The sequence below is a fragment of the Mustela nigripes genome, chromosome 3 (genome assembly GCF_022355385.1).
Source record: "Mustela nigripes isolate SB6536 chromosome 3, MUSNIG.SB6536, whole genome shotgun sequence".
In the NCBI taxonomy this organism is placed as follows: Eukaryota; Metazoa; Chordata; class Mammalia; order Carnivora; family Mustelidae; genus Mustela; species Mustela nigripes.
The window spans coordinates 61,047,408-61,183,168 of record NC_081559.1 but is presented as its reverse complement, the minus strand read 5'-3'; the positions used below and the strand labels follow the sequence as shown (position 1 = coordinate 61,183,168).

General features: G+C 34.9%; 1 protein-coding gene across 1 annotated transcript; it reads left to right on the top strand.

Annotated features, from left to right (window-relative positions):
• Window positions 1–20,594: 20,594 nt before the first annotated feature.
• LOC132013797 (sodium channel protein type 3 subunit alpha) lies at window positions 20,595–127,638 on the top strand. Its single transcript, XM_059394095.1, has 28 exons — window positions 20,595–20,792; window positions 39,453–39,635; window positions 49,733–50,046; window positions 55,428–55,546; window positions 59,105–59,194; window positions 63,522–63,650; window positions 64,313–64,404; window positions 65,234–65,506; window positions 65,716–65,779; window positions 70,445–70,586; window positions 71,672–71,878; window positions 79,491–79,781; window positions 85,324–85,671; window positions 86,675–86,807; window positions 88,355–88,593; window positions 95,259–95,432; window positions 96,350–96,706; window positions 98,197–98,667; window positions 109,129–109,249; window positions 110,664–110,818; window positions 111,571–111,744; window positions 117,495–117,617; window positions 119,895–120,167; window positions 121,284–121,337; window positions 122,204–122,341; window positions 123,411–123,515; window positions 125,106–125,376; window positions 125,885–127,638. The coding sequence occupies exons 3-28, from the start codon at window positions 49,783–49,785 to the stop codon at window positions 127,078–127,080; spliced, it is 6,003 nt and encodes a 2,000-aa protein (XP_059250078.1). The 5' UTR covers window positions 20,595–20,792; window positions 39,453–39,635; window positions 49,733–49,782; the 3' UTR covers window positions 127,081–127,638.
• Window positions 127,639–135,761: the final 8,123 nt, after the last annotated feature.

The following is a 135,761-nucleotide window of genomic DNA, read 5'->3' as shown; positions in this document are numbered from 1 at the left end:
CTTCGTTTTAATCGAAATCATAGAAGACGAGATGTTAGAGGGAGAGGGACAGAATGGTTAATAGAGTTAAATAAACAATTTTGGTCTTGGATATAATAAAGTCTAAATTTAATCTTAGGATAAGGTGGATTGGTTTTAAGAAAATCATATCTGAAAAAGAAAAATGGAGCATCTGGCTTCTTAGAATAAATCTTCAAACTAAAACATTATAGTGCTCGTTCTCTTTGGCTCTCTATATTATCACTTTGGTATTAATGCAAAGCAAGTTTAATTTACCTAATAAAATGAAAAACTCCCAGGGGAATATTTCAGATGAAATGACAAATGGAGAAACACCCTAAAAATTGCAATTTCTACATACAAGTATGTTTTTATTGTTTTTAACCAGAGGTATATCAAGACACAGGAAGATATTGCCTAACTGAAATAGAGTTTGGCTAAAAATTTACCTGAATTTGGGATAGGGAGAGGGACTGTCACTTATTTGGGTGTTCAGCTGCCACAAATACATACCCTACAAGATATAATCTTTCATAGAACTATTTCCAAGGAAGGTAATTTTAGTGGCTTTTAGATGTCACCACAAGACTCCCTGTCTTTGCTTCACCATCCTCTTCTTAGACTGACCAACAGGAGAAAATTATACAAGGGATACTTGCTGTACTTGCCACTCTGCATATATCACCTCATCTTTTTATGCCTGCACCCCAGTTTTTCTCTAGAGATCTTTCCTGCCCAAATTTTTGGTACTTAGATTTTGTCAAGATCCTATATTCTTCTGGACACCAAGCCTCATTCAAGATGGGACATGAATCTCAACCAGAGCCAATGGATTGAAGGACACTTCCTTTTTAACTAGAGTAATTTAGAGTTGTGAGGATGTAAACCTGGAGCTACTGGAAGCCATTTTAGCATAAAAGAAGAAACTATAATTTATGAATAAAGCCAGTAGTGGAGAAAGAAAAGGAGAGAGCTGGAACAGAGCTTGGGCCCAGCCAATTCCATTTGATCCCCCGGACACAGGCTTGCCTCAAGTCATAGCATCTTCTGGACATTCCAATTCTCTGAGCCATAAAGTATTTTTGCTTAAGCCAATTATGAGTATTCTATCACTTGAAGCCAGATAATCCTGAGTGATTTTTACATCACTGCTTCTAAAATGCCTGCTTCTTGGCAGGAAAAAGAAAACTAAACAGTCTTTTTTATAGCCAGCTAAGGACCCTATGTAAAAATAAATTGTAAATTCAGTCTGGCTTACCAAACATCTTTTCTTTCCAAATGATATTGATTATTAATATGATTGACTTAACTTTGTATAAAACACATAAATGGGGATGCCTGGGTGGCTCAGTTGGTTAAGCAGCTGCCTTCGGCTCAGTTCATGATCCCAGCGTCCTGGGATCGAGTCCCACATCGGGCTCCTTGCTCCGCAGGGAGCCTGCTTCTCCCTCTGACTCTGCCTGCCACTCTGTCTGCCTGTGCTCGCTCTTGCTCTCTCTCTCTCTCTCTGACAAATAAATAAATAAATCTTTAAAAAACCCCACATAAATGGAATAGCACAATATTAAAGAAACCTTTTTATTTGCAAATGCTCTGGGAAAACATTATCAGATAGGTCTCAGAAAGTAGTTTCAGTTCTAACAGTTGAAATTCGTGTACTCAATTACAAATTTGGTTTATTAAATGGCAATCTCATTTTACTTGCTTTTACCATGCACTGGGCTTTGCGTTTGCTGATGCTTAGAACACATCCTATGAATTAAGCTTTAAGGAAAATGTCCTCTATGCTTCCTTCAATTGGCCTCCGTATTCAAAATGGAATGAGGACTGTCCAATAGACAGAATGTGTTACCTAAATGCAATGCCTTCAACTTGTGAAAGAGATATGCCAGACAACCTTGCTTTGTCACCTAATTTATTTACCCCAATATTATGACTTACAGAATGAAGTCTTTCAATGCTTTCTTTATTAGCAGCTAGCTTGCTATTGTGTGGTAACACAAAGAATTGTAGGACTCAGGTTTCTATAAGTTACTTAATATTTCTCTGTAGTTAAAATTCTGTGTGTGTTTGTGTGTGTATAGTTGTAGTTTCTCTACAACTTGAATCATTAGTCTTTCTCCATGTTACTGACCCATCATAATCAGAATAGACTTTTTTCTGGCAGATCTTTCTAGCTTATTAGGGGTGATCAAGAACTTAATTGATTTAACTGACTGTGTGCTTTTAGTTCTGTCAAACTCTAAGGTTTGGAAGTGGGACTGTTGAAGATGAGAACTCTGATTTATGAATATGGCTGTCTTTTGCTGGTTAGTTTGTCTACTTTCCATTTAATGCTCTATATCACTTATTTACTAAAAATTATCAAGTCCTTTAAGAAGTAAAATATATTTCCTTAATCTTTATTTGTTCTTAAAAGTATTGCTATAAGTTCAGGAATTTGTAGGACATATTTCTAATTAATGAAGAGAAATTGCTTATGCTACTCCATCTTAAAAAAAAAATGAACTGCATTATTGGAAGTTATCCTTTACATCATGCTGCTTGTCAGTGATGATAAAAACAATGCTAGTACAATTAATTCACAAGAGAACTCTGCAAACAGAGGAACACAACAAGGACAGGATTATTGGAGTGTCTAATCACTTTTGCTAGTGAAAAGTTTGGCAGATTATGAAAATACTAGAAAATAAATGAAACACTGAGGCTTTATAAAGATGCAACAGCTCGCTACAAAGGATTTGGAGATAAAATAGGTATGGATTAAACAGAGTAGGTGAACCAAAATGTTTAAATTGGAAATTTCAACTGAAGAGATAAATGTAATGTTATATTCCAAAGTACATTCCAGATATCCATATCTGAATGAAGTTTCATGACTCTTACAACCTTATACCTCAAAGAAACAAAATTTGGTCTGTGGAAATTACAGGGGATTTTTGAAGAAAATTATCTTTGAAACCCCTACTGATTAGTTTCTAAAACACCTTCCAGCAAAAGGGAAAGATGGAGGTAACCCCTTCTCCACCTCAAGGATAGTTGTAAGCATTTCAACAGAGTCAACGAAGGAGCTTGATACAAGTCCCCAGGATTTAATCAGTGCACAGAAAAATCTAAAATGCTGCTTTGCAATTATTACTCTTCCAAAGCATGAAAAGTGGTTTCTGCACTGGAATTGGAGCCTATCCACAGAAATTGTCAGGGGGAAAAAAAGAAAGTAAGAGTTTCCATGTGGTAGACACAGTTAATGTGGAATCAGTTTTAAATCTTTTCAATTGTTCACCTGAAAAGTCAATGAGATATGGACAAATAATCTGCATGAAGTGGGTCACCAAACAAATAGGAGCTGAGAAAGCAGTACTTTTCAGGGGAAAATACATGCTTTGTCCTTGTGAAGGGAAGGGCAGTCAAATATTCTCAAATATTCTCTTTAAAGAAGCAGTCTTGAAAGAAAGAATTACCTCTAGCCACTTGGCAAATTCTTCAGATGATAATACGCTGAAGCTGTCTTACAACATTATCAGCCAAGTAAGAACTTTCCTTCCACTTTCCATCTCTCCCATCTTTAATCCAAGAGTGGAGTGCTGGAAAGAAGAGGTGGAATCATAAGGAGGGAAAAGAGGACTGCATTCATGTTTCCACCAGATAAGGAGAAAGTTTTGTTTCAATCAAGTTCCAAGTTTTATTATCTAAGTGGGTCTAGATATACGTAGTGAATTGAGAATGTGTTCATAACAAAATGAGACTACAAGATTTTAAGTAACTTAAAAGTGACCAGAAAAATTATTGAGCATGTCCAAGATTTGAACCATGAACAGAGGAAGAGATTTTTCCACTCTGTATCGTTTTAAAAAACATTGAAGATGGGTCTGCTGGGTGCTCAGTTGGTTAAGCATCCGCCTTCAGCTCAGGTCATGATCTCGGTCCTGAGATGCAGCCTCACACATCGAGCTCCCTGCTCAGTGAGGAGTCTTCTTCCTCTCCCTCTGCTGTTCCCTCTGCTTGTGCTCTGTTGCTTGCACACTCTCTCTCAAAATAAAGAAATAAAATCTTTATAAAAATTGACGATAAAAATGCAGTTCTCTTTGATATCATATGTTGTGAACCCTGGCTAGTCAATGTATATTCCGGCTATGAGTATTCTGTAAACATATTGATGGTCTAGCATTTACAGGGTCCTGATGTATATACACATCCTTATTCCTAAAACTCCTGAATGTAAGTTTTTGCATATAATTTGTTTAGGCCTTTCAGTAGCCACCTATCTCCAACAGAATGTTTATCTTATTTCAAAGGTTTCCAAACAATGGAATAAGTATGACTAACTTTGGGGTAATTAACAAATAAACAATAAAAAGACACTGGAAGAGACTAGAGGAATCTAGGAGTATGAAAAATCCAAATGTTAGTTTTCTTGATAGTTAGGAAGCTAAATTTCCACAATAGATGTTGATTTTTCTAATGTTTTCTATGCGTATATAAAAGGAAGATGTAATACAGTAGAAAGAAATCTTTACGCAAAGTAAAAACATATGTTTGCAAAATAAAGTGTGTGAAGAAATAAAGTGGTTGCCAGTTTAAAACAATTCTGTCCGTCTATTTATCTTGCCAACAATCCTATGAAAGAGGTAAAACCAGAAAAATTACTACACTTAAAAATGATATCAGGGCTGGGCACCTGGGTGGCTCAGTGGGTTAAGCCTCTGCCTTTGGCTCAGGTCATGATCTCAGGGTTCTGGGGTCAAGCCCCACATCAGGCTCTCTGCTTAGCGGGGAGCCTGCTTCCCCCTCTTTCTCTGTCTACGTGTGATCTATCTCTCTCTCTCTCTCTCTCTCTCTCTGTGTCAAATAAATTAATAAATAAATATTTTTTAAAAAAAAATGATATCAGGGCTGATCCTGAGATATTCACTAGTGCTCCTGGTAATTCATTCTCACTATTCATAATTCTGGTTGGCTATAAGCTAGGACCTGCAGGAGTACACCATGTGCACACGGCCTAAGAAAGAAGGCAGCATAAAAGAAACTGAGTCAAAGATGGAGGGAAAGATTCCAGAGGCCATCATTTCAAAACATGCACCTACATGCACCCAGAGCACCTCTAACTCCTACAATTTTTAGTTCATGACCTTGTTATTGTCCTAATTGTCTTCTTTTAAATCCGTAGTACTCTAAAATGCAAGTGGTGGCAATATAGTCACATGATTTCCTTAGACATAGTTTTCTAGAAGCACCCATTAATACACTTCACAGAGATCATTCTGTGTAAGGTGACTGACTTCAGGACATTTACACATTTTAAAGCCTGCTATCCCATTTTTGAAGCCATTCCTATGTAACATAAAAAAAGAAGGAATGATTTTTTTCTCTGAAGGGCAATTCCAGTCAGATGTCCCCTAGCACCTGTGCAAACCTCCATCTACTATAACTGTTGTGGGGGTGCCTGGGTGGCTCAGTCTGTTGGCCGTCTGCCTTCAGCTCAGCTCATGAACCCGGGGTCCTGGGATCGAGTCCCATATCGGACTCCTTGCTCACTGGGAGTCTGCTTCTCCCTCTGCCGGCTCTGTCTGCTGCTCCCCTGCTTGTGCTCTCTCTCTCTCTCTCTCTAGCTGACAAATAAATAAATAAATATTTTAAGATAAAACTACTGTGTTGTCAGTCTCTCTCCCTTGTCTACAAGCTCCTTGAGGTCAAGGCCAGGTTTTATACTTATTCATGTTCCACCATCAAGTAGAATGAGTGGCATATCTTAGGCTTTCAATAAATGCTTGTTAAGTAAGCTTCAGTATTTTTTTATTTTTTTAAAAGATTTTATTTACTTATTTGGCAGAGAGAGAGAGAGATCACAAGTAGGCAAAGAGGCAGGCAGAGGGAGAGGGGGGGGAAGTAGGCTCCCTGCTGAGCAGAGAGCCCAATGCAGGGCTTGATCCTAAGACCCTGAGATCATGGCCTGAGCCGAAGGCAGAGGCTTAACCCACTGAGCCACCAAGATGCCCCAACTTCACTATTTTTGAAACATCAAAAAACATCAAAACATCAATAATTATTGCAAATAATTCCCTTTTTAAATTTTTTTATGTTACATTAGTCACCATACAATACATCAATAGTTTTTGATGCAGTGTTCCATGATTCATTGTTTGCGTATAACACCCAGTATTCCTTCCTTAACACCCACTACCAGCCTAACCCATCCCCCTCTCCCCTCCCCTCTAAAACCCTCAGTGTGTTTCCCAGAGTCCATAATCTCCCATGGTTCATCTCCCCAACTGATTTCCCCCACTTCATTTTTCCTTTCCTTCTCCTAATGCCCTCTATGCTATTCCTTATGTTCCACAAATAAGTGAAACCATATGATAATTGTCTTTCTCTGCTTAACTTATTTCACTCAGCATAATATCCTCCAGTTCCACCCATGTTGATGCAAATGTTGGGTAGTCGTCCTTTCTGATGGCTGAGTTTCCATTCCATTGTGTATATGGACCACATCTTCTTTACCCATTTGTCTGTTGAAGGACATCTTGGCTCCTTCCACAGTTTGGCTATTGTGGACATTGCTACTATGAACACTGGGGTGAACAATTGGGTGAATGTGGCCCTTATTTTCACTACATTTGTATCTTTGGGGTAAATACCCAGTACTGCAATTGCTGGATCATAGGGTAGTTCTTGTTTTTTTTTTTTTTTTAATTAATTTATTTGTTTATCAGACAGAAATCACAAGTAGGCAGAGAGGTAGGCAGAGAGAGGAAAGGAAGCAGGCTCTTCGCTGAGCAGAGAGCCCAACATGGGGCTTGATCCCAGGACCCTGGGATCATGACCTGAGCTGAAGGCAGAGGCTTTAACCCACTGAGCCACCCAGGCACCCCGGATAATTCTATTTTACCTTTTTGAGGTGCCTCCACTCTGTTTACCAAAGTGCCTGTATAAATGATTCCTTAAGCTTCGAAGGTGAGGTTCCTTCTCTCAAGGTACTCTTTTAACAGTGATATTACATATTATATTCTTCACACAAAACACCCTGAGCATGTCTCTGATCCATTATAATAATCAAATAGCACAGATGAATGATGTGATTCTTATCTTGATGTTTCTATTCCTAAGAAATAGGGATAATCTGGTTCTACACTATTATTTATGTTTACAAACGTACCCAGATCAAGTGACCCACAGCCTTGCTTTAACACGTTGCTACTTCCTCTGCTGTGTTCTTAAACCTGCACAAATAAATAAATAAACAGGCTAGATGGAGTAAATTAGTAGTATCTACCTGAAGGCTGGGAAACTGACACTCTTAAAACAGTGAGAATAAATCAACAACTAATATTTATCCAAGTGCTTACAATTGTCCAGCCTAGGCAGAGCACCTGCCTTGGTGTTAACCAGCATTTAACTACTGTGTAAGTGGCTGCCAAGCCCTACTTACTGGCAGGAATTATTTTAGAATCTAAAGTCTGTGTTTGCATTATCAGTCCTTCTATTTGGCTCCCTCCTGAGCCTCCCAGAGCCATGCCTGCCCACCCACTCAGCAAAGCTGCCTGGCACAGGAGCAAAGCACTGTGCTAAGTCCATTTATGTCCCGCAGGACAGCCCACCCTCATCCCACCTGCTCTACTTGAGACTGAACAGTTGGGTCCAGGTGTGCAGTGACCCATAGCAACAGGGACCAAAGCCAGCACCACCTGTCTTGCTGGTTAACAGAAGGAAAGATTTTTCTAGAAGACTACACATAGCCAATTTGGGTAAAATTAATGTCTTTACCTGGAGGAACACTTTGCAAGGGAAGTAAAGGCACTACTACTGTCCTTTACTTTTTTAAAAAAGAAGAAGAAGAAGAAGAATTATTAGTGTTGCTAGAGATAACCTATTGCAAGAAAAATAAGTATGCAGTTGTCCTCCAAAAAACTTTAAAAATACTTAGTGTTAGCTATCAAAGGGGAGATAAGAATCATTTGGGTCTATCCATACAGTTGAGTAGATCTATGGTAAATTATAGTTTCTCTCCACAGAACCAAACTTTGTATGCTTCAAGTTACTTCTTTGTCTTTCTGTTCTCCAGGCTTAAACACTATTAATGTAGATAACATTTCCTAATAGGATTTGTACTCTGTTAACAATTGTGTGTGCTACCCTTTTCATTTTGGTCAATCTTGAGAATCATTATCCATAAACTCTGTATCTTCCATTTTTTAAATTATTTGTCTCCACACTTAGCAATTAAAAATTTCTGATATAAGCACTCCTGCTGTCTATGGTTTTTAATTTTACCACTTTTTTCCCCCAAGTTCTAATTAGGTCTCAGATGAAAAATGTTGCAGCATTACAAAATGCATTACCTACTTTGTCATCAAAGAAGTAATCATTGTTTCAGAGATATCTGATTGTAATTTATTTTATGATTTTGTCCCACTCATTTCCATAATTGTTTAAAACATAACCTGTTGTGTACAGAAGACCACATTAGAAAATTTAGAGATTATAAGGATAAGTAAGATATTTATGGTTCCATGAAACTTACAATCTACTAGGTGATTTAGATATTTAACAATTATAATATATGTTTATACATAATAAATGCAAAAAGTGAAGTTCTTCCAAATCCTTTACTGTAAGAATCAAAGCTCAGCGGCCCCTGGCTAGCTCAGTTGGTTAAGTATCTGAACTTTGATTTTGCCTGAGGTCATGATGTCACGATTATGAGACTGAGCCCTACCTCGGGCTCCCTGCTGGGTGTGGAGCCTGCTCAGGATTCTCTCCCTCTTCCTCTGCATGTGTTCTCTCTCTCTCTCTCTCTCCCTGTCGCTCTCTCAAAAAAGAAAAAAAAAAAAAAAGTCAAAGCTGTAACTTTGACATTCCATTTCAAAATCACCCCCTGTGTAATCTTGGTCCAGTTACTTGATCTCCTAGAGCCTCAAATTCTACACCTTTAAAATTAAAATGAAGGCAACACCAACACTTACAACATACAGCTACGAGATTAAATGAAAATAACACATGTGAAGCACTTAACACAGTGCCAGTCACTGTTTCCACTAAAAATGAGCAATTTAATATTATGGTCATATATTTTTATGCCAAATTATCAGAGAGGTTAAAGTTCAGATAGAAGAATCGATGAAAACCTAAGAAGCAAACTGATTAAATAGAAACTAATGGCATTGGGTAAGACCTTGGAGACTTCACTTCTGTGTGATTAAGGGAGGGAGAAAATAAATCCTAAAAATAACAGTTTGAATTACCTATCACTGCAGTGGGATGGGGCACCAAAATCAAAATAAAATATGTACATAGAATGTAAGGAAATGTGGTATTTCTTGCATGCTCAGGTTGTAGACACTCAATTGAACTTACTACTTTTGGTCAAGGTTGATGCTATGGAAAGCTAACTACCTGCATTTCTGGGTTGCATCATCTAGTTGCTCAGCAGCCACTCAGAAAAGCAGATTCCCCCTAACTTGAATATTGTGGTGTTTGTTTCAAGTCCAAAGGAGGGAAACCCAGTCTAGTTAGGTATCAAGTAAGAGAAAGGAGAGTTGCAAGGAACTCTGAGAAAGGACACAAGATTTTCAGCAAATGCATCCCAAAACTTGTCCCAACTGCTGAAGCTAGAAAACCAAATAGAAAATAGTAGTTTATAAAAGCACAGTGTGAAGGAACAAAGAGGAGGCTAGCATTTGAAAGAATGAAGACAAATTTAGAGAAGCAATTGAAAATGAGAGGTTTCAACAGAGATCCCTTGTGTAGATTGAGAGCAATAGGTATTTGAGAAACGGGAACTTGGGGCCTTTTCTCTAGTAACAGCCTGAAGAGGGACCACGACTTTAAAGAGGAATGGTTGATTTTTACCATCCAAAAGATGTAACCCAGGCACCTAGATTCCCAGCTTCATGAAATATTTTGAAAATTTGCCAAAGACATGAGCCATTGTTTAAATGTTACCATCTTAATAAACCCTCTTGCATGATCATCCAACTTCAAATTACAACCTCCTACCCCACTGACTATTCTAATCCATTTCACTACATTTTAATTTTTATCTACTTAATACTAATCATCTTCTAACATATTATATAATTAGTTTATTATAATTATCATTTATTGTCTGTATCTTCTCTACCCGTAAAAACAAGCTTCAGGAAGGCAGGGATCTTTGTCTTTTTCACTGACATATTCCAAGCACCAAAAGCAGTTCCTATCAAACAGCAGACACTCAATAATATTTATTGAATAACTGAACTATCACAACCTATGCAAATATATGACCAAAGATTGACCCCCTCACCTCCGTCTTCATGTCTCAGTCCCATACAAGACTCTGGAACTTTGATATGATGGGTAGAGTTGCCCTGGTAATCACTGAAGTTGAAATTATAATCAGTACTATTTTTCACATGCCTGAACATAGATTGAAATTCACATATACAATATAAACTCTGTAATATCTTTCAAATCCAAATTCTTTTGTCAATCTCCACTTTTATCTGCTTATGCATACCGTTATTTTCTCAGGTCTACAACAGTAACATTCCATGTTTTCTCTGCCTTTCCTCTTGGCCTCTGTTTATTAGATACAGTAGTCTGGTTTCTTTTCCAGATTTTTCTTCATTAGCATCTCCCAATTCCTCCTCCCCATTGCCTATCTTCATACTTTTCTTAACAACTACTCTCCCTGCCCACAGCACATTGGAAAGTTGCATTAGCCTCTTTACTTTTGTAAGCTTAGAGCAATTTTCTGAAATATGAATATATAATTTCAATTATGATTACTCTGGTTAAAAAATGATTCCTTTGATTTCTTTCCTCCACTAATAAAATGAACATACAAACTGTGAAGGATTTTTTGGGGGCTAAATTCCTCCTTTAAAATTGATAATCTAAAATAAAAGTTTTCATAAAATAAAATTTTTGTAGGCTTCCATAAAATAAAGTTTTTCAAAGATTTACACTCTCTAAACTTAGAAGATATATTGTCCAAGCATAGTTTCCTATTTTTAGTTTCCTATCATATGAGGTAACACTGAAAAATGTTAAACAGTAAAAATTTAACATAAGATCAAGTAAATATTTTAAAAAATGAAAGAAAGCCTTTCTTTCAAGTAAGATCAAGTAAATATTTTAAAAAATGAAAGAAAGCCTTTCAAGTTAAAATTTTAAATCTTCCTATACTGACTTAATCATGTATAGATTTGAACATAGTTACCTGTATGCACCAAATTGAGAAGACAGAATGAGAGATTGTATAAGTGAATTTTCTAAGTGCTTGCTTATAATTAACACTAAATGCTAAGAGCTCATGGAAAAAACAACACTGCATTTTTCCCTTTAGCTTGCTGAGCTGGTAGTCTGACAGTGTCACACTAGCAAAGTTTGTGTAGGAAAAAAAAAAAAAAAAGAAAGAAACAAACTGTTGCTTAGTCACAAAGCCCTAGAGTGCAGAGTGTATGTGCATATGGGTAATTGTCCGGTGATCTTTCCTGAGAGCAGCAGAAAGGTCTATCTCCAATACCCAGACTTACCTGCTTCACATCTGTCTTTTCCTAATGAAACCACATGGTAAACAGTGGGCATTTGCAAGCATCTAAGAGTCTTTAGTCATCTGAATGGACGACACATTCTCACTTCCAGTCATTTGTACAATAGTATGAGAGATAAAAGTTATAGTTAAATTGATACTTTGCACATAAGTATAGGTACCACGGTTGTTACACTAGTAGTGAGGTGGAATAAATTTGCCTATCTTTTAAAAACAGAGTAAAATCTTATTCTAACTCTGATATTCAGTGACAAGGCTTTCCTCACTACCAGTTTTCTGAATGGAAGAGGTAATTAGTACACAAAGGAATTCCTAGTCACACAGTACCACCCTATGTGTAACAGATATTTATTGAGCACATGTTATGCGCCAGGCATTATATTAATAAAGAAAAGGATATAAAAAGGTATAATGCTTGCTCTCAAAGACCTCATAGTCTCGTATAAGAGTGTTTAAGAAAAAGACTGGAAACAGATAAGCCAACATTTACAATACAGTTTGAAAAATGCTACTATAGAGTATGACAAAATATAACCAAGTAATAAATGCTACCTATATATTCTGAAGAATGCAGATAAGGATTTGTAAATCATTTATGGAGAGAGCAGGACAGGATATCAAGTTTATTACCTTAACTGAGTCTTTAAGAATAAATAGTAGTTGGCCACATGCTGGAATGAAATGTGAATGAGAAAGGCAATGACAGCAATTTCAAACCCAGGAATAGCAGCTAAAAAGGCACAGTGGCCAACATACCTTCTGAAAATTGCAACTACTTAGTTGTATAGCAACAACATGGAGGGGAATCTATATTAGAAACCACTTGAAAATGGAATATTTTTTGGTTTTTTATAATAAGGGTAAAAATATTTTACTATATTTTACTGAATCAAAGCACACCTTATAGGTTATATTTTGACAGTTAATGTATCTGAGATATTTGCATCTTTGATATAAAATCACTTTGTCTACTGAGTAGACTTTAAATCGACAATTATCTTGTTTTCTAGGCTGATTTTTACCACCATGTGATTTTGCTTTTCTGTACTAATTTTTGCCACCTTAAAAATGTGAAAAGTATGGGCGCCTGGGTGGCTCAGTGGGTTAAGCCGCTGCCTTCGGCTCAGGTCATGATCTCAGGGTCCTGGGATCGAGTCCCGCATCGGGCTCTCTGCTCAGCAGGGAGCCTGCTTCCTCCTCTCTCTGCCTGCCTCTCTGCCTACTTGTGATCTCTCTCTGTCAAATAAATAAATAAAATCTTTAAAAAAAAAATGTGAAAAGTAGCTATACTTCTCAACTTTTAGAGGTGTTATAAAGTAAAAAAAAAAAAAAGATGTAATGAACGTAAAAATATTGCATTATCTCTTATCAGAAGAAGACCATTGTTCTTTTTTATAATTTACAACACCTTATATATGAAACACTGGCAAACATGAGTTAGTTTCAGTATTTATCAGCAGAAGATTAAGATCTAAAATGGACTATAGATATATCTGGATCTATCTAGATATATATCTAGATCTAGATATATATTATTATATATATATAATATAGATATAGGTATATATAGATATATCTCTAGATCTAGATATATCTACCTAGAGATATATCTCAAGATATATCTCTAGGTAGATATATCTATATCTTTATATAATATACCTATACCTTTATAGGTATAAAGGTACAGAGAACATAATGTGAATTGTGTTTACTTAAATTAATAACAAAAATAAATGCAAGCACAGTGGTAGGTAGCTTTGTTGCGAAGGTGACTAAAGACAGAAGCACAGGAAGCTGAATATATGTATGAATGAGCCCTTCTGGAAAAACGCAGGTTCCAGGATCTCTTCAAACAACAAAAAGGATCCATTCCAGACTCCAAAGGGAACAACTGAGGGATAAATAAATGTAAATGGCATGCAGGTATATATTTAATGTCTTTTTAATATCTTAAATGTTTTTAAATTACACTAATAATGCACACAGATGTAATTGCACAAATTTCAAACAGAACAGAAATATAGACAGAGCAAATCCTGAAATTTCCATACATTTCATCCTTTATTCCCTTCCTCCCATGAGAAGTGACAACTGTTAAACCCTTAATGTGCCTTTTTAAAAAAATTCAGTGTGACTCACATACAAAACAAATGCCCCTAACATAAATGCTAGACTCAATTAATGATCATGAATTGAATCCCTGTGCTACCTCCACCCAGGTGAAGATATAAGATTATACCAGCTCCCAGATCAGCCCCAATCTTAACCAATTCTTGCCAAAGACTACCTTATCTCAAGGTGATTCACTATTCTTACTTCAAATATTAAAATTCATTTTACCTGTTTTTAAATTTAATAAGAATAATCACAGTGTCTTAATTATGTGTGTCTGCCTTCTTTCTGCTCAGTGTTATATTTGTGAAATCCATCATGTTTCAGGGAGGAGTTTTAGTTCCTTCATTTTCATGTATGCACAATATTATGGATTAAGAATATATCAGTTTTGGGGCGCCTGGGTGGCTCAGTGGGTTAAGCCGCTGCCTTCGGCTCAGGTCATGATCTCAGGGTCCTGGGATCGAGTCCCACATCGGGCTCTCTGCTCAGCAGGGAGCCTGCTTCCTTCTCTCTCTCTCTCTGTCTGCCTCTCAGTGTACTTATAATTTCTCTCTGTCAAATAAATAAATAAATAAATAAATAAATAAAAAGATTTAAAAAAAAATAATAATAATAAAAAAGAATATATCAATTTTGTATCCATTCTCTTGTTGATGGATGATGGGGTTCTACTCCTTTGAACAGTGTTCAATAATGCTATACTCTTGCATTATACATTCTTATATATATGCACACATTTCTGTCATGTGTATACCTAAGAGTACAACTCCCTGGCTCACAGGCTACATTTAGGTTCAGCTTTAGTTGATAATATCAAACTGTTTTTTCAAAGTGATTGTACTAATTTACATTCCCATGAACAGTATATGAGAGTTTCTATAGCTCCAGGTCCTCACCAATACTTAGCAGTATTAGCCTTTATAATTTTAGCCATTCTGGTAGGTATAAAATGGTATGGAACCAACAATATAATAGTGTTCCTTTAAACACTGTTTTGGAAATAATAGTCTAGGAAACAGGAAAATGTGCCCTGGGTCTGGGAGTTTTATTATAAAGTTTATAGATGTTCTGAAAAAGCATTATTTGGCTATAAAATCTTATGAAATGGAAACAGAGCCAGTAGAGTTAGAGCTCTGTGCACAAAGTTTTTGAAGATCCTGAGGAACCAGAGGCTGAAGGAAGTAAGAGACCAACTCAAAAGTCCTAGCTGACGGTTATTAGTTCTATTCTGTTAATAATACCTATGATTTATGCAGGATATGTTTACAAAGTGTTGTCAAATTCCACCAAGGTTCCAGAAGCCCTACATTTGTAAACAATAACTATTTTTTAAAGATATTTTTTATTTATTTGACAGAGAGAGAGAGAAAGAGAGAGGGAGGTCACAAGTAGGCAGAGAGGCAGGCAGAGAGGGGGGGAAGCAGGCTCCCTGCTAAGAAGAGAGCCCGATGTGGGGCTTGATCCCAGGACTCTGGGATCATGACCTGAGCCGAAGGCAGAGGCTTTAACCCACTGAGCCACCCAGGTGTCCCATAACCAATAACTATTTTACCTAAACCTCAGGACCCACTTACCAAAGACCTGAAAATCACCTGTCCTTCCACCTGCAAAAGGAACGCATATAAGCCACAATAAAGCTAGAATCATAGCAAATTATATCACCCTTCTGGTCACTTCTCCTTTTTCTCCTTTGTATTTAAAATGTTAATCCTGGGGCGCCTGGGTGGCTCAGTGGGTTAAGCCGCTGCCTTCCGCTCAGGTCATGATCTCAGGGTCCTGGGATCGAGTCCCGCATCGGGCTCTCTGCTCAGCAGGGAGCCTGCTTCCCTCTCTCTCTCTGACTACTTGTGATTTCTCTCTGTCAAATAAATAAATAAATAAATTTAAAAAAAATGTTAATCCTGCTCACATAATGAACTATAGCAAAAAAAGAGTGAAGAACTTTTTACTGACATTTATTTTTCTTTTTGCTGTAAGGTATATTGGCACAATAATTATCATTTCTTTTTCTTGTCTTATTCAACCAATATTAAAATGTGGCCTAGATCAGTTCAACATTCAAAAATGAATTAACGCAGGGTGCCCGGGTGGCGCAGTTGATTAAGTGTCCAACTCTTGGTTTTGGCTCAGGTCATGATTCCAGGGACGTGAGATCAAGTCCCACATCAGGCTCTACATTCAACACAGAGTCTGCTTGAGATTCTCTCTCCCTCTCCCTCTGCCCCACCTGCTTGTGTGCTCTCTTACCCCCACCCCAAAATAAATAAAGAAATCTTAAAAAAACAAAAACAAAAACCAAAAATGAATTAAAGCAATCCATCACATAAACCGGCAACGAAAAGGAAATAATCATCCCATTTGGGTTTGATACTTACATCAGATTTCCTTTGTGAATATCCTTTGTTTCCACCTTATAATGTGAACTGACTTATTTTCAGCCTCTACAAAAATTTGATTCTGGGATAGGATGTTACTCCTCACTAGGCAGATTCACAGATGAATTTGAATGTTTTCTGGATATCGTGTCTTTGTCTTCCTTGGTTTTCCTTTTCTTTCTTCCCTTTCCTTGTTTTCTTTGGGGGAGGGGGTTAAGTTAGCTGGAGTATATGCTCAAATGACTTTCCAAAAAAGGACATAGAGAAGCTAAAATTTTATTGATTAGATTATCTGAAATACCTTTGGTTCTCATACGAGATTTGATTTTCTAGCTTGAAACTATAAAACAACGTTCTTTACACCTTTTGATATCCTTCCTTCCTTGTTTCCTACTATCACTGTTAGTAAGTCTGAAGGTAATCTGATTTTTTGTTTTCTTATTTTTTATGTTTTGAAATTTTATAATGCATTTTAATGTATGTTCTTTTACATCAAGTGAATCCTTAGTGAGTCTTTTCATTTCTGGAAATTTTTCTTGTAATGCATTTACTCTTTTTTTTTTTTTTTTAAGATTTTATTTATTTGACACAGAGAGAGAGATCACAAGTAGGCAGAGAGGCAGGCAGAGAAAAAGGGGGAAGCAGGCTCCCCACCGAGCAGAGAGCCAGATGCAAAGCTCAATCCCAGGACCCTGAGATCATGACCTGAGCTGAGGGCAGAGGCTCAACCCACTGAGCACCCACAGGTGCCTCAATACATTTACTTTTTTTTTTTTTTTTTTACTTTGGGGATTGATGCTTTTTTTTTTCTTATTATATTTTCATATCCTTATGTTTAGTTCAACTTTCTAAAAGTTGTCTTTAATTTTTCCTTTCAGACTTCTTATTTTTCCTCTGCTTTATGTATGGTATATATAATTTATGAGCACTCTTTATTATATTATTCTCCCATGATTTCCCATTCCTGCTTCATAGATGCAACATATTTTTATTTCTCCAGGATACCGATTATAGTACATATATATTTACTGTGTCTCCATACATTGTCTTGATTCTTCATATTTACGTTTATACTATTTGTGCATTTGGCCTAGACCTAGGAGACTACCTTTACAAATTGTAAGGTAGGGATGGAAATGAGTAGGAGATATCTAGAAACACTTTATTTTTTTTTCTAAAGATTTATCTATTTGACAGGGATCACAAATAGGCAGAGAGGCAGGCAGAGAGAGAGGAAGGGAAGCAGGCTCCCCGCTGAGCAGAGAGCCCCTGGGACCACGACCCGAGCGGAAGGCAGAGGCTTCAAACCACCAAACGGCCCAGGCACTCCATATCTAGAAACACTTCAAAGTGAATTCTGAATTAGGTTTGGACATTGGAATAATAATTGTTACTCACTGGCAGATCTAGTGAAGCAATTAAAAATATTAGCAATGAATATGTAAATCAGAGGAAAATAATACTACCTGTAAATTATTTTAATTTGGCATTATAATATTTTTATTTTATATGTTTATTATACTCAAATAGTTCTATTAAATTTTTAATGATTCTATTAAATTTGTGTAATTCTATTTTTTATAGAACTGCCTTGTTTTCTTTTTTCCTCAAAATTTCATCCTATGATAATCCCATCTTACTCTGCTTAGAGTAGTTTAAAACACACACACATACATGCTCATACAAAAATCAGCTCCCCAGAAAACACTCTGAGGAAAATCTTTGGAGTGTACAGATATGATCTTTTGAGTGTATGCCCCAAATTGAGCATCAGAATGAATATACTTTTAATTATTATTACTGGTGGGGAAATTAGTATAGGGTGCTAGGGACTGGCAGAATTAATGAACACTTAGTAAAGTAGTGGTAAGCAAGGATACTTTGACTGTGACTAGAGAAAAAAAACATAAAACTTCCCAGAAAATAGAAATATTTCATGACAGAAAACTTACAAAATTAAAGAGTAAAATGTCAAGAATTTTCATTAAATGTGAGTAGCAGTGGTCAAAATTAATAAAAGCTCATTTCCTTTATGCTTCTCCAGGACTCGGTGCATACTGGTGTCATACATCTGGTGATATGACATATGAAGTACTAGTTAATATATTTTTACCTCCCTCCATAGTTTTTTCATCTGTAAAATGTGTATTATTCTTCCTACAGATGAGGGTTAAGTGAATATACTCAAAGTTCTTAGAAGAGTATTTGGCACATAATACTGCATAAACATTGGTTTTTATTATTGTTATTATTAATTTCTTCATTATGCCTGAAGATCTTCCCTCCCCCTCGACTGCCCCCAAATTCTGGACAGATACCAAAGTTATTATTTCCTAAGAGAAACTATCATGGGAAACAGATAAAAGAATCATTAGATTCTTGCATTTTAAATTCAAAGGTTTTGGTCTTAAACGTTATAAGCTAATTTGTGTCTATCCTTCTCCTCAAAAAAAAAAAAAAAAAAAAAGGTATGTTGAAGAGCTGATCCCCAGAGTCTCAGAAAATACCGTTTTGTGGAAATAGGGTTTTACAGAGATAATCAAGTTGACATAAAATCATTAGGCTGGACTCTAATCCAAAATGACTGGTGTCCTTACAAAAAGGGGAAATTTGGACATAGAGGCAGGCATGGTACAGAAGAAAGACTATGCCATGAGATGTAAGAAAACAGCATGGAAAGATGCAAACAGAGAATGCAGTTATGCTGCCACAAGCCCAAGAATGTCTGAGCTGCCAGAAGCTGGCAGAGGTAAGGAAGCAGCCTTCCCCTACAGATTTCAGAAGGAGCAGGGCCCTGCTGACACCTTGATTTAGGACTTCTACTGTGAGACAACAAATTTCTATTGGTGGGAGCCACGCTGTGTGGTATTTTGTTACTAGGAACCCTAGAAAACTAATCCATTATGTGTTAAGACAGAAAGATTTGAGAGGAAAACTTACAGAACCAGTTCATTACTGGCACAGCAGGAAGAGAGATGGAAGCAAAACTTTCGGGGGGCTGGAAAGGAAATTTGGGGAAAAGCAAGGGAACCCAATCGAAGAGGGTCCCTAATGGGGCCCCCTACATAGCTTGCTCACCTAGGATTAGTTTAAAACATAGAGAGATGAGAAGTTGGAATATTCCAGTGGAGCAGACATTGCGCCTCACTTGGCTGAAGCCCGCAGAGCACCTATGCTCCAAGAGATGAAAACAGTAATAAGAGCTTACAAACCTGAGGTAACTAATGCCTATGAAAGGGGATGCTGCCATGCAAAATCAGATGGATGGTGTTTTGGGGACCAAAGGGGAAGGCGGGTATGTACATCCTGTATGTAGAATCATACAGGATTCTACACCTCATTGGATGCCCCCATAGAAAAGCAGGAGTCTGGGAACCATACTCTCCTTTCTCCACATAGGTAAGCATTCCTGGACTTAAACCATTCCCTGTGTAAGAAGATGGAAAAGGAAAACTGTACATTAGTTTATTATAAACTTGAAATCACTGGGAAAAGCCTCGAGTGACTCAGTCTACCTACCTCTAACTGATGAGATTTATTTTCTGCCATTAGGTAAAATATGGATGGAGTTAAACACTAAGTAAATAACACTTCTTGAGCACATAGCTTGAAAATATGGTACCTGCTATATGTGACTCTTCATTATACAGAAGTTCCTTGATGGCAGGCGCTGTATGTTTTTATCTTTGTCTTTTCACAGCTAATATAGCTCTTAACATATATTAGGCTTCTCCATCAATATCAATATACTTTGACCAATTAATGACAAACTAATAAAATTATAGCTGTTTGCTCTAAAGTAAATATAAAAAGTCAAATAAAATGAAGAGTTTTCTTAGTTGACAAATATCTTCAAATAAACTGACAAAAATATTTTTCATTTTGCTTACGTATTGCATGCTTCAGTGTTCTTATAAGCAACGTTTTCTTAGTATTTTAAAGACATAGATAATAATTGATTTGAATTATCTCACATAAGGTGAATTTAACTGTTCCTCATGTCATATACACATGCCAAAATAATCCACAGATCTAAATTAGCTAGACCTCGCTAAAGTTTAGAATACTTTTCCACATTCAGATAACGTTTCTTGCAAATGTTTTACCAAAAGCAACACAAAGACTAACAGTAAATGTGTATTACACTGTTCTTTACTCACTCAGAAAATAATCCATCCAGCGAGAAGAACAAATTTTCAGGAGGCCAGCACAGACCACAAGAGAGATCTAAAAACATAATTTTCAAACTCATACTTGCAGGTTTTATGTTCATTGTAGTAGATTATGAGTGAATAACCTTTGTAAATGTATAAAAAATATTGGTGAGGTGCAAATAAGTGAGTAGGGAAAGAGTCTCTTTGTACATACTCATATGCAGAGAAATGTTACATTTTACCTTATGCTAAAGAATAATGAGGATGTTTTCCCTTTTGTTCAATTTTGTGTGTCTGCCAGTAGATGGCGGTACCATGTTGAATGCTGTCAGCCTTTTTTTTTTTTTCCCCCCCTCAAAGCTGTTTTCTGATATATGTTGGGTACCATAGAGTGAATCTCAGAACAGGAAGCGGAGGCATAAGCAGAGAGGATTCTGGAAAGGTCTCTTTGTTTTCTTGTCCACAGAGAAAGCAAAGAAAAAAAAATACTGTAATTAATTTGTAAATCTCTGTGGCCAAAAATCTGAACAACCGCAGAGGAAGACACCTTATACTCTAACCATCTTGGATACGGGGCTTTGTTATGCTGTGATCTGTAAAGCTCTGTTTTATCAGGTAAGCTGGCAAAACATTTAATTATCTGCACCATAGAATCTAGCCACCAGATCGTTTTTCTTACTTTAAACTTATCTTCATGCTGCTATTTTTAACTTAATGCTGGTTTAGTGTAAATTACAGGAACCAAACTCATCATTTGATGGGTAAACTGCTTACTATTATATCCTTTATCTCTCAAAGGAAATAGAGCCTCTGTTAGAAATGGTGACTTATGGTAGAGACTAGGCATTACTGATCTCATGCTTTTGAGACATGCAGATTGTTATGATTCATTGCATTTAAGGAAAATATTTTTTATTGCACAAAGCTGACCTAATGGATTTCATGGTTGTACATCATCTATTTGAATGTCCAGTGTGCCTACTATTTTTTAAACATAAATGTATAGTGAAATTGGAACTATCATTCTTGTGCTTTAGTCTTTTATTTAACATCTTTGCAGGGTCCATGTGTAGAGGGAGTGATAACAATATAGAGGTGTAATAACCTATTTTCATGGAGGGAAAAAGATAACCAATACTAACCATTAAAAAGAGACTTAGCTTTTAATGATAAAACGATCCCTATGTGCTCCATAATGTGTTATTTCTTTTATATTTTAATATGTTCTTTTTTATATTAAGTATTTATCTTTAAATTTATTAACTTAAAGGGAATTATATTTTCTTGAATTATCTCAGAAGCTTGATATATTTCTGTTTATTTTTTTCTGTGTATACTTAACAACTGGTTGTTATTATTATTATTAATTACCAGGGAGAACCACTTCAGCTATTAAACAATTACTTACTTAAACTATAATATATATTTTATGTATTTTTCTTTAAAATATTTTATAGCAAACCACAAATTCTGTATTCAGTTAGCAATTGCATATTTAGAATAAGAAATTATTCTTATAATTTGTAGGTATTAATTGAAAGAAGGGTTTTAAATATCATAAAGTCGTTATTTTTTAATACAACAGGTGGTGTAATGTAGCATATGAGGACAAAGATAAAGGCATAAGTGCTTGTAGGAATTTGCATGAAAAAATTTCAACACAACCACTCCAAGTAGTGTATGTCCTATGTGAAATAAAGACCTCTGATTTTAACCTGGGCTTCCAGTCTGTATGGTCAAAATGGCCTAAGGATAGAACTTGAGTATTTAAAAGCAATCGTAATTCCTAATGATATGGCAAAATATTGACTTCTCAATATTTTACACTGAGTATCAATTATACTCCCCCCAAACATAAAATAGTGGTTGCCTCAGAGAAAAGCCCTGAGTCTTGTGTATTTTGGAAGAACTTCTACCATAGGATATGAAGAAAACTGTTTCTTTGAAAAGGGTTCCCAGAAATGGATGTTAATTGGCTTCAGTGTATTGTATACTCCGTGCTTCTCTACAGGGGACTGCATTTGAGTAACTTTGTTCTATGTAAACACAAGAGCTGGTCTTGATTGAACTGTTTTACATTTATGAATCAATGTTTATATTTCAGCCTTCAATATCAGCAATTTTGTCAGTATAATTGCGATAATCACTTATTTGTCTAAATATGTAGTCTGATGTGAAGAGTATATGCACACAGAGTTCTTCACAAAACTGGCTCTTAGAAAATTTTTGGAAATCAAACCTGTTTTGAGTAAGTGATATATCAAGTAAGTTTGGACTCTCAAGAAGACTCTAACAGTGACTTCATTTGTAAGATCAAGAAAAATACTGTAATTTTCAGAAGACCAGCACAGACCACAAGAGAGATTTTTGCAAAACTCTACACGCAAGGTGTAAGGTAATCTAAAAACATAATTTCAAACAGATACTTGTAGGTTTTATGTTCACTGTAGTAGATTGTAAGTGAGTAAGATTTATTTAGTGAATAAGATTTATTTATTTTAGAGAGAGCACAAACAGAAGGGGCAGAGGAAAAAGGAGAAAGAAGCTAGAGCAGACTCTGTGCTGAGTGTGAAGCCCAACATGGGGCTTGATCTCACGACCCTGAGATCATGACCTGAGCCAAAACCCAAGAGTTGGACACTTAACCAACTGAGCCACCCAGGCGCCCCAAGTAAGACTGTACTGTAATTTAATGACGTAGTAGAGATAAATAAGCTGAGCATTGAACTGGAAGGCTCAATTTCTGATTCAAGTTCTGCTACTCATGAGCTATGTCACCTCAGAAAAGACACCATATATCACTGAAGTACATTTTCCTTGCCTGTATGATTATTAGAATCAAAAATATATAAGAACACTTACTGTTTTTAAATTTTTATGGTTCTAATTTATCTGCATTTTCTTCAATTGATTTCTCAGCTTAACTGTAATATGATATATCTTTAACACATACTGAGTTGTATATTACCACTAATGTTGACAGTGGTAATATACACTATCTAAGGAGATAGAAAAATAGAGGACTAGAGATGTTTTAAGGTCCTTGGCCAATTCCTTCTGTGGTGGAAATGAACAGGAAGCAATATGGAGAAGTGAAGAAGAGCAGAGCTGACAGACTGAATCTTATATTCACTATTAAATGACAAAGTATTTAAACTTTCTAAGCCCCTATTACATCATCTATAAAATAGGAAGGAGGGCATCTAATGCTGCAGGACTGTGTAAATAAAGTGTCTGTTCGGTGTTTATTATATATCCTGGGACAGGACTGAATGCCCACCCTCCCCTTTTCCCCGGCCCCCCATTATTCGTGATGGTGATATAGTATCCACCACCACAACAGGAAGGACAGACTGAAACTGCCAAGAAATTCTGTAGCTGAAAATTATAATTCTCATCCCAGAAGAATGAAACAACAACAACGACAACAATAACAAATGTGCTCCCTACAATGATATCAATTAGTGTTAACATCCTGAGCATTTCCTGGGATTTTAAAAAACTTCCATAATACCTTCTAGAAAACCATTCTTTGGCCCAATGATATATTGCCATGACTCCACTTCAAAGGCTTTCTTTTTTTTAACAAATCAGGGGCAAGGAGCTTTATTTCGCTTGTGCCTTAACAGATACACTTACCAGAAAAAAGTCCTCTTTGAAGATTCACAAAGAAAATTAAGGTTTCACCAAGCACATTTAAATACCCCAAAATTTCTACTATGGCCATCAAATTACGGAGCCTAAATCCCAGAAATGACCACATGTGTTGGCTATGTGATCAACACACAAACTCTTTCTTGCTTAAGTCCTATTAATGATACAATAAAAGGTGGAAAGGCAAATCGTGCCTGATGAAATTGTGAACATACTGAAAAACCTCTACTTCCCTCCAAAGGTTTTCTCTACATGCAGTTTTATGCTCTTGACAGCTCTGTGCTCCTGGGATCTTTGGGAGCTACAGCTGGCATGGCCATTCAGCACCCCAGGCCTCCTAATCCTGCCCTTCAGCCACCCTGGGCCTCTTTACACAGACTCAAGTAACTGCACTGTCATTTTCATCTTCATGGCAGGCAAGATGACTTAATGGGCTCATGACTAGACAGATGTGAGAAAGTTTGGGAGACTTAAAGATATGAGGGGAAGTTTTCTCAATTAAACTGTGCTCTGCCTGGAATTTGTGGGTTAGTCCGTCTGCCTTGATTCTAGGTAACTCCAGCTTTTGTGATTCCTTATCTTTAGGGTTGAAATTAACTGAAAGCACTCATAAATATAAGGATATGAAGACAAATGCAACTTTTTTCCCCACCAAAGAATGAACATGTCACTAGATAGTGAAATTTCTTTGTGTGAGTGGCCGTACAGATTACTTTTTCTCATTATCATTCACGTATAGGAATACTATGAACTCACTGAAGGTTGGGAATTAGGGCTTTGTCAGCTAAAAATATATTATTCATTATACCTTAATACTGATGGTTGTTTTCCAGATTTTCCAAAGCTATGAAGCTTAATTACCTACCTGCCCCTGAAATATAATTTAAGATATTAACAGTACACTTCTGCACTTTTGGGATCTATTTTTAAATTTTGATTAATTTCAACACTAAGTTGTCTTTTGTTCCACTTGAATTTTACCCCAGAAACAATTTTAATGGCAATTCAACAGAAAACCTGGTATCCGAACTGTTACTTCTTGAGGTAGATTTTTGTTTGAGGCAGTTAAAAAATTTGGGAAAGACAAAACCCAATTGGATTATTGCTTGTGCTGCAAGGTCATAATATTTATCTTTGATTAGGATGCTACTTTTTATTTCAGTTTTACCTGATGATATTTTTCACCCTGGGGTAGAGTTAACACATTCTTCAGATACATCTTAATGGAATATTAACAAGTGTAGATACCTATATCAGAGCAGAATAGTGTTAATTTTCTTTTACTTGATAATGTGGTAATAGAGAAAATCTGGCTCTCCTATTATGCAAAGACATACTTTGTTCTATGAACTGCCTGACAAGTATCAACTCTTGGGGTACCTAAAATTTGAAACTACACCCAGACGTATAATTAGCCACAGTAGAAAAATTCTTTAAAATTTGTATGAATGCCTCCTGGATACCGCAAGTTTTAATGTGCCCTATTTATTGATTTTTTTTTTATACTCTATCTCTTTTCTTCAGGATTTGAAGTGATAAAGGACCTCATAGAAAGAGTTTTAAAGATATATGACTAGAGAATAACTTCAAAGTAGCTTATGAGAAGGGTTTACAATGTTAAATATATGTATTCCGTACAAATACAGTGCATATAAACATATGCTAGTTGGTGGTTTGGATAAGGGAATTCTCAGGGGTTGTTTCAGTTCAGAGAAACCTTTTAAAAGTCTGGAGTTATTTCTGTAATAATTGAATTAGGTTTTCATCCTTTTGGAGACTGCACATAGGGAGCCCTTCATGTGATTAAGCTCTGTGCTGGCGCAAAGTGAAAGAAATGATGGTCCTTAAATTATTAAACGGTGGTTGAATATTGTTTTATTCAATGGGTGAATTCAAAGATGGGAAGTCACTCTTTAAATAACTTTGGCCATCTTCTGCCAAGAAGCTCACTTTGGGGAATTTTAATCTCCTAATATTCAGAATATTCTTACTCGGGCTGTACAGAACATTGTGTCCTTTCCTTTCCCAAGAGCTCTGACTGGAATAATTCACTAAATCCCAGTTATTATTGCTAAGTGACATTGTGATTTTGATCTAGAACCCAAAATATTCTTGCATAGGGCTTAACGGGACACATTTTAAGGGCTTAAGCCTCTAGTTAAGAACCAGTCATCTGTTAGTTTCTCTGTCTCCTCGGTGTTTTTGCTTGTGACATTTATTTTTCTCTCTGTAAATTATTTTTGTCCTACCTAATGAAGTGTTGAGCACTTTCTTTTCATGGAACTTATATCATGTTGGAAATAACCTTGCAAATAAATTCTTAAGGAAACAACTCCAAATTTCTACATAAGCAGAGTGGGTAAAAAAAAGAGTGAAGCTAGCCAGGTTGAGAGTACAGAACTGGACAGTCATAAACAACCGTATCCTTTCCAAGAACGGGAAGTCCCATCTTAGGGCTAGGAGACTGATGAATCAAACGATTTCTCCAAAAAAGCAAATTTTTGTTAAAAATCTCCCTCTTGCTGTCAAATAAATAAATAAAATCTTTAATAAAAAAAATCTCCCTCTTATTAAATGTTGTCATCTATTTCAAATTATTTACAATACTGGTATATCCAACAAAACATACCTATAGGCAGGATATGGCCAAGGGGTTTGGCCAGGTTTTTTTGTTTTGTTTTGTTTTGTTTTGTTTTTGCCAGTCCAACCAGTATTTTCACCAGTGAGGAAAAATAAATCCGATGGAGAGGAAATGGCTTGACTGCATTTCAAGGCACAGCCACAATAACACTCATATTTTTTATCTACTACTCCAGGCCTCAACCAACTGCCTGTAATTTTCCTATTACATTCATTTCAAACCGTTGAATATTCTGTGCATTGCCTTCCATATTTCTGTTTTTCCTGCTGATATTTAAGTCATCAAATTTTACTTATCATCATAAATCCTTTTTTAGCCCAGTTGTTGTTATTAGTGTGGCTATCATGTTACTGCTATGATAGTTGACATAATATGTAATATTCCCACTTCTGCCCTGTTCTGAAACTACTGAAATCTGTCTTTGAATTAAAATTCAAAAATCAATCCTTTAATAGGATATTTACATGTTCTTGAGTCCTGTATGGTCTCAAAGTTCTAAAATATCATATTAAATGATCTTTAATCGTAGTTAACAATGATTATAGTTCAAGTAAATCCATTCTTAACATTAGTTTTCAACCACTCTGTTGGGCTCCACTACCAATCTATTTATACCAAAAATTAAAGTATATTATTTTATCAGCTTTGGAAGAACAGACAAAAGGATAATTCACAATCATATTGCATTCTCTTTCATTGACATAAAAATTTGGTAGCATTAAATAAGAATACAAAACAGATACATGCTCCTGGAATGACAACTTCTTGGCCAGTAAATGAAAAATCGGGGCGGGGGGGGAGCAAAATGAGAAATGACAAAAATTAGATTTTTAAAACCTCATTAATAAAAATGACAGAAGAAAAGAACAGTTGAAGGGAAATAGATATGCAAACATTCTGAGAAAAAAACGAAAAAGGTACAACATGATAAGCTTTAGCTGCACACTGGATTCACCTGGGAAGCTTAAAAAGAGCAATGCTGGCTCCACGTTAGACCAATTCAATTATATTCTCTGGGGCTGAGCCTGGGTATCAGTGTTTGTTTAAAAGCTCTGCTAGTGTAGTTCAAATATGTGGCCAGGTTTGAAAACCAGTTGACTGAAGGAAGGCAGAGAAAAATAAGAGAAGCTAATGAAAGTTTGGCTAGTGAAGTAAAAGAGAGCTGAGAAATGACTTTCAAAATAATTTGAAAATTCTAGTAAGTGGGCATGTTAGGTAAAGAGACTATGCAAATACTTAGGAAAATAACAAAAAATACATTCGTGTCCACTTCTTCCTTGGTTAGCAAGGCTGGTATTTATTCTATATGTTTAAGCAGTTTTATATTTCAAATTGCTAATTTCCTACCCTAACCTTTATCTGAAAGTTGACCCAGCTGCTGGCTATGGTATATTTTGCAAGTTAACAATACAAACAATTGTGCATGCTCAGAAATAAGCATCTGTGAACTGCAGTTTGTACAACCAGAGATTCACTCTCTTTTTATTCTGTAACTCATAAATTGTTCCTTTGAAAATTAAGTCTTAAATAATCAAATAAGAGTTTCTATTGAAAGATACTCTTTGAATGTCCAGGTCATCCAACTGGGAAAACACACACACACACACACACACACACACACACACACATTGATTTCTATTTTTTGAAACAGCAACTGTGACAGATTGAGAAGAAAGGCAGACCAGTAAACCAACAAATTTCTTAAATTCAAAACGCATTTAAAAGTGTATTTTCCAGAAAGCGATATTTATAAGAAAGAAATGAATTAACCTAATAGCTAAGTGGAATTAATAATGAATTGTATTTCTTAAAAGGAATTCCATTACTAAGGTGAGTCAGCTTTTTTCAGCTCTTTAAGAAGACATTTGCAGGGTTAACAACCCAGTCGTTTTTTTATGTTGGCTTCTTGCAGTGCAGTCCTTTCCACAGCTGGGAAGAGACTGCGGTAGCCTTTAATAAAACAATCTTCTATGGTCTCCAGGGCAAATTATACCCCAAAGTCTTTCCTCTAGATAAACATCATTTAATATTTACTACTTAACTCTGTTTTCTTCACAATCTCTACCATTCTGTCAACCTGGTCAGTAAAATTACCCCATAGAGAAAAGATCTGTTAAATCTCAAGATGAGAATATCCATATTTTAAGGCAGGAGGCTGGTGCTTCTATAGTAAACTGAAGAAATACAACATCATGTTTGAGGCTAGATTTATGATGGATGTCTGTGAAACAGTGCCTGGGATCATAAACTGGGATCGGATCATTTACTTAAAAATAATTGATGTGCTATCTTTCCATACAAAGTACCTGGGTAGTAAATAATGAAAATATAAAAACAAACCAGGGAAATGTTAATAAGAATTAAAGCCTGAACCAGAGAAGAAATGTTTTTCAGAGAAGGGTCACCTTAAATTATTCTATGAGTATAGAAAGTGAAAAATTTATGGTTGATATAAACATTCCCTCCACCAACATGGTGACAACTGTGATAACTAACGTGATTCTTTGGGGAAAAGCATTTTAACATGTCATTCAAAAGCATTTAGTACAATTGAAAAGGGAAAGAGTAATGCTTAGGAGTAAATAAAAAGTGGCAGAGCACATCCACGTTGTGATGCAGATCTTTATGCAAATTAACACAAAGGAGTTAAGCTACACCACCAAAGCCACAAAAGTGAGCTCTCTCTCATACCTTTGTTAGACATGTTGTTTACTAGGTGTCTTAAAATTACTCGAAGACACTATAAGGCATGTTTCTTTTAAACATCCAATAAATGTACAATAGCGATGACATGTCTCAGACAACATACTATGAGATCAACTTAATCATAAAAAAATACACATTTTTTTCAACAATCCATATCCCTCAGGAAAGCTAAATTTAGAGAATTTTATGCCTGAGAAAATACTTTCCATTTATTCTCTTGAATTCGTCTCGAATAAAAAGTCTCAGGGCTAAATATTTAAAGCAATTAAAAGGCACACTTAATGTGGGGTCTCTTTGAACCTTCACAACCAGTTTTTTTGTAAACCTAGAATGGCTCTAAAAAGAGAGAGTCTACTAATTTTTTAAAAAGGGGGTGACTTGAAGAATTAGTGAATTCAATGCCCAATAATGCAGAAGCAATTTTATCAGAATCCTGAATGACCCACGTCTTTGAGATAACTCAGGGGGCACACATGGAACACTGAAGGAACGCAACAGATTCCAGTTCTGTCCTTCCTAGCATCTTCTCCCTTTAGCTTTTACATTTCTCCTTGTGATTGTTGTCCTCTCTAGCCAGGGCCTTACTTGCTAGATCTTCCACCCTGGGGAGAACTAGGATGGACAAGCTACACCCATCTTGGCTCTCATTAGCAGTTTGGTTGCTGCAAATCCTTGCCTGAAATACAAGCTTGCATCACATGTAATTTTTTCTTACCTGTGGCATTCTGGTTGTCTTTAGCCTCAACAGAACTGAGCACTGAACAGCATCCTTCCTGCCTTTACATGCAGAGACCTTCCACTGTGTGTTCCTGCTGCAGTAAGTGGCATCATTGACACCTAAATCAGGGCACTGCACTCAGGCCCTTGCTCTAATTTTGGTGCCAATGATGTGCTCAGTGGCTGGAAAAAAAACATTGACTTTTTGGGACCTGAATTCAGATCCTAGAAAAATATTTTCAGCTTCTCTTTACTTCAAAAGCCCCTATTTTGGCAGGATGCAGTTGTGGAGGGGGATTTAACCAAGTGACTTGTCATATTCACTGAAAACTAGACAATGTTTTGTGAGTTTTTTTTTTAAGATTTTTTTATTATTTGTCAGAGAGAGAGAGCGTGAACACAGGCAGACAGAATGGCAGGCAGAGGCAGAGGGAGAAGCAGACTCCCTGCCGAGCAAGGAGCGCGATGTGGGACTTGATCCCAACTCTGGGATCATGACCTGAGCCGAAGGCAGCTGCTTAACCCACTGAGCCACCCAGGCGTCCCATGTTTTTTTTTTGTTTGTTTGTTTGTTTGTTTTTAAACTGCTATTTGTATAAATCTCTCATCTAGGAAGAAATTACATATATGAGTTACATAAAGAAAACTTACATGAAGAAATCATGTATACAGAATTGAATTGAACATATAGATTTAGAAGGATGTAAGGGGTAGCTCTTTTCAGCAACCAACTGCCCAGCTATGTTGTACTCAAGGCATTCATAATATTAGTTTATCAAAAAAAACATGGTTTAAATCTGATCAAGCCCTTACCTCATGAAAGTATTCTGAAATGAAAATAGCCTCTAACAGGTATAGTCCAGCCTAGCTCACTTACATGATTAGTCCAATATTCAATAATCCTTGCTCAGAGTGCAGGACTATTGCTGTATCCATCATTCCTTCCCAGACAGATGGATGTTGGAGTGTATCTGATACTGAGTTTCAGAGTCTGGACACTAGAACTAGAGTTTTAGAAACCAAAGAGGCACTACAAATGAGCTAGTCAATTTTCCTCCTCTACATCTCTTTTGTAGATATGGACAATGAACACCTAAGATTTGAGCGTTCAATATTTCATAGCAAGTGATGGCAAGCACACTTGTATCTAGAATACAGGTTCTTTGAAATGCAGCTTCCATTCTCCTCTTGTTTTCCTCCCTCTTCCTTACCTTTTCATTAAGTCTTGTTTCTAAAAAGATTAAGCACAGCAAACTTTTCCATTATGTTACACTGTCTTCTGTGGTACCATCTTAGGATGATTAGAGTGTAAGGCATTATAATCATCTATTCCTGGGGCATGCTGAATAGAGAAGGTCCCTCACCTGGCTGAGTTCTGATGGATGAAGAATCACATGACAGTCAAAACTCAGCCCTGCCTAAATCAACCTGTGCTGCAGTGGAGTTTACCCGCAGAAGTGATCTGAAGGCAGTGATTACAACTTCTCTGCTCCAGGCTAGATAAATTTCAGTCCTCTGTATTTTAAACCTCAAAGGAATGCAGGTAACATGTAGAAAAGTAAGCACCACCATCTTGAACGAACGCAAGTTGTACCTCAAGATCCTCGTTCTAAGTTCCCTCAGGTTGCCAAGTGAAAAAGGCAATCAACTCTTAACACTCGGTTGTGAAAACAGTGTGCTGTCATTTTGATTACAGTCAGTAAACAGTCTGTGGTTGCCTGGAAAGAAGCTGCCTAAAGCACACGGCACCAGCAAGCAGTAGGAGAAACGTGGCTGAGGGCAACGCAGAGGGCTCTCCGTTATGGCTGAAGCAGCACTAATGTTACCCTGATGTTAGCGATCAAGGATTTATTATTGGTCTGAGAATGCTGTTTGCTTTCTGTTTGCCATGATGCCAATTTATTTCAAAATAGAAAGCTTTCTATAATTCTGCTATATTCAGATTGAAATGTGGTTTCCTCTCCAGAAACACATGTGCCACAGGCACACACCCACACAAAATATTTGCTTATGGACAAAGTAACTTCTTCACTATAGCGTTTCTTGGTCCCAAATCCTCTGACATAAGGACAAAGACAACAATCTGACCAAGTAAAATAGAAAAATTATCCATCCAGAGAAAGCCCCCCACCCTTTTTGAGCATCAGAAAAGAGGATGGCCTCCCTTTTTACTTTTTAACTCATGTGTTGGTTCATGGGTTTCATCATTTGGAGGAGGATTGGGGGCAGGGGGTGGGAAGGAGAAAGGGCTATACCAGACCAGCACTACTCAATAGAAATATAGTGAGTCCTAAAATGTACTTGGAGATTTTCTAGGTGCTAAAAAAAAAAAAAAAAAAAAAGGCAAAATAAACAAGGGAAATTAATGTTATTGATGCTATGTTTTATTTAAGCCCAAATGCCCCAAATACTATCATTTCAAGATTTGGCACTAGCCACATTTCAAGTGCTCAATTCCTGCATCTGGCCAGTGGCTACTACACTGGACAGGGCATTTGTAAAATTTGTAACTTCCTGCTTACTAGTAGCTAGTCAATAAAATCTTTCTTGACTCAAGGAATTTAACAGTGATGCTGAAACATAATAATCCTTATTCCTCAAGGAACTTAATACATAAAGGTAGAAGCAATAAGGCACATCCTTAAGAACAACAGAAGATAGAATATTGTAATTATTATATGAATTTTAAAGACAATATGTGTGTGCTCTGGGAGTTTAGAGAAATGCAAAATCACTTCTGGCTTTGGAGTGAAGGTAGGATTTTAACAGGCAATGACTGGTGGTGAACGATATTTCAGGCAGAAGGAATGTTTTTGAAAGCCCGAGGCCAGAGACTGGGAACTTTCAGGGAATGGCAAATAGATCAGTTTGACTAGAGAAGAGCATATATATAGGAAAGTATGTAAGATGAAACTTCAGAAACAGATGGTAAAATATTTTTAGAGAGAGAGAGAGACTCTGATTACTTTTTCTAAAGAAAAACAACACTGGATTTGATAGCACCGTTTACTAGCCATGCAATCTTGGACAAGTTACTTATCCTCTCCGGACCTTATAGCTCCTTTATCTGCAAAATGAGGGCAATAATCACATTTATCTCATAGGGCTATTGTGAAGATTAAATGAGCTAATCAGTGCCTATCGCACAGTAAGTGCTTAATGTTCTTTATTATCATTATTATTTCTTCTTGAAGGCATTCTGGAGTGGGGAATTCTTTGAGTAAAGCATTCAGTCTTCATTTTGCTTTGTTTTAAAGAGAGTCTAGTAAGCTTAGCCTATTTATACAATTACCTTTGAGGTAAACAAGATTTCAATGCATGTATTTTGATCTAGATTAAAGAGGACTACATAATTAGGAAATAGAGTATCCATAGAGAATTTGGCTTTCATTGCTGTCTTTTTGTTTCATCTTGTTAATGGTTGTGTGATACAAAACTAAGTTACTTTATTTACTTGACCAATCTCCCATTAGCAGACATTTCAGTTTTTTCTAGGCTTTGTTATTATAAAATGTGCTGCCATGAGTAGAACACAAGCCTTTTTAAAGGGTACTTGTAGGTTGAAATAAAAATTACTAATCTGGGGGAGGAAACCAAAATTAAAAATCTGTTTATTCAAAAACATGTCTGCTGAGCACCTACTATGTGTCATACACTGTTCTAAGTACTTGGTTTTCACCAGTGAACAAAATAGGCCAAGAAAGGTCAATACTCTGCAAGGCTTATATTCTACCCAGGAGAGACAGAACATGAATAATAAACATTACAAATAAGTAAATTATGTAGCACATAATGAGGTGACATGCTTTAGAAACCAAAAGAATGTGGTAAGAAGCTGGAGGGGTAGCATAGTAGGCCTCTTTGAGAAGGTAAATGTTTGTCTACGGCCATACCACCCTGAACGTGCCTGATCTTGTCTGAGAAGGTAAATGTTTGGCCAAGACCTAAAAGAGATGGGGGAGTTAGGCACTCATCTACCTAGAGAAAGAACATTCCTGAGAGAGGGAACAGTATATCTGTGCCTGGAAGCTGCAGAAGACAGACAGAAGCTAAGCTTGACTAAGAAGCAGTGAGGGAAGGGGAGAGCAGGAGGAGATGAACTCAGCTAGGTAACTGTAAATCCGTATCATAAGGCCTGATAGGCAACTGTAAGGAGTTTGGCCTTTTCTCTGGGCAACTCCTGAACGCTTCTGGTCAGAGGAATGACATGATTTGATTTCCATTTTTCCCAAATTGCTCTGACTGCTGGTGAAAATAGTCTGGGAGCAGGGAGACAGGAAGCTATTGCCGGCTTTTGTGAAATACTGCCATAAATCATTCCAAGGTTCTGGGTTCAGAGGAATTACACCACAAGACATTAAATGAATGAAAAAATGAGACTGAAGAAGCTATGACTGTCCTCTCTGAGAGATCCTAAAAATGAAAGCAATATTAATGGCACATATATTTCTAACTTCAAAAAGCAAATAAATAAAATTATGGTTTCTGCAAGCCAGTCATTGTCCAAGTGTGATTCCTGGGACAGAAGCACCAGCATCATCTGTGTGCTTGTTAGAAATGCAAAAATGCCTCACTCCTATCAATAGACTCAACTACTCTGGGGTGAGGCCTGGCAAGCTGGGTTTAAACAAAAAGCCTTCTAGGTGACTCTCATGCTAACTATGAAGAGCCACTATTATAAACTTAAATGGTGAAAATAGATGGACTGACAGATCCTTTTCAATTTTAGGATACTGGATTTCCAAGTTTAATTTTTAACATTTATTTTCATAATAAAATGAAGTATATTCCTTGAGAAAAATAATTCATTGTAAGAAGCATAGACTCAGTCTGAGGGTTTTGAAGGGAAGGGGGTGGGAGGTTGGGGGAGCCAGGTGGTGGGTATTATGGAGGGCACATATTGCATGGAGCACTGGGTGTGGTGCATAAACAATGAATTCTGTTACACTGAAAAGAAATTAAATTTAAAAAAAAAGAAGCATAGACTCAGGCTCACGAACAAATAAATCTTTTAAATCTTGTAGAAAATTTTGACATTTATTATATCCCATCTCTTTATACAAATATGATGGGAAGTGGTATATTATTTTTTAAGTCCATATGCAATAGGAAGTTGAAGACAAGGAGAATGGACAAAATGGAGGTAATAAACTTGTTAAGACTGTGGATTAATGAAGTTACTCTTTTGGAATATACATTTAGCTCTGGGCCTCCTGGACTCAACATTTTTAGAGGAAGGCAGGAATGAATTTTATAGAACTCAGAGAAACAGATATCAGATTTTAGGTTAATGTGAATCACCATGAAGTCTCCTGATGGTCAAATCTGATCTAGGAGAATCTTTGGAGTACCTAGAGGAGTGGATGTATGGTTTACTTTATAGACAAACTTCTGTGTTTCATTTCATAGTATCTTGGTGATTTGGCCATTTGGAATTGTCCCCTTGATAAGGGCCTCAAGTCTTAAAACCAAATGAGCAGCTGGTAGGATAGGATGATTACAGACATTGGAGAGCCAACCAGCATTCCCACCCAGATGGAAGGCTGCCTCTTCCCTGTGGGGAAATGCTGCCAGAGACCGGCTGGCAATGTCTTTGAGTTCCTCAATAAGAGGCTTTGGATCTGCTTCAGCCTTTGCACAAAGAGCTAACTAAGTCCCCAGAGTTTCAAAGCTAATGCTTGACAGAAATGGTTTTGATCTGGAAAATTCTAAGACAGGTACATCATATTATGAGTATAAAGGAAGATGGATGTACTGAAGGTTAAATGGTGAAAAACAGTGAAAAGATAAACTAAAGAGGAAAAATGATTGTCAAAACCAATGAACCTGGAATAAGAAAAATAATTTTTAAATTACTGGGACTAGGTCTTAAAGAATAAATAGAATAGATAAACTAAAATACCACAAAAAAAGGAATATAAACAATTAAACTCACCTCTATAAAATTCAGTTGTTGACATTAGTATTACAATTAATAACATTAATATAAATTCGTTAAGAAAATTAAAATCAAAGCAGCCTTGTCCAATTTTCGTCAGCTGGTGACGCCTCCCCTTTTCGGGGTAAAGCCTTATTGCATTCTTTGATCTATCACTTCCTCATCTGTAGCATGAACTTTCCCTTAATTTCCAAAATGCTGATATTCTATGAAGATGATTTCAAACTTTGGGGGCGCTCTCCTGGGCCAATACTTGTATTAGATAATCTGAAAGTAAAGTTTCTGAACTGTCTTATTTCAGTAAGTTTTTAATGGATTTCACCAAGTTCAACTAATTTTAGCCATTTGTAGAAGATTTATTTGATTTAACCTCGTTTGGCTCTTTTGTGCAATTACATTCAGGACATCTGGTAAGCATGTTACCCAGTGTCCCTTGTGTTATGTCCTAAGCAAGATTTCTTTTCCAGGTTTAGTTCTCAGAGAAAGTTTGTCTTTTTATACGCAGCTATTAGGAATTGTTTTTGTTTTTTCCTAAATCTAGTGTGCTTCCACTTTTTCTTGCCTACTGGGAACATTAGAGCTGAATTCCAGCTTTATTGTGTAAAGTACCTGTCTCTAATTTCTAGTAACCTTGGTTCATTTCCTTAAGAGCAGCTTCCTCAAATTGTAATCCATGTGCTACATGCACCAGTTTCATTTAGGGAGCTTGTTAAAATGCAGATCTCCTGGCCGTGCCCCAGACCAACTTTTTCAGAATTTCCAGAGACTGAACCCAGAAATCTGCATCTTTGACAAGTACCCCAAATGTCTCCTATGCTCACTGAAGTTCAAAACTACTTTAAGGAATCCTCATGCTCTAAATAACTAGATTAGGCCAATTTTGTATTGGTGAATCTGTAAGCCATGGTCTGCTTTTAAAGATGACTGAGAAGAGATCTTAATAAGACACAATGCCATTTGAAGTAGGAGGCCTAAATGGGAGCGTGAGGCCATATACAGAAATCACTACTATTCCCCATGTGTATTTGGGGTTGGCAAATCTTTCCTATCTGGAGTCCAGGCCATAGGCTATATTTTCTCTGATCCATCAATCAGTGATTTTCACAATAGAGAGAGGAGAGAGAATTCAAGCAAATCAGAACTTTTAGGGATGTTTTCTCAAACCACTTTCCTGTTCCTCCTTAACTCCTTGGTTTCCATGGATATAAACCTTCCCTACTTTTTTTTTTTTTTTTTAAGATTTTATTTATTTATTTGACAGAGAGAGATCACAAGCAGGCAGAGAGGCAGGCTGAGAGAGGAGCAAGCAGGCTCCCTGCAGAGCAGAGAGAGGAAGGGAAGCAGGCCTCCTGCTGAGCAGAGAGCCTGACACAGGACTTGATCCCAGGACCCTGAGATCATGACCTAAGCCGAAGGCAGTGGCTTAACCCACTGAGCCACCCAGGCGCCCTCACCTTCCCTACCTTATACCCCTCCCTGTTCCCATACTAAAAGATGATAAATATTTTGGAAATATATCTAAATTGATATTCTGGTTTTTCAATATCATGCTCATTATATGTCAGGCTGGAGATTAAGGTATTTAAACCCAGTTACCTGTGTTCTGGGGAGGAGAGGCAGCATTTATTAAGTTTGTGGCTGTAAAGTAGAGGGAACATTTATCGAAGGGCTATACATTTATTTAACAAATCATTATTTCAAGCTCCAATGCATGGGTCTGTCTGATGTGTGTTATTAGTAGTACAGTAACAGCTCTAAGACTATTATTACTATTATTGGTTCTTCCTTTTTTTTTAAAAGATTATTTTATTTTATTTATTCAACAGAGAGAGAGACAGCAAGAGAGAGAACGTAAGCAGAGGGGAGTGGGAGAGGGAGAAGCAGGCTTCCCACAGAGTAGGGAGCCGTATGCAGGGCTCGATCCTAGGACACTGGAGGGTCAGAACGGAAGACAGACACTTAAAGACTGAGCCATCCAGGCACCCCGACGTATTTTTGCTTTTATGGGAAATCTACTTTTGCCAGCTCTTGTATGAATGACTTACAGCCGTGTGCATGTGTGTGTGTATGTGTATGAAATATAGATCTCATTTAGTTCTAACAACAACCCTGTTTCACGAGGTATTGAAATCCCCATTATCTGATAGGGAACTAAAAACTGGATTGGTTGGGTAACATGTTCAATGTGACCTAGCTACTGAAAGACAGAGCTAGATCTGTGCTATTACCAAATGAAAGGTAAGAGAGGAGGCAGAGGGAAAGTCATAAAGGTGCCGGCATACTATAAGTCACCTAAGGCCACTGACAATTTTTAATAAGGGTAGAATATGTGTTTTAGAAAGATCATTTTGATGACAGTAAAGAAAAGATTGGTGGCTTAGGAATGAGTTCACATCTGAAGACAAAATTTTAAAAGACAGTGTATAAAAGAAAAAGATGAGATTTAATGGTTTTGTTTATTTGTCATAGTAAATTGTAAAGGGAGATTTATTGGTGAGAATCCATTACCAATTTGGCTTATGAGCATTGACTAAGTGAACTGATGTAAACATTGTTTTAAATATCAATTGCTGATTTTAAAATTACATATATTGTCTTTCAAAAATAATGACCAGTTTAACTGGGCTAAGTTATTGCTAACAGTTATAGTTGAAAGGAATATGAAATCAGACTGTTATACTTAGGTTACTATTATGTCTTGGCTTAGCATGCTAGTTTTTTATTTCTGTCTAAAATTTACTCTTAGAAGCCACTGAATAAGGCTTATTGGTCTTATCTTAGCCAGCCAGTCAGATGGGGTTTTAGGTGGAGAGGAAAAGGAGCGAAAAACAAACTAGAATAATGACCCACAATACCAATGTGGACCACACACTCCACTGGTCTTCCTCTTTGGTCTTTTTTTTTTTTTTTTAAAGATTTTATTTATTGGGGCGCCTGGGTGGCTCAGTGGGTTAAGCCGCTGCCTTCGGCTCAGGTCATGATCTCAGGGTCCTGGGATCGAGTCCCGCATCGGGCTCTCTGCTCAGCAGGGAGCCTGCTTCCTCCTCTCTCTCTGACTGCCTCTCTGCCTACTTGTAATCTCTCTCTGTCAAATAAATAAATAAATCTTTAAAAAAAAAAAAAGATTTTATTTATTTATTTGACAGACAGAGATCACGAGGAGGCAGAGAGAGAGGGGGAAGCAGGCTCCCTGCTGAGCAGAGAGCCCGATGCGGGACTCGATCCCAGGACCCTGGGATCATGACCTGAGCCGAAGGCAGAGGCTTTAACCCACTGAGCCACCCGGGCACCCCTTCTTTGGTCTTTTGAAGAAAGAAAGAAAGAGAGAGAGAGAAAGAAAGAAAGGAAGAAAGAAAGAAGGGGTGCAAAGAGGGAAGAAGGAAGAAAGAAAGTAGAAAGTAGAAAGATGCTCTGGAGCTCTGGCATGTTCAGAAAGAGTAATTAAATCAAGGCTGCCCAAGAGGCCCATCCCCCACCCCAGGATCTGGCAGTGGTTCCTGGCCCCATCCTTCCTTGAGCACATCAGGGCTTTCAGATGCAGACCCAGACCCAGAGCACCCATTTCAACCCAAATGCCAAAGATGCTAGAATAACTTCACCTGTTTCCCTTTCTACACAGATTATGCAGCAAGAAAGCTGACAGAAGTCGCAACAGAGTTCATCAGGGATGAGATATCTGTCAAGGATTTGTGGCGGAGTGGCTTACAGGAATAAAAATACAGAATCTCTTCTAGAGACAAATGAGATAATTCCCAGAAGTGGCCTGAAGTTTTTCCAGAAGAACGTGCTGTAATTATCTAAGGTATCTGAACTACCAGTGGGTATAAATTTGTGTTTGTGAAGGTAAACTAAAATCTCTATCAGCTAACAAGGTCAGCTGTTTCAGGGGACAGGAGGCAAAAGACTGATTACCTCCCTTCCTGCTAGTTTGTTCCTCCAAAGAGGCAAACACTTAGAAACATGGCAGAGATGACCTACAAGAGTGGAATCGTGCCAAAGGCTATTAATTTAAGAAAGAGAAATTAACCTAACTTTTTATTTCTTTTTCTTTTAAAAGAGACATGCATTCTGTACATTTAGTAAACTAACCAGGGCTATATTTACTTGCATTTTATCATATTTATTTGGTGATTGGATGCATAGCTCGCCTGTTTGCATGGGGTAAAGGACATCCAAATATGTGGTTAGTATTTATTTGATTGTAAGGTGGTTTCTGAACTGGTCAAGTTTTTGTACCAACCAAGGAGTATTTACTTGTCTGGTGTATCATCTGCAACTAACTAGAAATACTGTCTAAAACTGTCTTAGTCAAGAAAGATGCTTATTGAATATAACAAGAAGTGCAGAGGTTGTTTGGGTCCAAGGGCTGAGCGACCCATCAAGAGCCCAGGGATAGATCTGTCTCTGTGATCTGACACCCTCAGTGTGTCAGTTTTACCCTCAGAATGGCATCCCTTCTGGATATAAGTTGACTAAAGTAGTCCCAGTATCATTCCTCAATGCAATAAGGTCCAGGAACAGAATTCTGTCCCTCCTTGTCTCTTTATTAGGAGGAAAGAAAATTTCCATAGGCGTACACTTAGCAGGCTTCCCCTCACCTTTTGTTGGCAGAACTAGGCCACAAGACTATTCGTGAACCAATGATTGGCAAGGGGCTTGGAGAAGGTATTTGGAGTTGAATGGATCTTGGGGAGTTGAACATGCAATTGTGTTCAGTTTGAAAACATATAGTAGAACAATTGAGGAGCTAATAAAACAATTTGTCTATTACAATGTTGGCTTACTTGTTATTACTTAGCAGTTGTCTCTCTGAGCTTATAGTTGTTTGATAAGGAAAAAGTCACTGAGAACATCAACACCTAGAAACTAACGATTATTTCCAAGATAAAGATTGTTCTGATGACAGAAATGAGCTCATTCTTTCCTATTCAGCTATTCTCCCCCACCCCCGCCCCCCGGGAGGTATGCCATTGAGTCCAGGTAGAGAAAGGCAGAGATAGATTCTTTTATTAAAAAGTTAGCAAATCAATTAATAACACTTATGTGTGGACAATTATGAGTTTAGCTAACAGGAAGGGAACAATGACAGTGAAAGTCTAAATTTCATTTATATTTGGCCATGTCATAGTGATATCCTTGTCATACAATTACTTTCTTGATAGGTTTATTCAGACCAATAGTATTGCATAATTCCTTGACAGAACAATGAGAGCAAGAGGTAATGATACATAAGATGCTAGCCTGGGCTTTTTTTTTCTTTTTTTTAAGATTTTATTTATTTATTTGGCAGACAGAGATCACAAGTAGGCAGAGAAGCAGGCAGAGAGAGAGAGGAGGAAGCAGGCACCCTGCTGAGCAGAGAGCCCAATGTGGGGCTCGATCCCACGACCCTGAGATCATGACCTGAGCCGAAGGCAGAGGCTTTAACCCACTGAGCCACCCGGGTGCCCCTAGCCCAGGCTTTTAATTTATCTTCAAATAACTCAAAAGTACTTAAAATATATGTCAATATGTACCCATTAGATGTGGGTTTTATGTTTATTATTAATTCATTCCTGTTTATTTTCTACATTAAAAACAAAGGTGATGACTATATTGCTCTGTTTCTTAGATTGTACCACCCATTTTTTTTTTAAGATTTTATTTATTCATTTGAGAGAGAGAGAGACAGAGCACAAGCAGGGGGAAGGGCAGAGGGAAAGGGAGAAGCAGACTCCCGGCTGAGCTGGGAGCCTGAAATGGGGCTCAATCCCAAATCCCGGAGATCATGATCTGAGCCGAAGACAAATACACAACCATCTGAGCCACTCAGGTGCCCCTGCACCACTCCATTCTTAACATGAGGCTGTATACATAGTAACTTCCCAGTGAGGTAGTGGACTTATCTCAATGCCATTTCAGAACATATGAACTAAAAATCTCATTTCAGAGGCTTGGAGCCCAGGCTATTTCCTGAGTTATTTGAGTTTAAATCCTGTCTTCTTGACTTACTTCTGGAACTTGGACAAGTTATCCAACCTACCTGTACGTAGGTTTTATGATCTCTAAAATGGGAATAATAAGATTAAATAAGATTAGATGATTAAACTTCATAAGATTAAGTGAGTTAATGTATATAAATTACATGTCAGAGTATCTGAGACATAACAATAGTGTAACAGTTTTATCTATTACTATTGTTTAATTCTCAAAGCCACCTAGTTAGGTAAGCACACCAATCAGATGTCATTTCAAAAATCTTCTAAAATATGGAAAATAATGTTTAATTCTGCCTTGGAGAGTGTCCAGTGGTAATCATTATAATTGCCAGTTGCTCTGTATATGCCTTTAATAAATTATTATTCTCTTTGTCACATATGCTACCTGAAAATATAGTAAATACCAGATAATCACTAACCCAAAATGAAAACCCCTTTAGAAAATATTAATAACTTTATTGAAAGGAAGGGTAGTTATCCAGTCCATTTTGTCTCTTAGATTATGTCCTTCATACAGTAGTCTCTCATTGATACCAAGAAAACACAGCATCCTTTCCTTAGCAGTGGACTCAATCTTTTCCCAACAATTTGCTCTCTCATCATCAAGGACATGAAAATACATTGTGGGTATTTATTTTCTGATCTCTCAAGTTGTATGACACAGAGAAGCTTTCCATCCTTGAAGATGGCAAATTTACAGCCTCTGACATAATTTTGTCTCCATGGGAACAGACCAGAACTAATTGATTTTTGTCTGTAACATAATCATAAAGATCCCTACACAGGGAGAGAGAAACTATTGATATTAACAGGTTGTAGGCCAATGCAATTTTCCAAACTATCTGCTATTCTTGAAATTGGGCAAGATGAGAACTCACAGGCTATATGAGTAATGGGAAAAATAGTACTTCTGTCCTTGCCATGTAATGCCATGGCATATTCCAAATGTTAACCATGCCCTTTTTTTCCAGAATCTGATTCATTAACAAATATTAGCTTTGTATTTGTATTTGTTGGTTTCATATAGTTTTAGAAGCTTATGTTAATATCAAAGCATACAGATATGTGTATATGTGCCTGGAAAACTGAATTGAACTATATAAATCTATTTTTCTGTAGTTATTTATATAAAGCTTAGATCTTTAAAATCAAATCATACAATAGTAAGATTCAAGATAAAAATGTCAACTATAATAGGAAAAGTCAGTCAAGAATAGAATGTGTGGAAAATGTTTTGCCTCAGAGCAACAATTTGATTTGTCAGTAGATGTTTTGGTGAAGGTTAGTAAGCTTCTCTGTGCCTGTTCTTCATTTATTTTAAGTGCAGGGAGTTGACTAATTGTCAAATCCAATATATGCCTTTTAATTAGCATCTTCAAAATTCCTCTTTTGGCATCTATGTAACTGTTTTGACTTCATTGTGTAATTTTCCTCTCCTTAAAAACTGATAGTCACAAGAGTCCTGCCTTTTCATCTTTCCAGTCTTTTCCTAGACAGTGTTGTGCATATTCTTATTTTCAGTTTCAACCAGTGACTCTTTAATCAACATTTTCCCAGCCCAGACAGCTTTCCGATTCTCAGACCCATATTTTAATTACATACCCAGCTGTCTCACAGATATCTCAAACTAAATGAATTCCAAACAGAATTTATTATCATGCCCTACAACCCTCTCTACTTCTCTGTTGGGTTAATAACAACTTGTGGCTTAAACCATTCTGGGATTGAGCTTGACCTCATATGTCTTCATCAAGCCACATATCAAAACATCATAAAATCTCGTTGATTTTCTAATTTTGCACTGAATACAGTCCTTCGCTATGGTTTGTTTTCTAATTTATTGATGGCCTACTCTCTTCCAGGCACTGTGCTCACCTTCCAAGAGGGTTTTCTCATTTAATGTCACATTAACTCTATGAAGTATGTGCTATCATTGCTATCATTGTTCTTATTATGCAGACAGAGAAACTGAAGATTATGAAGGATTTAAAAAAAAAAAAAAAAAAAAAACCAACCTTCTCAAGGTCACTCTGCTAGAGAGTAGCAGAGCCAGGGCTTGAATACAGTTCTGATTGCCAGGTCTCGGCCCTTAAATAGTACAGCTACAGTCACATTTCCTTGCCCTCTCCTTTAGACTCCTGTTGTCCATCTGTTTCCTTCTAGGGAAGTTCTCAAAGGGTGGTTTGTGGACAACTGGGGGTTCCTAAGTCCCTTTCAGGGGGACAGTAAGGTCAAAACTATTTTCCTAATACTAATGCTAAGAAGACCTTTGCCTTTCTCACTGATGGCACAAAAGTCATGGAGTGAAACAGTTCATGCCTTAGTAGGAAGCAAGGGAGTGGCATCACTCTGTAGGATGAATCCTTGTTTTCTTCACCACCACACACTTTCAGTAAGAAAAAAGTGCCAGTTCACATAAGAATATTTTTGATGAAGCAGTAAATAGTATTCATTATATTAAATCTTGACCTAAGGAACATGTTTTTAATGTTCTGTATGATGAAACTGGAAAAATACATGAAGCATTTCTGCTGTGCACTACAGTACCATGGCTGTCTCAAGGAAAAGCACCTGTGTGATTGTGTGAGTCAGGAGGTGAAAAAGCCACTTTTTCTTTTGTTCATGGAACTCCATTTTCACTTGAAAGAAGAACTGACAAACTATGGAAAAGCCTTTAACTTCAGGAAAAGCAAATGACAGCATTTGTTATCAATGTTAAAATTGGAGCTTTCAAGTGGAAATTGGAATTTTGGAAAACTTCTACCTGCCGCTGGGAACTAGACAGCCTCCCAATATATTATGACTGTTCTCATGAGATCAATGGTGATATTAACAAATGTGATCTTTGAATGTTAATGAAATTTGTCAAAGTTGGGGAAATCTGCAAAATACTGTGCCAATAGTTTCCAAATGATCCATGCACAAAGGCACAAAATCCATCCAAGAGGCAAAATCAGTACAAGTTCCTGATACAGATTCCATACTGAAACTAATACAAAAATTACCATTTGTAGAGCTTTGGTGTGTATCAAAGAATATTCACAAGTGCCTGAAAAGACAAGTAAAATACTCCTTCCTTTTTCAGTTACATATATATTTTAGGAGGATTTTCTTCATGTACTTCAATCAAAACAACGTATCTCAACAGATTGAACTTGGAACCCGATAAGAGACTCTGGCTGTATTCCATTATGCCAGACAGTAAAGAGATTTGCCCAAATCTAAAATAAATTCCTTCTTCTCACACCATTTTTTAAAATTTGTGATAATATAGTTATTTTTATTAAAAATCCATTTTATATGTAGACATACAAGGGCTTATTATTACATTAATAAAAGTTATAAAATCTCCTAATTTTTAATATGGTAAATATGAATAGATAAGTTGCCTATAAATAAAAGCTCTTTGACATTGTAATTTTAAGAGTATAAAAGGGTCCTGAAACCAAAATGTTTGAAAACCATCCTCTCGGATCAGCCCACCTGTTTGCCCTTCATTACTGCCACTGTTTCTTCTACTCTTCAAGTTAATTCCATCACTCCTATCCATGGCTTATGAAGTGTGCTCTATGAGACCTTTGGTGATTATATCCTGCCAGTATTTCAGTCCTTGCTCTTACCAATCCCTTTTGAGCAGGTTGGTCTCTACCCATAATGAACTTCTTTTTTTAAAAATTTTTTAAAATTAATATATAATGTATTATTATCCCTAGGGGTACAGGTCTGTAAATTGCCAGGTTCCATTATGAACTTCTTAGTTCTTCCCAGGCCCTCCCTGCTTTTTCCCATGCATATACTGTCTCCTAGTCTAACATGTTTCTACTGATATGTCTTTGTCCCAACCTTGTCCGAACCACTACTGCCACATTAGTTGGTCAAATCCCAACCAGTCTAATAAAATTTCCTCAGGGAAATACCCTGAATTTACCCTTCCTGTCCTTACCTTGCTCCCATTTATGGAACTCAGACAATAACCAGCAGTATATAATTGTATTATAATTATTTGTGTCCACATCTCTCACCCTGGACTGTCAGCTCCTTAAAAGCAGGGACCATGGGTGTTAATCCGAACATAGTATTGATACACAGTAGTTCCTCAATAAATATTGCTCAAATAAATGATCTTTATCCTTCCAGGTCTAAAATTCTATGGTCCATCCTATAATAGGATTTTTTGAACTCTAGTATTCTTGTTGATTAAGAGAGGGATGCATTTCCTTTAGTCATCCACATTCACTGACACACTTTGGTTTTTAATCAAAGAGATCACCTCCTTAGTCTTTTTTTATCTTTTTTGTCCTTGTGAGGAGAGTTCTGGAGAAAATCTGGCATATTCAATTTGATGTATTTTAATAAATTATAATGCATATATATTCATTAATAATATATATCTCACACCAAGGCATCAGTAGGAATTAATTTTTTAAAAGTCTGCTCTAATAGGAATATAAAATTATGTAAGAGGTCTATATAATGGGCTTGCAAAGAATAAGAGGAAAAGGGAAAAAATTAAAATAGAACTGCCATGGAACTATGAGATGTTTCTAAAAAGCAAAGCTGCAGAAGAAGCCATGAGAAGCTCCCCTCACTGTGATTTTTAATATCTCAACCTATCCAAATATTGGGCAAACCTTAGTTCACCTTAAAGGAAAAGCCAAGAGTCTGGAACTGGCCTACCTTCTCAGGATTTAGAGACAATAGTGTGGCAGTTTCAAAGAGACTTCTTTACCTCTTTTTGACTAAGACTCAAATTCTTTGTTCTAATCCTTGATAAGTGAATAGGAAGGTAAAAAATTATTTCTGTTTAAATATGTTTTTACAATTTTTTGATAACTTGCTCCATGTCATCTCAAAGAAATCAAAGTAATCTATACAGATTATTAAAATATCTCATTAGATATTTTTAACCTAATTTCATTTTAAAAGTTAGGAATTAGGAAACTCCAGTTAAATGAGTATGATTGGTTATTTCTTTACGGCAAAGTGTTGCCACATATAGGTAAGGTATTTCTATAACACTGAGGTTGAGGGAAGTTAAATGTCATAAGCAAACTGTTAGTTACAGGCTCAATATGAACCCAGAACTCAAATTCTGATTGCTGCACGTTTTTCATTCCATTGTTAATAAAGAAACAAAAATTAGTTTAACTAAATGCTCAAATACAAAAGTAACCTTTTTTTTCCTCCCATAAGAAAGCAACCATGTTTCATAGAAATGTCTTAAGATAGCTTTGTCATGCTGTTGCATTTTTTTCTCACCATAGCACATACCCTCCCTAATGTCCATCACCCAGCCACCATATCCCTTCCACTCCCCTCCAATCCAGCAACCCTCAGTTTGTTTCCTGAGATTTCATTTTCATTTAGCACTTGGTAAGACCCAAATCCATTCAGTTGATGAAAGGTGATGAGAAATAGGTGGATTACACATTTCTGGGTATTTAAGGCTTGCAGTTAATGTGCAAACTCCTTCCACATTCAAAAGTATAAATGCGATGATCCCATACAGCCTAGTGCTGGGTTATGTGAACATCAAAATGGACATAAAATGGCTAAAAATTTTAATTCTAGTTTGTGCCATCTACCATGAATTTGGAAGGTACAAATTAAATAGCTGAATTAGAAGGTTTGAGAATACTTTTTCTATTTTAATATAAAATGAACTAATTTATTTTGTGCCTTCTAAATTCATTTGATAGGGTACAAAACAAAACAAAACAGCCCCATCCCACCATAAATCAGAAGTTCATTTTCAGAGCTAGTGGCAAAAATGACATGGCTTTTTGACAGCTGATATTTTATAACTTACTTGGAATATACTTGGATATTTATAACTTACTTGGAATATACTTTCAGCAATATACTAACAGCAATGTCATATTATAAATACTAATTCAATGAAAAGACACAACTATTAAAAATACTTTAGTCATTGGAATAGACCAGGCAACTAGTAATTCAGATATAAACTCAAAAAACTTACATAATAATCTATAATCACTTTTAGTCTATATCATTTTTCTTACATTGCTGTAAGATCTAGAGTTCCTCATTCTTTGTAAGCTTAGTATATCCATGAAATAAACAGCTAAGATTAAAAGGCCATTTAGGGATAAACTACTATGGAGACCAGAATAAGTGTGGGAGCAGAGATGAGGTGGGTGGTTGGGATAGGGAAAATGTCACAGATGACTTTGATGATTACCCTGATGTCATGGTTGTAGACTGTTCTATAAGGGATTGATGTACTAACTGTATTTTGTTGTTACTGTTTCTTTTTCCTATCTTAATTTTTTAAATGTGATTTTTGGCACAATGCAAAATAAAATAACTGTTAACTTAGATTTCCAAATACAAGAAAAATACAATAATCCAGCTTGGATTTCTGGCATTTTTGACAGTTCTGTCACATTTCTAGCAGATTTTTTTTTTCCTTTCTTGGAGAATTAAGCAGGTGTCAGCCTTCTTTCCTTTCTAATCCCAGACAGTTGCTTGGCATGGGTGAATATGACCCTGTACTCTGTACTTCCTAGCCCACTCCAGGAGCTCATTGGTCAGCTGTGGTTCCACCAAATAAGGGCCTTACTTAAAAAGGAGAGTGGCTTGAATTGTGAGAATGCCTGAAATCACAACAGAGGAAATAGCTGAAGGAACAAAATATAATTAGATTATGATAGATGACACCAACACAGTGCTTACTAATCCCAAAACTATTCTAGACACTTAATGTAAATTAATTCATTTATTCCTTATGATAACCTGGGAGGTCAGTTCTCATAGCATCCCCATTTTATAAACGGAGACTGAAGCACTGAGGGGTTACATTCTGCAAAGTCATACAGCTCATCAATGACAGAGCCAGGGTTAAGAACGGAGGCAGTCTAGCTCCATAGTCCATGCTTCCAACCACTACACCAAATGGAAGATTCAAAAAGAATATGAAAAGTGTCTTGGAGTAGTTGAGTAACAGCAGACTGGAAAAAGAAATACATTCTGCATTGCCTCAGAAGATGCTTCAGAAGGATCCAAGGTGAGAAGCTGAAAGGAAATCATTTTGGGGGTACTTGTGTGGCTCAGTCAGCTAAGCATCTGTCTTTGGCTCAGGTCATCATCTCAGGGTCCTGGGATGGAGCCTCATGTCAGGCTCTCTACTCAGCAGGGAGTCTCCTTCTCCCTCTCCCTTTGCTCCTTCCTCTTGTTCATGCTTTCTCTCTCTCTCTCTTTCAAATAAATAAAATCTTTGAAAAAAAGAAGAAGAAGAAAGAAAAGAAAATAGTTTTAACTTTTCCGTCGCTGCTGACGGTCAGGCTTTGTTTGGATAACCAGTGGTCAGTGATGATGATGGTGACAACCAGAACAGCGGTTGGATTAGGCAAAACTTCTTTTCTTATTCTGAGATTTTAGGAGTCAGGCATATACCAGTGTATTTCTTTATTTGGAGAGCTAGTAAGATGTGATAAAAGGAGTGGGGGTGGGGAATGATGGGTCCTTAAGTAATTTCACTGATAAGCATTACTGACATTACTCTTTTTACCAAAGTATACTATAATATGTTTTGGTTCAAAGGTCTCAGACCAGACTTTGATAGACTTATAAAACTAGTTTATTGAACATTAAACTGGATAATGATGCTTCCAGGTTAAAAGTTGTTGTGCAGCACTAAGATGTTTATACTTTTAAAAAGTCACCAGAAGAATCCCCAAAGGAACATTGTAACATGTTTATACTAAGCACTGAGAAAGAAAAGAAGTCTATGCATTAAAGAAGAGAAGTTTTTTTCCCACCAAAAATAAATATTCATTTATTAATATACTACCAAAGAATTTACTAGAAGAAACATTAAATGTCATCTTGGCTGATTTTCTTAATCCCTCTCACTCACTTGCTTTCCTATCTCTCGTGCATTTTTTTTCCTTGGTAGGCAATTCTTATGCAAGAAGCTAAACGTAATTAAATGTGCAGGATGAAAAGATGGCACAGGCACTGCTGGTACCCCCGGGGCCTGAAAGCTTCCGCCTTTTTACTAGAGAATCTCTTGCTGCTATTGAAAAACGTGCTGCAGAAGAGAAAACCAAAAAGCCCAAGAGAGAACAAGACAATGATGATGAGAACAAACCAAAGCCAAATAGTGACTTGGAAGCTGGGAAGAACCTTCCATTTATTTACGGAGACATTCCTCCAGAGATGGTGTCAGAGCCCTTGGAGGACCTGGACCCGTACTATATCAATAAGAAAGTGAGTGTTGATTTTATACTTTCAAAAGTTAAGTTATATTTCCAAATTTAAGTCTTTAATTAAACACTAATGTTAATATACTTTTCTCTGGCTCATATACATATTGCATCGTACGTTTTCTACTGTTAAAGACTTTGTACTTTTTATTTCCACTTACTTTTAAGCACAGTAGCCAAAGTCAAGATTTGGCTACAGTGAAGAGCTATGATAGATAAACGAATACTTTCTATAATTTCACAGTAACTGAAATAGTCAAAATTAAAATTGACACTTACAAAGCAAAATATCTGTTATCACTGACATATGTCAGCACATGGTAGACAACAGAAGAGCCATGTAAAAGAAGAGTTATGGGCATATGTACTTCTTATTTTTTAGTTCTTAATTGTCTTGAAGTTTGCTCACAAGAGATTTGTATTCTAGAGGGTAATAATCTTACTTAGCATCCTCCTGTAAGAAGATAATACATTGACAAGCACAGTCACACCTACTTATTGTTAAAACATCACTCAGCAAAAAAAATGTCAAGAACAAAACACAAAAACCCCTCAAGTTTTCTCTATCTACATATGATTTGAATCAAGTCATGACTATGCCTTCCTAATGCTATAATAATAATATAATTCTGTCAGAATTAACTAGTTTTTGAAGTTAAACCAGCTGTGCAGAGTTTTATAGCAAATATTTTTTTCTTAATGGATGATAGATACTGCATCATCTAATTGGGTATTTTGGCATTTTATAACACACAATTTATATTTCACATTCATAAGCATAAAAACAGGTCTATATAGAAACTAGAGATAAATAAATATCACCATGAATTGATGGTTCGCAGTTTAAAGAAGTTACTGAATGCCTTCATTAATCAGAGCCAGTCCTTTTAGAAAGAATAGCTAAGGAAATTGCATTCTCTAAGCAGTATGTGATTTAACCTTATAAGACCAGTGATGGGTAAAGAACCTGACAGTTAACCATCCAAAGGTGGAACTAGCCCTCAAGGAGGGCTTCTCAAACTCACATGTGTATACACATCATCTAAGGATCTTGTTAAGATACAGATTCAGATTCCAGAGGTCTGTGGGGCCAGAGATCCTGCATCTCTAACAAGTCCTTGAGTGAGACTCCTTCTGCTATAATACACGGGCCACACTTGGAGGAGCAAGCTCTAAAATGCTTTCTAAAAGTCATAAAATCAATTTAAATAGTTAAACAGGCCCTTTCTTTTTCCTTTGAAACTAGTTTCATGAAAGTGGCATTTAATACTGATTCACACATTTTTGAAAGTCATTTGTTCCAGTACTCTACTATAGAAGTGATAAGGAAAAATTTGAAAATTTGAAATTTAGTTACAGTTACTGTTATACATGATGATGACAGTGAGACCTCCCCCCCAGAAACTAGAATAAAATTCTCCTTAAAATTACTGATTCAAAGTAAATATTTGCAAAGATGTCTTTAAGAGACAGGGGTATGCTCACTCTGACATTCTTAGAAGTATTAGTCTACGGACGGCCATACCACCCTGAACGCGCCCAATCTCGTCTGATCTCGGAAGCTAAGCAGGGTCGGGCCTGGTTAGTACTTGGATGGGAGAAGTATTAGCTACTAAAAGAAAGGAAGTATCCTTAGGAAAGGAAATTGGTAAGATTAAGGGGTGGGGAGAATAACAGAGACAAACACTGGCATTTTCCAAAGGAAACAGGTCTTTAGAGTAGCCCTGAAAGCATTTTCCTCCCCAAATCAAGGCTATTTCATTGTAGACGAGCTATACCGGGCTACCTAACAGAGGTGTCATTAAACATTGTGCAGCATTTGATTAAGTCGGCTTATTTGGACTCCACCCTCTGCAGAGAACCTTTTTATTATAGTTTGTCTTCCCACAGATCTGCTTGAAAGGAAAGAAAATGCTGGTTATGACACTGCAATTATTTCAGTCCACGTGACAGTAATACATCTCATTGTAAATAAATAGATTGGCATTCTGATTTTGTATGTGAGGCTTTCAGGCTTGGTTACTGTGAGTCCGCTGCTAAGAAACAGAATTGTTCTGTGTATGTTAACGAAGTCAGTTTTTATGGCCTTCCTGTCTGAGAACCAGACTTGGACCTTGATTTATTCCTAGTGGCCATGGTCCATCTTGTGAGACATCTAGACTATTCACTTTTTACTGTTGGCGCACTGCCTTTCTTTATGAAGAATCTACAAAAATGAAGACTGAGGTACTATTGAAGAAAAAGGTAGTTTGTGATTGTTCGGATTGAAGGAGCTAACGTAAGAAGCTAACGGAGAAGTTCTGGAATTAAAAACATGGTATGAAGTTTGTGTTAATTATTTGAATAACGCAGGTAAAAGGCACTTCAAAACTGTAAAGCATTATATAACAATTTGCTGCCATTAATTATGATATATTTTACATACCTAATTTAATCAGATAATCAGATGAGCCACCTCACAATGCATTTCAATGGTGTTTAAATTGACCAGGTAACAACTGAAGAATAGTGACGCTGATAATCATAAGAAGCTAACGTTTGTTGTGCTCCTACTTTGTTGGGCATTGTTTCATCACGTTAAGTGTCATAGTTCATTTAATATTCCAAGAACCAGTCAAGCAGTACTATATTAGCCTCATTTTACACACGGGAGGTCAAGCCCAGAGTGGTTAAGTAACTTGCCCAAGTCACACTCCATAAGTGGTGAATTCAGGGATTGAAGCCAGGCAGTCAGAACTCTTAAGCACTAAGCAAAACTATATATGGCATTTTTTAATAAAATGAAAGAAAACATTAAAAAATTGGTTGTATGCTTTTTTGAACTCTCTATTTCATAATGTCCTATTCAGAGATATAAAGCTTACTCTTGCCTCAAGTAGTAAACATTTTAGTGAATCTGTCAGATGTATATTCATCTGGGAAAAAGCAAGCAGCATTCCAGAGTGAACAGCAACTAGTCTGTCATACTGACACTATAACATTCATCACCTTAGTACTAATATGTAATAATTTTTTCAAGTCGCATCATTATTTATCATCACTTGAGGACCAGATTGACACTATTTATCCCTCCTCCAATTATCTGTCACTCTCTCCAGTAATTTTCAGTTTATGCACATCTCTCAATAACCTCAGAGTCCCAAATTTCAAGTGTCTTCCTTGTAATTATTTCACTAATTACAATTACAATTTCACTAATACAGGATATTAGTATTTTATTCCTCATTTCTCAGAACTCAAGGTTTTGTGTTAGGTGGTGTTCAAAATAAACTTTAAATTGTGTTCTTAAGGCCTGCTCTGTTCCAGAACCTGCAAATTCAATGAAGATGCCCTTGACATGTCATTTTTAATCCCATTAGTTCCATGAAGGCTAAGGCTAATCTTTCGGGAGAGCAGAGGATTTCGTGTTTAAAGGGACATTTCACTCCTGTCACTCTGTTTTTGGAGATTTTTCAAAATAAATTCCTCTCCTAACGTTACAAGTGGTAACTGCTTTTTCAGGGAAACTGCCTCACAAAAGAATGAGTAAATGCACTTTTAATTATTGTGAAGTTTACATCATTGAATGCCTAAATGTATCTAGATTGTTTGTAATATTAAATGATCTAATCCTGTGAATTCAAGAAAGTCCTTTAATGCATTTGTGCTTTGAGGGCAGTATTCCAAATATCCAAAATCCCTTATGGGTGATCTCAATGCTAGTAAAAAAAGTTTACTTGCCCTCCTCATAGAATTTTTCAAATTTATAGATTGCTATTCATGGAAAACGATTGGTTAGGTAATGTTTGGCTCATGTTTGGCTCCATGGTCTTGAATACAAAAGGGTAATGTATGAAGAAATTTTCTCTGTCCTTTATGCTCAAAATATAAGTATTTCTGTCTACCTATTCAAACACTGCCATGTTGTCAGTGAACATGATTGTATGGGATACAAACCTTAGTTTAAGAGTAAAAACATATTATTAAGCAAATGGATGTACTGATGTCTTAAAGGTAAATGGCATCTTAAAGGTAAGCCTGCACTTAATTAAAACAAGTGTTTATTTACAAACCACACTATTAAGTACTGTGGGGAAAAAATGGAGAAAAAGTAGATTAAGGCTTTTATGCTCAATAGGTTCTAACAACTTCTAACCTAGTCCTCAGTGGAATGAACCCTACATGTAAATTGCTACTTGACTGTAATTAAAAGCAACATGCCAACGTGTGCAAATTTATATACTAAGACTTACTGATAAAGGGAAACAATTAGAAGTGATCAGAAGGCAGTGATTTATCTGGAAAGACATGATAGAGGAGGTGATTTTGATAACTGAGGACATTTTTGAAAGTAGGTCTTTCCAAACCTGGCTGCAGGTTTGGAAAATTACCAGAGGAAATTTTAAAAATAATACCCATGTCTATGCCCATCCTCCAGAAATTGACTCAATTGGTTTTGTATGGGACCCAAATATTGGCAAATTTAAAATCACCTCAAGAGAATCAAATATAGAGAGAGGACTAAGAACTTTGATTAAATAGTTGGTAGGACCTCATTGTCAGGCCTGTTATGGACCTGAAAAGGGGGGAGTTTATATTAGATGACCTCTCAGGTACCTCCATCCTCTAGGATTTTAGGATACATTTTCAGAATCAGAGGGCAAAGCTGACAGGTTGTGAGTTAAATTGACAGGTGGACAGTCAATTTGTTGGAGCAGAGACGGCTTAGTGGGAAATACTAAAAGTTGATCCTGGAGAGATGTGGTGGGAATCACTGAGTAACATGGCTTAAATGCTAAATTGATGGTTACAGGTTTCAGGTCATAGAATTTTAGCTACAGAATGCCCTTTGAAATGATGTGAAGGCTAATTCTCAATGCAGCTTTCCCTTCTTAGTATTACCAGCAGATCTACAGAATCAGCAAAACCAGGTTATTCAGTCTGTTTGAACATTTTAAAGTAGGACAACTACCATAGGGAAAATAGAGAGGATTCATAAACTTTAGAGTTCAAAGATTTGAAATAATTAAAATAAAAAAGATTATTTTTGTAGCAATATGTACAGAATAATCTGAAAAAGTCACCAAAACTGGAGACAGATGGTAAGCTTTAAATAAAATTGGAGTCTGTAAAGTTACAATTTGATAAAAAAAAATTTTGTGTAGGATCATCAGTTTGTATCAGAAAGTTGGAACTCTAGAGACAAATTAGGTAATAGTAAATCATATGTTTACTATGTTAAGTCAGGCAAGAAACATCTAACATGTTTATAGTTACAATAAACCAATTTGTTTAAACAAACAAGATTGAACAAACAAATCAGGTAAAAAGTTCTTCATCTGCTTAAGCTCTTCAAGTAAGCCACATGTCTAATCTAGTAATTATTTTTCATATTTTCTTTTTCAGACTTTTATAGTATTGAATAAAGGGAAGGCAATTTTCCGATTCAGTGCCACCTCTGCCTTGTATATTTTAACTCCGCTAAACCCTGTTAGGAAAATTGCTATTAAGATTTTGGTACATTCATATCCTTTTCATGTGACTGAATGCTGGTACTTGATTTTATAGAAAATGTCATTCTTTTATACATATTTTTATATTTATATTTTACATATATTGTGTTATATATTATATACAATTTCTTTAATATTAATTGTGACATTGTTATTTAATCTGTTCTCACTAATTTTTCTGCCACTTATTAAAAGATTAGTATAGAATGACTATTATGATCCTAGAAGTAAAAATGAACTATGTTAGTGAATGTGTAAATGAAACATACTGTGTAGAAGGAAAAGCAGCAAATCTACTTCACACTTTTATTATCCTCCATACCACACATAATTATTGCTAAAGAAACATAGTCTATTGTGGTTAGTATTATTATCCATAGTACCAAATATTCTTACTTTTATGCCTTAATTGGTTCTGTATCTTCAGCACCTGGATCTGTCCATCCTTCCTTTACTAAATATTTATTAAACTATATATGTGCCTAAATATCTAATATATATTTAAAAATCACTGAACTTAAGACTACTTACAATGATAGTCAAAACCCATCAAACAAGGACAGAATAGGTGTGGATTTCAACAAATTCTCCAATAGGTAATGATAAAAGAGAAAGGTATTCAGAGGCTGTGTTTAAGAATGGACATTTTTTATTTTTTTAAAGTTTTTATTTAAATTCCTGTTAGTTTAACATACAGTGTAATATTAGTATCAAGTGTACCATTTAGTGATTCAACTCTTCCATACAATACCCAGTGCTCATCACTAGTGCACTCCTTAATCCCCATCATCTATTTAACCCACTCCCCACTCACCTCCCCTCTGGTAACCATCAGTTTGTTCTCTGTAGATAAGAGTCTATTTCTTGGTTTGCTTCTTTTTCCTCCTATGATCATTGGTTTTGTTTCTTAAATTCCACATATGAGTGAAATCATATGGTATTTGTTCTTCTCTGATTGACTTGATTCAATTAGCATTATATCCTCTAGCTCCATCCATGTCGTTGCAAATAGCAAGATTTCAATCTTTTTTATGGCTGAGTAATATTCGCGTGCGTGCGTGTGTGTGTGTGTGTGTGTACACACACCACATCTTTATTCATTCCTCGGTTGATGGACATTTGGGCTTTTTCCATAATTTGACTATTGTAGATAATGCTGTTATAAACACTGGGGTGCATGCATCTCTTTGAATTAGTATTTTTGTATTCTTTGGACAAGTGCCTAGTAGTACAATTGCTGGATTGTAGGGTAGTTCTATTTTTAACTTTTTGAGGATCCTCCATATTGTCTTTCAGAGCAGCTGTATGTTTGCATTCCTACCAACAGTGTAAAAGCGTTCCTCTTTCTCTACATCCTTGCCAACATCATTTGTTTCTTGTGAGATGTTATCATTTTTTTCTTTTTCAAATTTTTATTTAAATTCTAGTTAATTAACATATAGTGTAATACTGGTTTCAGGGGAATTTAGTGATTCATCACTTACACGAAGCTCCAATGCTCAACACAAACGCCCTCCTTAAAACCCATCATCCATCTAGCCCATTCCCCACACACCTCCCCTCCATCAATCCTATAGTTAAGAGTCTCTTATGGTTTTTTTCCCTCTTTTCCCTCCCTCCCCTATGCTCATCTCTTTTGTTTCTTAAGTTCCACATATGAGTGGAATCATATGGTATTTGCCTTTCTCTGACTGACTTATTTCGGTTAACACAATACACTCTAGTTCCATCCACGTCATTGCAAATGGCAAGATTTTTTTCTTTTTGATGGCTAATATTCCATTGTGTGTGTGTGTGTGTATACATACCACATCTTCTTTATCCACTCATCAGCTGATAGACATTTAGGCTTTTTCCATAATTTGGTTATTGTTGAGAATGCTGTTATAAACATCAGGGTGTGTGTGCCCCTTTGAATCAGTATTTTTTTTTTAATCCTTTGGGTAAATACCCAGTAGTGCAATTACTGGGTCATAGGGTAGTTAGTTCTATTTGTAACTTTCTGAGGAACCTCCATACTATTTTCCAGAGTGGCTGCACCAGTTTGCATTCTCATCAAGAGTATAAGAGGGTCCCCTTTTCCTACATCCTCATCAACAACTGTTGTTTCCTGTGTTGTTAATTTTAGCCATTCTGACAGGTGGGAGGTGATATCTCATTATAGTTTTGATTTGTATTCCCTTGATGATGAGTGATGCCAAACATCTTTTCATGTGTCTGTTGGCTGCCTGTATGTCTTCTTTGGAAAAAGTCTATTCATATTTTCTGCCCATTTTTAATTACATTATTTGCTTTTTGGGTGTTGAGTTTTATAAGTTCTTTATATATTTTAGATACTAATTCTTTATCAGATATGTCATTTGCGAATAATCTCCCATTCTGTAGGCTGCCTTTTAGTTTTGTTGACTATTTCCTTTGCTGTGCAGAAGTTTTTTATTTTGATGAAGTCCCAATAGTTTATTATTGCTTTTGTTTCCCTTGCTTCAGAAGACATATCTAGTAAGAAGTTGCTATGGCTGGTGTCAAGGAGACTACTGCCTGTGTTCTCCTCTAGGTTTTAATGGTTTCCTGTCTCACATTTAGGTATTTAATCAAGAATGGGAATTTTATACAGATAGATTAAAAATAGCCTTATTTTAAAAAAAAACTTACTAAAAGAGAGACAAAAGACTGGTTAACCTAGAGATAGGGAAAATAGGACCAAACTTTTTCATTTGAATTCTTTTCATTCTATGGTTTGATTATTAGCAAGCACTTATATTTTTAAATTAAAGATTTACCCCCCCCCCCCAAATAACCATAATCTTCCTTAGAGTGAGGTCTGAGTGAGATCCTAATAGAAATTAATTACAGCTAATTCTCAGGAAGTTTTCAAAACAGCACTCATCTATTTAGGAACGGTGTGGACTAGATACAGAAGGATATCTAGATGGTCCATTAAGTTCTCCCACAGTCTAAAGTGAAAATAAAAAGTTAGAAAACAATATTAACTTATCAGCAAAAAAATTCTCTCTTCCTTTACTCTTAATAAAAACACTGAAAGAATGAGTCACATCACAATAAGATTATTAAAAGTACCTGATTACAGTATAATTCTCAATGTAATCCTTGAATATACTGGGGTATTCTTTCTCAGGTTTTTATATTGCATTCATTAATGTTTTATCAGTCAGTGGTGATTTTAAATTATATCTGAAGTTGTACTTCAGATATAATAACATACTTTTTACACTTTCATTTTACACTTATATTGTGAACTTACTAAAGAATGGTCATTTCTCCTTGCAGTGCTATTTCATATAACTGATTGGAATGCAAAATTCCCATTGCTTAAAACAGAGATCTCTTTCCATTAAATTCAGTTCTGTGAAGTTTTACATTTCATGTAAAATGAAAAAGAGTAGACCAAGGATGTATGACAGGCTTTGAAGTTTCTTATTACTTTTGCCATTGTTTTAAAACAAGTAAGACATATTTCACAGGTAACTTTGACAATTTTTTTTTTTGTATTGGGTTGTTTGTAAATGGTCTTGATAATATACTAGCATTTATTCCTTAACTATGATCCACTTTATTCAGCATGCTTATCATGTGCACTATTTTGACCAACTGTGTATTTATGACCTTGAGTAACCCTCCAGACTGGACGAAGAATGTAGAGTAAGTAGGAATGACTTCTTCGAATGAGAAATGCACACTCAAATTACCTAGCATTTGTCTTATGGTTATGGTCTGACTTAAGTTTTACACGTTTCTGGAGTCAGGCTAAAAATTTCTAATAAACAGTTATTTCCATAACATGAAAGAACATAAGGGAAGTTCTTTGGGGGAGCTTCTCTTCTATGAGGTAAGTATTCTTTCCAAAAAATGCATGATAGTATCTGTTTAAGGAAGGTTGTAAAAAGTAAATATACTAGCTGGTAAACTAAACCAATCATTTAGCATAAAAGTTAAAATTCAATAATAGGTATGCATTTTAGATTTTTTTTTTTTAAATGACCATTTTGGGCACCTGAGTGGCTTAGTGGGTTAAGCACCCAGCTCTTGATTTCAGCCCAAGTCATGATCTCAAGGAGCCTATGCAGAGCCCCATATCAAGCTCTGCACTCAGCAGGAAGTCTGCTTGTGGATTCTCTCTCTCTCAAATAAATAAATATTTAAAAGAAACAACAACAATGCCATTTGAGTAATATGATGAATAAAATTATTTTATTCTGGTATATTACTATTATTGTTATATTCTCATAAAACAGATTTAGGTGTTTAGCATAATTTATTATAGTAGGTATTTTGGTTATATGTTATATCATTATAGTTGGGAAAATACATTTAGGTGTTTAAGTAACTTAGATATTTAGTTATACTTAGATATGTAGTTTATTCAGACACAGCATGTGTGCTAAAACACGATAGATGTGTTCCATAAAAGAAATAAAACATCTCTACAAAATCATAGCTCAAAAAATAATAGGGCTAACAAAACAAACTGAGGGTTGCTGGGGGGAGGGAGGTTGGGAGAAGCGGGTGGGATTATGGACATTGGGGAGGGTATGTGCTTTGGTGAGTGCTGTGAAGTGTGTAAACCTGGCGATTCACAGACCTGTACCCCTGGGGATAAAAATATATGTTTATAAAAAATAAAAAATTTAAAAAAAAAGAATAAAAAAATTAATAGGGCTTAAGGGGAAAACATGATTAAGAGCAGATCACTCAAAACTTAGGAAACTTTGTAATTAAAACGCTAATCAAAAACCATAACAATCCCAATAAAAATACCGCCAAGTTAAAGCTCTATAGACATTTGTACTTAAAATCACAGCCAGAAACTCCTTTGCAGACTCACAACCAGGTTGTGGCCTTTCTGCCTTAAGATGAAGATCTGGGGACATTTCTATCATGTCATCAAACTAAAATATTTGATGTATTATTTTAATACAAAGGAAAAGTTCTAGGCACAATATTTCTTGGGCATTAAACTAGCCCCTGCTTCCACTAAAGAAGGCTCTTATATGTCAACTTTCTGCATTAGTACTTAGGTCTCCCTTTAATGCTAAAGATGTTTTATTTAAATGTAAGGATAAAAATGCCACTAATTGATTCAAAACATCAATGTGCTGAGAAAATTTTTGCATTAACTAACATAATTTCTGCATTATAACAGCATTATTTCCTAAGTTTTCTTTCACATGTGAGATTATTCATGACAGAGAAACATATTATTTAGTGAAACAGAAGGTGTTTAGGTTATGTAGATTATTATGTAGATTATTTATGTACTGTATAATACAATGATAACATTTGGTGAAAAAGGTTTTTAGTATGTTCTTTTTATTGTTATATTTTTTAAAAGTAATATCTAATAAGAAATAAGTTATTACAACAAATATTGCCACTTTTATATACTTCTATTGGGGATTTAATGCACTAATCTAAGCCATCATTTGTCAGTTTAACACATTAAAAAAAATTTTTTTAATAGTAGCTTGGAAATGTTCCTTAGAAATAATTTTAGTAGAGAATCCAGTTCTTGTGCTGAGGTAAGCAATTTAACAGAATTCTTTGTTATCATTTATAATTTGTGGATTAACAAATGGACATACCTATATAAAACCAATCTGTATGTACTCTTCCTAGAAGAAATTAATGAAACATTTATTTGTATAACATTATTAAAAGATAGGTAAAGAGGACATTTGAATATTATTACTTGAATATGCTCATCTCTCTCTTTCCTTTCTTGGGGGAGGCAAAAGGGAGGGGTTAAGGGAAGGGGAGAGAATCTTAAGCAGGCTCCACATCCAGCACAAAGCCTTAATCTCATGGTCTCATGAGCAGAAATCAAGAGTTGGGTGATTAATCGACTGAGTCAATCATGTCCTTCAGCAGGTTTCTCTTTTTAAGGTCATTTTTAGAGATAACTATATCCATTATGAAAATGGTCTTGTGCGTACAAAAGGTTTTGACTTCATTTGGTGGGAAAACTTTGTATAATTATCAGGATCATTTATCACTTGACAGCAAAGTAGCAGGAAAACAACCAAAATTAGTAGTTATAGCCTGTAAGCCAAACCAAATAAACAAGAGTGCAAAGAAAAAGAAACCAGTTATGACATGAAAACAAGGTCACTGATAGCATAAACAGTTTGGTACACAGAATAGGCTGAGGACCATATGGTATAGTGAGGGTCATGTTATGAAAGGCAGGCACAGATCTACAGACATCATAATTACAGGGGAAAAAAAACTGGGTGACATGGACAGAATCAACAGTATGATCAGAATCAACAGTGAGGCAGAGGTAAGAAAGATCAAGGTCCCCTCAATTCTCACTTACTTGTTCTATCTAGTTTGCTAATAGGCACTTCTGAACACCTGTTCTGAGCAAAGCTCTGTCTCACATGTTAAGCTCCAGGACACTCTTCCTTGGATAGGTATCAACAAAAACAGGGATAGGGGTAGGGACTTTAATATTAGATAACTTAGAATTGCCTAAGCATAGACCATAGGGCATTAACCATTAATATGATAAATAAAACATACATTGAGCTGTCTCTTATGGCTTTTCACAAGATAGCTCTCTCCGAAAGGCAATGTCATGGTGATTATGTGTAAGGTGCAAAGGTCCAAACTAAAACACAAGTAAATATAAGCATGGCATTGTAAATTATATCTTTTTCTAAAGAGGTCAGCTACTTCATAATAAGTAAAAATAGCAATTAAATTTATTTCTCAAAAGATCAACTGACTTATTTTAAAAAGGAGGAGGGGTGTTCTTAGGAAAACTTGATGTGAAGATTTCTACATAGATTTTCCTCTTATTTCTTTGTACCCTCATTTGAGAGAAATTTCTGCAGAAAACAATGCAGAAATAACTCTCCACACTTTGTTCACATATAAAATACTAGTAGGTGGGAAATACAATTAATTTTAATAAGAGTAAATCAAATCTTTGTGGCTGGGGTGAAATAATCTGAAGAATAATCTTAAATAGCACTTTTTAAAAGAACACAATGTTGAAAAACAAGTACTCTTTCTCAACTGTTTTTGGAAGAAATAGAGAATATTATCAACACTCGAAGGAGAGAGGGCTAAAAATGCACTATATATCAAACAGTAAATGGAAAAGCTTTTCACCATTTTGGAGGCTTAAATTTGAATGTGAGCATGTTTAAATGATTTGGCTCAATTGTATAGAAATGGTAGCTGATGCAGGTAAGAATCAGAAATTTGCTTTTGCTCTGAGCTTTGGTAATTTGTAAATGCACATATATAAAATACTAATAAATTATAATTTTCCTTGTATAGATATATATAAGAGAAGCAGTTTAAAACTGTATGCCTGACTCTTAAAGATAAAAAGGGGAAGCATATTTTCTAGGTTAGATATGTGAAATATGCCTAAAACTAATTCTAATCATTAATAAATTTGAATGGAGTATTTTATTATAAATAAATAAATCCAAGAAGCTTTTACCTATAGAGCTGTATTGTCTAATGAGGGAGACTCTAGCCACATGTGAAACCTGAAATTTGGTTAGTCTTAGTTGTTGAAATAATATTTTAGCTACGTTGGTTTAAATAAAATGTAATATGAAAATTAAATTCAACTGTTTTTCCTTACTTTTTTGTTTGGTTACTGAAAATTTGAAGACTACATATTTAGTTGGTATTATATCTTAATCAAACAGTGTTGCTCTAGAGGGCCAAGCTTGATGATTATCCATAAAACATATGAAATTATTCTAAAGCCTAAATAGTTAAACAAGACAAGATTCTTTGGGGAAGATAACCCTTTATCCTTTACCCTTTAACCCTTTACTCAGGCTTACAAAATTAATTAAACTAGTCAAGTCTCTGTAAATGGAAATAGGAAATAAGATTTTAGCAAATAAAATAAAACACAAGAGGATACATGTACCATATTTGAAACCATGTGTATTAACAGCTCAAATGAAACTGTTAATTTTTATTTGGATGCTCTTCCTAGGTACACATTCACTGGAATCTACACCTTTGAGTCACTTATAAAAATCTTGGCAAGAGGGTTTTGCTTAGAAGATTTTACATTCCTTCGTGATCCATGGAACTGGCTGGATTTCAGTGTCATTGTGATGGCGTGAGTATTTTTGAAAAGTTGTTAAGCTCAAAGGAATGAAAATGGTTGTAGCACAAACCAAGTGGTTGTGACATATTTTAAATGCAGAGTTTGTTTATTAGCCAAATTAACTATATACCTCATATATTTTGATAATACACATTACAATACATACAGTAAGGTAAATCTATCCGGTAAAGGAGAAATAAACAATTACTGTCATGCCATATAGTCTTCCATTTCATCAAGATGAAGTATTCATTGAGCATGATACCTCAACTATACTTTGATTTCTTACAAACTTGTTCATATTAGTGAAAATTTCATTGAAATAAGGCAACAAAATTTTATTCCTTAAAAGCAGCTTTCAGCATATGGCACCCTGAGGTCTGTAGCAAGTCCGTTTGTTAAACTCAAGGGGCTCTATACACCAAGCCCAAATTTCATTCTTTATTTAGTATAAACTTTGCAAAAACTATCAGTAACTCTGATTTAATTCTACAGGTATGTAACAGAATTTGTAAGCCTAGGCAATGTTTCAGCCCTTCGAACTTTCAGAGTCTTGAGAGCTCTGAAAACTATTTCTGTAATTCCAGGTAAGAAACTGGTATAAGAAGATAGGCTCCTTGTATCTCCAACTTTTCTTGTGTATTATTGTGTTGTGTGTGAACTCCCTATTACAGATACGTGACAGAGTTTGTGGACCTGGGCAATGTCTCAGCACTGAGAACATTCAGAGTTCTCCGAGCACTGAAAACAATTTCAGTCATTCCAGGTGAGAGCTAGGTTAAACACTGGGGCTGACTTTAAATCCACTGTAATAATATTTAGGTTGAAATCACACTTAGATCATTAGACTTGTTTGTTATTCTTGTTTGTCAACTTCAAGAATGCCAAATGATGTTTCAAAGCTGTTCAGTTCCTAAAATTTTAGAAATTACACGCTTGTAAAGTCAGCCTTTGAGTTTAACAGAGAATTGCATGAGTTGTCTATAAAAATACTAGTTTTGTGCACATGTGTGCACTCTCTCTCTCATGCTTTCTCTCTCTTTTTGCATTTATGATGTCAAGTTTTCTCTTCTACGAGATGGAAAAAGCTTTGCTACCAGGCCTTTACTAACTTAGTTGGGTTTTACCATTCACTGCAGATCTATACTGAAAATAGATCTCCTTTTATAAAGGAGAAAAGATTATTCTTGAACAGCATGGCTTAGGATATTTAATACTTTAAAATTCTTTTCTCCTCTGAATTATTGCTACTGGAGGCTGGTGTAAAGAATGGGTTGGAGGGAGATGCCTCAAGAAACACAATCTGAAATGAAAAATAACAGCAAGTTCTTTAGATGTTCATGACAACACATTAAACCACACACAAAAAAGCTTCCCGCCTAGATATTTACACTTCCATTTTAAATCTCCAGAAAGCATACTATTCATAAATAAAATCTGCTTTTCATCCATCTCCTAAACCATCTGGCTATCCATAAAGCTTTCGTGTCTAAATAGCCAAGCAACCATTTACAGGAAAAGATAATGTGTGTGACTAAAAAGACATTGCAGATTATGACACTCTTCTTTGGATGACCTACTTTTTCTCTCCTCAGGTTTAAAGACCATTGTAGGGGCCCTAATCCAGTCCGTGAAGAAGCTTTCTGACGTCATGATCTTGACTGTGTTCTGTCTGAGCGTGTTTGCTCTAATTGGTCTGCAGCTGTTCATGGGCAACCTGAGGAATAAATGTTTGCAATGGCCCCCAAGCGATTCTGCTTTTGAAACCAACACCACATCCTACTTTAATGGCACAATGGATTCCAATGGGATATTTGTTAATATAACAATGAGTACATTTAACTGGAAGGATTATATTGAAGATGACAGTAAGAAATATTGCTACATTGTTAACCTTAGTGTTGCTGAATGAATTTTCAACTATAAATAGCTAAGGCTGTGGGCTTGAAACCATCTTTGTTAATATACTTCATTTTGTCATCCACTTTGGAAATAACTGAGATACTCAAACTCTCATTTATTCCTAATGTCAGTAGGACAGATATGAAATGAAATAGTTTATTCTTTATATTAATAGGTCACTTTTATGTTTTGGATGGACAAAAGGACCCTCTACTCTGTGGAAATGGCTCAGATGCAGGGTAAGAAACACAATTTTTTAAAAAAATGTGGAACACTTTGAGAAAAATCAGATGGGAAAAATACAAGGGTATTCTTACATATGTGTAATAGTGATGCTACCTACTTAGGAAGTACCTTCTCTGTGTTAGAGGGCTGCTCTCAGTTCTAAACTTGTGGTCATTAAAATCACCCCTCTGGATGAGGACATTTTCTCCAGAATTCCATAGTTAAGATGTACCTGATTTTTACCCTAAAGTGTGAAGACACATAGTCTGTCTTTTTTGTAAACCCATTAGAGCTGTTTAATAAATACAGGGAACATTTTGATTGATGTGGGTATGTTCTGATATGATAAGTTTTGCTGTGGCTGGAAAAAATCCAGAATATAACATGATCTTCAGCAGTTGGGAAACTGTTTTTGAGAGAGTTAGGTATTCTTGAAATAGCATGAAAACCCTGTGTGCAAAAAAGCCAAGGGACAGATATATGTCAAAGGCACATGTAGGTCTGAATCTGCATGCCTAATAGTTCTTTTTGGTCACATTCTACAGTAAGAGACACTTTAGTATCTTAGTCATCCTGCTGGTCACTCATGATTAACATATTTTCCCAAGAGTATTATAAATTGATTTTAGGTCAGGGTGTAATTTTTTTAGAAGCCAAGGACAGCAATAGTTTTTGACTCTTAAACCACAGAATTTACACAGAAGAATTTTGAGTCATCCTAGAAAATGGGAAACTCATATAGCCATAAAGATCCAGGAGTATTATTGAAAATGTATATCAGTCTTGGAGATGGTGTTTGGGGGCGGGATTGTTTTCCTGATATTTTCCCTAACCTTTGTTAGGAGAATGTAGTGAATAAGAGCAAGAATTCTAGAGTTCATATATATCTGGATTCAATCCCTAACTCCACCATTTACAAACTCTGACTTCAGAAAAGTGTGTTCTAAGCTCTCTTTATCTGAGTTTATTTCCAAAACGTCGAGAGTAATATTATCTCTTAGGGTTGTTCTGGTGATTAATTACTTATTACACATAAGCACTTGGTTTAGCACTTGGTCCACCATAAGTGTGTACTGCATTTTAGGTATTATTTTTTATTATTAATAGTTAATCTAAAAGCCTGACAAATTTTTGGATAAGGCTGGAAGATGCATACTTTATCATTATTAAACTATAAAAATCACTTCTATTTATTGAGTACTTAGTATGGGTTAGGTGATGTACATGATAAAATTAATAGCCACTCTTATTAAATATCAAATAAAATTCTAAATAAATATACCCAATTTGAAGAATTCTTACAAGTATACAATAATCAAGACAGTATGGTACTGGGGAAGGAGAAGATAAATAGATCAATGGAAGAGAACAGACACCCCATCCCAAGAAAAGTAGACCTACACAAATGTAATCAACTAATTTTTGACAGACAAAAATTCAATTCAGTGGAGATAGGAAAGTTTTTGAACAAATCATGCTGGAGCAATTGGAAATCCATATGTAAAGAAATGAACCTAGATACAGATCTCACACCTTACACAAGAACTAACTCAAAATCAACCATAGATCTAAATGTAAAATTCAAAACCATAAAACTTCTTTAAGAAAGTATAGAGTAAAATCTACATGACTTAGATTTGGTGATAAGTTTTAAACCCCAATACCCAATTCAGGAAAGAAAAAACTGGTAGGCTGAACTTAAGTAAAGTTAAAAACTTCTGCTCTGCAGAGACACTCTAAAGAGAATGAAAAAAAAAAAAAACAGCCATAGTTAGGAAAAAATGTTTGCAAAACATTTATCTGGGAAAAAAAAAAAAAAACTTGTAGCCAAACTATATAAGGCACTCTTAAAACTCAACAAAAAACAAATAACTCAATTTAAAAATAGGCAAAAATCTGGACACCCTACAAAAGAATATATACAGATGGTTAATAAGGATATATAAAGATGCCAAACATCATTTGTCATTAGGGAATTGAAAACTAAAACAACAATAAATTACTACTCCATACCTATTAGAATGGCTAAAATCCCAAGAAACTAGTAACCAACTGGTGAGGATGCAGAACAACAAGAATTTTCATTCAATGCTGGTGGGAATGCAAAATAGTGCAACCATTTTGGAAGACAATTTGGCGGTTTCTTACAAAATTAATACAGTTTAACCATATGATCCAGAGATTTGCCTACTAGATATTTAGCCAATTAACTTGAACATGCATGTGAATATTTATAACAGTTGTATTCATAATCACAAGAAACTGGAAACAATCAAGATGTCCCACAATGGGTGAATGGATAACTGTGATGTATTCATCCAATGAAATATTATTCAGTGATAAAAAGAAAATGAGCTACCAAGCCACAAAAAGATATTGATGAACCTTAAATACATATTAATACATGAAAAGAAAAGAAGACCATCTGAACCTATATTTGTCTAATTCAAATTACATGACATTCTGAAAAAAATAAACAGTAGAAATGATTAAAAAATCTGTTTTTCAAGGGTTCAAGGTAGGAGGTTGACTGGGTGATGCATGGGGGATTCTTTAGGGTGGAGAAACTTCTGTATGATTCTGTATTGATGAGCATTAAGCATTTGTCAAAACTCATAGAACTTAACAGCACAAAGAGTTAACAATGTATGCAAAAACAACAACAACAACACAACATTGTATGGTTGGAATATCCCCAGTTAAATACAGAATGTAACAAAGGGATAAAAATTATTTATAATGTATAAGATAACCTTACTGAAGGAGTATGAGAATAAGTGTTGATCTAAACAACTTTGGAAATGAGTGGAGTCTATAAGGCAAAGGCAAAAAACAAACAAACAAACAAACACAACTGTACTCTAGTTGATAACGTTTTCTTCCCATGCTAGTATGGATTAACAATCCTGAATTGTTACAATTAAGCATATAGATAGTAGATGATAGAAGCCAGCCACTTTTGGACTAAGAAGTTACAGATAAGCAATGGTGGGAATCTAGAATGGTATCATGGTAATGAAATAGGGTTGGAGAGAGTATGACTTCCTGTTTAGCTTAATAGAGGCACAAATGTTTACATATACATACACATATTCATATACATATATACACAAACTTGTTATTAGAAACCGGATCTAGGTGCTATGTTTATTGCTAAGGCAGTGTCATTGCTTCTAGGTCCTCAATTGACAAAGCAAGGAGATATATGTGTATACACATACACACACACACTTGTCCTGGGTTCGAATACTGTTCTCCAATAAAAGAACAAGACTTGTTGGAGAAATCACTAATTCTAGAGCAGGAAATATAAAAGATGAGCCTAAAGCATCTTGCCAGAGAGTAAGAAAGTGTTAAAAAAACAAACAAAAACAAAACACACAGAACCATGGGGTTACATCAAAGAGATACTGGAGTCAATGGCCAAATGGCCAATGGCCATTTGGAGTCAATGGCCAATGGCCAAAACTGGGACAATTTAAGCAATAAAATAAATAAAACAATTAAACTGGAATTCAAAGTATGAAATGAATATCTTAAGGACCTACTCATATAAAGAAATGATTGAATAAGTAAATAGATAAACAAATAAATGAGAGATAATAGACAAATCCGCCATGCAAAAGAATTCCAAGAAATTTGTGTACATACTCTACTCTTAAGAAGGTGGCTCATAACTCCCCGTTCCTAATATGCGGGCTGCACATAGTGACTTTATTTCAAAGAATCCACTACGGGGGAAAAAAAAAGAAAGAGTAAATGTATAGTGGGAAAACCTGACAAACATTACAATCAAGTGATGAAAGTTAGTATACAGTGATAAGTCATATTCATCCTATGTACCCTTGATATGGTGTGACTCTAATGGTATTTTACCTCCCCACAAATCCATTCCCAATCTAATTATGAGAAAAATGTCAGACAAATCCCAATTGCAAGACATTCTTCAAAATACCTGAAAATATTCCTCAAAACTATCAAGATAATAAAAAACGAGGAAAGTCTGAAAAACTATAAGGAGAAGCCTAAAGTGACACGGTGACTAAATGTAATGTAGTATCCTGAATGGGATCTTGAAACATAATAGGATATTAAGGAAAAACTGAGGAAACCAGAATGAAGTACGGGCTTTGGTTAATAATAATGTATCAGTATTGACTGAAATGTACCATACTAATATATTAACAAGAGAGGAAACTGGGCATGGAAGCAGGGCATTTATTCTGGGCCCTCTTTGTAATTTTTCTGTAAATCTCAAATTACCCTAAAATATAAGCTTTATTTTATAAAATTCTACAGAAGTGCCTACTGAAATAGCTCATTAAGTGGTTCCCTATCCTTTGTTTCCTGGCCTTTCTTTTTTAATTATTGATTCTTGCAATTTTGTAAAGAGCAGAACACTGATGATCTCAGAGGCAAAAGTATGTGTTGCTACCTTTTTGCCATTCTAAATGTCTGCAAATCTTATTCCTTGCATCCCAGTTTACTATTGGTTTTCCTAATAAATTTCATCTAATAACAGTATCACTGAAACCAATTACCTAAAGTGCTCTGGAAATGAAGGCGAGAAAATCCATCATAGACAGCAACCCTGGGTTTTGACAATTCCTATAAATCAACATCGACTGAAATAGCTGTAATTGCCAACCTGCCACTAGCACCATTTCTCTCTCTTATAGCCAGTGTCCAGAAGGATACATCTGTGTGAAAGCTGGTCGAAACCCCAACTATGGATACACAAGCTTTGATACCTTTAGTTGGGCTTTCTTGTCCCTATTTCGACTCATGACTCAAGACTACTGGGAGAACCTTTACCAACTGGTAAGTGTCTTGTCCATTAGGGCTGCTACAACAATATACCACAGCCTGGATAGCTTATAAATAACAGAAGTGCATTGCTTACAGTTCTGGAGACTGGGAAGTTTAAGATCAAGATGCCAGCCTGGCTTCATTCTGGCAAAAGCCCCTTTTTAGTTCATAGGCTGTCATCTTGCTATGTCATCACCTGTGTAGAAAGGGCTAATCCAATTCATGACAGCTTTACCTTCACCATCTAATCACCTCCCAAAGGCCCCACCTTCTATTATACTAGGCATTAGATTTTCAAGTTAGCAATTTGGGGGAAACACAAGCATTCAGACCACAGCAGTAAGGTTCAAATTAACACATGTAAGATTTAATTTTATGAACATATATGAACCTACCGATATCAATATTGTTAATAGGAGAGTCCAGTACAAAGCATGTATGCCTAAAATCCCTACTGATCATTCAGTCAGTACATGGTACAATAAAAACTTTTTATATGAAGGACATTCTGCTAGGAAGAATGGATGATACAAGATTGCTCAAGGCTTTGAGTTCATATTCTAGTTGTAGTTATAAAAAGAGCATGTGAAAATATTTTAAAAATTGATTATATAAAAAATTTCAAGTTAAACCCATGGTTAATTGGAGCTAGAAAAGGGAGAAAGAAAGATGTTATCTCTAGATGATGTAGAGAATAGGCTGCCATGGAAAGAGAACTCCATGGAAAGGAATGAAAGATAATTATTTGTTATAATTAATAATTAAAGGTAATTATTTATTAATAGTGCCCCCCATTATGGACTCTATGATTTTAGTGAGGTTTTACATATATATATCCAACATATACTCATTTGAAAAGTGTGTGTTTGTATCAAATGACACTATAGTCAAGCCTCAGATAATTTAAATATTATTTGTGTGTATGCGTGTGTGCACGTGTGCACTTACATGTGTTCACTTTAATACCAAAAAAATCTTGGCCAAAATACGCTGGATGATAAAAAGTATTCATCTCCTCACTATCTAATTATGGAAATCAAATCTTTATTTGGGGACATTATAGAAAATACTCATGAAATTATCCTTTGTTTCCCTAGACATTACGTGCTGCTGGAAAAACATACATGATATTTTTTGTCCTGGTGATTTTCTTGGGATCTTTCTATTTGGTGAATTTGATCCTGGCTGTGGTGGCCATGGCCTATGAAGAACAGAATCAGGCCACCTTGGAAGAAGCAGAACAGAAAGAAGCTGAATTTCAGCAAATGCTGGAACAACTTAAAAAGCAACAGGAAGAAGCTCAGGTACTGAGTGATAATAAGCAAAGTTTTATTACTATTGTTATTACTACTGTAAGTTTTAAGAATATTGTTGCAGCATAGAGGTCAAACTGGAACCAGCTTTTCATTTGGTATACAAGCACTGGAATTAGAAATAAGAGAAAGCTATTCAAACTTAAAATTTTTTCTGAAGTTGAAATCAAAGGAATTTTTGACATTATATATAAAGAAGTTACTTTGGGGTAGAAAACACATTCAGGATAAGGCAGACTATGAAAGTGTATCATGAAACCTGAAGGGAGAATCTGAGATTCAGTTTAATGTGAAAAGATACATAACTGACATTTCCACCTACTCATGTTTCACCCCTAATTAGAATAAATTCAGAATAAAACATTTAAGGTTTTATTCTGAATTTAATTTATCTCAAATATTAACAAGAAAACTTTATGTATACCTACTCTTAACCACTCTTTGGGTTTTCTGCAGCATAAAAGGTATTTGCTACAGCCCCTATCAGGATATCAGGAAAGCATCTGCATTAAATGACAACTTTAAATTCTCTATATTGATAGGTTATTTGAACTCAGGGCATGGTGAATGGGTCATCCATGTCTTGAGGGAAGAGACAGAATAGTATCTGCTTAAAAGGAAAATAAATAAATAAATAGATGAAAGTCATGGGAAGACAATAAAATATGATTCATGGTAGTAAGAGTTTCTCTACATTTTTACCAGTACTTGGTTATGGTTAGTCTTATTAGCCATTCTACTAAGTACCTCATCATTTTATTCTGCATTTTCTTAATGACTAATGATGTTGAGCATATTTTCACGTTCTTATTTTCTATCTGTGTAGCTTCTACTGTGAAGTGGTTGTTTAAATCTTTTGCCCATTTGTTTTTTAAACTGGGCTTTTTGTTTTCTTGAGTTTCAAGCAGTCTTTATATATCCTGGGAATAAGTCCTTTAGTCCTTAATGATATATATGCTTTGCAGATATTTTCTCCTAATTCTTAATTTGTCTTTTCATTCTAATACAATTTTTAGATAAAAATTAAATCTGGATGAAGTATACTTTACCAACTTTTTTGTTTGTTTGGTTGGTTATGCTTTTGGTGTTGTGTCTAAGATATTTTTGCCAAATCTACATCATCAAGATTTCCTATTCTTCTTCCTAGGAGCTTTATATTTTCATGTTTTATACTTAGGTCAACGACCTATCTTATGTTAATTTTTTGTGTAAGTTGTAATTTATATGTTGAGATTTTATTCGTTTGCCTATGGATATTTAATTATTATAGCACCATTTGTTTTTCTTGCTGTAGTTTTTCTCTTTTTTAAATTTAAATTCAATTAGTTAACATATAATGTCTTATTGGTTTCTGAGGTACAGGTCAGTGATTCATCAGCCTTATATAATACCCAGTGCTCATTACATCACATGCCCTACTTAAAGTCCATCACCCAATTACCCCAACCCCCCACCCCCCTCCCCTCCAGCAACCTTCAGTCTGTTTCCTATGATTAAGAGTTTCTGGGTGCCTGGGTGGCTCAGTGGGTTAAGCCACTGCCTTTGGCTCAGGTCATGATCTCAGGGTCCTGGGATCGGGTCCTGCATCCGGCTCTCTGCTCAGCAGGGAGCCTGCTTCCTTCTCTCTCTGCCTGCCTCTCTGCCTACTTGTGATCTTTCTCTGTCAAATAAATAAATAAATAAATAAATAAAATCTTAAAAAAAAAAGAGTTTCTTAGGGTTTGTCTCCCTCTCTGATTTCATCTTGTTTTATTTTTTCCTCTCTTCCCCTATGATCCTAAAATCCACTTATCAGTGAGATCATATAATTGTTTTTCTCTGATTAACATTTTCACTAGCATAATACCCTCTAGTTCCACCCACTTGGAAATGGCAAGATTTCTTTCTTTCTTTCTTTCTTTCTTTCTTTCTTTTTTTTTATGACTATGTAGTATTGAACTATATATACATACCACATTTTCTTTATCCATTCATCTGTCTATGGACATCTGGGCTCTTTCCAGAGTTTGGCTATTGTGCATATTGCTGCTATAAACATTGGGGAGCAGGTGCCCCTTCAGATCACTGCATTTGTATCTTTGGGGTAAATACCTAGTAGTGCAACTGCTGGGTTGTAGGGTAGTTCTATTTCCAACTTTTTGAGGAACCTCCATACTGTTCTCCAGAGTGGCTGCACCAGCTTGCATTCTCACCAGGAGTGTAAGAGGGTTCCCCTTTCTCTGCATCCTAACCAACATCTGTAATTTCCTGACTTGTAAATTTTAGCCATTCTGACTAGGGTGGCACCATTTGTTGAACAAAATATTCTTTCTCCATTAAATTGCCTCTGAACCTTGTCAAAAAAGTTGTCCAGATGTGAATGAGACTATTTCTAGATTCTATTCTGTTCAATTGATTTGTTTCTCTTTAGAGGAATACACATTCTCTTTATTACTGTAGCTGTTTAATAAATCTTGAAATCGATATTATCGCTCTTCATTTTTTTTTCCCAAAGCTGTTTTAACTATTCTAAGTCCTTTGCAGCTTCATGGGACTTCTGGAATCACCTTGTCAATATCAGTTCCATTAGTTTCCATTGCTATGTCTTCAAGTTTACCATGTTTCCTTCTGTAGTGTCTGCTATACCAATAATCCCATAAAGTGCATTTTTCATCTCAGTTTTTGTAATTTTCATTTCTAAAACCTTGACCTGTATCTCTTTTATATTCCCCATGTCTCTAATATTTTGAACATACAGAATATAGTAACTATTTAAAGTCCTTAAAGCCCTTTTCTTCTAATTCTAATATCTGTTTCAGATCTTGATCAGTTTTAAATTTTTTCTTCATTACTGGTCATATGTTCTTGATCTATCTTTCTTTCCTTCTCCTTCTTCTTTTTTTCATTCCTGACAATTTTCAGTTGAATTCCAGACAGTATTAATTTTACCTTTTTGGAGTGCTAGATATGTTTGTCTTCCTATAAAGATTCTTGATCCTTATTTGGGGACATTAGTTACATTACTTAAAAACAGCTTGATCCTTTTCCATCTTGAAACCTCTGAAGATTTGTTAGGTAGGACTCGTAGAGCATCTAGTCTAAGGCTCACTGTTCCCTACCACTGAGTGAAGAAGCTTTTGAATACTCTAGCCAGTGCCCCATTAATGATGTGTCTTCAAAACAAGTGTTACATACATTTTGTCCATTTTAGTGGTTGTTTCAGGATGGAGAGAAAATCTGTCTTAGCCAGAAGCAGTAGTCCAAATAACTTTTGAACATAGTGACTTTTTGATAGTGATTTTTTTTCAGATGGACAGGTCATTTAAAGCATTATTTGAATTACAGTAGATTTATAGATTCAATGGGTAGAGTTAAAATTTAAGTTTTTAATAATTCTGAGTTACTCTTAAGATGCACAACATATAGTATTAAGTCCTTTTTTTCTGAGGCATTTTTTGGTGAGACAGGGATTTGACAATGAATTGTTTAGCTGGTTACCCAGCCCAACCATATTCTTAGTATTTGTTAAACATACTGGCTTTGCTATTTTCATCTTTGATGAAGCATCTTTGATGAATTGATGCTTCATTTCATCTTACCACTGGGTACAGAGTAGTATCATGGCTATAGTTTAGTGATTTTACAAGGAAAGCTTTAAATATGTTTGGTGATACTTAAAAACCTCATAAAATATACCTCATGCTTGGCAGAAAGTTCTACTATATTTCAAGTACTTAAAAGTTTATTTCAGATCACTATTATATATAACTATATCACTATAAATAAAACACAATTGTAAGATAATGAAGTACATTAGCTATTTACAGGACTAATTATTTATTTCAAAGTTTTAAATAAATATGGGAAATAATATTTGTAGGTTGTATTAAATGTATTTTAAAGCATTGGATTATTCTACTTTCAATTATAAAAAGAAACAGAAATGTGCTTAAAAAATACTATAGTACAGGAGTAGGAATACATTCTGAAATTCAGCCACTTTAGGGTAAAATATAGCATCAATTAAAAGAGTAGAAGATTTTAAATTTAGAAGTAAAAGTGCACAATGTCTATTAGAAGTTTAAAGAATCTAATTATCTATATCCTAATTAGGTCAACTAAAAATGTGCATTCTTTTCACTTAAAAGTCAATTATTGGATTCCATGATTTGGCTCAGCTTTAGCTTCCTATGTACAAAAATTTACGCTGATCCTAGGGTGACTGATCCCAGTGTTTTAATTTGGACTGAGACAACACAATACGAATCCAATTTTACCTCCTTACTGAGAACACAGGTAACAATGCCCAGTAAGTAACCAATATTGAAACAGAGGAAGGTGTTGGAAGCAGACAGAGGAGGAGATGTAGTCTACCCATGAGATCACTGGTGCTCCACCATAACTTACATCTTATTAACCACCTGTCACTCTTCAAAGGTACCATCTAGCCAATGACTTCATGAAGCCTAGCATCACTTCCATTTTCATTTAGTATCTGTTGAAGGGCCTCCTAAAGCTAGTCATTGTTTAGACATGAAAAAGTAACAGTAAGCTCATTGAACTCACAAGTCAAGTGTAACTTTAAAGGATGACTGAAGACAAAACCCAACAACAACAAAAAAAATGTTTTATGTTGAATCATCATAACTGTGTTTTGCATTTAATTTGTGATCTTTAATTTGTTAATGGGGCCTAACACAACATATCTCATAGAAGTTTATATAGGTCTGATAGGAAGAATTTTATAGTAAGCTTTGGGACAAAGTTAGAAATATTGGCATTTAAGAGAGCCAATATAATTAGAAGTAAAACTGAAACAGGTATTATAGTTAATGTCTTGAAATTTGAACAGGTTTGTTAAACTGGATTTATGTTTAAAGTGAAGTATAATTAGAAGCAGTCATGTGGATTTATTTTTTTAAGGACACACACATACAGTGAGTTATAGAGCTTATGTTGAATCACACAGAAATGTTATAAGGAGAATTAAATGTTACTCCTTGAGTAAATATTAAGCATATATTTGTTATTTGTTACAAGAGGAATTCATCAAGAGGCATCTGGGTGGCTCAATTAGTTAAGGGTCTGCCTTCAGCTTAGGTCATAGTCCCAGGGTTCTGAGATCAAGCCCCGCATTAAGCTCCCTGCTCAGTGGGGAGTCTGCTTCTCCCTCTCCCTCTGCTGCTCCCCCTGCTTGTGCCTTCCCTCTGTCACATAAATAATTAAAAAAAAAAAAAAAAAAGAGCAATTCATCAAGCCAGTGAAAGCAATACTCTTAGTCTAAGTAAGCAGAACATTGGTCTTGTCACAGAGATGGGTAGAAACAGGTACAGACATAAGAGGTGACAGGAAACATCTGCCTTTGAGCGAATTGGCAAATCACTGGCAGTGGAACAAGTGACAGATTGAGTTGATATGTGACACAGAAAATGTGTTGTGTCGGGAGGTTACCATTGTTGCCTTAGAAATGCTTTAGTTCTGAGTTATTTGAACTGTTATCCAAAATAGGTAGGGAAATCATGTCTTATGCAAAACAAATTCCGGAAGTGATTTAAATGAACAAGAGTTTCAGGATTACAGCAAAGGAATATTACCACCACTTCCTTTGTTTCTAACTACAAACAAGTCAATAAATGATTAACACTATGCATTGCACTATGTTACTGTGTATACAAAGTGGAAAAAAGAATTAAGAACTTGATTTGGATAAAAATAAATATATGTATATTCATTCCTTCAATAAGTGCTATATATTATGTATTTTTATGTATTAAGTACTAAGCAACTACATTGAACTTGCTACAAATAAGTGCCTCATTTATTCACTTTATTTTATATATACTTACATTAGCCTCATTTGACAAAAGGCCTTTAATATTTATCTTCCATTACTGACATTAAAAATAATATTAACCATCAAGATAAAAAATCTGGTTACATGACTGTATGTAATTCCATAAATACCCAAATTCTGAATTACTGTTCCATTTAATTGCTAGGCATAGTCCTATACTGAGTCTTAAATTGAATATAGTATTCAATATGAACAAATATCTGTTTTATGTTTTATGTACATTTTACATTGCTTAGCCCAACACACATATTTATTACTTATGTAGTACTGTGGTTCCCATCTCTGAGATCACAATAATCTTTGAGAATTTGTATTTATAGTACCTTTAGTCTAAACCTCTTTTTTTTTCTTTATAATTGTAGTTGAGATGAGATTCAGAAATGGAAGCTACTGTGGAGGGTTTGCTTCTCCTCAGGAAGAAAAAAAACAAAAAGCATGTGTTGTCAAGCTCATTATATATAGTTTTATCTTCTTTCCTAAAATATTTCTGTTATACAGACCATTCTGACACAGAGTCTTTTGTGAAACCTTGAAAATTCAAGTCTGTACAGGTCTTCCTCTTCCCCAACACCACCCCAGTGTTTGAGACAATTGACAGCATAATGCCTTTTTCATTTTTATTCACCAAACATTCACTGGACACTTTTTATGTCTGGTGACATACTAGACAATGTGTATAAACCCATTTGACAAAATTCCTACCTAGCATATATCTAGTGGAGAAAATAAAACAAAGTGGGTAGATAAATTAGAGCTGTCAGTATTTAATAATGACATATGTAAAGAGTTGAAACAGTATTCTCATAATTAATTTCCACTTCCATGATTATATTTAAAAACAGGAATATGCTTAATGAGAACTCAGCTTTGATAGGAACTATATCACTGTTTCATATCCTCTAGTCATGGTTAGATCACTTCCAGTCTAAAATTACTATTCATTACAAAACAATCTGCCGTGCTTCACCTTAGAGATGGTTGTTTCTTCAGTATATACAAAAATTCAAAATGATAAAATATACTTAGTGATGAAACATAAAAAGAAAATCTTTAAAGAAAATCTCATAATCCCTTAAATGATTATTTCAGGTACTTATTGATTGATATGTTAATCATTTGTTATTTATAATAATAATAGATATTTTATAAACATTAAAAAAATTAAAGCTAAATGTGCAATGTAATAAATTAATCATGTTCATCTCTGGGATTAACATAACCCCAGGGATGTGAATGACAATAGTAAGGGAATTCAAATGGAAGAAGAGGTCAAATGAGCCAATATATTCCCACTACTTCTATCTATGGGTAAAATAGTAGACACTTTAAATTCTTTGAGTTCACAAAAAGGGAAAAGAGAAAGTCTTAGACCTAGATTTAGAAGGAAAAAAATACCACTCAGTTGTTGGGATGGAATTGGAACAGTAATCAGACCAGCAACCACCACTAAGAGAACATTTGTTTTTAAAATGTAGAAGATATTTTTAAGAGATCAACTTTTCTTGAAAATGAAGCTAGTCTCAAAAGAGTTGTTTTTTTAAACCTCTTGAAGAGATGTGCTAAACCAGACTTTTCTTGCCTTAATGGTTAGCATATTGCTTTACACTGTTTTAAATTGTCGTTATTAAGTAAACTCTCTAAAACACAATGAAGTGACCAGAAGGCACAATGGTTACCTATTGTTCACAGTCTTAATGACAACATTTCTACCATAGTCGACTGTTTTTAAAAGTACTTGGTGTAAACAGTGCCTGACTTTGTCTTAAACAGGCAGTTGCAGCAGCATCAGCTGCTTCAAGAGATTTCAGTGGAATAGGTGGGTTAGGAGAGCTCCTGGAAAGTTCTTCAGAAGCATCAAAGTTAAGTTCTAAAAGCGCTAAGGAGTGGAGGAACCGAAGGAAGAAAAGAAGACAAAGGGAGCATTTTGAAGGAAACAACAAAGGAGAGGGAGACAGGTTTCCCAAATCTGAATCTGAGGACAGTGTCAAAAGAAGAAGCTTCCTTTTCTCCATGGATGGAAACCGACTGACTAGTGACAAGAAATTCTACTCCCCTCATCAGGTATGGTTTTCTTCGAAGAGCTCCAGTTCGTTCTGTCATTACTATTGCTTTGTAATTACTGTATATTGTTTTGGTATATTTTTATAATATCTGATATAAATGAGGGACAGGGAACTACCATTTAACATGATTCTTTAATTTGTATCATAAACTGTCTTTAAAAGAGACTTTTAAACCATTAATAACTTTTAAGGCAATCAGCTTTAAACAACACAATTTTGAGACCATGTTTCTTAATTTTCAGTTTTTGGGGGGTTAGGGGAGTAAAACTTAGCTATCAGAACTCAGTGAGAGTTTGGCAATCTCTTGTTTACCTTTTTCCTTTTGAGACCTCAAATGAACTTATTATCTCTGCATATGGGTGTCTGCCTTTATTGTCTGAGTTGTAATGGCCACATATGCATGAATCAAAAAAAAAAGTCTCTGGATTTTGCCTTGATCTTTTGATATGTGAACCATGCTGTCATAAGTCTCCATTATGCTGACATGGTGTCATGCTAAGAGACATCAGAATGAAATGATGACCTAAATGCTCTAGGAAGAGACCTAAACTGAACACAGTCTATTTTTGCTCTGACTTTATGCCAACTACACAGTTCTTCAGCATATTTTCAAGTCGAAGAGGGAAAGTAGTTTTAACTTTGTTTGTTAACACATTTTATGGGTTACATAATGTAAGGAATAAATAATTATGAATTCTGTGATAAGTAAAGTTATGACTTTGAACACTATTTGGTTCCACTAGAATTTCATGTGCTATGAATTATTAACTCTTCTAATCATATTAATCTGGGTCAGAATATACCCTAAAAATAATGCTTTGCGGGATACTATATAATTAAGATAAAGCAAAAAACTATATATCAACCAAGAGGTATGATATCCTTCTTATAAAGAACAAAAACCTTTTTTAAAAATTGGAGTGATAAGCACAAATTCAGCATAGTGTTTAGCTCTTGGTTGGGAGGAAGGACCATATGCAAGGTGTCAATGAGTGTTTATCATTTGTATTAAATATGTAAATAGAATTTTAAAAAAATAAACACCACATTAATAACTTGAATTCCCATAGTAAGACAAAATAGAGGTGCACACATGAGAAGTTGAAAGATAAAAACGATTTTCCTCCAGATAATGCCAATATCAAAAGGTCCAATTATTATCTTGCATAAAACAAATATAAAGTATGGTTTAAATAAATACAACACATTTGGGATTAACTGGAAGCTCTACCGGGCAAGTTAGTTTCTCTGACTAGATTTTTTTGTCACCTTGATTTTGGCATTAATTGGACTATAAGAGTCATTAGGATTAAGATTATTTGACACTATACCATAATGACTGACCTCATTGAAGCTTGTGTTCATATCTCAACTCTCAAGTGAGTCCTGTGACCCTACTCAAGTGATTTGTATTTTTGTAAGATTTCTGTAAAAGGGGGTAATAATGTCTACCTTAAAGAGTTGTGAAAGATTAAGCAATATATAGAAACCTTATGTGACAAATAGTAAAGCTCTTATTAAGTTAAAATTGATGAATGATTCCAAATGAAGGAAACTAAAAACTTTTGAGTAGTTGCAATTACCACAAAGGTGTATGCACAGTAGCAATATTTACATAAGCATATTTATAAGCTTATATTTTTGCATATTTTGCAAATTTAAGCATTTTTTTTAAAACAGTACTGTTTCCATCCTTGTTTCATTACCACGCTCAAATAGAAATTGGATTAGTGCATTCAGCCAATCAACAAATATTTAATGAACACCTACTATGTGGCAGAAGTAGTTCTAGAAAATGAAAATACTTTGTGAACCAAAGAAGGATACAATTCACTGACCTCATAGAAATTTATACTAAAGAAGAAGATAGACAATAAATAAGATAAATAAGTTACAGACTATGTTACAGGGTGATAAGTGCTATGGGAAAAAATAAATCATGAAAAGGGGATCAGGAGCACTAAGTGGATGTAAGAATTTTAAATAGGGTCATTTGGGAAGTCTTCACTGTAAAGGAGACATTTAAGCAAAGATTTGTAAGGAGGCAAAAAAAGAGATTATCTCCTTGAAGAGTATCCCAGACTCAGGGAAGAGCCAAATGTAAGGCCCTGGCAAAGCAGTATGCCTGGAATGCTGAAGAAGCAGCTGGGAGGCCTGTGTTGAGTGAACCACAGAGATGCAAGAGCCCAGAGAAATTAGGTGGCAGACACAGTTTTAATACTAAAAACAGAATCAGTATATACATATGTTATATGTAGTTCATTTTACAGTATTTGTAGATAGATAGGAGGTAGGTAGATAAATGGAGAGATACACAGATATAGAAGATATTTCAAAAGTAAAAGAAAGATCCTATGAACCGATACTTACAAATCCCAATAAAGACAGACAGGGAGCATTAACACAATTCACAAGCAAAAATATACCAGAAGCAGTGTATGATTTCTGGCTGTATAAACAAAAAAGAGTTCTGTGATAGTAAAAAGAATCAATGAAGGTAGCATAGGAATAGGAAGCATAAGATGGACATGGCATGCATTTAAAACAAATTTATCTTCTGAAAATGTCAAGGCCACAAATTATGGGAATGCTGCCCTCTACTCACATAAATTTTTGAATGTTGTTTTACATTTACTTCATTATTTTATCTTCAAATAGATAAATCATGTTCATAGTACAACATGGAAAGGTACTTAAGGGTGTACAATGCAAAGTGAATCTCCTCCAAAGATTTTAGCTATGTTGTTTGGACACACCAAGACAATTTATTTTAAACCAGAAGGTTTGCTGCTATAACCAGTTATAGTTGTTGATTTATTGAAAACTCTGATAGGTACAGACAGTTAACTTGAAATTCTATTAAGTATTTCCACTAGAACATCTTTACATTCTCTGCGTCATCTTCCATCTGGACTCTTCCCAACTGACTTCAAGTTCAATCCCTACATGCAGGACTGTGTATTACAGGCCTAATTACTTCTATTTTCCTTTTTGTTAATGAAAATTATGAGAGAAAGTTCATATTTACTTTCTCGGAACAAGGCAAAACATAAAAAATAAAGATACCTGGGATTCATGTTTTGCCATGCCTGAGGCAAAGAAAAATGGCCTTTTGGTCCTTAAAGCATAAAAGCTTGTTTTCCTTAGAGAAAGGGCTGCCACAGCTGTGGGTATTTCCTCTACTTTGCTGAATCTTCTAGTGTGTTATTTTTGGTTTATTTTCTCTGAATACTATTTTTGTTATCTTCTTTTTCGGTCTCTGTTGCCTTGAAAGCTGTGCTCATACCCATTATTATACTTTCCAAAGAGTTAACAGAAGTTTCAAATAAACTTAAAATTCTGGAACGCCTTTGAAAACACCCCAACATAAAAACATTCAAATTAAAGGCCACGTACCAGATACATTATAAACACGTACATACACCATATTCTCTCAACCAATATCATACAGACTGATTTTCAGTTTCCAAAGATAGTCGCTGAACATATGCATATTAAGATGATTACACTGAATCATCCTAGGGGTTAATGCAAGACAAAGTTATGATTCTTCCAGTACCTGCATTAGAATCACCTGGAATGTGTATTGAATATTTAGATTCCAGAGTCCTATCCGCTACTTACTAAATCCAAAAACAAAAAACAAAACAAAAAAAACCTGGAACTAAAAATACACACTAAAGTTTTGAAACACAATTCTGATAGTAGCCAGTATTATACTGATAATTAAAATTGAGTCTAAGGAGAGTAAAACATCACCATTCTTTATTACTGGGGGTTAAGTTTAAGTCTTCATGATATCTGATTTCTTGATCACTTTGATTAACTAGAAAATCAGTCTAACTACTCTCTGACATCGGGTAGCCAACTGTGTGCAAACCGAGTGTCACAAAGGCACAGTCTCAGGTTGGACAAGCTGGATAACGAATAATAGTTTCTGTGGATATTTTAACTAAGACCAAAACAAGAGCACATTTCTTAATGAGTAATATCTTTCCAGAACATCACTATGACAGAGGGCAACAACGATTATTCTGATTCTTTGCAGTCTGGGAAAAGCCATAAAAATAAAGCTAAAAATGGGGCCTAAGAAAATCAGCATGACCTAATTAGGCAGATGATCCAAAAATAAATTTGATGGAGTCTGTCTTTTCTATGTTTTGACCCCCACTAAAATTATTTTATTTGGCTTTATATACTGACTTTTGGACTAAGAATGGGAAGGTACAGGAATATTTGCTGTGGTCATATGGATATATATGCATATATGTGTGTACATATATATACATATATAGGTATATATACATACAAGCATACATATATATAAAACCCTGGCTATGAAGACAGGTGGAGGAGGTCACGAGAGTCCAAGCAGGGGGCGCAATGGGGACTGTCATTGTTAAGAAAGAGGACAGTAAACAAAGATTCCACAGACTGAATAGAGATATTTTTGAAAACTATGATGAAGGCTAGAATAGAGATATTTGGTGCTGCTGGTTTAAAATTCAACCAAAAGGTTAAAGAATGGATTTCATGTTATATCTTCATTTTCTAGTACCAGAAACCCATCTGCTCAATTTATTTGTGAACACATGTAATAAAAAAGTTCTGAATCATCCAGTTCCTTCTAATAAAATTAAAGTGAATTCAGAAGGATAAGCTGTCTTCTACATCACCCTCTTTGGTAAAGTCATGTACATACGTCTTGCTTTTTTAATCTAGTGTTGAATTTTAAGTAATAATAGCAACTTACATGGCACTTCAGGAATTCTCTCTGTTGTGGTTGTTAGTACACATATTCCCTTAAGGTGAATCACTAGTAGCTATTTAGGAAACTATTAGCAAATTCAGAAGACAGCATCATAGGTAAGCTTCATGACTTTTATTCCCATGTGGACAGAGACAAACAGATTCAGAAAAAGAGTAAACTAATTTCCTTTTAGAACTGAAAAGAAGAGAGTAAGAGATAACAGTTTTGTTTTTAAATCATTATCTAGAAGTAATACATTTGATTCAATATTTTAAATTTGAGCCAACACTCTCTCGAGGCATAATTTAAATTCCAAGTTGCATGTCCCTCAGATCATAGCAACTCAGTAAAAGTCATCTACTGTTTGTTTTACCACCACTTCCTCCAAAAAGAATCATTTGTCCTTTCCAGCATCATGTTCAGACCGGTAACATAATGGTAACAAAATCCACCTCACAGTATTACAGTTAAGATCAAATGAAATGGTTGTGCACTTAGCAAATTGCAAATTAGGATTCCTAATCAGAAACAAAGCAAAACAAAACAAAACTCTTTATACTTCAACTAGTATTGTGATCTTTAATAAAAATATCAAAACATATGAGTTCTCTTTAAACTTGATTTATATATTTTAAAAGCATAAATAAGAACTATTTATATAGTTCAAGAGCAAGACTATTCTAATCCAAATGTAAATCGATTCTGCAATATTAAGACTTTTGTTAAGTAACTGTGTTTCTGTCCCCCTCCCCTGCCCCCACAATTCCTTTCTTCCTTGCTCTCTCCCCAGTCTCTGTTAAGTATTCGTGGCTCCCTGTTTTCCCCACGACGCAATAGCAAAACAAGCATTTTCAGCTTCAGAGGACGAGCAAAGGACGTCGGTTCTGAAAATGACTTTGCTGATGATGAGCACAGTACATTTGAAGACAGCGAGAGCAGGAGAGACTCACTGTTTGTGCCGCACAGACATGGAGAGCGACGCAACAGTAACGTTAGTCAGGCCAGTATGTCATCCAGGATGGTGCCAGGGCTTCCAGCAAATGGGAAGATGCACAGCACTGTGGATTGCAATGGTGTGGTTTCCTTGGTGGGTGGACCGTCAGCTCTAACCTCACCTACTGGACAACTTCCGCCAGAGGTGATAATAGATAAGTTAGCTATGACATTACACACCAATTTGAAATAATCAAAGCCTGGGCGGTTTAGCCTGTTATACCATCCTGCTTCCCCAAAATGAAATGCCCCAAAAATAATACTCAATTTATTGAATGAAAAACAGTAAATCTTTAGAACCAATTGAATCGTATGGGACCATTACCTTCCAAATGCCTTAGTTTTTAGAGTCTGAGAGAAAACATATCTGCAAATTCAGTAAACCTACCAATACAAAATAATGGGTACTGTGATAACTAAATTGTTATTATAAATGTATGCTCACATAGAATTATATAATTATTCATATTCTTTAAATTTAATGTACTTAAAATTTACTATTATCGAGACCAATATGTGGATAATAGGCAGTTTCCACACAAATATCAGTATTATATGCTAAAATGTTTTTATATGTATTAAAATGACTCTAAAATATTTTGATTTCTTGTAGGATGGCATATAGAAATAATCAAAGAAATCTCAGGAAAGCACACACATTTCATTGTACATCTGTGTTTGTGCATGGAAAAAAATTGGCCCATATACGTCAATATTGTCAATACAGCTTCAAAGAAAACACTCAAGCCTTGCAACATTATAATCCTACTATTTTGGGGGGAGAAGATTGATCTAATTATTAATCATTGTGATAAGCTGAAAATAATCTGCATTTGAGTGAAATGAAACAATATATGATTTTAGCATGCTTATGAAAATTTCTCTGAAAATTCCAACAGGTTAATTAAAACATTCCTGCAACAAACTTGCCCTGTACAATTGCATCTAACTGGTGAATTCTTGTTAAACACTATCACCTGTGATAATTTTTCAAAAGTGTTTATAACTTAATAAACGCAATATGTTATTATTACTTGAAAGTTATTACCTAGAAAAACTGCATGTAGCATGATTTTCCAAAGAAATGCTATGTGGTATTATATTATTCATTGAAAGGGTGGTTTGAACCATTAGTATTTGGTTTGCAGGGCACCACCACTGAAACAGAAGTCCGAAAGAGAAGGCTAAGTTCTTACCAGATTTCAATGGAGATGCTGGAGGATTCCTCTGGAAGGCAAAGAGCCATGAGCATAGCTAGCATCCTAACCAACACAATGGAAGGTAAGAAGCAAGACATGAGATAGCTTTACATGATTATATATGCTTTGTGGAACTATTTCTTCATCTCATAGAATTATCAAAGTCAACTACCCAAGATCAGAATGGTGTAACAGACCTAGGTAGATGATACACAAAATATAGTGTTATCACACTGGTTACAAAAACCAATACTGTTCCTTTTTCTTTTTAACTCCTTATCTTGTCTGCACAGTGGTAGTCCCCCACTCCATATTATGTCAGTGAGTTTTTATCATTATGTTACATTATCCTTAAACAATCAGAATATACATTTCCCTTCTTAAGTTTTATATGTAAAGGCACAAGGAAACATCTCTTTCAAGCTTTAATCTGTTCTCTGGGCCAGGAGGTAGTGATATGGTGGGGGGAGACATGTGAATGAACTGAAAAAGTGAAAACTTGTGTTCAACACTGACCCTAAGAAAAGACCTCTTCTCCATCTTCCACATACCCAGAAACCATTACATTCCTCCAAAGGAGAACTTTAACAAATGCTTGTTGATTTTGACACATGTGAATGGGCAGCAACTATTGTATTATTCCCCTGTTCATTCATTAAATAATTCTCCATTTCATAAAGTTTGGAGGGTATTTCATTAGTTCCACAATTTTATAAGTCTTTTATATAAGTAGTGTTTAACATGTGGTCTTCAGAAAATATCACTAACATTTTGTATCTTGTCCTGTTGGTGTGTATGATATCTGAACAGTCACGTAATAATTATAACAAGTTTCACCTACTAAAATTACTAGTAACTTTTTAAAATATTTTATGTTAAAATTCTGAAAGATATGGGTAATATGAATAACATAAGTAGATATGGGTTTGAATCTATACTAAAAAAGGACATACCACATTCTCATTGTGTGCAAGATTAATGCTGATGTGGAGACAATCAGAAGAGAATATTGGTCCTACACATTAATAATAAGGATCACAGCTTTAGACAGCATTCTTAAATAGACACTTTCAACAGAAATAATAAGTGTTTTATATATTTAATATTTCTGTAAGACTTATTTAAAAATTGTTTTGGGACACCTAGGTGGCTCAGTTGGTTAAGCATCTGCCTTCAGCTCGGGTCATGATCTCAGGATCCTAAGACCCAGACCAGCATTTGGCTCTCTGGTCAGCAGCGAATCTGCTTCTCCCTCTCTCTCTCAAACAAATAACATTTAAAAAAATAAAAATAGAAATTATTTTGATAAAAAGAATATGGCAATATAATCAATTGCCTAGTTATTAGGTAATAAAGTTAGTTAATTTTAAGCAAAATATTACATTGATGGTATTTATTTTCTGTATTTAATTAAAGGAGAAAGATGTTTATATGTTTATATGATATTTTTAATGAATATTTTGTGAAAATATCTAATGAGATTGCCTTCTCAAGTGTTAAGCTACTTAAGTGATATGAACATCCATCCCCAGGTAGAAGCACTGATTTTATAAAACAATGTATAATCTATAGCAACAACAATTCATTTTTATTGTTATTTACCATTCTTCCTCTTTATTATTCCCCTAGAACTTGAAGAATCTAGACAGAAATGTCCACCATGCTGGTACAGATTTGCCAACGTGTTTTTGATCTGGGACTGCTGTGATGCATGGTTAAAAGTAAAGCATCTTGTGAATTTAATTGTTATGGATCCATTTGTTGATCTGGCCATCACTATTTGCATTGTCTTAAATACCCTCTTTATGGCCATGGAGCACTACCCAATGACCGGTCAATTCAGTAGTGTCTTGACGGTAGGAAACTTGGTAAGTTCATTTACAGTTTACTTATTTCCTTTGGTAGGAGTGGGAGCTATAGACCAGAGGAAAAAATCCATTTGTGCTGTGTAGGGAATCTGAGCAATAAGATCTAAAACTCAATGTGTGGGGGCAACTGGGTGGCTCAGTGGTTAAGCATCTGCCTTCTGCTCAGGTCATGATCCCAGGGTCCAGGATTGGGCTCCCTGCTCAGCAGGAAGGGTGCGTCTCCTTCTCACACTCTCCCTGCTTGCGTTCCCTCTCTCCTTGTCTCTCTCTCTCTCTCTCTCTGTCAAACAAACAAATAAATAAATAAATAAATAAAATCTTTTTTTAACATAATAAATAAATAAATAATAAGATTCAACTGGTATGAATGCTGATTGCTCAAACCAAAGTCCATGCTAATTGACCATGGTGTCTTACCAGTTGCAAGCTCATTAAAGTTTTTACCACCATTCTTGCTGAAATATAGGTCCAGAAAAATCATAATTTAATTCTGGCTCCACAAAAATTCAGTTTTAATATACACATCCTCTGAAGAAATCATGTCCACTGAAGGAAATATATGAAGATTGATTTCTGCTAAAAGAGGAGAGTTGTTTCAAACTGAATTATTTAATAAAATCCTTCAGTAGAATTTACATGAGAGAAGAAATAGTTGGTGAAAATGAATTTGTAATTTAGCCATAGTTTTGGTTCAAATTATTTGAGCAGGCATCTATGTAGGTGTATGTGGACAAGTACATTTCCTCCTTTATATGAGAAAATTGAAATGGTTAAACAAGTAGGAGGATTACTCGAGAGCTACCTTTTTGGCACAAGACAGAAACAAACTCAAACTAGCTTAAGGGAAAATTAAAAACTGACTCCTAGAATGGAAAGAAAATGATGAACTACAAAACCATATAAAAGGAAATTTTGCAGTTGGGCTTCAGGAAATGCTTTAACCAAGAGCTTGGAAGTAGTCCATATGTTCACTTCATCTTTTGTCTCTGGGTCAGGAAATATGCTCAGCCATAGCGCATTGGTTTTACATCTTGTAACCTCTGCACTGGAAAAAAAAACTATCTCTTTTTCAGTTCTAGTTCAAACACTCACGATAGGACTCTTGTTTGGCACAGCTTAGGTCAGATACCCAACTCTGGTTTAATCAGGGGCAGAAGGTAGAGCCATGTGAAAACATGACAGACTTGAGCAATCACACAGGTGGAGGAACAATTCCCAAGAAAAGCTGAAAAAGGAATACTGGGCAGACAATGACACAAATGTCTACCTAGTAAGTGACCTCAACGTTATTCCATTGTTTGACTTAGTAGAACACCTACCAGATTCTTGGGATTTTTGTCATCTTTGGCAACTGTGAATGGATTTTTTTAATGATTGTTCTCTGATCTTTCCAATCACTCCATGTCTGCCTTCCTTTCTGGACTTCTTATGTCTACTAAGGCTATGTTTCCACTCAATGTTTTTATATACTCAATAACTGTAGGAATTATCTACTCTTGTGGTATAAGCTGTGCCCTGGTCCTATATTTCCAACTGTTACAGAACGTGGTTTAAGGATAACTTTAATCAGCAACTGTAGGAATTATCTACTCTTGTGGTATAAGCTGTGCCCTGGTCCTATATTTCCAACTGTTACAGAACGTGGTTTAAGGATAACTTTAAACACAACATGTGACAGCTGAAAGATCATCTTTCTCACAGCTTATTGAAAGTCCTAACTCAGTTCAGTCTTGTGTTACCTCTAGTAGCAGCCTTCCAGCTTCAAAGAGCCTTTCAACTTCAAAGATAGAAATCTGATAGCCATTTTGACTTACTTTTCCTTTATTTTTTATATACAAGTTGATAGAAGACTCATTATTTCTTCTTTCAAGGTATCTCTTTTTTAGTCTTATAACTACGATTAAAATAATATTTTTTAAGACTCTGCACTCAATAGGTTTGCACTGTGCTGAAGTATTTATTATCTGTATTTATGGTTCAACAGTCCTATCTGATTTTTAAGACTCCTCATCTGATCCCATCCTTCTATACCATCTTATTGTCCATTGTTTCCTAACCAGCCACGATTGGCCCATCAGAACAGCCATGTCACTATACCACATAAACACCACATGTTTATATATTTGCATATGGGAAAATATTCACTATTTTCTACATTCTCATCTAGAGTGTTCTGACTCAAATCCCCTCAATTCTTCAAGGTTATGTCCATTTTTCCTTTGTATCTCCTACAGTGATTACATGGTTGTAGCTCAATAAATAACCAACTGGTTGTTTCCTACCCATATGGGCTGCTTAAAATAGCATGTTTTCATGAAAGAATATGGGTTTTGGAGTTAGGTGGAACTGGATTTGGCTTCATTGCCAATGCTTACTAATAATGTAGCATCTGGACAAGTCTGATAAAAAATCTGAGTCCTTGTTTTCTGTTTTGAAATGGATATAATGATACCCATCTCCCGGAGTTGTCGTGAAGGCCGAATGAGGTAATATGAAAACAATACTGAGCCTGGCATCTAGCATGTGCTCAATAAACTATTTCCTTCCTCTAATATATGCTAGTAACCTTTCTCCAAAATACTGATGGAAAACAGTCTTCTCTAGCTCCTGTATTTTTCCCAAGATACTGTACAGTTAGGGAAGTTGAACAGTTGGGAAGAAATTTTGGAAATTTGCCAGAGTGAATCAGGAAATTGAGGTTTTATAGAATTCCAAAGTTGAAACACAAGAGTTTGGAAGCACAGGATAAGAGAGGTTGGATTATAGGAAAATCAAATGGAAAAGCACTACACTAAAGCACCAAATCTGGATTTAAGTCCAATAGTCCGTACTAAATAACCGGTGCTCTTGAAAAAGCCATTTAGATCTTCGGTCTGTTTTCCAATGAGTAGACTATATTGAACAAGATGATTTTTTATGTCCCTTCCAGTTCCAAAACTCTGTAACTTAATGTGTAGCAATGGAGATAATGAGGTACAGAAGCAGGATGGAAGACTGGTGACTGACAGATTATGGTAAAACCACTGCTATGCTGAGGTTAGCAATAGGGATACAAGGCTCGTCAAGATAAAGAGTGCACATGATAGGAAACAGACCTGAGTTAACTATTACTAACCGTAAAAGTAGGAAAATGTGTAAACTGTTTCTATTAGCTGAAAGCTCCTGTTATTATTAATAATAATATCATACATATAAGGCATTTCATAGTTTCCCATTTATCTTATTTTATATCCATAACAAGCTTTATCATAAATATCTATGTATAGAAAATTGTATCTATGTAAAGAAAATTATATCTATGTTTAATTATACATTAAATAATTAAAAAATCAATACATAGGGAGACAGAGAAAGACAAAAAAGAAAAAGAAAAAATGGGAAGTGGGGGAGAGGGAGAGAATATATTCCTTATATCATGGGTACTTAGCTAACTTTAGACTACATTATCCACTATGGATGGTTGCATTGCATATTTTATGGAGTTTATAGGTTGCTCATTTAAACAAATTTAGTTTCTGTGGAGTAATTATTACTACTCAAATGATTGCAAAATACCTTATAAATAAGGACATCTAGGTTTGGGTTGAATTGTTAACAAATGGATATCTTGTAAAAGACTTGCGGAAATTTCAGGTTTATTTAGATCAATGTGCCCCATTTGTATCCTGTTTCTGGAATACATAAAAATTACATCAGTCCTCTACTAATTGGATTGACTGATCAAATTTGAGTATCAAGAGACCTCAAATATCTGTTAAGTTTCTCTAAGATGCTCTATTTTGTTTTTGTTATAACCATTATAAGGTACACCCACCTTAGAGATTTTATAAGCAAGAAATCTTCCATCAATCATAGCAGGTTAGACAATCTCTTTTTCATAGAAACATTCCCAACTAACCGGTGACTCTTCAGGGAATACAGATAGAGGTTTGTAGTTCCTTACACTGATTACTATTCTTACTATAACTCTCATTGTAACCAGTGATTAAGAGTTCATATCCCCTTATTCTGCTGGACCCTGAAGGGAAGTCAGAACATAGTACCTGTACTAAGGATCTTACAGGTCATTTGCAAATAAAAGCCTAATGAAATACAATTAGGAAAATTATTTCAATTAAATGGTATGGTATAGGATATGAATTTAAAATCTCAGGAAAGGACATGATAAGTCTTTGAAGGAAAAAATCGCTCTTGTTTATTGAATGATAAAAAACTGAGGAGCCAAACCCTTAAATTCACTTGGAGACATCTCGCATCAATTAGAGAGTGCTATCCAGCCCATCTAACCCCTTTCCTACTATAATATAAAGCTATCTTGTCTCCAAACCAACAATTTATAAGGAGGGTCTTGTGTAATAATTGTGTGTACACCAACTTCCAAATAAAATTTGATAGGCAGTACATTGCTGACAGAAATCCAAGAATTTTAGATGCAGACCTTATGTCATCTCAATTAATACCCTCATTTGACAGATCAGAGAAAAGAACACCATAAATGTTAAATCATTTCCCATGATTTTTCTTTAAGTACATTTCAATTTCACCTTCCCCACCCAATCAATAACAACAACAAAAAATATTTAAAGATGTGTATCCAAAGGCATGGGAATAATAAAACTAAAACCATTTTTAAAAGAGGCTAATAATAATATAGCAAAAGTAGACTACAGCTACATCAAATTCACTACCAAAAAAAAAAAAAAAAAAGGAACATCAGTCTGGGCAAGTCGAGGTTCTGCAGAGTAAACTGACCAATACTCGGCCTTCAGAATGAAAATTTCTCCTTTTAATGTACATCAACAGAATTTTCCTTACTAATACTCAACAGGAAAACCTTCCTATTCCTGAAATAAGAGCTTATTCCCCAACATTTGATCATCCTAAGGGTTGTGCCCCCCCATAACAACTCAAAATGCCCTGAATTTCTTTATTCTTGGTCCGACTCCCAGGCTGATTCTTATCTCCATCCTTAAAACTTACACTTTTGCTGTTAACATGTGTCATCATGTACAATAGGTTAGGAACTTTTCACTGAACTTATCTCCTTACTAAAGAAGCTGGATTATTAAAGGAAGCCTATAAATTCATTGTCCATAAGAAATTTATCAGCCTAAATGAACTAGGTTTATGCAGTCTTGAGTAGGTATACCTTAATTACTACTATATTTTCAAAGGCCAGCAAAATTTCAACCATTTAGGTGTTCAACAGACTTTTTTCCGAATGAATGAGTGGATACAGAAGCCTATAACCTGAGTTTCAAGAGACAAAAAGCTTCTTCAAGAAAACAAGACAGAGTTAGGATATTTGATATATTAAATTATTTATTAATATTTGATACATTAAATTATTTCATATTTATTATATTATCTATAATATGTATTATATTGTGTATAATATATAATATATTCTGTTTATTTAATATATTTGAATATTAATTAAATATTTGATATATTAGGTATTTCCCTAAGGTCTTTCTTTGTTTAGGAAAGTAATATGTTACTAGATTAATTTCTTTTTTAAGATTTATGTATTTGAGAAAGAGATAGGGCACGCGAGAGGGCATGTGCATTGGGGAAGGGGCAGAGGGAGAGAAATCCTCAAGCAGACTCCCTGCTGAGCTCAGGAGAGGGAGGGTTCCACTTCTTCCAGGACCCTGAGATCATGACGAGTGCTGAAATCAAGAGTCAGGCATTTAAACTACTGAACCACTCCACTGCTCCTATGTTAGCTGCATTTATACATTTTTAAGAGCAGATAATGATTTGCTTTAATTAACATGGTATTTTAGGAATTTAAATAACTTTGATACTGTTATTTTGACAGAGTTCCTTCAAGGTAAAGGCTAACTTACCTTATAAATGGTAAGCTTGACTTTATAGTCATAAAATGCAGCTTTTACTTATTGTTAATTAGGTTAATTGCTTTAAAAGATTTTTTGCAAGAGTAATTTCATAACTCTTCATGCCCTTGGGTCTCTTAGCCTGTGGTTCTGAGTTAAAAAACAAATTCTGAGTTTATTTCATTGTTTCTATTGTCAAACAGACATTCCTCCAACCACTCAAATAATTTATTAATTTTAATTATGGGTATATACATACTGAGAATGTACTCCTGCTGCTTTCAATTAAGTCTGCAGCTCCTTGCTCTATTAATCCATTAACCTTAATTCTGAGGCATGCATCCAGAGAATATTATTATAAAACATCTGTGGCAAACTCACTCTTATTTTAGGAATACTTACGAAGTTACAGAAATAAGATGGTATCCTTTTAAAAACCCACAAAAATCAAGAATTAAATATGGTTTTTACCAAATTTAAAATACATTTAGAGTAACTTCAATTAATATATAGATTTGTTCCTAATGCAGTAATATGAAAAACAAAATTCACTGTGACTATGGGAGAAATCTGGTGTGCCAAAAAGGGCAGTAATTCAGTAGTTACTACTCAGTACCACATTTACAATATGAATGAGGAAATGCTTTAAAATCAGCATTTTCTTGGAGATCTAGCTCCTGGAAAAATATGTTAAACCTTGTATCAGTTTGTCACATTTCTCCATTTTAAGTGTTAAATATTTCTATTCAGGACTATTTCATATTCTTTACAGATTCTTACAGTGTCTAAAGGTTTTCAGTGTTTGTGATCTTTATTTTACTTCAGGTTTTCACTGGGATCTTCACAGCAGAAATGGTTCTCAAGATCATTGCCATGGATCCATATTATTATTTCCAAGAAGGCTGGAATATATTTGATGGAATTATTGTCAGCCTTAGTTTGATGGAGCTTGGCCTGGCAAATGTGGAGGGATTGTCTGTACTGAGATCATTCAGACTGGTATCTACTTAGACTATGTTTATATTCATCACTGGCATAAAATTTATTTTGAAAATGAATCAGTGCATATCTTACATTTACTATTAATAATATTTTAAATCTATACCAATACATGTGAGACTCTAAGAAGATACATAAACATTCTCTTTAAAGCTAAGTGTGACTATTTTCTAAGAATGATAAACATGGTGGAAATCATTGTTATAAAACCATGATAAAACTATGTTTTAAATTCACTCAAAAAACTTTTTTGCTTCAACTCTTTAAAGAAATGCAAATAATAATTCTAGGCCTCAATTAGCCTTTGCTTTTTATCAACCTTACTTATATTAATGGGAACTCCTTTAAAGGAACTTATAGGAAAATATTTAATACCATTAGCATTTTAAACAATAGTCTAACAACTTTTTAAAACTTGGCAAAAAAATTGTTTAAAAATGTATAAAACTTAATTGCAAACTAAATGTGTATTTTTTCAAATTGAAAAGAAGCCTCTATTTTTCATCAAATTAGTTCATTTTAGTTTTATTTTATAAATATCCATTAAAATATGTAACATACTTTTCATATTTCTTTTTACTCTAAAATATAGTCTGAGGGTGACATTAGTTTTCTAAATTCAATTTATATGTCTCTAATCAAAATATTAATGTGTTTTCAGGGATATATCTGTTGATCAATCAGAAATGTTTTATTTATCTTGACATATTTTATCTTTTTAGTTTTGCTTTTAATGATTTGATTTACAATTTGTGTATTACTAACTATTTTTTCTGGATTTGAATTTTAGTATGTTTTGAGATTTTATATCCCTCAGAGGTAGGTCTACAATATGGCATATTAACAAAACTCTGTCTAACTAACTTCCAAAATTATATTGTGATTACTACTGAGGGTATGTTTTCACTTAATTACAGCTTCGAGTTTTCAAGTTGGCAAAATCCTGGCCCACGCTGAATATGCTGATAAAGATCATTGGCAATTCTGTGGGGGCTTTAGGTAATCTCACCTTGGTGTTGGCCATCATCGTCTTTATTTTTGCCGTGGTCGGCATGCAGCTGTTTGGTAAGAGCTACAAAGAATGTGTCTGCAAGATCTCCAGTGACTGCCAACTCCCTCGCTGGCATATGAATGACTTCTTTCACTCCTTCCTGATTGTGTTCCGCGTGTTGTGTGGAGAGTGGATAGAAACCATGTGGGACTGTATGGAGGTTGCTGGCCAAACCATGTGCCTTATTGTTTTCATGTTGGTCATGGTCATTGGAAACCTTGTGGTACGTATATATTACAAATGTGCATAATTCAGAACAAGATCACACGGTAGCCTGATGCAATAGACAGCTCTGGTTTCATCATCAATAAATTAGACTCAAATCCCAGGACTAGCACTCTGAGCTTGGGCAAGTTACTTAACTTCTTTGAGCCTGAAGTTTCCCAGCTATGACAGCTAAATAAGAAAGCTGAAATCTTATGGTTGGTTTGAGGATTAACTGAAGTGTATTTGTGAAAGTTTGGGAACAAAAATACTAGTTTTTTTCTTTGTTTTTCAAGAAAATATTTTTTTGAAGACTAATTTTATCCCCATATTACCATTATGGCCTGAACTATTTTTTACCCTATTACTACTGTTAAGAAAATGATCTCCAGTAAATCCAAAATTTTAACTGTCTATTCTATATTGAAATTGCTCTTTACACATTCATAGTTCATACTGTTGGCTTATTCATACACATTCATAGTTCATACTGTTGGCTTATTTTGCATTTCACCAAATTTTGAAGATAAACTTCAAGAGAATAGAGTATTACATTGTAGCTATGCATTGTTAACTATTAAAATGTCTTGGAAGGGGACAAAATGTATCCTTCCCTGAATTTGTTTTATTAAAAGAAAATAAATTATTATAGTTTAAATTATTCACATATATGGACAGTGCCCAGAGTTAAGAAGCTACTTTCAGTTCTGACTTAAAAGCACTAATGTAAAAGCATAATTTGTATTTTTATGTGTTTTAATGCTTACATTCCTCAATTACGTGTGTACATAGTGTTCTTTATGCCATAATACTTGAATCTTTCCTTTGAGGCACACTTCAAATAAGACCACTTGAAAGAATGTGGGATAACTATAGACATGCAATTTTTTTCAGAATAGTAAATTAGGAAGCTCTAGATGAACAAAATTTGATACAGAAATAAGGAAACAAACTAGGGTTCTTGCTTTGATGGGAAATGTGTTAACCTTACACAATTCACATTTAGAAATTTTCATTGTTATAAATTTTTAACCATTGGACAAAGGAATTTACATTAAAATTATACTGTTTTAACACATATTGCCAGGCTATAAAATAAATAAATTTATTATTTATACACAGGAAGCTAGACATTCTCCAGAGAAACCAATAATATGAAATAAAATGACTAAAATGATCTTTTCTCATTGGCCAAACCCATCAAAATGGAATTTTTTTCCCTTCACTGGCAACCCTGAGTAGACAACTTTAAGTCTTAGAAGTTCTGGTTTCCTGTTGTCCTCCTGGTATGAAAGAAAAGACACTTGTTTTATCATATTGCCCTTATAGGAGGTAGACAGTGTCACGTCCTTTAAATAGTGTGTGATTAAGACACTTGTCTAAAATACAGTAAACATTCAAGAAACATTTGTTGAATTAATTTTAGCAAAGATCTATGAGTTCCCTGTTTAAGTTCTTATTTTATGCATACTTCATATTAATGTAATAAATTTTCTTTTTTTCATTTAGGTTCTGAACCTCTTTCTGGCCTTATTGTTGAGCTCATTTAGTTCAGACAATCTTGCTGCTACAGATGATGATAATGAAATGAACAATCTCCAGATTGCAGTAGGAAGGATGCAAAAGGGAATTGATTATGTGAAAAATAAGATACGAGAGTGTTTCAGAAAAACCTTTTTCAGAAAGCCAAAAGTTATAGAGATCCATGAAGGCAACAAAATAGACAGCTGCATATCCAATAATACTGGAATAGAAATAAGCAAAGAACTTAATTATCTTAAAGATGGGAATGGAACCACCAGTGGTGTAGGTACCGGAAGCAGTGTTGAAAAATACGTAATCGATGAAAATGATTACATGTCATTCATAAACAACCCTAGCCTCACTGTAACAGTGCCAATTGCTGTTGGAGAGTCTGACTTCGAAAACTTAAATACTGAAGAGTTTAGCAGTGAGTCAGAACTAGAAGAAAGCAAAGAGGTAAGAATGCTTTTAAAGTTTTTGTCACCTTTGCTATAATAACCATCTATTATGGTTACTTAGGTATTTTATTGTGTTTATGTGCATTATTACAAAGTATATTGAAAGTCATACATATGACTTTCCAAGAGCAGTGTTGGAAAATTATGAGATATTTTTTATTGGGAAATTTATTCATAGAAATTCCAGCTTTAAAAAGGAAATCACCATTCTCAATAATTTGTATATTCATCTTCTTGATAGTTTGAAAATCTGGCTAAAATTGTGGCCTGCCAAAAAAATAAACCATATTTAATACCTTCTATTCCATATACTGCATTATACTCTTCAGACAAATCAAAGAACCATATTTTATTGAACGCTGTGGAAGTATCATCTCCTTACTGTCTATATTAGGTTTTGCTCTGAATTTTTTAATGTGAAACTTTCATGTAGTTTTTGTTTACTTCTGAAAGTTTTACTGACTATGATAGAATGTTATACATTTATGGAAGTGTTACACATATTTGGAAAGTGCAAGTAGCACTGACTGAATTTTGCCCAGTCAAGAGTAAGCAAATCCACTAAGTGTTCCAGATTAACTTGAAAATGCTAAGATCTACTTAGAAACGCTCCACTTGAGGATTATAGTTAAGAGGTAAAAATTGAAAAGCTGCTCTTACTTACATTACAAGTTGTTCAAAATAAAACAAAGGAGAAAGGGAATTGTTCTTACTGTATGATTAGAATTCACAGAATCCCATAATGGCAGCTTAATGGTATTAATTCTGCAATTTTGTGTTATGGAGAACAGGATTAAAATTTTTTACTATTACTTAATTTTGGACTTCTAATACACCAGTGGGAAGTAAGTCTACCACAGAGTTATATAAGACAGATTTTAGCTTAAGGGTATGATATTAGCATCAGAGGAATCAGACCAATGGTGTCTGATTTTGTGAGCATATTTTAAAAACTTCTCTTTTTAAGAATGGTATCTGTAGAATTTGTATAAGTAATAAGTAGTTGACAATGTCATAACTCATAGCTCCTGACCCTTTCTTTCTGGCATTTTGGTGCTGCTGAGATATATTTTGATGGTAAATTTGAAAATATTTTTTAAAGGTAAAAACATATACAAAATGATGTATAATATTCCTGGAATTCCACTTGAAGTCCACTGACTGAGCTTTCAATTCTAATGTATGTATTGCTCATTCTGAGAAAATAAAAATTCAGTCTAATTTTATTTTTCATCACTTAAAAGATTTATTTAAGAAAAAATAACAATTAGCTAATGAGCAATTATTGAACATTTTTTGTGAACTCAGCATTCTGCTGCATACTAAGAGTAAAAAAGAGTTAAAGGAGAGCTCGACAACATATCTCCCTGTGGGAAATCTCAACATCTTTGAGGAAGCCGACACTAATTCTCAAAATCATTAAAGACCTATTAAAAAGTTTTATCCTGCAGGACTGAATATAAAAATTATAGGTACTAAGAACAGCAAGAACATAGCAAGTTGCTAAATGGAAGAGATAAAATCGAAATAGGCTTCCAAGTTTGGGTCAAATGTATGATTAAAAAATCATAGCAAAACCCTACCGAAGGAAAGCCACAGTTGAGAATGAGCTTGGTATTGAGGTACAGCAGTGGAACAATCAGCATGAATAAAGTATTCGTTGAGAAAACAATGGAAATTTGTTTGGGTGATTCAGGTATTTTCAGATTGTAAAGTCTCTGAAGTAAGTAGAAAAATTTAGAATTGCCTGCATAGTCAATACAGAGCTATTTGTTCTGAAGCAGGGGAAGGGCAAAAGAAAGTGATGTTTTAGCAAAGGTTATTTGATATCAATGAGTAAAACAAAGTGAGGGATGAAAGGGTTTATCTTGAGGAATGTGGTAACAACCATTTGATAGCAAAGAGGTGATGAAATATTGGGCTAAGATAAGGTAATACGTGTGGGCACTGAGACATTCTGGCAATCTGACAAACTAGTGAAGACTACGAAATTGGAAAAAACAGTAATTTCACTCTCTGAAATGGCCTTTTTAGAAAGGTTACCAGGTGTAAGTGGTAAGGGGAAGAAGTCAATTGGAATATACTGAATTAGAAGTGAGAATGTTGGGGGGAAAAGGCTGGGTGAGAAATCAGGGTTTAAAAACAGATTTGATAATTATCTGACTCCTTAAAAATAGACGAGTTTACCAAAGAAGGAATTATAAAGAGAAAATAAGGGAAGATTAGGGACAAGACTAGGGGTCAATCTGGGGTCAAGAAGAGGCAGAAAAACCAAAGAGGTAGAGAAATTCTGTTACATTAATATCACAGGTTTTATCACATTGGATTTATGGAAATTAAATACTTAATTACTTTCTACCAAAAAGTTGGTTTCCAGAATATTTCAAAAACTCTATAATGCCTGCAGATATTTCAAATGACTGCCTAGAAAGATACCACCTCATTGCCATGTCTTTTTAATGGCCAGAACATCATAAATTTGGTATATAGAGACACACTGTCTAGAAAACAGTTTATCATCTGAACAAAAATTCCTTTTTAGGTGACTCTTTATAATCCTTTCATCCTCTTCCAAGCTAAATTTTGGGTACATGGAAACCAATTACAGAGTGTAATGAAATTGTTTAAAATGTATATATAGTGTGAAAATTTATCAAGCTAAATATAAAATCAAATACTTTTACAAAGCTAAGATAAAATTTCAAATTATTTCACATGGTAGAAATAAATTCAACAATAAATTGTATATGATTTTTAAAGTTAGCACAAAAAATGTTAACAGGAAATTCTCATATATGCTCACACAAAGTTTAAAAATATAATGTTTCTAAAAAATAAAAAGCAAAAAATCAGCATTTTCTAACATTTTACAGTAGGCTTAGATAAATTCCAGAAAAGTTCATTTTAACCTGGAACTTCTGAAAACTGCTAGCAGTGAACACAGGTCATGTTTCAGATGCATAGTTACGTTGGCTGGGTTATTCTTTTTTAATAATTATTGCCCACACACATATACACACAAATGAAAAATAACATATGCATAAAGTAACACTTGGGTTCATGCTTCTGAGTTTTTTGACCATAAATAGAAAAAGAACATTGAGCTATGTTTTGAAGAACACAGAATATCCTTTCTTTTTACTGACAAAGTAAGAAATCATACAAACTAAACAAATGGAGTGATACATTTCTCATTAAAAGATTAATAAGTGATTTAAAAAGCTTGTAATATATCTGCTTTAGGGAACAGTAAGTTAATCACTAACTTAGATAGTATTTGAAAACTCTAGTCACTCTACTCTTTACATTTTCATAATACTGCATATCTAGCTATAGTACAATTAAGAAGGAATGATCCCTGAAAGGTGTTAGAAATAAAGATAAGAATTGCTGATATTATTTTTATAATATATGTTTATATATCTATATTCATTATATCCACATATATGGCTCACTAACATAAACAGGCTGGTATGAAAACAACTACAAAGCTTGGCATGAAAAAAATGTAAGAGAATGAAAGGTATGAAATGCAAAATAGTGATCTTTTTATCGTGGGAAATCTTGGAATTATACAAATCTTGTGACAAGATAAAAAGTAGAATTTTGTTTTCGTATTTTTAAAGTTCACGTAATCATGATCTCTTGGAATATTTATAGAACTATGAATTTTTACAGTTTAATTTTTTAAAAGCTTTCATTGTCTTCCTAGATGAGGATATGGAATAAATGTTCTTAAGAATCGTATCTGAAGTTGAATTCCAAAGCACATTCTAGAAATATCATACCGTGACCTTCACTACTTACCGTTCTTACTTCTCACAGGGGTAAAATCAAGCTGGAGCCATCAAGAGTGCAGCTCTGGTGTTTTTTAACCAGCCAGAGGCTCGGGCCACCACTTTTACCCAGGTTACCCAAGCAAGTGGTACATGTACAATCACTTTCGAAGTGAATTTTGACTGGCCTGCATGCTACTCAGCTGTTCCTTCCCCTGCCATGGCAAGGAAGCGCTAGATGTGCCCAGCCGCTCTCTGCTGAATTGTGTGACACATCATAGCATGGTCAGGAGAAATGGGCAGTCCCATATCATACTTGATTCTGCTAATGAGTCTTCCAGTTTAGTCTTTTAAACTCTGAAAAGCAATAATTGCATGCTCTATAGGATTTATAGCTGTTTTAAAACATGACAGGAATGTTTAAAGTACAACATACTCAAGAATTTAAGAGAGCATGCATTTTTTTTTATTTCTCTGCTTTTATTTCATTAAAATGAGACCACAATTTTTTGTTGTTGTTGATTCAGCCCTTATAAGTAAATTGTATTACCAAAATGAGCCTCATGGGATTTTTTTTGATAGTGCCATTTTTAGATTATATTCAGATTCATGAATATAATTTCCAACCCTTCTAATTCATTTGCTCCAGACAAAAATGTGTGCTTTCATGTTTTTTTTTAAAGGCTCTATAAAAAATAAAAGCAGGGTGATCATAAGCTTCTGGATATGAAGGGCCATAGTCTGTATGTATTTGGGCACCACATATCTTGGATTTCATGTAGTTTAGGGAAGTTTTTAAGTCATATTGTAAAATCGTAAGTGTTCACTGCAAAGAAATCAAAAGAAGGAAAGCATCATGATATGGGTAGTTCACATCTTGATCATTAATTGGTCCAGTGTACCCATTTTTCAAAAAATTTCCCTAATCTACCTTAATGTTCCCTAAAACTAAGCAGCTAAAAAAGAGACACAGAAAATGTCCTGTTTTTTTAGTATTAATTATGGTTTTATGACAAGTAAAGGGCATCTCCCAAGATTACTAGAGGTTTATGGATTAAGCCTTTAGTTTATTCTCTTTGTGCAACCTTCTCTTATTGATATCAGTGCTTACTGGAATCTCAGCCGAAGTGTGGGTTCTGGAAAGAAAATTACAAAACAAAAGTAGAATAAAGTTCTTGAGTATTGGCAACTTCAACACTTTTGGTGAAAAAGAGTATCTAACTAGAGTTTGGGGTTGTCTCTAGGTTTAATTCATACATTCTCTCTTCTTCCTTAGGGATAACTGAGAATTAGCTGGAGAATTCAACAAATTCAGAAATAAAATTATTAATGAACTGTAGAAAAAGGTATCTAGGTCCCTGATTTATGCAATTTTTACTTAGCAATTACTTTTAATTTTGTGGTGTAAACCAACACTGACCAGTTGAAAAAAATCTAATTCATTCTTTCTTCACAAGCAGAATAGAATTAAATGGTACTGGAAAATTATCTTTTACATCAAGTTTATAGCAATATTCCCTCCTTTACAAAGCCTTCATAGAACTGAAAATAGATACTTGATTAAGATCCCAAGCATGTGCCCTTCTGGAAAAGGCACTGTGTTCTGTTTTCAGAATCTGGAGAGCAATGGAAGTACCTATGGGCTTTCTCTGTCTTGCTCTCAGCATCTTCCAAACATTCTTTGAGAAACTGAATGTGAGGCAACTCTTCCAGAAGCACAGATGAGTATATGAATACCATTTTAAACCCATATTGACCTTCAGAGAACTGTTTTGGTGCTTTCATGTACTTCTGTTGAAATAAAACCTAATTAACACTAGTTTAGATTTAAATTTTTGTATATCTTCTCAAGATAAACCAGCTTTTTTCTTTTGGCTTCTTGATGCCCTTTTACCTTACTCTTCAACTACCACACAGTTATTTTCACTTTCAAATATCATGTTATTTTTAAGGCCACTTTAAAATTAAAGAAGCACCAGGGCTATTGCACATTTAAAATATGTTGAGGCAAAAACCACATGCATGTGGTTTATACACTTAACCATTCAATAAATGGTCTAGAAAAGAGAGCTATTGATTTTAGTCTTATTCTTCCTGCCTTGGACAAGCAGCCCAACGGCCACCTGGTGTGTCTACCTATTCTTTAAGGGAAATATTATAAGTCAAGATATGGATTTGCATATCCAAAAGATCAGACTAAGGCCCTAATAGTATGTGTGACCAAAAGATTTTCCTCTTCTACTTGTAAGACAAAACTCCGAAGTTGTGAGAGAAATGGCTAGATTTTAAAGGCAATCTGTAATGGCTGAATCTTTTATTTTTGCCTCTTGAATCATACAGCAGTTTGTAAGAGTTAAACATTTGATAGCTGATTGAAAACAAATGAAATGTAAGCGCATTTCAGTGGAAGTAGGCCAGTTGCTAACATTCTCTTCTATCTCTGAAAGTTAAAATTTCATTATTTAATTGGATAAAAATCAAGAGCAATATTCATCACAATGGGGAATTTCTAAATAAGTTCATGTTATTAGAGGGGAAAATTGTCTCGTGGCCTTTATGTGTGCTGATTCTGTCATTTCTTAATGAACAGTATTTGCAGTTAATCTTCTCGAAAACTTCATATTCAGGGACCATGTCCTCGAGAACATGGTTCTTGAATCAGCGTGCAGCTTCCACAGTATTGCGCCAGGCTTCTGCTATAGCCAGGCATGTTTTCTGTGGCTGAATTAGGCCTGGAGAATGTTGCATCTTAAAACCTGCTTTCCAGTGTGCATTTGTAGAGCATAAGCCATCATCCCTCTGTAGACTCAGTACTTTCTACAAGGGATGGAAGAATCAAACCTTAAGTGCCATAAAATATTGGAGGAGTAAGGAGAAAATAGTACAAGAACACAAGTTGGAGCTTGTACTATATGGTTTTATATGGAAGCTTTCTATAGTTATGCCTATATAACTAATTATATTTTTCTAACTACTTCTGAATAAGTATTAATTTAGTTATTTAGTATAGTATTGAGTTCCTTAATATGGAAAATTTCATTTCAGTTTTCTTTGCTTTTTTTTTTTTATACCTTTGTAGTATCACAGCTATGGCAATATAAAGAAAGTAAGTTATTCTTTGTGTTTATCATCAGTCACTTGCTTTTAAATCAGTTACTTGCTTTTAATAAATACGGAAGTCATTTTGGTATGGCTATGATAAAATATATCACAGACTACACTCTGCCAAAGTACTGAAATTAATTAGGAACTGCTTAGAACACATAGACGGTATTATATCAACATATAGGATTTTAAATACTTAAGTAGTTTCTAGGGCAGAAATGAATTATTTAAAAAGACAGTTGTAAAATTCTTTATGTATACAATGACTAAAGCATATCAGGCAGTATATCGTAATTGTTAAGTTGTTATACATTAATAAGAATACACTCTAAGTTATACTTTATAAAAATGTGAATAAATTCATGACTTTTGAAATTTTATGCAGTTGATACAAGATTTTTGTAACTTCATAGAATAAAATGTATGCACTCTCCTATGACCTCCTGTGAAAAAGGGGCCTATGAAGTTTACAACATGAATAAGCCTGATTCTCCAAGTTAAGAATTAACTTTATGTCAAACTTCATAAGGAAAGGAGCCCCCCACAAAACACTTCTTAGTGAAATGAACCCTTGCCTACCAACTACCTTTTAAGCTTTAGTGCATGAGGGTCTAAAAGACTGAACATTCTTTAAGAAGCTTCCTTAAGAAGTGTAAGTTTAAAAAGCTTATCCTTATATTCAGAAAAACTCCTGAATAATAGTGAAGAAATTCTCCATGTAAAATGGGTTCTGCTCATTTAAAAGAGCAGAATACATGTGGAGCTTTGGCAAGGGTTCAGAGATGTCTGTTTTTAAAACACAAGTTATGCCTCATAATACCATGCAGATAGAGGCAAATGAATTCACTACTGACCCTCTACTTTACAATCTTTACAATATATAAATGTATAACCTCACATAGCTATTTAGAAAATTGAAAGCATTTCTATTCAAACATGTTAACCACATTCACAGAAATATTTATATTGAAAGACAGTACTAATCCAAAAATACATCCGTAGGTCAGTCTTTGATAAAGAGTAGATTCAGTTGTCATTCAGATTAGTGGCTACTAGTAGTTGTGCCATTTGGGTTTGTTTTATGTAAATATTTGTATTTAAATATAAGATGAAACCTGTAGACTATATGGCAGACTATTATAATGCAAAAAATTGAACATTTCACCTTATATTAACACTGGTAAAATGAGAACAGTATGTTTTCTAGAGGTTTCAAATGGAAAAATATACATGTATTTGTGTATATATACACATATACTGATTACTTTCTTCCCTTGTATTTCTTTATTGACTATCTGCCAGTATTTTAGAAAAACATTTTGGAAATAGCATGTGTTTTTATTGCTAAAATATTATTAACTAAATAATTCCTATTCATTAAAAATGTATTTTCTAATACAACTAAATAAACTTCTGTCAAGGACATTATTGAGTTATACAACAAAGTAGAGAGATGAAACTATCTGAACACTAATTCTCTCTATGAGAGTAATTCAGAAATGCAATCAATCATTCATTTATTGGCTCTTTATAAATTTGATATAACTATTTTGTGTCCATTCTATGCTTGGGTCTTTTTGTATATGTATGTGTGTGTATTTTTGGTATATATGTTTACATTTATGTAATAATAAATATATAATTTGTATCTATGTATAACTCTATGTACATACATAATTTATAAATATTCATGAGAATATCTGATCAAACAAAAAAGCATAATGGCCTAACATTCTACAAAATTTAGCATGGAGAAATCATGCAAGAAAGAAAGGCTTCATGGAGGAGGTGGACCAGGACTAGATTCAGAAGAAATTATTCAACTTGGTTTGACCAACAGGAAGAACATGAAACTTTTTATAACTAACCTCAAAATAATTTGGTTTCTTACTGGATTTATTTACACAGTGGTTATTATTGCTTCCACTCATCAGATGTCATAGTGTTCAACCCATCAACCACCAGTGAAATTGGAAGGGAAGAAGAGTTAGTTGCTGAGTTCAAACAGCTATTCTGCCTTTTCTTCGTTTTATCAGAAGCTATTACAGTTCTATACAGTGGTAGCTTCCCTGGGATTTTCTTAAAAGAATAAAGATATTCTGGTTAAGAAGCAGAAATATCCTGGGGGAAGAAAATATGTCATGGCCTTTCTCACCTCTCCAGAAGAGTATAGGAATTTATTGGTAAAAACTCTCGCACTATAATGATCCTAAGAACTATCAGCCAAAAATGATGGCCTAGCTTCTCTCATTAGCATACTCCATACTAGGAAATATTTTATTATTGAATTCAATTTGACTTATTTTTCATAATATATTTAATGTTCATAATATATTTAGTTGGACATGATTAGCCTCACCTTCAAAGTAACATCACAGAAAATATTATCTGGATAATACTTTCCAAATAGTTCACATTATAAAATATTAAACTACATTTGTGTTATGATATTAGTAAATCAAGAATCTTGAGCCACATTTTCTCCAATATGACCAATGTTTAGGGAGTCATTTGGGGATTTTTCAGTAACACATTAACTCTTTCAGAAGGCTAGGGCAGAGTGACCCCCTACCACTTAAAAGTTAATGGGGACTTAGAAACCATTACCATGTCCATGTGCCATTTTTTCATCCTAAAAGCTTTACATTGGCCAGGCTGTGTTGTATGTCATGTCTTTGCATCCGTTTTCATAAAACACTGCAAATCCATAATGTTTTCACAAGTGATCTCCAAGTACTTATATATTTATTTTTGTATCATTAAAGGGGTTCTTCCTAACCATGTGGCATGCCACAACGATTTATTTAAAGGAAAAATTCACAGCCTGATAACATGTTGAATTCAGAATGTGCTCCTAACAAAGGTCTATACAGATTCTGCCCAATGTCATTTATGAAGAAATTTCCATTTCATTTAGAATTCTTTGGCAATATTGAATTCATTTAAGCAGTTCAGAGAGAGAGAGAGAGATCCATCATTTTTCTGCTAAGTAAAGTTAGAAGATTATGTAAGCCAGAGGAAAAATATAGCTCAAAGTTGAAATATAATGACTGTGACTAATGTTAATATGCTGCTCTTCCTTTCTAAAATTACAGAAACATGGACAGTAGTTAGAGACAACTGGTAATGGTCTTTGCTCTGAAAAATTCCATCGTAAGAAGTGGAAATTACAATTTAATTTGATGTATTTTAATTAATATAATCAGTAGTGAATGTCAGCATATCAAACTTTCATCAAACTATTTTTGATTTGGCCTGAGAATTAACTTATTAAACTATTTCATACGACATCCATATACAAATAGATATCATAAAACAAATTAACCAGTACAGTTCATCCTTTCCAAATCACCCACGTTGAATGCTGTCTAACCTCTTTCTGTCTGAATCAGGTCAGTAATTACATTGTTTTAAATATTAGAACTTTAATTATGTTAAATTATTAGTACATAATTTATCAGAAATGTTAATAGAGTCAAATGTGTTGCTATCATTTTTTCACACTATGACAAAGAGTTTCCAAATAAGCTGAATAAAAAGGGAGAAAAATCACAATTTGCAATGGGGTTTCTTTCTAGAAATTAAATGCAACCAGCTCATCTGAAGGAAGCACAGTTGATGTTGCTCCACCCCGAGAAGGCGAACAAGCTGAAATTGAACCTGAGGAAGACCTTAAACCGGAAGCTTGCTTTACTGAAGGTAAACAAGCTCTAATAGGATTAAAGTTCAACCTCCCCTCTTTTCTTACAGTGACCAAAAATACCCCACTTGAGGGAACTATTTCAATGGTAAGGGCATGTTTATCTTTGCTTTTTCTCTTTTCTTCTGAAAAGTTAACTTATCTATATTTCCAGATTATGTTATAGCAGTGACTGTGCCTGGACACTTAAGATGATCTGACCCGTCTTTTTTGTTGTTGTTTTCTTTACCCTTCAGAATGTGGAGAAGGTAACCCTGTGAGATAAATGGCATTCTGGAATGTCATCTCATTGATAATGACTGCAATCCCTTCAGACCTCATTGGCAGTATTGTGATTTGATTTATAAATGCTGCAGTAATTACACACCATCCTTCACAGTTTCAAATGTGGTTAATTTGTGCTGTGATCAGAGCTGTTTGGGGATGCAGATGTACTGTAGAGCCTTGACAGGCAAAACAGTGCTCTCGTAGAGATCAGTACAAAGTCTTGCCCACAAATCAATAAAGATTTGCTGAGTCAATGTGATTGGGTTCAATCCAGTGAGTAGTAGCTCAGAGAGTTAGAGCAAGGAATGGATGGAAATGAGAAATAATATGAAAACTAGGAGGGGGAGGACAAAGGAACAGTGATACTGACTAACAAGATGAGTCATAGGTATAACTAAGAAAAGCACTGAGGGTGAAAATAAATTAGCTTGGGAAAACTGAAAGTGGATGATACCTAGAAGACAGGGGACTTTTCTGTGCATGAAAAGAAGGAAGTGAAAAATTCGGGATCACATCAAAAGATTAATAAGCAATTTTAACATGCAGCTTTTCTCCAGACCTGAGAGGTATTCTTGGACCCTATTTCCATCAGTGGCCTTGAGGCAAAGAAAGATTCTAACTAGTGTTAAAAATGAAACTATTTATATTCATACAACCCTCTATAAAGTAATTCCTTGAATTTTAGGTGCCTGGCTAAATATATAACACTGAGAATGATTCATTGTATAGGAAAGATGTTGAGATGACTAAGGAATGAAGTACCCAGTTACCCTGTAAATGATGATCTGAGACTGGCATGGAAGAAAGCAACAAAGTTTACTTTTTCCCATCTAAGATTTAAGTATATTTTCTAGAAAAGATGAAGGTGGGTGGGAAAGCAAAGAAGGTGGGTAGGTGGGTAGGGTGATGGGCAAAATAGATAAAGGGGATTAACAGGTACAAACTTCCAGTTACAAGACAAACAAGTCATGAAGATGAAAGGTTTAGCAAAGAGAATACAGTCAGTAATACTGTAATAACTTTGTACGTGACAGATGGTGATTACACTTACTGCGGTGAGCACTTAGTATGTATGTGATTGTTAAATCCATAGGTTGTACAAAACATGTTTTTTTCTAACTTCTTCTATTTAATGTTATATTTTAGGATGTATTAAAAAGTTTCCATTCTGTCAAGTAAGTATAGAAGAAGGCAAAGGAAAGGTCTGGTGGAATCTTCGGAAAACCTGCTACAGCATTGTTGAACACAACTGGTTTGAGACTTTCATTGTCTTCATGATTCTTCTCAGCAGCGGTGCTTTGGTAAGTGAAATGCAAAGTGAAAAGAGTCAGGTTCTAGTGAAATAACTTATTTTCTGAAAATACCACAAACAGACACTGAGTTTAAGAAGCAAAAGGGAAGGTATATCTATGCCTGGCAAAGCATGGCACCCAGGGTTTAACTATGCAAAATGAAGTACATAATAAATCAAAACTGTGAACAGCCAAATGGAATTTCTCATCTGGTATTTATCTAATAGATGTTTTCCTCACTGAGACATCCATTTACAGAGACATTCTGTAACTATGTTAACTTCCATGTCAAATACCATCCAGTTTGCCCTAATAATTATATTAACATTTATGGACGAAAAGTGTATTTTGTTTTCTTTATAAATAATTAATTTACTCTTTCAAAATAAGCCAAATCAGTCAGGGAATCATTGAAAGTAATGTTGGAATAGGCCAAGTCTATCACTCATTACCAGAACTTCTAGTTATTTCTTGAGTTCACATTACTTCTCTAAAAACATGTCTTTATAGCAGTAATTGAGATAGAGATTTGGGGGTGAGAGGCAGGGGAAAAAAAACATACTAAATCAGTAAAGATATTGACATTTCCTTGCCAACATTTTCTGTTAGTTTTAGTCTCTAGCTTTTGTCTGATGTTTGTCAGATATTAGCCAGTATTTATCAAATTACTGCTTTGTATCTGATATTATACTAAGCAATTTTATCAAGTACTTGGGGGAGGCCAGCCTTTCAAGTAAAATAAAAACATTCTTGATTCACAGGCTTTTGAAGATATATACATTGAACAGCGAAAGACCATCAAAACCATGCTAGAATACGCTGACAAGGTCTTCACTTACATATTCATTCTGGAAATGCTCCTCAAATGGGTAGCTTACGGATTTCAAACATATTTCACCAATGCCTGGTGCTGGCTAGATTTCCTGATTGTTGATGTAAGTATCTTCAGTTGTTTCTATGAAATTACTTTTTAAAGATGCAAGTTTAACATTTCATATATTCCTATGATTAAAACCTTGATTTTGAGAACCTAGTTTCACTAATGCTAACACAACTCTGCACTTAAACACACATACACACACACACACACACACACACACACACACTAAATGTAAGAATTAGAAAAGTTTCATGGGAAAGGGTAGAAGAGGTCCAAAAAATGTGGACAATGGTAAGGAAAACACAGAGTGTTCCATGCCATAAGCAGACAGTTCTTTTTTCCAAAAATTAAGGACCTGAAGGTAGGAAATAGCTAAAAATCTGTTGACAATCTAAGCACTTACCTTATTAACAGTTACATTAAAAAAAAACTAACAAACCCACAAAACTCCAGGAAGTAAAATTAAGAAAGATTTGGGGCTCCTGAGTGGCTCAGTCGGTTAAGCATCTGCCTTCAGCTCGGGTCGTGATCCCAGGGTCCTGGAATCGAGTCCCGAGTCAAGTAACTGCTTAGCAGGAAGCTTGCTTCTCCCTCTCCCCACTTGTGCTCCTGCTATCTCTGTCACACTCTCTCAAATAAATAAATATAAATATTTTTTTTTAAAAAGATTTAGGGACACGAATTCTGAGATTGCATTTTAATCCCTTATGAGAGTACTGTTACTAAATAATGTTAAAACAACTGATTTACTGTATTTATTCAGCCACATACCCATAGAGACAATAAAATACATTTCTTTTCTTAAATCAGTAGTTAAATACCCCAGTAGCTATTCAGAAATTTACTTTGCAAATAGTTAGGTGTAAGAGCCCTGCTTTGAATCTGATTACCCTGGGGTGAGTAGTCATAAAAACATTACCAATTATAGGATCTGTCTGACGTGCAGCCTATTTTCTTATTCCAAGCAATGAAGAAGCACTGGGGCAAAATGACAGTCATCTGGTTCTTTGTAGTATGGGATATTCCATTGCACAAGGCTTTACAGCCTCCCAACAAAACAAGGTACTTTAAACACTATCTCTAGCTGTTCCCTAGCAATCATAAAGCACTTTATTTTTAGCTCTAACACTTGCCAATAAGAATCAATAATTGCTGTATGTGTACATTCATTCTTTTTATCATTTTGACCAGTACAGGCATATCTAAATTCTACTCCCCTTTCTGAGACACATACATACTTAGAGTGCTATAACCAAAATGTGTTTAACCCTTTGAGTTGATAAGAAATCTGCTCCCAAGTCACTTTAATAGACCAGAAATGATTTCCAATTTCCATGGTTGGCTTTAAATGGATAATAGAGGTGAATTTCAATGTTATCCTGAAAAGCCATCCAGAAAGGGAAGTTTAATATTCTTATAGTCTGCAGCTGGAGTGAGCTTCAAAGAATATCTAGGCTTTATTCTAGACATTAGGAAACTGAAGCCTGAGTTTAAATAATTTTCCTAAGATCAAACAATTACTTAGTAACAAAGCTGAGATCAGTGTCCAAATTTCCTAAATCCCAATTCAGTTCTTCTTTACTCCAGGGGTTTCTTATCTGTTATAAATGTAATACTGTATTTTCGGACTGGCTTTGGGATTTAACATTTGTAATCTCCAGCTTTTTCCTGAAATGATGGAACACTGAATACATTTAAGAATCCTCTCTGCTTCAGAAAGATTTTGTCATGCATTGAAGATCATTTACAAATGTAACAGAACTTCTCCAGAGAATTCTGAAATTTTCTGAAATATTATTTACTAAAAATTTTACATTTACTAAAATACTACATTGTACTTCAAGTACTTCCATATAGTTGGCCCATATAGAAAATATGAGTAAGATGTAAAACTCTCTCAAGAGCAGGGGTTTTGTATCCTGTTTGTATCCTAGAGACACCTAATAAAGATACTTAAGTATCTACTGAAAAATGTCTAAATGAATAAATTTAATTTCAAAGAATATGCCAAAAAAAATTACTTCCCTTTTAGTGAGTCTCAATTAGTAGACTGAAAGTGGGTAATTAAAGCCTTCTACTTTGGGACAAGTTATGTTATCCTAAATGGGTCTATTCTTCTTTACAAAGCCAGGGCAGAAATATGTGGATTAATATAACCTCAGTAAATGGAGTGCTAAAACTGTTTTTGAAAGTACAAGTAAAAACATACTTAAAAGAGTTTCACCAGTCCATCAAGTACATTGATGTAAAAAAACTAAAAAACTACAGAAAGCATATCTAAAAAAAATAAAAATAAAAAATAAATCTGAGGTATAAGTGAAGAACTGCAAACCAGAAGGAATATGCTTTCAAACCTTTAAAAATTTACTTGTATAAAAAAATATAATCTGGGGGCGCCTGAGTGGCTCAGTGGGTTAAAGCCTCTGCCTTCAGCTCAGGTCATGATTCCAGGGTCCAGGGATTGAGCCCCATATTGCATCGGGCTTTCTGCTCCTCAGGGAGCCTGCTTCCTCCCCTCTCTCTCTGCCTGCCTCTCTGCCTACTTGTGATCTCTGTCTGTCAAATAAATGAATAAAATCTTTAAATATATATGTATATTTAAATATATATATATATATATATGTATATGTATAATCTGTTCAATTCCTTACCTAAAAGTAGACTGCGGTGGACTATCTATCCAACCTCTTAACATTCATTCATTTATTCAATAAATGTGTTGAGCACCTAAAAAGGACCATATGCTATTTTAAACAAAGGAGGTATGAAGATGAGCAGACCAAGCCCTGTTAGAAAAAAATATATTGGTTAGCACCTAAAATAATTATAGCATTGCTTATAATAGTTTTTCACTTTTTCCCCTTGGTTTTTTGAGGTCAACAACAATATATCTGCAAATAATGAATTATTCTGCTTTTCAAATTCATACAGCCTCATTTCTTTTTCCAAAAGTTAAAAAAAAAATGTTAAAAAAAAAAAAAGAAGAACGCTGGTAGTGAGCATTTCTTTTAGCCCACTTTAAAGAGAATGCTTCTAGATTTTGCTGTCAAAAATTATACAAGTGTTTGGATTGAAATGTCTCACTGGAATGCATGGAAGTAATTGTATGATTCTTATTTCAACTTGCTCAAACTGAACTTAAAAAAATTATTTTTAGCCATTTTAAAGAGAAATACATTCATATTATGTGGTTCAGTAAACAATCACAGAACTTCTAGAGTTCATCAGAACCATCAAATCCCTCCTGCATTATTTCTCCTTCTCAATCTCACTGCCATAGGAATGCAGAAAGGTGTGGATGACAGCCATCCCCCTGAAACTTCTAACATAGACAGTTATATATTTGCTGTATTGTGAGGCACCTAGATTCATATAAATTTATACTAAAATGTCAGCTTTTGTCAAAGGGCTTCTGTTACACCTCGCACACATTAGCATGTGCCTTTTATGTTTAGCACATAAGAGATGAGGATAAAAATACTATATATTGAAAGGTTGGGGACATGTTTGTTGAGGTGGAAGACACACTGGGTTACAAAACAGAAGACATAAATTCTAGTTACGGCCTTGCCCATTGTTACCTTTCTTAGACTAGTCATTTGGCTACTCTCAGACAGAGATAATAAGTAAAAAAGCACACTACCAATATGTGTTGGTATCTTCAAATTTTAAGTACATTGCAAATCTTTAAAAATGTTTATTTCAAAATTGCCTTTAAGGTATATTAAGTTTTTTGCATTAAATCAATAAATGAATTTTTGTCCTACACAAAATAGGATAAGGTCTATTAAAAGAAATTCACTAATGCTCCAATTCTCTAGAAACTCACAGAGTCACTCCACTGTGGGGTGGTTATATGGAAGTGGTGTCTCCCAGGCTTTGAATCCCGAATTTCCTATCCATCCAGTACTCTCTGATTTAGGCCATTGCCTTTCTTTTCTTTTCAAACCATAAGCTTTCTTACTTCAGGTTGTGAGGAATTTGCAGCCACTTCCCTTTAAATGTTCAGTTCTCAAATAAAGGACTTGGAGAGCATGAGGAAAGTATTCTGAAAGAAGCTTGAAAAGCCTAAAGCTGCTGTTAATACTTCCGAGGCAAAGGAGCCCAGAAAATATAAGCCTGTACATTCTCTAATAACCTTTCCCATCTTTCCAGTCTTCTGTGGCAGCGAACAGTAGATAGAAATGAATAGCTCAATAAATTATCCTGCCACTAGTCATTTATTTTTCTGTTAAATTCTCTGAGATGTATGCTAAATTAAACAATGAGGAAGAGGCTCCGTTTGCCTCTAAAGCTTCAAGTTCTAGCTTTTACGTCACCCTTTAAACCACGTGTTCTTGGGCAGATTAGTTTCCATCCTACCTCACAAGACTCTTGGAAGGATTCATTTAGATAGATTCATTTTCAATGACCCTTCTTGCAAGAAATTAAGCCCCAATGCCTTTAAAACTTCCCATTGATATAATGAATTAATTCCTCCCTATGCCTCAAGGAAAGTCCTAGATGGATTTGTACTGCCCTTGCAAGAACTGAAAAGATAGTCACTCAAATCATTTTCCATGTTCTATGGTTCAGATAAGGAACAAATTTTTGGTCATGTACAAAAGGTTAAGATATGGTTTTGAAGTCAGATCACCTGGGTTCAAGACCCACCCAACTCCACCTCTTATTACCATACATCCCTTTTCTTGGGGTGGTGTAAGGAGGGTGCAGGGGGGCTCAAAGCCCTCACCAGTGAAAAGGCAATAGTAATAGTACCTACTTCTTAAGATTTACATGCATAAGGCACTTAGAACAGAAACTTGCATACAGTAAATGTTCAATAAATGTTATTATATTGAACGAAAAAATAAGCAAATAAAGTCTCTTCCTCTCAAAAAAGGTATGTCTTCTTTAGCCTTTCATATATTTAAGTAAAATTTAGTATATGTGTAAATATCAGAAGATGTATTATCACTATGAATTATAAGTCCAGAAGTTCAGATAAACATTTCTTCATTATCATGAAAACTACAACATAGTCATAAAATTTTTTCAGGTAAAATTATTCTATTTTTATTTATCCAACACATATTGACTAAAGCTTATTTAACCAGACAGTATTAGGCACCATAAGAGAAGAATGTTTCATCCCAGCCCATAAAAAGTTTATGTGACCTGGCAGGGGGAAAGAAGATACATAATCAATTGATTCTATTAAATGGGAAATGCCTCCAGTACACATAACCAAGATACTACATAAGTTCAGAAGAGAAACATGATTTCCAACTAATGATATTAAGCACAGACCCATGGAGGATCTGGCTTTAGAACCAAATCCTGAATCACCAGTGGTATATCCAAGGTTGAAAGGGATTCCGTGGGGTGAAATATCTAACTGGAAGGTCTTACATGTTTATAAAAATGGGCAGAGGGGCGCCTGAGTGGCTCTGTCATTAAGCAGCTGCCTTTGGCTCAGGTCATGATCCAGGTTCCTGGGATGGAGCCCTGCATTGAGCTACCTGCGTAGTGGGAAGCCTGCTTCTCCCTCTCCCACTCCCCCTGCTTGTATTCCCCTCTCACTGTGTCTCTCTCTGTTAAATAAATGAATAAAATCTTTGGGGAAAAAAAAATGGACAGAGATTATTTTCATTGGTAAGAAAAGCAGTAACATGAATATAAAATGAACCCACTATGTGGAAGATAAGGGCTGCCAAGATATGTCTGAATGTTATTTAGTTGGTGTTAAAGAATAGACACCATATCTTATGCCTTCAGTCAACAGTTTATTTCCAGGTGAACTATTAATATCTTTTCTTTTTGTAGGTTTCTTTGGTTAGCTTGGTGGCCAATGCTCTCGGCTACTCAGAACTTGGTGCCATTAAATCTCTACGGACATTAAGGGCTTTAAGACCTCTGAGAGCTCTATCCCGGTTTGAAGGCATGAGGGTAAGAATAAAATCTCTCTGACGATGCATATCAGAATTAAATGTAGGTAATGATTTAGATACAGACGGGTACCATAGTCCTCTGATATTTACCTTCACGGAATTACAGAATTTCAGAGCAGAAATCTTAGATATCACTAAGGCCAGCTGCCTTAAACCGAAGTTTATTTCAACAAGTCCACAGAAATTGTTTGTGGCAGAACTAAGACTGGAATCCAAGTCTTCTGACAATAGTTCAAGGGTGTTTCCACAACATCCCCAAAAAATATGCTGCCATTTATTTCTTTTCATTGCTTATTATACATATTTAAATAATTTTTTACTACAGACATTCATCCTACTAGGGGTTTTTGTTCCTCCCAATAGGCAGTTTGATTCTTCAAAAAATCACTGGTCATGAATGAAAGGTAAATGGTTTTTGTCTGCTTTACTTCTTCAATTAGTATCAGTAACAGAAATACTTGTTGTACAAGAAAACAACTCTAAATTGTAGTCTCTGATAAAATGTGTACATTCTAATAAGCAACCAAAATAAAGGGTTAGAATAATTAACCAGGCATTTCAGGCAACCCCTGGAGTTTGTTTTAAAGATTGCTCTTTTAAGTAAGCATTCTGGATGAGGTTCACTTTTTCCACAACATGTATTTTCCTCTTCACCTTAGTGTATATTTCTTGCATTTACACATAAAGTACACACTTATTTAGATACACAACCACTTGTCACACCCCTCGAAATACTATTTCAAAGGCCAGGTTTGTTTAATCCAGCATGCAAATGCACAGAGATATTGAACTTCTCCCTAGCCATAGGCTTTTATGTTAGAAGGTTTGTTTAGAGCAATAAAAACACTTCAGCCTTGACTTAGAGATACACCCATCACAGAAAATGAAACCACTCTCTAGACTTTCCAGAAACTCTGTAAGCAAAGAAATATTTGGTTTTACATTCTAATTTCATTTCAGTGCTACTTGATTAAAAAAAGTCACAAAATTCATAAAAATTGTTAGAAAATTTCAAGTTCTATTCAAACCTATCTTTGCCATTACTAACACTACTGAAGCCCTCATTTGCTTGCATGGTTTCACATTAGCAATTCCTTTTTGAGAAAAGATAGCAATGAACAAAATAAGAAACATATAAATTTGCTCTAATCTGAAAAAATATTCTGTTTGGCATTTTTAATTCAATCATATGACGGAATTAATGTTCTAGCTATGAAACATGGTAAAATGTATCACACAGTTACTTGATAAGAAAATTTGTGGAGGTCATTTTACATAAATTGTAGTAGCAAAGAAACATGGCAAGTATTATATAACTTAATTTCTAAAAGAAATCAAATTCAAGTAATATATGAAATTTTTACAATTTTGGATTTCAGATTTTGATGTCAATTTAAAAATTTTTGGTATTGATTTCTAACATAATATTTACATTATTTTAAAACAATAGTTTCATTTAACGTAAATGCTTAACTGAAGAGTCCACTATTAATCAGATTAAATTAGATAAGAAAAGATGCTATCAGCCTCCCTAGGGATTTCAAAATACATCTTAAGCTTTTGAATTTAATGAGAAAATAGGTAACTTGATTTCTTCTTCATGAAACAGGTCAGCTTAGGTTGATGAAGTAACATGTACACTAAAGTGAACATTTGAGAGAATTAGAATAATAATGAGGACATATTTGGTATTTTTATGTCCAGAGATAAAGTCCATCTCATTTAATATAGTTTTTTAAATTGGGATTTACCAATAGAGAAGAAAAAGAATTTACCTTGCAAATTCTTAATCCTATCTTCGTAGTCATAAAAAGTTGACTTGATCTGAGGAGGCAGATTTAAGGCATTACTAATACTTTATTTGCAAAGGGTTTGTTTAACCATGTTTTCAGATCATCATTCATTAACACTCCTAAAAATTAAAATGTATTGCTGAATGACGATTATTTCTTCTGTTGGCCTTTAATGTGTTTTTTTTTTCTTTTTTCCCCAGCATACAAACATTTTCTGACTCCATGTTACTATATATCAGGTTTTTATTTCTTTTCACACTTTGGTATATTTTGCTTTCCTTAAATCCTTTAGCTATTTAGTTGTGTTACTGCTTATTTTCCCTTTTCAAATATGTCCTAGAAAACATGACGAGAAACAACTTACCCACCTAGATTTTTATTTAACTCTTTTTGCACCCATTTTAGTATTAAATAAATAAATGAAAGGAATGGTTTTCATTCTAGCAATTTGTAAGTGGCCTTATCCTCATTTTCTCTTCTAGGTTGTTGTGAATGCTCTTGTTGGAGCAATTCCCTCTATCATGAATGTACTCTTGGTATGTCTCATCTTCTGGCTGATCTTTAGCATCATGGGTGTGAATTTGTTTGCTGGCAAGTTCTACCACTGTGTTAACACGACAACGGGTAACATGTTTGAAGTTAGTGAAGTCAACAATCTGAGCGACTGTCAGGCTCTTGGCAAGCAAGCTCGGTGGAAAAACGTCAAAGTAAACTTTGATAATGTTGGCGCTGGCTATCTTGCATTGCTTCAAGTGGTAAGTTACTACTGTATGAGTTCTGGAAACATTTTCAAAATGTTTCACAAAAGATCATTTCTCTGATGTTCTTTGCTTGAATAAAATTATCTGACAGTACAAAAGCAGTTGGTAATAACACCTATACTACTAGCTTAACTTGACCTTCAGATGTTTTGCAGTTATTTTAATATGTATTTCCCCAGTGTTCAGCTTTTAGTATGTTAAATATGGCCTTATTTTCCTGCTTCCTGTTTTTTTTTCTTATTATATTATTGAGTGCTATTGCATTATTACTGTTTTTAGTTTTCCTTAGCAATCGTTGCCAAAGGAGCAATTTTATATGTTAAAATAACAATGTACATATTTTAGTGATTAATTAAATGTATAAATTATTAGCCTAGGGGGTGCCTGGGTGGCTAGTCGTTAAGCATTTGCCTTAGGCTCAGCTTATGATCCCAGGGTCCTGGGAGGGAGCCCCGCATTGAGCTCTCTGCTCAGCAGGAAGCCTGCTTCTCCATCTCCCACTCCCCCTGCTTGTGTTCCCTCTCTCTCTGTCTCTCTCCTGCCCTGTCAAATAAATAAATAAATGAATCTTAAAAATATATATTAAAAATTAAAAAATAAATTATTAGCCAGAAAATTTATTGTGCCAACGTCTAAGGAGTATGGTTCTACTATTTGCAGAAATACAAATCTTATGTAATAGATTTCAAAATATATAATGTTAATAATTTTGGCTTAACTGACCACATATTAACTAATCAGGAACTCACTAATAACAACAACCAAGCTGTGTTTAAACACACCATAGGTTTGAATCTCAGAGCTAATATTTCAGTATAGAAAGGATTTGAGACTGAGATGGGTATTCTATGAATCAAGCCTCTAGTTAAATTTTTGTAAGAAGAAAATTAATATCTTCCAAGAGAAAGAAAATGAATTCCAGACTCTAAATACAATCATATTCTACTTCAATTCAATTTCTTGATTCAATTCATTTCAATCTCTTGATACAGAATTTTATGATATCATACAAAAACCTACTTGTAGTAACACTATCAGATTTTCATATGGTAAAATGCCACATTCTTGGATTAGGTTTTTATGCAGAATTCAAATATGTATTGTTCACAGGCCACATTTAAAGGCTGGATGGATATTATGTATGCAGCTGTTGATTCACGAGATGTAAGTATCACTCAAATACTATTAATAGTTACAAGATTTACAAGATTTTCCGTAGTGAACATTTGTAATAATTTAAGTGAATGACCAAAAATTTCATATTAGATGCAATCAGAATATTTATAATTACATACAGAAATGATCCTCTTAAGCTAATGTACTTCAATAAAGATGGTATTTTGGTTAATATATGTCTGATATATCTATCAATATGTAGATATCTACTATGAAAGGATATCTAACTGCATGGGATCAGAAGATATCAAATTGATCTATAAATGAGACTCAAGATTAGGAACATTGCTCATGAGAAAGTAACTTGCTTCTCCTTATCCCTGGAGAGTATGATAAATCAAGAGTTTGTGAAGCAACTTCCAAAAATATCTTGGGGAAAAAAAAAAGCAAGTTTCAGGGAAACTCAATTTTGAAAATAGGAATTTAAAAAAATTCCTCAGAACGTATCTGTTTATATTACATTCCCCTTAGAAGCTGATGTTCTATTATTAAAGCCATATCTTCAAGAACCAATCCAGACCCAAATTTAAAATGCTGCAAAAAAATTTATAAGACTAATAATAGATTCAAAATATTTTTTGTTATACCACTGTTATTTACTCTAAAGAAAATGTACAGGTAAGCCACAAAGGAAAAATAAATTCAAGAACAAGCATAAAAATTACAAACTTCCATTATCCTAGATCATACCAGTTTGAAAAAATAACTTTTTTGCAGAACAGTATCTCAGGGCAAGGCAAAAATAGCTCTAGATTAAGTAACAACACTCACTAAATTGTTAACTTAGTTTAAGTATTTGTTTTTAAATGTCTAAATGTTTTTAAATATTATTTAATATTTTCAACACTATTCAGGTAAAACTTCAGCCTGTATATGAAGAAAATCTATATATGTATTTGTATTTCGTCATCTTCATCATCTTTGGGTCATTCTTCACTCTGAACCTATTCATTGGTGTAATCATAGATAACTTCAACCAACAGAAAAAGAAGATAAGTATTCCTCAGCTCTCAGCTTTCCCCATTCTGAGATTCTGTCTGTTGTACATCCAAATAGTCAGGATACTCATAGTCAAGACTGACTTAGATCATTTTTATATTCTTTTCAGTTCACTCTGTGGTCAGTTCAGCTGCAGTTTCCAGCCCCTAGTTGGTGGCTCCTCTCTAGGTTTGTCCTCTGCAAAGCTGCTTTAGTGTCTTTGTGACAACTGCTTCAAAGCATCCAGGGGGCCTCCTCTAATGCTTTACCCTTGCTTACAGAGAATTTTGGGAATTATTTCCACCCAGTTTTCTAGCCTCATTTTCTCCCACACATTTCTATATCTCCTTCCCTGCTTCTCAGTCAATACCTGCCGTCACCACTATCATACGTTACACACATAACCACATGGATTTTTTTTTTCCCTTTCTGAGCAAGCCATGCTTTTATACCTCTATGACTTTACACAGGGTATTTTCTTTACCTGGAATGCTCTGCCTAGCATACCTCTAATCATCTGTTAAAGCCTAGCTTATAAAGACTGTTTCTGAGTCTTCAGGGTTTATTTTGGTCTCTGCAATACTTTTTTATATATCCTTATGCATTTTCCACCTGTCTTCATTTTCCTATTCCATACGACAACAAGATATTGTATCTCATATTATCTATTTAATTCTGATAACAGTTACATTTTCTAGCACACAGGAGGTACTTAAAATTATTGAATAAAGAAAGAAAACTGCCAAAAGTGAAATGGACTAAGAAAACACTTTTTCTTTCACAAAAATATATTTGAGATCTCTGAGCTTCCTTCTAAATATAATATAATCAAATTACAATCCTGTACTAATCAGAGATTTATGTGATTATAGGTTTTCTATAATAGTAAAGTACTCCAAATTTTACATAAATGAGAAAAGCAGAATATGTGTGTGTGTGTGTGTGCGCGCGCACGTGTGCATATGAAATGGGAAAACTTCCATTTAAAAATTGAGAAAAGACTAAAAGACTCAGAAATATTTTTGTACTGGTGCTCTTGTAATACACATTGAGATTGTAACCAGTTTTATACCATATCTTTACTTTGGAGGTCAAGACATCTTTATGACAGAGGAACAGAAAAAATACTACAATGCAATGAAGAAACTTGGATCCAAGAAACCTCAGAAGCCCATACCTCGGCCAGCAGTAAGAATTACTCATCTGACTTTTAGTATTCTAAAGCCTAACTTCCATATGATGAAGTTGGGAGTGCTTTGGATGAGAACATACTGAGTGACATCACCAATATATCATAGGCCCTAATAGTGAAGTTCATATTGTTTAACACCATTCACAACTGCCACACTCAATAAGAATTACTAAATTCTTAAAAAGGAGGTAATGTTCTTTACAGTTTGTCAGTTGAAACAAGTCCAACTTGAGGTTCTCAATAACTATTTCCAAAGCAGCCTCCATATTCCTGCTGCCACCTACTGCTTCCCAGAACGTACCCAATCTTGCTACATGTCACTGTGTTTCCATTTAAATAAATGGAGTCTGGAAAACTCCCATCCTACTCCAGCACTTCCCTCTATACTATTTGTTCTCTCCACTCATATGACTAGAAAATACTCTTAACCTTCTTAGGAAGGAAAAGGGCATTGTCAATATAGTTTGTTTCACCAAATACACAAAAAAGAAAAAGACTTAATCAGAATGCATACCTCTAGAGCTTCATAATATATGAAAAGACATAATAATGATGGATTATGGTCATAGAGCTGTTTGCACTATAACTTATCTCTTAGATGGGTAAGGAATAAGGAAACTGAGCCCCCCCAAAAATCGTACCCCACGTCATAAAGCCTGTAATTGCCAGAACTGGGACTTGGCAAGCCCTCATGAAGCCCATCAGTGACTTGACTTTTTACCATATTTCTAATTTGGAGTTGAGGTTAGAAGCGACAAAGCGGGGAGGTAGAGCAGGATACACAAAAGGGCATAAATCTGCTTTACTGAAGGTCATTTAAATATATTTAAAAGAAGGAAACTTGGTCAATTCATGAAATTGATTTTTAGTAAGCTGTGAAATTTCATTTGATATTTTTGTTCTAAATTATTGAAAATTTATCTTCCTAACAGAACTATATTCAATGACCATAAGAGTACAGTAATCTTTGAAAGTATGTGACTCCTGAGATGATTGCTAACAAAATAAAGAAAAAGTGTCATGCAGTTTTGTTGAAGCATAGATAAAGAACAGATCTTAAAGAAAGACAAATAAATAACAAACACACAGACACACATAGTTAGAAGTTAGAATAAAATAGACAGTGACTTATATATTTTGAAGGAGGGAAAGATGGAAATAATATATAAACCAAAATTCCTAAAGTATTGACAAATGAGTTAGGGTATTCATCCATCTAAAAGTCTGTCCATATCAAACTACTTTGTAAATCTTCTTTGTTTCCATAATTTTTTATGAAAATTATCATAGTTTTTTTTTAATCAAGCAAAGCCCATGCATATTAACAGCCAATTGTCATCAATTTATGTCTTACTGAGTTTTGTCTTTCCGTGGAACTTAAATATACCAAATATGTTTTGTTCTTATCCTATGACTTTTTTCATTTCCTCCTCATATTTTAATGTGAAGAGAAATGGAGCACAAAGAATTGTCTGGACTAATGTGAGAAGGGTGTATATCTCGTGGCCACATATGGAAGGACTTCACTTGCAATTTCACTGGATCATTATTTATTAAGCTTCTCTCTGCTCTCTCTCTCTTCCTAGAACAAATTCCAAGGAATGGTCTTTGATTTTGTAACCAGACAAGTCTTTGATATCAGCATCATGATCCTCATCTGCCTCAATATGGTCACCATGATGGTGGAAACTGATGACCAGAGCAAATATATGACTCTAGTTTTGTCCCGGATCAACCTTGTGTTCATTATCTTGTTCACTGGAGAATTTGTGCTAAAGCTCGTCTCTCTCAGATACTACTACTTCACCATAGGTTGGAACATTTTTGATTTTGTGGTGGTGATTCTCTCCATTGTAGGTAAGAATAGTTTAATTATAGAGAGGTACCATTGTAGGTAAATTTCTCCAAAGCCTGACAGCTGTAAAACACAGACATTAGATCTGAGAATGTTAATATGTATAATTCTAAAGTTTATACTTTCCTTTTCGTCTAACTGAAGAATGTCGGTATTCAAAACAGAAAATATATTTAGAGATTTCAGAAATAATCTTTGTTTGTAATCAGCACATTTCATGTGTGCGAATAACTCCTCATAGTAACCAAGTGTATATAATCTTAAAATGCCATGACATTCTCAGATTATTTAATTGTTGGATTTTCTAAAAATCTATATTGGTTTTTAACATTATAGAATCATTTAATAAAATTCTGTAATCCAATTACTAATACTAGGGAGTGGACCCAAATATTTAGTAAAAATTTATACTCATAACAATCCTGCTGTTTTCATAAACCTTGCAAAGACAAAGCATTCATATAAACATAAAATACTCACTGTTTAGCTGTTTTCTATATTTTTCCACAGGCATGTTTCTGGCTGAGCTGATAGAAAAATACTTTGTGTCCCCTACCCTGTTCCGAGTGATCCGGCTCGCCAGGATTGGTCGAATCTTGCGTCTGATCAAAGGGGCCAAGGGGATCCGCACGCTGCTCTTTGCTCTGATGATGTCCCTTCCTGCCTTGTTTAACATCGGCCTCCTGCTCTTCCTGGTCATGTTCATCTACGCCATCTTTGGAATGTCCAACTTTGCCTACGTTAAAAAGGAAGCTGGAATTGATGACATGTTCAACTTTGAGACCTTTGGCAACAGCATGATCTGCCTGTTCCAAATTACCACCTCTGCTGGCTGGGATGGACTGCTAGCACCTATTCTCAACAGTGCACCCCCTGACTGTGATCCTGACACAATTCACCCTGGAAGCTCAGTTAAGGGAGACTGTGGGAACCCCTCAGTGGGGATTTTCTTTTTTGTGAGTTACATCATCATATCATTTCTGGTTGTGGTGAACATGTACATCGCTGTCATCCTGGAGAACTTCAGTGTTGCTACGGAAGAAAGTGCAGAGCCCCTGAGTGAGGATGACTTCGAGATGTTCTATGAGGTCTGGGAGAAGTTTGATCCTGATGCCACCCAGTTTATAGAGTTCTGCAAGCTCTCTGATTTTGCAGCTGCCCTGGATCCTCCTCTTCTCATAGCAAAACCAAACAAAGTCCAGCTCATTGCCATGGACTTGCCCATGGTCAGTGGGGACCGGATCCATTGCCTTGATATTTTATTTGCCTTTACAAAGCGTGTTTTGGGTGAGAGTGGAGAGATGGATGCCCTTCGAATACAGATGGAAGACCGGTTCATGGCATCAAACCCCTCCAAAGTCTCCTATGAGCCCATTACAACCACTTTGAAACGCAAACAAGAGGAGGTGTCCGCTGCTATTATTCAGCGTAATTTCAGATGTTATCTTTTAAGACAAAGGTTAAAAAAGGTATCAAGTGAATATAACAAAGAAGCAATTAAAGGAAGGATTGACTTACCTATCAAAGAAGACATGATTATTGACAAATTAAATGGAAACTCCACCCCAGAAAAAACAGATGGAAGTTCCTCTACCACATCTCCTCCTTCCTACGACAGTGTAACAAAGCCAGACAAAGAAAAGTTTGAGAAAGACAAACCTGAAAAAGAAAGCAAAGGGAAAGAGGGCAGGGAAAATCAAAAGTAAAAAAGAAACAAAGAATTATCTCTGTGATCAATTGTTTACAGCCTATGATGGTAAAGTCTATGTGTCAACTGGACTCCCAGAGGAGGTGTATGCCAAACTGACTGTTTTAATAAATACATATGGTCAGTGCCTATAATAAGACAGTGACCTCTCCATCACTACAACGCTGTGAGTCAGGGTATCAACAAGATTGACAAGAGGTTGCTGTTTTCATTACCAGCTGACACTGCTGAAGAGAAACTCAATGGCTATCTAGACTGTAGGGATAATTGTGCAAAGTGATCATTGTAACTACACCAAACACATTTAGTACAGTACTTGCATCCACTCTATTTTTAACTTCCATATCTGCCATATTTTTACAAAATTTGTTCTAGTGGATTCCCTTGCTCCCTAATTCATAGTTTATTCATAATACTATGTCACTATTTTTGTAAATGATGTTTAAGTTGAGAAAAAAGCGTATAAGAGCCCTGTGTTCCTACTCCATAAGTCTCTCAAATAATTAGCAAAAATGTTTTGAGAGATAAAGTTCATGCTCAAAACAAGAAAAAAATATTCTAATGTCAATAATTTCAGGTACTTCCATTTTCTAGATGGCTTTAATTTCAGAAGTGTTTTAGTCTGTTACATTTGTTTATATCTGAACAGTTATGTGCCTGTAAAGTCACCTCTAATTTTTAAAGGATTATTTTTATGCAAATATTGTTTCAGCAAGTGCAAATTTTATTCTAAGTTCCAGAGCTCTATATTTAATTTGGTTAAATGCTTTCCAAAAACAAAATGAAAAAAATCTAGAAAAAGTGTATCTAAAGTGTCACTTTAGAATAGTTGTCCCACTTTCTGCTGCAGTTTTGCTTTGCCATCTTCTACTCTCAGCAAAGCTGACATTTTATGTCAATTCAACACCCCCTGTTATGTAAATAGTTATTTTATCCTGTGGTGCATGTTTGGGCAGGAATTGAATATATATGTGTATATATACACATATATATTCAATATATATATATATATATATATATATATATATATACACACACACATATATGTGTATATATATATTTTTTTCTGCTAAACAATATCTATTAAATCAAATATGTACCACACTGTTATGTGTCTTTTGCAAGTTTCCAACAGGGATGTATCCTGTACCATTCATTAAACATAAATAGTTTGAAGACTATCACTAATGCATGTCAATATTGCCTATGCTGCTCTATTTTATTCAACCCATTCTTCACAAGCCTTGGTTAGAAGAAGTCACAGTCGATAGAGTGAATTCAAAGAGCTCTATCCAGTATGTCAAGCAGAATAGCTTGTAGTTACTTAAAAGTACCTTTACTTTCACATTTTTAATTCAACTTGAGTGTCATATGGTGTCTCTCTATATTTCAAAGAAACACACTACATACTGCCTATTGTCAAAACTTATACTTCATATTTTGCTAAAAATATGTCCAAAATTTGTTTAAATATAAATAATGTAAAAATATGATCAATTTTATTTGTTGCATTTTGTACATAAGAAAATTATTTTCAGGTTGATGACATGGCAATTTTATTTTACTTTATGCTTTTGCTTTTTATTTTTAATCACAACTCCAAACTTTTGAATCCATAAGACTTTTCAATGGATAATTTCCTAAAATAAAAGTTAGACAATGGGTTTTGTGGATTTCTTTGTTATAATATATTTTCTACCATTCCAATAGGAGATACATTGGTCAATATTCAAACTTAGATCATTTTTTACCAACTATAGTTGCCTCAATATTACCCATTATTCATGGAATTTTTTTTTTACTCAAACTTTTGTAGTATTTGCTTATGCAGACTAGTCTTATTTTTTTAATTCTTGCTACATTCGAGCTATTAGAGAAATAACATGGGCTCGGTCCTTTTTAACCATGAACAAAGTGGCAAAGTTGTGCAATTACCTAACATGATATAAATTTTTGTTTTTTGCACAAACCAAAAGTTTAATGTTAACCTTTTACAAAACTATTTACTTGTAGTGTACTAATGAACTGCATGCAGGGAATTGCTATTACTAAAAAGAATGGTGAGCTACGTCATTATTGAGCCAAAAGAATAAATATTTCATTTTTTATTATATTTAGTTTGTTGGCCTCTTTTATTTTTATTGATGGATGTTTGAAATAATACGTATGAAACCTGTACTTGATCTGACATTTGTATGCATAAAAGTTCATATGGATTTTGTAACAGCCTAACACATGATCCACCAAGTACTAAAAGCTATGAGAAGACATTTTTGTGAACTTTTTTGTGTGCAAAGGATCAAATCCACATGTTTCAAATTATAGTTTCAGTAATAATAATAGTAGTCTTTAACAATGGTGGTCAATACCAATCACCTCTCTTGGCTGTCAGCATTTTAATCTCAACTCCTCTCAGTGTTATTGATACCATCGCTGAATTTCTTGGTAGGTAGCAAAGGTTACATATTTTGTTATTTAAATGTGTTTTACCAACTCCTATTTACATATAAAGTACTAATGATGCAGTGATTGAGAATTTGTTATTTTTTTAAGACTTTTTAATTTATTTGATAGAGAGAGAGAGAGAGAGATCACAAGTAGGCAGGCAGAGAGAGAGGGGGAAGCAGGCTCCCTGCTGAGCAGAGAGCGTGATGTGGGGCTCCATCCCAGGACCCTGGGATCAGGACCTGAGCTGAAGGCACAGGATTAACCCACTGAGCCACTCAGGTGCCCCTGTTATCTTTCTTTTTCAAGACCCTTGGATTTATGTTATCTCAAATCCAAATGTTTATACTCAGTGAAAAACCCCAGTTGTAAGGCAAAGTTGATCTAAATAAGCATTTCATAATTTCCTCAATGTAAATGACATAAACTGACTTCAGAAGAACTCAATGGCTTCTTTCTGCTAAAGTAAGTTTTCAGATCTTCCCAATAGCATAGAGGAGTCAAGTACTACTTTGCAAAACCCTTAGCCTTTTTATGCATCCCATCATATAATCTTAGCCAAGTATTCTATTAGTTGATATGCATTATAATTAAATAGTTATCTTCTAAAATAGTCACAAGAGCCTTCAGCTGAGAACACTTAAAAATATAGTTAGCTAACAGATAAGCTGAAAATACTGTTCAGAATACTGTTCAGAATATAAAGCTGTTAATCGAGTTTAAAAGATTTTTTAAGGGGCGCCTGGGTGGCTCAGTGGGTTAAGCCGCTGCCTTCGGCTCAGGTCATGATCTCAGGGTCCTGGGATCGAGTCCCACATCGGGCTCTCTGCTTAGCGGGGAGCCTGCTTCCTCCTCTCTCTTTCTCTCTGCCTGCCTCTCTGCCTACTTGTGATCTCGCTCTGTCAAATAAATAAAATCTTAAAAAAAAAAAAAGATTTTTAAAATAACTAATTCCTCAAGAAAAATCCTTCTATTATTGAACTTCATGACAAAATTCTGTTTAAAATAACATAATAGAAAAAATTTTAAAGATAAAATAACATACTAGAAATAATCAACTGGGCGCCTGGGTGGCTCAGTGGGTTAAGCCACTGCCTTTGGCTCAGGTCATGATCTCAGGGTCCTGGGATCGAGTCCCGCATCGGGTTCTCTGCTCCACGGGGAGCCTGCTTCCTCCTCTCTCTCTCTCTGCCTGCCTCTCTGCCTACTTGTGATCTCTCTGTGTCAAATGAATAAATAAAATCTTTAAAAAAGAAAAAAAAAAGAAAAGAAATAATCAACTTAGGGGCGTCTGGGTGGCTCAGTGGGTTAAGCCGCTGCCTTTGGCTCAGGTCATGATCCCAGGGTCCTGGGATCCAGCCCCGCATCAGGCTCTCTGCTCAGCAGGGAGCCTGCTTCCTCCTCTCTCTCTGCCTACTTGTGATCTCTGTCTGTCAAATAAATAAATAAAATCTTAAAAAAAAAAAAAGGAAATATCAACTTAGACATAGAAATAACAATACTATGAAATTAAGGAAACTTAAACTCACCAATAAGTGATACTGATTGGCTGCCCTTCAGTAAGGGCAGAACATTTGTATGGAGGAAAAAATGGGTATTCCAGTTTTTAAATATTATAGCCAAAATATAATAGCTATATAAATTTATGTGCTTACTAATTTTCAAATAACTAGAATATTAAAAAAACAAGCATTTCAAACCATTTAGTAGTAATCATAAAGAAAGTTGCTGCTGACCATTTTTGCAGAAATGGAAAATACCAAAAGACCAGACCAGGAGTTCTAACATTTGTCTTTCAGTGTCAGTTCCGACATCAAATTAGCAATGTAATTCAGGCAAATCAAATTCTGGTCCCTCAGATTTCTCCTTTGTTGAATGAGACAACATATTGTCCCAAATAGGTGTTTAATTCTAAAATTCTATCTTCAAAGGCAACTTGTCTATTCAAAGTGATTAATCTTCTCTATACAGGTTAATACTTTTCTTCAGACTTCCTAATGTGATCTGTGAGGGTATAGATCACACTGTGCTGTATTACTTCCTTTGCATTTATCTCTTCTTAATAGACTGTAGCACATCCAATGTATGGGACACTTCTCATTAATTTCATCACCCTTCTTTCCTTTAGGACTAGCAGAATATGTGACTATCAATATTTAGATAATATTGCTAGTAGAATTGATTTTTGCAGAAACACACAGATATATTTAAGTGCCAAAGAAGAAATACTAACAAAATTTTCAGTCTTTATGGAAGACAATTCTCAAATTTATTAACATGTAAATTCAGACAATCCTCCTTTATAATCAGTTGAAATATATACAAACATCTTGAAAATAATGTATACCTAGTAACTATGTTTACAAGTCATGTTTTTTACCTAACAAAAACTACTGAAACAAAAACTCTATCAGTGAAATAATCTTATTGAGTTGTCTTTAGTAGAAATATGTTGCATAGATAAAAACAGACTCAGGTTTTATCTCACTGTCTTGATGTAGATATTCTTAACTTTAATAGTTCATGAATACACCAATAATACACTAATAACTTCAGAAAATTTGCTGGATAAAGGTATATTTCACCATATAATGGTACAACTATTGTTACCTACCCCATCATAAAATTTCTAAAAATGGAGGGTAAAATATTGTTAAAAGACCATTTATTACATATAGTTGGACTTACAAAAAAGCAAAAGAAATTCCCTGGGACTGATGGAGAAAAGCAAGCAAACATTGAAGTCAAATGATACTTAGTGGTCTTCTATTGATCCCAGTGACCTACATCTCAGTTTAAATTGCCTAGGTCCAAGAAATAGAACACAAAGATTTGGCTCCAGTATGGGTTAGAGATCCTGAAAAAATTCACCAAAAAAAAAGTTACACGCTTTTTTTTTTTCCCCAAAAGCTACACACTTAATAAAAGCATTTTCAAAAATCAATTTTGCAAAAGCACACAGGAAGGTAATTTGGCAAGCAGATTTTCCTGTCATGTCTTAGGTCTGAGTATATGCAGAAAAGCCTCTCTTGAGACTCATAGCTATTGGTGTAGAATTCACCTGGAATTTATGGCACAAATTTACACTATCTGCCTAGTACAAAATACTACAAGCCAAAAATTCAAGTTGCTAGTGTTTGAGGCTTCTGTGAGAAACTAACTGAAATCCTTTTTGAAAGACCACACCTCACCCAGGCCTCAAAAATTTCCCACAAATAAAGTCCAAGAAACATGAAATCACAATAAGAGAAATAACAAAACAACAATGAGAAAACAAAGATAAGAGATGAGAGACAGAGAACATGTCAACAAATTCTTCAGATATAGGATAAAAGTATATTTAACAGCATTTTAAAAAGAGGGATTAGGGGTACCTGGGTGGCTCAGTGGGTTAAAGCCTCTGCCTTCAGCTCAGGTCATGATCCCAGGGTCCTGGGATCAAGCCCCGTGTCAGGCTCTCTGCTAAGCCGGGAGCCTGCTTCCCTTCCTCTCTGCCTGCCTCTCTGCCTACTTGTGATCTCTTTCTGTCAAATAAATAAATAAAATCTTAAAAAAAAAAAAAAAGAGGGATTAAAGTATGAATAATGGTGAGAAATAAAAATTATAAAAATTATAAGGCACATTTAAAATAGAAAATTATGCTAGTTCTAGAAATAAAAAATTGAAACTAAAACAATCTGTAAGACTTAAAGTATTGGGTTACATGGCACTGAAGAGAGAAATCATGAATCAGAATCTGAAACACTTATGAGCAAAATAGCAGAGGCAAAAAAGCTAAAATATATGAAACCCATAGGAAAATTTCAGTAAAGGTGAGAAGATACAAAATACCTGGAATTACAAAAGAAGAACTGACATATTAGGGTAAGTGAATATTTGATTACAAAATGATTAAGAATTAGTTATTATTGATAATGGACACAAATCCTAACACCTGGGAATCACAAAAATCTTAACTTAAAAAAAAAAAATATATATATATATATATATATATACACACACACACACACACACACACACACACATATATATATATCTCCAGGCAATTCTTTATAAAATTTCAGAACAATAAAGTACAAGAGAAAATCTTAAAACTAAAAAGACACAACAGAACAGTTCAACTATAGCAGCAATAACAAAAATGTTGTAAGAAAATGTCTGTTACTGCATGGCCTGCAAAGTCTGAAATATTTGCTATCTGGCCCTTAAATAAAAAGTTTTCAATCCTATCAAAAAGAAAATGTCAGTTAAAATTAGTACTTTATACCCAGAAAAAAAAATCCTTAAGAGTAAGAAGAAATGAAAACATTTGTTATTGGGAGTTCAAGAATTCTTTTTTTTTTTTTTGGAGTTCAAGAATTCTAATTGTATTGTTCAGAAGGATTATAAAAATAGTAACTTCTAATTTTGCTTAGAATGCTTACTAAAATTTCAAGGGTAAACATGGAAAGATAAATGGGACAAAATGATTAAAAGAGTACAGAAGAAAAATGAAATAGCTTGACATTTAATAAACTTAAAAGCACAAAAAGGAGGAGAAAAATAAGACAAATGAAAAGTATACAATACGTGGTAGAAATTAATAATAGCCCATTATGAGTGCCTATTACCTTCTAATCATTTTTTCAAATACCTTACATGATAATTCTCATATTATCCCTATTAAGATAAGAAATATGAAGAAACTAAGACATTTAATATTCTTAACTTGTCCATGGGATGCAGTGCTAAGGAAGAAAAACAACAGAGATATTAATCTAGGAAATCTGGCTCCAGACACAATCTTTTAATCACTGTATCATAATACTTGACACCAAGAATGACTGTGTTACACAACTCTACATGAAAAGTCACACTGTAAGGGATGCCTGGGTGGCTTTGTTGGTTAAGAGTCTGCCTTCAGGGGCGCCTGGATGGCTCAGTCATTAAGTGGACCATATACTCAAAATGGATGAAAGACCTAAATCTAAGACAGGAATCCATCAAAATCCTAGAGAAGAACACAGGCAATAACCTCTGTGACCTCGGCTGTAGCAACCTCTTACTAAGCACAGCTCCAAAGCCAAAGGAAACAAAGGCAAAAATAAACTATTGGGACTTCTTAAAGATGAAAAACTTTCGCACAACAAAGGAAAAAGTCAACAAAACCAAAGGACAACTGATAGAATGGGAGAAGATATTCGCAAATGACATATCCGATAAAGGACCAGTATCCAAAATCTATAAAGAATTAATCAAACTCAACATCCAAAGAACAAATAATCCAGGAAATAGCAGAATACATGAACAGACATTTCTCTGAAGAAGACATACAAATGGTCAAGAGAAATATGAAAAAATGCTCAACATCACTCAGCGTCAGGGAAATACAAATCAAAAACATAATAAGATACCACCTCACAGCAGTCAAAATGACTAAAATTAACAAGTCAGGAAATGACAGATGTTGGTGAGGACGTGGAGAAAGGGGAACCCTCCTACACTGGTGGTGGGAATGCAAGCTGGTGCAGTCACTCTGGAAAACAGTACGGAGGTTCCTCAAAAAGTCAAAAATAGAGCTACCCTATGACTCAGCAATTGTACTACTGGGTATTTACCCCCAAAGGTACAAATGCAGTGATCCAAATGGGCACCTGTACCCCAATGGTTATAGCAGCAATGAATGTCCCCAGTAGCCATCCATTGACAGAAGAATGGATAAAAAAGACATGGTGTATGTATATACAATAGAATATTTATTACTCACTTATCAAAAAAAAAAAAAAAGGAAATCTTGTCATTTGCAACGAACTAGATGGAACTAGAGGGTATAATGCCAAACAAAAAAAGTCAATCAGAAAAAGACAATTATCATGTGATTTCACTCATATATGAACTTTAAGAAACAAAACAGTAGATCATAGGGGAAGAGAGGATAAAATAAAACATGAAACCAGAGAAAGAAACAAACCATAAGAGACTCCTCACAGGAAACAAATTGAGGTTTGCTTGGAGGGAAGGCAGGGAAGTATTAACTGGATGATGGATACTAAAGAGGGCTTGAGATGTAATGAGCATTGGGTATACATAAGACTGATGATGGGACACCTGGGTCGCTCAGTGGGTTGAGCCTCTGCCTTCGGCTCAGGTCATGATCCCAGGATCCTGGGATCAAGCCCTGCATCAGGCTCTCTGCTCACTGGGGAGCCTGCTTCCCTCTCTCTCTGCCTGCCTCTCTGCCTACTTGTGATCTCT

Coding starts and splice junctions, on each gene's coding strand:
- LOC132013797 (XM_059394095.1), top strand. CDS start 49,783: ATGGCACAGGCACTGCTGGTACCCCCGGGGCCTGAAAGCTTCCGCCTT. Junction 71,879..79,490: donor AGCAACAGGAAGAAGCTCAG/GTACTGAGTGAT, acceptor TGTCTTAAACAG/GCAGTTGCAGCAGCATCAGC. Junction 79,782..85,323: donor AATTCTACTCCCCTCATCAG/GTATGGTTTTCT, acceptor CTCTCTCCCCAG/TCTCTGTTAAGTATTCGTGG.